General features: G+C 36.1%; 1 protein-coding gene across 1 annotated transcript; it reads left to right on the top strand.

Moving 5' to 3' along the window:
• Positions 1 to 13,617: 13,617 nt before the first annotated feature.
• Positions 13,618 to 119,389, top strand: LOC149576516 (peptidyl-prolyl cis-trans isomerase FKBP16-4, chloroplastic-like). Its single transcript, XM_089817593.1, has 9 exons — positions 13,618 to 14,000; positions 36,595 to 36,650; positions 36,766 to 36,821; positions 94,149 to 94,206; positions 116,653 to 116,727; positions 117,152 to 117,241; positions 117,596 to 117,673; positions 118,994 to 119,034; positions 119,132 to 119,389. Exons 1-9 carry the CDS (start codon positions 13,754 to 13,756, stop codon positions 119,157 to 119,159), a joined length of 729 nt encoding a protein of 242 aa, XP_089673719.1. The 5' UTR covers positions 13,618 to 13,753; the 3' UTR covers positions 119,160 to 119,389.
• Positions 119,390 to 144,179: the final 24,790 nt, after the last annotated feature.

The following is a 144,179-nucleotide window of genomic DNA, read 5'->3' on the forward strand; positions in this document are numbered from 1 at the left end:
GGTATGTGTTTAGAAGAGCTCTTTTAAAGGTTTCTCCTTTATGCCATGTTTTTCAACATGACATTAGAACTAAGGAAATGGTTGTTGTTTAATGAAGTTTTGGATAATCATATATGGTTAAGTGTGAGTCATGTTATGATCTGTTATGGATTGAGTGTCACCCAAGAGTGCTTCCCATAAAGTTGAATCTACTGAAAGCGAATAAAGAACAAGAGGAGATTTTTGTTTTGGAATAAATATTTTTGCTTTAAATTTGTATGTTTTGGAGGTTATCTCGAAGATTATTTCTTGAAGCCAAAGGACATTTAATAGATCTCACAATATTTGACTTACAAAAGTGTTCACAATGATAACAAAAATTGTGAAAGTTGTTGCGAGTGGGAGATCGTTATTTTTCATAAGCCTGTGTTATTGATAGATTATGAACTATTGGGTCGCTATTAATGCATGGAATGGAAGAAGCTAGAGATGTCAAAATCTTGGGTTTTATGGATTTAGCATTAGCCTTTGGTTTTCTATGAGTTCATTAGAGCGACCTATTAAATGTCATGTAAGCTATTATCTAAATTATTAAATGGTTGTTGCATGATGCATTAACACTTAGTTAAAGAAGAATTTAGTAATAAATATAGACTTTAAATTTGTTTCTTGCATTATTATGTGTTTCTAGTCTTATAGAGTAGCTATGGGAATTAGAAGTGATTAGAAGGTGAAATGGTGTGCTACAAATCATAGTCATGATACAAAGGATTATCTGATATGCGTTCTAGTTTAGGTTGAAAGTGTTTGTATTGGTAGTCAGTGAGTTTTTCTGATTGTTAGGTTGTGTCAATGTCAAAAGCAATCTTATACTATTCCTCGACAAAGTGATTAATATTGATTTAGAGAATGAATTTTAACTAATACGTTATCAGTTGTACCTGATATCCCGAGGATTTTTGTTTAACATATTGATGAACCATGTATCTAAAAAGGATTCTTATACAACTAGCGAGTTCAACTATTGGGTACCCGTGTATCTTGGTGAATGGATTTCTTTTTATATGGACTCAATAATCATTTTAATGCAAGTAGAGAAGGAGGAAAGCCGAAAGTGATGATGGTTTCCAAATATTGATGGTTTGTGTACAATATGTGCTTGCTTTGTTGTAATCCAAAACTACTTGAGTAGAGAGTTTATAGTGATCTTGAAATCATTTCTAAGTGAGGTTTGCGGTAATCCAAAACCAATTCAATGTGAATTTTGTGGTGATCTTGAAAGAACTTGTGTGATATTTGAGGGGGGCTTGAAACTATTTCAAAATTTCATAGGTGAAACCACTTCAATGTGAAGTTTGTGGTAATCTTGAAACCACTTGTGCGATATTTGTGGAGTTTGTGGTGAGCTTGAAACTATTTCAAAATTGCAGTGGTTATGGGTAAACCATAAAAACCCAAAGTGATTGTGATGTGGGGGAAAAATATGAATGATGGTATTTGATAATTGATCATAAATATGTACATAACAAGGCTTTAGGCCATGACCCATCCTTTCTAGATTATGGTGGGGGGGAGATATTTGACACAAAATGATAATTAATTTATGGGGGGATGTTAGAGTAGGTGAATTAATTATCATGTTTGTAGGATGCTTTGAAGTACATTGTCGACATTGACCAAAGAGACTCTAACCCAACCACCACCTTTATATATGTTTTTCACATTGTGCACATTGTTTCAACTATCTATTATAAACATTGCAACTACATTTATGCTAGAATTAAGTTAGCACTTAAAATGCATTTTCTATAAATCTTATAGGTTGGGATTGAATTCCTCAGAGTCCATGTTTGGGTTTCTCCTTGTGTCTGGATTTTCAACTTGGTATCAAAGTAGGGCTAAAACGAGAACCTTGAAAACCTAAAGTCATTGTGATGTGGGAGAGACAATATGAATGTTGGCATTTGAAAAGTGATTGTAAGTGGGTACCTAACAAGGCTTCCCCATTTTGATGGTTTGCGAGTTGTTGACATTAAGGTCAATTTGTCTATTACTGACTCAACACTTAGTCAAAATAGTTACATTGCTACCAAGCTCTATAGTTTCTACTAAGCTTATCATTCACTTTGCAGTGTTAACCAAGTGTTTTAGATGCTCCCGAGCCAAGTATTCAAAATGCAGTATCTATAGAGCACCTGAGACAGTTTACAGTATTTGTCAAGCTACACAATGCTTATTAAGCTTCAAAGTCAATGTATAGTGCAAACCAAGCTTAGCACGGGCTACCGAGCTATTTAGAAGAAGTGAAGAAGATCATAGTGTTAATGAAGCTCTATAGTGTTAACCAAGCTCTACAGTGTTTACTGAGCTCGCAGTGTTAACAATATGAATCTAGTGTTGACCAAGTCATGTAGTGTCAACTGAGTGATTGAACAACTACCAAGTTTCTTAATGTTCACCGAGTCACACAGTTTTGACCAAGTTCGAGCTACTTGGAAGTGATTAGTATGGACCAAGCTTCAAGTTCAATCAAGTACCAAAGTTTGTTGAGCATTGACAGTGTTTGTCTTGTATCAAAACATCACCGAGTTTGTCTTTAGAAACCCGAGTTACAATAGTTTGTTCGACTTTATGAATTATGATGAAATTGGTATTGTAGTTGACTTCAGTAAGTTGTGGTTTGGATTAGTATATATGTAATGCATTGTATCATATCTAAATAAGAATAAGAAGAATGATATGATGGGTGAGAGTGTGAATTAAAGAAGGCTACAAGTAATATAAGGGAGAACAAAGATTTATCTATCATAGTTAGGTGACCATTGCAATACAAGGAATCTCATTCAACAAATCAAAGTTGCAGATCAAAGGTCACCCACTGGTTCATCCTAACAGGTGCATCAGTCAAATCCTTTAATAGGGTGGACTTAACAATCTTTTTCTAAATCTCCCAACCAAGTGCATACTTCATTGTATGTTTGTAAATCCTTTAACAAGGTATATCTCACAGTCATTATTGCTCCTAATAGGGTAGATCACCAGAAGTGGTCAATTGTAAGCCTTAATAGGTTAACTTTATGATGTAGTACTAAAGCTTGTGGATTTCATCCCCACCCCAGTTTTACTTTCTAATTGGAAGGTTTCTGGGTCACCATATCTTGTGTCAAAGTGTTATGAATGTTTTATTGTTTTCATTCTTTCATGCATGCAATTAGATCAGACTATTATAAGAAGGATTAATTAGTGAAGTAAGATAAATATTTTATTGGTTCCTGATTCACTCCTCCCCTCTCAATAACCTTGCCTACCTTATATTTCCAACAATGAGCAGTGTATGTTTTGTTTCTAGTAATCTAAAATTACTTGAGTGCAAAGTTTATGGTGATCTTGAAACCATTTATGTGATGTTTTTAAAGAATGTGGTGATCTTAAAACCAATTTAGAATTGTATTGGTTAGGGGTAAGCTATAAAAACTAAAGTGATTTTGATGCAGGGGAAAGCATAGGAATGATATTATTAAATAAGTTATTGTAAATGGATACCTAACAAGGATTTAGGCCAAGACTCGTCCTTTCTAGATTATGGGGGGATCTCTAAAAGAAATCAACATAATTAATTTATGGTGGGATGTTAGAAGTATTAAATTAATTATCATGATGCACATAGGTTATCATCACGTACAAGAGTCGACACCAACCAACTAGCCACCATTGTTGACTAAAGATACTTGAGCATCATTTATAATTGTTCACAACCGACTCCAACCATCAATTCCATCATCCACCATTAATGTTTTATCTAAATCTCATCAACGTTGTCTATGTATGCATTTGTTTATAAATACAATAGATTTAGTTTTTTTTTAGTAGAGCTTTTTTATGGGTTTCTCCCGTGTGCCTTGTTTTTCAACAACAATGAGTCAATTTGGCCATGTTTAGAACGAAACGATCTAGAGGAAAAAGAGAAGACGACCCCTGATCAATTTTCATGATTTATGAGAGGATTTAGGTACGTAAGTATTATCATAAGTTTGTAATGCATTTTTCAAGATTTTAGTTCCAAAAATTGAGGGCACCCCAAAGAAGACACTTTCTAGAGAGGCAACCAACATAATAAAGAAACTTAGTGGTTTCTTTATCCAATATCAAACTTTCACTTATTTGATGATAATAAATTTTGAAGGATCCCCTCTAAAGTTGCTTGTGTATGCATCAAACATTCATATTTCTTGTGGAATTATTCCACTAGATGACACTCTTGAATGTTAGATACTCGTCCTTAAAGAAGAAAGAATATTTGTTTTCCTCACCTCTATCTTTGTATTTTGTAAAAATAATAAGGCTTCTAATTAGGTTCTTGGTGAATTTAGTTTTTTCTCATATTCTCCAAGAATTAATTTTGATGGTAAAGGACACACTCGAGCAAATCTATATAGATCCACCAAATATCTCCATATCCAAAACTTGAATTATTTTTGGGAGGAATCTCATGATGATAGGGAGGTACAAAATAGAGATTTCATGAGGCTAATAGTGGCATCTAGGTTATTTATTTTAGTTTTCCTCTTCCCTATGTAGAAAATGTAGTTGTTGATGGTTTTAAATTTTTTAATAGGTCTTACATTAATGAGGTTGTGTGCCCCTTACCTTTGGTCAAATAGTTTCAAGATGGCTCAATCAATATTATAATTCAATCTCAGGTTGTAAAAAGGACCTAAAATGGTTTGAGAGAACAATAAAATGAAAATTTGGTCCCTTGACAATAAATGAAGCCTAGTCTACAAGAAATAATTCACCACAATAGTTGTTTTTCTAAGGTTATGATGAGGAGGCTAGTATAAAGGATGGTCAATCACCTTATAATTTTATCTTCCTTTACTATTCTTGGATTCCACACTCAATACTATTTTTCCCCTTTCCTCACCAAATTCTTTCAATCATCTACATGCACAAGTATACCCTATATTGGACTTCAAGAGGGACAATATCTTCCCCCAATCCTTTCAATCAACATATTCAAGTTTTAGGTCCTTATATCCCTTGACTTTTTAACATAGATAGGTTAGTGTCCTAGGGTTTAAATTCCCAATCATCAACTTAGTGCCAATTCCATTAATTTTGGAATCCCACAAATGGGTTTCTACCCAATTCCTCACCTTTTCCTAATTAGGCTTAGTAGCCCTAATTATGTCCCCCTATTTGGTATTCTTCTTGCCAAATTTTCCTCCAAAATAATATTTCCAAACTAATGCTAGTTCCAAATACCCTTTTGGATTGTTTATATAATATCTCAAAATCGGGAGTAGATCCATTGATATGAGTACCTTTTCTTTGTAACCCACCTATTAGGCTTATATGGCTATTACTGATAGTTTTATGAGAAAATTTTGATCAATCGCCTTTTCTCCCTATACTAAAACATTGATCACTTTAGACACTTAGGCTATTCCCTAAAATACACTTCTCATTCATTCAAATCCCTCTATCGTGTTGTCTAACAAATCAATTCCTCACTACTACTGCTCTTACTTCTACTCGTATTCCATGTAAATATGGTAGAAAAAGGGTATCATGATAAGATTGTCCATTTTCTTGAAAACCTATGAGACCACCTATATGTTATAGAGCATGGTTGGGCTTATGAAACTCCATAAAATTAGAATTTTTAACTAGAGAATGATAGCCCAAAATCTATGATTTTCCTCCAAACCTTAGGTTGAGAGGATTATAGGGTACCCAAGAAAGTTTTGTCTTATGCACATTCTCGCTAAAAATTCAATGCATCAAAAAAAATATAGAACAAAGTTAAAACAAATTGCTATCAGATCCTAGCAATTGATTATGCATGCCAATCTAATCACATACAAATTGCATAGGATTTTGCACAAAATCTTAGGGACTTCTATTGCTTTTCTTCTTTAATATTCACAAAACTTTAAAAATGCCAAGCTTGCACCATTACAAGTAATTTTGAATCCATTTCCAATGGTTTCCAAATGGTGTTTCAAGTTTGGTGACCATTTGTAACAATTTGCAAAAATGTACCTACAAGTTTCAAGGTTGTCATAACAACTTTGCAACTTGTGCAACTTTTCCATCTATCCCTGCTAGTACCTTGATCACTTGACAAATGATACAAACATGATAAAAATGACTTTAAAAAATGGTTCAAGAGTTGGTTCACATATTTGACCCCCTTGACCTTGATTTATAGCAAAACTCCTAAAAGGTTCTAATCAAGATTTGATGCCAAATTTGGATTACAATATTGGTTCCATGTTACAAATTAGACCTACTTGTCATATGGAACCTAGTTCCAAACCTACCTACCTACTTAGATCTCCTATACATCATGTTTCCTTGAATATGAATGGGTGCTCCTACACCATAGTCCCTAGGTGACATTTTCCACAAATCCTCTTAGAGATAATTTGTTGAAAATCACCCTCCACACTACTTTTGATCATCCTTTAGTATCCAATAGCTTCTACTTCAAGGAGTCCCTTCAATTCGACTAGGTGTCAGAAATAGAATATGTTCCTTTTCTTCTTAGCTTCTCCACTATCCAATATGCATTCTATCTATGATGGCTCCCAAAGTGGTAGTTGTTCGATCCATTATTTATTATCCCTAACTTGATCCCCTTCTTGTTCCTCTAAATGAGATGGTTGTTTGTATAGTGGCAAGTATAATATATTAAGAATATGATAAATGGAAATACACTCATGTATCTCAATCTTGTAAGCATTTGCCCTATATTTCTCCAAAATACTACAAGTTCCTATCTCTATCATCAATAGCTTACTTTGACTCTCCTTACATAACTTGTTCTTGTTTAAATGAGCCATGACCAAGTCTCTTACTTGGAATTAAAAATCCCTTCTCCTTTGATCTACATTCTTGTTAACCCTTTGAATTCTTTGATCTATTTGATCCCTAACTTGATGACAAGCCTCTTTTATTGCTTTTGCAAAACCCAATGTGTGTCCACTCCTCCAATCCAATCCTTGCACATGTCTTAGTTCAAAGTCTCCTCTAAGGTGACTGCTATGGACCGCCTCAAAATGACTCATCCTTGTACTTCTATTTGTGGAATCATCATAAGCATATTATGCATGTGGAAGGATAATAACTCAATTATTCTCATGCTCTCTTATCAAACACATGAGCAGATTTCCCAAGGATCTATTTAAAACATCATCTTGACCATTAATTGGAGGATGATAGGTTCAACTAAAAGACAAATTTGTGCCCACCCTTTTCCATAAGGCTCTCCAACAATGTCCCACCAAATTACTATCCATCAGACAAAATACTCAAGAAGGTGTCGGCTTTAGGAAAGCAATCTTTATTCCAACACAGTTATTGTGGATATTCAAAGTTTTGAAGATAAAATGCTTTAGTAGCTTGTGTATATCCTTCTTTAACCTTATACATCCCGTTATTAGAGCTACACCAATATGAGTTTATCATCCTCTCTTTAAGTGCAACATTTATATCCTTTTGAGGATTTATTAAACTTATTCTTTTGTGCTTTTGTCAATTAAAAGGTAGCTTCTAGATTTTTCCATTTCCATCCTAGTGTTGGTGGTATGATATCTATATTGATGTAATTTCAAAGTTTATTTCCCCATTATCATTTTAGAGTATTTTTTATGATGAGATCAAATGGTGATGAATTTGAAGGTTCATAAGCTACCCATGAATCCTCTTAAAAGAGGACATCATTTCCATTTCCAATGTCCTAAGTTAGCTTATTGATAAAAAAAATTTCCACGATAGAGTAAAGTTCCAAAATCTCAACCTATATGGGTGGTTTTTTAGATCTAAACAAGTTCATGGGTTCCACATCTAACACATATTTGTTTAGTGAAATGAAGGCCAATTGCGTATTAGGCTCTTGAAACAAATTCCAAAAGAGTTTATCTTCTAGGGCTAAGTTTTGAGAAGATATATTTTTAATGCCTAACCCCCCTTGTTCTATTGGTCTACATATACATTCCAACTTAATCAAAGGTAATTTTCTATTTTTTGAGGTTCCCTACTAGAAAAAATCCTAATATTGGTTTCAATTTTATTTGCAGTGGTGAAGGGCATAGGTAAAATAAATATTTGGTATATGGGTATTGATGATAGGACCAATTTGATCATTGTGGTTCTAATAGTACTAGATAGCCATATACATTTCCATCTATCCATTTTATTATGTATACTAGTTATCACTGGTTCCCATAATTTGTTTCTCTTTCTACCTTTATGTATTAGAACCCCTACATATTTGCAAGGAAATTTACCTTCTCTAAATTTGAAAATACTACAAATTTTTCCTTTTGTATTGGGGTTGGTGTTAAGGAAGGAAACTTTTGATTTGTTGGCATTTACTACTTTTTCTAATGATGACATATAAATGTTAATAATTTTTGTAAAGTGTTGGGCTTCTTTTTTGGTACTTTCCACTTGCAACATAGTGTCATCAATGAGTTGTTGATGTGTTATATTTTCTACATTGTATGAAACTTTAATGCCTTGGATCTTACCTTATTGATGCTATTTATAGATATCTCTACCTAAGGTTTCTACCATGATGACAAGCAAAAGGGGGAAAGTGGATCGCCTTCCCTAATATCTCTTGATATCTAGAATAATCCCTTTGGTTTCCATTGATCATAATAGATAATTTAGGGATTGCAATACCACTAAAGATCAGATTTATCCATTGTTTGGAAAAAATCAAATGATTCCATACTCTTGCATAAAACTCTCCTATTAACCTTATCATAAGCTTTCTGAATGTCTAGTTTAATCAACCTGCATTGTTCTTTATTTGTTTGTGTTGTATGGGTTATCTCTCAAGCTATGATGATGCCTTATAAAATAGATTCTCAGGCACAGTTCAAGTTTGTTATTCTAAGTTGATTTTGGGTAGAAGCAATTTTAGTCTATTGGCTAGCATTTTGGAAATAATCTTGTACATAGTATTGCATAAAGTTATTGGTCCAAAATCTTATAGTTTTGAGTAGTTTGATTTCTTGGGTATAAGTGTGATGAAAGTGTTCTTAGTTTAGACTAAAAGGTTTTTTGAATCAAGTGTGGATTCTAATGGCTCATATAGATCCTGGCCTATTATATGGAAACAATTTTATTTTATTTTTTTGTCTTGAAACCATTTGGTCTAGGAACTTTGTCTGGATGCATTTGGAAAAATGCTTCCTTTGTCTCTTTGAAAGTGAATTTTCTATTTAACCATCAATTTTTACTATTTGTGGTTAGGTTTGGGATGGTTGTTATTTTTTCTTGTTGTGCTATGTGGTTAGCACCATTGGACTCATTAAATATGTTTTCAAAATAGTTGACAAATTCCTTTGTAATTTCTTTAGGTTCTTGAATCAGGTTTCTATTTGTATCCTTAATTTTGGTTATCTATTGATAGTTATTTTATTTTTAGTGCTATTGTGGAAAATTTTTGTGTTATGTCTCCTTCAACCAGCCAAGTTTCTCAAGACTTTTGTTTCAAAAATATCTTCTTTTTTTGTGTTAAAATATCCTCGTGTTTAGCGAGTATTTTTCTTTGTAGTAGCTATCTTTATTCATGCATTTTTTAATTACTTCACTATTTAAATCATCTAGTGTCTATTCTATGGAGTATTTTTCTTCAAAAATATCATTACAATATTCTCTATTCCATTTTAGTAATTTGTCCTCAAGGGCCTTTAGCTTTGACACAAAATAAACCTTCTTGGATTCTTCAAATGTATCTTCATTCCACCATCTTTTATTAATATCGTAATTTCTTGGTGTTCTAGCCACAAGTTTTCAAATCTAAACAGGGTTTTGATGGGTTTGTTTGGTTCGCTAATGTCAAGTTTGACCAGAAAGTGGTCAGAGCCTGATAGTGATAGGATTTTTGACTCTAGTCTATAGTTGTTCCCAAAATATTCTTGTAAAAAGAACCTTTCAAATGTTTCTACTATTTGGGTTAAACATACCCTTCTATTATTTCAAGTGTAATTACCATTATTGCTTTTGATATCATTTATGTTGTTGTGAATTACCCATTGATTCAAGTCTTTTTGTGACTGTGAAATGAAAGAGGATCCTCCATATTTTCACTCATGTCTAGAAACACATTAAAGTCCTTACCTAAAATGTGGTTTTCATTATTATACGAGTTTAAGTGATCGGTTAATTATGTCCATAGTGCTATTTTTTGGTTATTTTATGTTGAACCATATAAGTTAGTGATGATAAAGTTTAAGTTGGGATTAATACTTCTTAAATTCTTCCAAATATCCAATTACTATTTTTGGTGGGGTTTTAATTTCCTTAGATTCCATAATATTGCTAATCCCTCAGATGCCCCAATAGATTCAACTCAATTTGTCTACTAGATTCCTAATATGTTTTTCAACTTTTCTACTTCTGCTAGACTTAGTTTGGTTTCTTTAATTATAATTATCTCCGAGTTAAATAGTTTTAAATATCTTTTTATTAGTCTTTGTTTGTTAGGGAAATTGATGCCCCTAATGTTCCACATAATGATTTTCATTGCTCCTTGGGAAGGTATTGCCTCATCCATGCCTAAACTAGATTTGTTAGTTTGGCCCAATTTCCTTCATCTCTAGCTTTGCGTTTGAGTTCCATGAGTGTTTTTCGACCTCTCTTTTTTTTGTCAAGTTTGACAATCTTTGTTCCAATCCTTTGTTGCTACCAAGCCAAGTTGTCTTTCATTGTTTCCTTCTGAAAAGCCTCTTGATGTTCATTCCCCTGAGATTCCTCTATTTCCAATTCTTCTCTTAGCATCCTTTCTATTGTTTTATTTTAGTATATTATGTTTTCTTATCATCACTTGGAGCTACTGAATAATTTTCCTCTTGATCAATCCTATGCTAAAAATCTTCTTGTAATTAGGGTGTAATTACAATCTCGAGATTCCCATTAAGTTCTAATGAAATTGATTCTATTTTGTTTGTTGTTTCTTTGACCTGTGCATTTAATATTTAATATTTATTATTTTGGTTGCTAGTAATACAATCTTGCATCTAATTAAAAAGATCTATTCCAAAGTCCTCTACAATTTCTTCTCTATCTTTACCTGACAGATATTGTGTTGCTTCGTTGATTGTGTCTACTTTGCTTGAAAGCATATTTTCATTGTTGGGGCTTTTACTTTGGAACCGATCATCTAATTTATGTTAATCTTTATGCGCATCTTACCATAGTATGATCTCATCATATACATCATTGTGGATAAATACAATCTCCTTTACCATTTTGTTGAGAGTTCTCATGTTTTCTTTAACATCTTTGATGTGTGTATTCTATTACTACCATAATGTACATTTCACTATTCTTTTAATTTTTAGTTAGTGTTGTTACATATTTGTAAGTTGATTTGTGTTTCCACAATACTCGTAATAACCTATTTTGATTCTCTTGTTGCTTTAAAGTGATTTTTATATCTAACATCTATTTCAATTGATTGCCCTTGCTCTTCTTGTTTTGCTTTGTTGTGTGTTATTTGTGGGATATTTGTCTCCTCAATCTAATTATGTTCTTCTTAAATCATCTACCCCTCTTTTATATCCTTGTTTGGATTATAAATTTGATTAGCTAATTGAGCATTTGAAGTTCTGAACTCTATTTTACACATAGTGATTTTTGTGTCTATGCTCATTTTTTCCTTATCATTTCTATTAATATCTTCCCTCCTTGGTGTGTTTTTCCTTGATCTTATTGTAAAGTTCTTTTTGAGGTTTGATTCAAATCTACCTCATAATTATGTCTAGATTCCTCATCATATAACACCATGCTTGATAAGGTTTAGGTAGCAAATAATAAATCAATCCATTGGTTATTATCTTAATATGTTCAATCTCTTCGATTATTACCTTTAAGTTAAATAATATTTTAACTTCATTAGAATCCGTAGACTAGGTTTCTATTCCTAAAAAATCTCCTATGGAGTTGCCTATTCATTTTATAATTTGGATGTGTAGTAGTTCTACCAGGAAATCTTTTATAGCTACCCATGTAGGTGTAACTATATGGTTAAGGCTCTTTGCAAAGAAATTTGGCAACACTTATTTAAATTTAATGCTATAACCTTAATAGAAACAAACATGTCCATTCAAGAATTCATCTCTAATGATCCTATATTTATGATGTAAAGAAATTACATTGTTCAAAAGAGAAATTATACTTACTTGATTGTCGCAAAATGCATTTACCAGATGGCCATTTTTAGGTTCTTCATTCTATGGTCATTCCAATATGCGAACATACCATTCACTTTATAGTTTAGCCAACACTCTCCACTATAGTTGTTGCTAATGTTTTCCATGTTATCACATTGTTTATTCTAGATGATTGTCTCATAATTTTGTGCAGTGATTCTTTTTGCTAGGATTCTTGATGCATGCTCATCCTTCTCATTTGCTTTGGTTTTTTTATAACGATTTTCTATTGGTTGCTCAATTGGGACTATACCCTCATTATTTTTTCCCGGTATCCATCACATGAATTCCCATTTGGCAGGCTTCTTCTTTCATTTGGATTCTTATTGCTGTACAATCGATAATCACTTTTGGTTTTTGGATTAGTTACCAGGGCCAAATTCGCCCTTGTGGCTGGTGGATGCTCAGAGTTTGTAAATGCTAAAGGATTTCAGGAGGTTCTCTAATGACGCCTCCCTTCTTAAATCCATTGTCGCTGTCTGAAGATTGCACAATTTTGTTATTATTAACTTGTCTTACCCAAGCCTAAGAAAAAAACTTTCCCTCTTTCTTCATGTTGTTTTGCAAGAACAACAAAACTGTTTTTGCAAGCTACTGGATCAGACTCTACCTTCTTGTATAATTTGACTTTTGTTTGGTTTGTCATAAATAAGTGGCAAGGATAAGGATCTATGCCATGAAATTTTGGTTTAGGAATTGAAACCGATTTGATGTCTACTTTCCTCCATAGAATCTCCTTTGCTCAAATTTGCTTTGGAGCTTGCAGTTTCTAGGGAGTCCTGCCATGTGCTGTTGAGATATGATGTGGATAATATCTTCTAAGATTTTTGTTGTTATACTGATATGTGTATTTCACCCTACTTTCTTCTATAATTTGCTTACATAACTTTTTAAAAATATACTCAAATATTATTTCTTAAACATTTTTGTTTTAATCATTAATTTGAACTTAAACATATTTCATTCCAACACTATATCTACTTCTGGAAAAAGTGTCCATATCGCTAAAAAATATTAATCAATAAAATTATAGAAAACTAATTTTCTAAATATATTTTTGTTAAAAAACTTGAACTCTACGCTAGTTAAAACATCTTACACAAAACTATAAAAATATATATACCAACAACTCAATAGATTGTTATAAAACTCCATAAAACATATAATTCAAAGTGAAGCAGACTTATTTTAATACTCCCAACACCGACATGTAACTCCAAACAAAACGTGAGGGAAATAAAGCAGGCCGAAACATTTAAAAAGTTGAAAATGCCCGTAAATACACACAAAAATAGTAAACCAACAAACCACATTTAACCGAGAGAAGAGATGAGCATTCTATCAAATCTCGCTTTTCATCGGCAGAAAGCCTATATGGGGTGGAGAATAATCAACAATAAGAACAGAAGTTTCCACGTAGGATGATCCTACACAGGCAAATGTATGGTGCGTTTAAACCAAGCCAACCACAAGCCGCCATGTCAGCAATATCAAGAAGGGAGTTTACAATAGCAGAAGTGAATTGAATTGGAAAGCAGCAAATGCAAGCTATGGCTTCTCAAGCATTGTCCGCTTCGTTTCTGCATACGAACAGTCGGACACGCGTCGCCATTAATTTCAGTCCACCCAAGCCAAACACATCTCCTCCTCACAAATCGCGCTCTAGAAACCTTCAGTCGGGAAAATTGAGGATTTTGTGCTCTTCGATGAACTGCCAACTGCCGGAGGCACGCGACGGGTTCGAGCCTTCTAGAAGGGAAGCTGCACTCGGATTGTTAGCTGAAACAGGTATTCTCTAATCTTTATCCGACATCGAGTATACGGCATTGCACGAGCATTCGTCGGTAAATTTGACAGCAGAAAAATCCCTTAAATTTTATATTGCTGCAGTTTCTGCGCAGCCATTTCGAATAGCATAGAACATGTGCGTAGCTTGCGTCTTTTTAGTCGCTTCTCATTTGTGATGAACATAGGAAGAAAGGGCCAGATCCCTTGTTGGGTTTCATTATTTTAGTTGTGGAGAATTTGGGCTCTTTTTAAATATAGGTCATAAGTTCAAGTTTCGCATAAGGTAAGATATGTATGTATGTATATTTTGTTTCTAGTATAGTTAACTGTCTTTCATAACGAGTATGAACAGTCTTTAATTAATGTTGCGATATATTGACCCAAGAACAGATGACTAATATCATAGACTATAAAAGATCCTTTACTTTCATTTCCTTTTATTTATCTCCTCAGTTTTTGGAAGAACAATCAAATTCCAGCCTTGAAGAGGCCAGTAGCTCAGGCTACTAATGGAACATTTTAACGGAAGCTGTTATCATTTATGAAGATTCTTTACTTTACACCTTTTTCTGTCACCTAAAGTAAAACGTGGTTAAAGATTGAATATTAATTGGCAACTTCACAGATAAAAATGGGCCATCAGATCCTTGTCAGCAATTGATTAAATGTTAAAGCATTTCAAATACTATAATCCAATTTAAATAAGATTTACATTCTATTTTAAATAAAAAAGAATTTAAAGCCTATCTAAAAATTTGTGTTATGGAATTAGACTTCAAAGCCACACTAAAGCATCAGGCCAAGCGTAAAACAGGCTTGAATTTTTTTGAGTCCAAGTACATTAAAATCCTTAAGAAGAACCTAAGTTGCCAGTTTGGAATCGGGTTTGAGATTCGGTTTTGAAACTTGTTCATTTTTTTTTGGGTGGGTTTGAATTTGTTCTGAGTTTGCCCATACAAAAACACATGTTATATATATATATATATATATACATATATACAGCAACAAATAAGTTTACACTGTTAAGGTTTAGGATTGCTGCAAATGTAATAGCATTGCTTGTGTTTTTATGTGTTTTCTAAACGCAGTGATCTCTCTTGCATTTATATTGAGGATGAGACAAGGAGAGACATGTCCCTTCATGGATCATGTCTATTCATTTTTATGTGATTAATATGACAATTGATTAAGTAAATACATAAATATATATAGATACAGATAGATAAATACAATATTTTTGAATCATTATTATATTAATTTCACCTAATAGTATATATATACACACACAGTTTAGTCTGGTCGGATTTATCTGACTGAAGCTGAAAACATCAAGACTCCCCTCTTAGCTAGGGAGGACAAACACAGGATATGATATTACCTCAACGTAATATCAAGAATGACATGTTTAAGAATATCCTTGATTAGAAGATATTCACCATTAGATATCTTCTCATGATATTAGGAGTAATGGCCTCAGAATAATAAGTCGCATCATGCATTATATTCACCAAATACTCAAAATGTCCATAAGGTATGTGCACACGTATCCTCAATGATACTTACCATAGAAACATTATATTCATGGTTTGTTTAAGGATGTTAGTCCATCATGACATACACACACACACACACACACAATACAACACATAGGTATCTATTAGATGATATCTATCTCTTAGTTGATATTTGATTTACAAGATATGATCTATCATGATCTGCTTAGACATCAACTACATGATCTCCATCATGATAGAAGGTTAGACTATTGTAAGATCGTCATCTTACTATAGTAACCACAAAGTCATATAGTAACTCACATGACATCTACCATGCCTTAACGCAGAGGGTGGAACGAAGGCCTTTCACCTAAAACTTCTCCCAGAGAAGAATGCATTTCCACCATGCCTCAACGCAGAGGGTGGATCCACTATATCTAATTTTAGATGGTGATGGAACTTTGAAATTTTGCAAATAAGAATTTCTGTGTACAGTGCTTTACCTGATCACTCATTAATAAAATGGCTTGGAAATGATTAAACGTGCAGAGGAATTTGAAATCATGATTCATTTTTCATAAAAATCAGATTTCCAGAAAGGCTGGCTGTCTGTATTGATGGTTGTCACCTCATCTAGATCACAAATAAATATTAGACACTTGGAGAAAGCCACAATATCTACTGGAAAGGAAGGTTTGGTTTCTGAAGGAAATGCAGCCTATGTTTGGTCTAGGAGTGTTGATAAAATTGAAGATCAGTTCTCTAAACACGCTTGTCTTAAACAGCTCTACTACTATTGCCAACATCTTACTGTTGTTTTCTGAAACACCATGTTTGGACCAGAGGGCCAGTCACAACATTGCTGTGCATGGCTCGGCATTGCTAGTAGTTTTCCAGACAAAGCTACTGTCAGTGTGCCTGAAGAGGTAATAAGAATAGGCAGAGATGCAGTTTCATATGTCGAGTTGCTTATAGAATCAATTATGGGTGGGTTGGAAGGACTCATCAATATTCTAGATCCTGAAGGACGTTTTGGCTCGTTAGAGTACAAGCTTCTGCCAGAGCAAGCAGCGATACGGATGAATCATGCTGCTAAAGTTGCTATGCCATCAGCAAAGTCAATCAAAAGTAGTTTGGATTTACCTTTTCCAGGCAATGAGAGTGAGCCTGCAAGTAGAGATACAATTAAAATGTTAGAAGCTGCAGTGCAAAGGTTGACAAGTCTTTGGTCAGCTTTGAATGAAATGGAACCGCTATGTGTGCTGAACCATGTCTTTGTTCTAAGGAAGTATTTAACAGACTGTGTTTTAAGTAACTTAAGGAGACGATTGGTTACAATCTTAAAGATTGATAGAGATCTTCAGCGACCTTCTGTTCTCAAGTCATTAATATGATGACATATGAATATTGTTCATCTGGTTGAACAGCATGTTAGTATGGATCTGACTCAGGGTCTACGAGAAGTCTTGTTAAGTGAAGTGTTTTGTGGACCTGTGCATGGATTGCATTCTTTTGAAAAACCAGCACAAAATACTGGTACTGTAATTACAATTATTTGTGATTGGTATCTGGAAAATGTTGTTAAGGATGCAAATGGAGTTGGTATATTATTTACACCTATAGATAAGTGCTTCAAAAGCGCAAGACCAGTGGGTGGATGAGGTTATTGTAGATGTTCCTTATGCAATCAATGAAGAGTTTATGAACAAGTTGTTCAATGAGTATAAGATTGATTACATCATACATGGAGGTGATCCATGTTTACTTCTAGATGGCAGTAATGCTTATGCTCTTGCTAAAAAAGCTGGACGATATAAACAGATAAAGCAAACAGAATGTGTATCGAGCACTGATATTGTTGGGATTTTTCTCTTGGAATCTCGATAACCAGGTGCAAGATGGGTTCCATTTTACTTACATGCAAACTTTCCTTCAATTGGATGTTCTGTATAAAACTATGGGGATAGATGTTGAATGCTGCTTAGTGTCAGAGACAGGCCCAACAGTGACAGTCATAATCTCGCCTCTTTACAACGACAGTTTAGCCGTGTGCACAGCCAGAAGACTGAGAGTAGCGCTTCTTCAAATGGAACTCGAATATCCCATTTTCTCCCTACATCTTGTCGTATTGTTCAATTTTCCAACGGGAAGGGTCCTGGACCAGATGCACGCATTATTTACATTGATGGTGCTTTTGATTTTTTATGCTGGACATGTGGAGATATTAAAACGTGCTAGAGAGCTTGGGGATTTTTTGCTTGTTGGTATCCACACAAATCCAACTGTCGATGCTCAAGGCCAGGGCTCAAATATGTAAAAGCGGCATATTTCATTTTACTAAAATGTTGTATCTCTGTGTAGGGATGAAGCTGTTTGTGAGAGGGTTTGCAGGAGTCTTCATTCAGTTATTGGTTGTGGTATGCTGTCGGGTGTGAGAGGGTTGCGGGAGTCTTCATTCAGTTATTGGTCGTGGTATGCTATCAGGTGTGGAAGACTTTACACGTCGGGGGACGGTAAAGGAGATTTCCATGTGAATTAATGCGTGGCAGACAAACAGCGTATTTGCGGAAATCAGCACCTTTTCCATTTGCGGATGCTGTATAGCGTTCCACCGCTCTCTTCTGGGTCGATGTGTTGTGTGAGGAGATGCAAAGATACTGCACAAATCAAGAAGCCATCAAGATGAGCAGACAAATAGGACTGCAAAAAGAGTCGATTGCTAAGTCATTTGACAACCGGTGTTATAAAGTTGAGTCATATTTCTTCATTTTTTTTTAAACTATAAAACAAGGATGCAATTATCATTATAAGTCGATAGTTTTATTTTGCAATGAATCAGTTGCTTTTGTGAAAGGTTGCGATGTTTCACAAAGCAACCAACACTTTTGTAGTGTTTATAAATAGGCGTTGTTGGAAATTCAAAAGGGAGTCATATATCTGTTTTTTAAAAAAGAAAAGAAGAAGCTGGTCATGTTCAGAAATACATATGTTTGTTAAGTTTTCAAAAGGGAGATTTTTGAAGTTTTGAACAAAGCAAGTGGAGATTGAAAATCGTTGAGCATAAACATTGAAATTTGTCTGAGATCGAGCTGTGTTGAATAGAGCATCAGCAATCTAAGTGTCTTCAACACAGGCCTTCCAACAGGCCTTCCAACAATAAAATCAGTAAGAATTTTATTTGTCTTAGAGTTAAAATTTATTTGATTTGTCCTTTGTGATCATCTTATTATTTTTTTGTTTATAATTCATTTTTACAATAAGTGGGTCAGATTGTTTGCTCAAATTTAAATCTGATAAATATAAATAATGCAAATATTATTGTTTTCTTTATTTGTATCTATTTTGTCCATTAAATGGTTAAAACATTATAGACTGATTTAAATAAGTGGTAAGGCGAAACAATTTGAGGCATTGTAATAACTGAATCATTTGCAAATATTAGATAATCGGCATTATAAAGTTGCATAAGAGAGATACATATTTGACTCTATTACCCAAAATTTCGGCATCGATCATTAATTTGTTCATGATTTTCAATCCATATGCTGGCAACACTTCTTTCCTTTAAGAATTTGATCTTATTTGTCATAATAATTCATTTAAAATTTTTCCTTTCAGCAACATTCATAGTAAAAATTTGAAGAATAACAATCATTAGTCACTATCCAAAAGGTTTCCTCGAATACTTGCCGCTTGAGGAATTTATTTTTTGCATTATAATCCGCTGTAAATCATCTTGGATCCGAGTTTTTGCTATCCAAGATTTGGGTGAACAAGCCTTGGTCTAGCAGAGCCTAAAGCGTAGGGGATTTGAATTACATCAATCAATCCTGTCAAGTTGGCCAAAATCAATTAGATACCCAGCATTGAGCAAGCAAGGCTTGTAGGTTTCTAATCAACGATTTTGATAACCAACAGAGGGTGGATCAAGGGATTTTACCTCGAACTTCTCTCACAGAGAAGAACTGATTGACAAATATCAACTTCTTGATCCTTTCATCCAAGATTTCTTATGATAAATTGTCAGACTCCTAAATTTGATGTCAATCTTCTCATCTCTTCGTTCAAAGTTACCTTTGATAAGGTGTCAGACTCCCTTTGAATTTGATATCAATCTTTATTTTTGTGTAATAGTATTATCGGAAAAGATCAAGGCAAATAGCTCTTCTAGTGCATATGGAAATACAAATAAAAGAGAGACTACAATAAGTAGATAAATGCGATACTTAAGGATAATAAATACCATAGTAACACGGAGACCCCCCCCCTTTGCCCCACGTGGATGCATCAAGGACTTGAAGACCCTGTCCCCTTGTCCCCGACAACACCACTAGATTCTGCCACCTCTGCCGAGGATGGGGGATGTCCTAGTGTTGACTATTTCCTGATTTGACTATTTATGTTCAATTTTCAATGTTCCAATTCAATGTGATGTTCAAGGATTTACTCTTTTGCATATTTATAGCTTCTATTGCAATACATCTTTTTATAACTAGCATTTTAAGTACCATATGTATAGTATATACAACCCCCCTTGACCCCTACCACCATCTCCCCTTCTGTCCCCAAATTAAGGCCCCCTAGGGCAGTGTAACTATGATAAATACTTATTTGTACATCAACATCCTTGATTGTCCTTGTCATCGCTGATGTGTTCATCTTATGACTTTGTCTAAATTACTGATGCCATTGTTAGATGTATTATTAGCAATATGGTATCTATTTCTCCTCCCTATATCACAATACTATTTCTCCTCCTTGTACTCGAGTATGGGCTTATTCATTTATTTAAACATCCTTTATTCTAAAGCACCCCATCAACGGCTTTGATGAGCCAACTTATTATATTTTGGGCTTTTACAAATTGACAAACTGTCGTTAGTAACCGCTATATATTGACTTCATTGTTGTCTCTCTTTTCTGACGCTATGTAACTCTATTTCCATTGCTGTAGATAAATATATTAGATATAAACATGTTGTAGCTTGTTCAAATATGATCAGTGAATACAAACACATTACCGCTGAAGAAGTCATGTGAACACTTTATATATATATATAAAAAATTGTTGTTCACCTACGTTTATGACATAATTGTTGTTCACTTGTGTTTATGACATAATCAATGTCCTTCTATATCACACCATTTCAATTGAATTTGATCCCATACATTTGTTTGTTGAAGTCTTCAATGCATATAGAGGATGGATTAGTTGTTATGTCTTTTGATGCAGAGGAAAGGGTGATGGACCTCTTACACAAGACAAGTTATTCAAATTTGGCTTACAAACCAACTACTTCCCAAAGTGCTCAAATGGCTTTAAAAGGCTTAACTCAACCAAGGTTACTCTAAATGCAAACCCATGATAGATTTGGTGTATCTGGGGTATATAAGGATAGATTAAAGTGGTTTCAAGGTTTCTAGATGTCATGACCCCTCAACAAACAAGTCAAGAATGATAATAAAAAGATTTTTGTGCAATTAGACACTATATTTTATCATTAAGATCTTTAATCCCCTTGTCATTAATTTTCAAGATAATTAATTAATTGTTTCCTTTGTTTTAACATTAAAAATAATAAGGCAATCATGATTAGATTTAATTAATATTTCTTATAAATTATTATATATCTTTGTTGATTATTATTAATTAATACTTTTAAAGCAAAAATGGCAAACATGGCTACTGGTTAATAGTTTTCCAAGGCTAACGTAGGGTATTTAAAATAATAATACAATCACTATAGTTCAAGGCTAAATGTATTGTTTAAATATAAACTAAGACAAACGGACGGAGGTCAACTGTTGCAACCTTCCAGGAAGGACCCTTGTGTCACATACAAAATGACCATCGAAGGGGAACTAAAGAAAACAGAAAACATTGAAAAGAAGGCAGACAAAACAAGGAAGACACGTCAACATATATTCCGGAGCGATAATCAAAACTCAGCTCTCCTCCATTCTCGACGGATATAAAAAGGACCATTTGACAATGGAAGGGATTACGCTTGAACATCAACAAGACAAACTAGGAAGACGTTACATCTCATTCGACAAAGGAAGGGAATACACACCGAACTCGACCAAGACATACAAGGAAGACGTCACACCTCTGAACAATCACAAAAGGATATGCGATAAGAACAAACTGATTGGGAGCAATATAAAGAATTATCTCCTCCTATTCTAATCGTCATCACATCATTTGCCAGCATAGAGTATATACCAAGCCATTCATTTGGAGGAAAGATTTACTATTGGAATTTTCGCTGTAATTAGTGAACTTCTACTCTGCCACTACAACTCTCGCACAACAGCAAGGAACAGGGTGCAGTAATCAATATATTGCTATATCATCAAAGAATTAGGGATTTACCCCTAGAGTTAGATTACATTACTAGCTAATAAGTTGGCCTAAAATATATTGAACTAAGAACCATATTAACAAAACATAGGAAGATCAAAACAATCTTGAATTCGAAAGGAACAAGAAATAAGGCAGAGGTCATCCATCTTTGAAGGTTTGTATACTGTAGACTAATACATATGCATATGGAGGACTGGATATATCTAGGGTGATTATCCGGGAGGCCTAGAATGAGGAAGACCTCTTCTAGGAAGGATGGGTAGATTTGAAACCGACTATCCATAAGGACTTAAAGAGAAAAACGTAGTGGGAAGATGGTCTTTAGTAAAGAACTGTTCTATTTGATTAGAGCCCAAGGAAGTTCAACTAAGGGCCTGACCATTGACTTTCTCCTCAAGAAGAAATTAGATGGGAATTAGGAGTTCTTATGTTCCCTATTTTACATTTGTCTTGTTGTAGTTGTAGATTTAAATATATATTATCTATTGGTATACTGACACTCTTGCAAGTTCATCAGCTAAGAAGTTCTAAAGATTACCTAGGAAATGTGGGACATTACACTAGACCTATCTCCTACTCACAATTGCAAAAAGTCTCCAAACTGGCCTAGAGGCGTAGAAATCAGCCATTAGCCTTGATGCAACCTTTTTGGTCTTCAAACACTTGACTTTCCCAAAATACAAGGAGAACTAAAACCACATTCAGACACCCTTTTGGCCATTCTATAACATATCTCAAATTCAGGTATTGGTCTTTTGGACCAAATAATAGTACTCAGCCTGTACCCCTGCAAATACACTACAAATTTGGTGATTTAACAAAGCAACTACCACTTAGGAGCATCTCCAAGGTCTCAACTCTTGGACAGTCTCATAAAATGTCCCAAAACCTCTAATCCTAAGAGGAATTAGACTGAAAACATATGGAACCCCAAAAGTCCCAATTTGGTTGCTTCAAACCCTTGATTTGAGGGTTTCTCCAATCTCACCCTTCCAAGCCTTTCCAAGATCAATTGGTGATTGATTCACCATTCACTCCACCATATAAGACTATTCCAATCATAAAATAGCTATGCTATTCAGCCCAAACTCCTGCTGCTACATTTGTGCCATCAATTTCAAAGGAACATTCCTAGTCCCAGCCTGTGATCACGCTTTATAATCAGTTTTCAGTGTACCAAGTTAGATTCATATGGTACAAGGTTAGTAATCATCATTCCATGGATTCTATGCCTTTGAATCCATGGGATGGTTATTAGTTACCAAATAAACTTCAAAGCAAGGAAAGAAAACTCAGGAAATTAGTCTATCTCGCTGGAAGGGAAGGTACAGATGTAAAAAGACTTTCAAATCCTCTCAAACATTTAACAATTCCTTCCAATATCCTATTGAAACCTTCCAAACCTATTCTAAGTTAGTTCTCAATCAAAACAGGAATTGTTAATGCCAAAAACAATTTATTTGTTAATCAAAACATGTATTTCATTGAATCTCAGTGCTGTCCATACACTCCAGGCTTCCTTGCCCGTACAATGGAGTCCCAACTACAAATAGGAATCAGTCTTAGTTTGAGGGATTAGTTATAAGTGTTTTAACAATCAAAATTCCATTTCCCTCCTAAATGGCTGCTAGCTGTTACCAAGTGAATATTTGAATTCAGTAACTATGAAAATGAATTAAAACTCATTAAAGTGTTTCCAACACTTAGAAGACTTTTTTAAAACCCTACTAGCCTCCTAGCACCTCCTATACACATTGGGACACTAATGGTCCTAGATACATTCATTCAAGAATATTATTTCATTCAAATGCCATTTCATAGTATTAAACCATTATAGGAGCCAATACATCATAATTGATATGATTTGCACAATTTAGGATCCCTTTGACCTCCGTAGACCTCTGATTGCCAATTGGTATCTTGATCTCCTTCATAGTCTTCATGGTTTGCTTGTTGTTCCTAGGCACCATCTTCGTTCTGTCTTCTATAAATGTTGCAATTTCTTATATATATGACTCCCTTCTTAAGATGACTGATTTTCAAGAGAACAACTCCCAACGGCGTATATAGTTTCCCTTAGATATATCGCTGCTTATTAAATTGCCATTTATATAGATTCTGTGCTTTCTTGATAAATTGTAATAGTATATATGCTCTTCCAAACTGCACCAATTTTATTTATTTAACCTCTGTATTACTTTCAGTCTCCAATCATTTTTAAATCTGAAATGATATTTATAATACATCTAGCTCATATATGTATAGGTGCAATAATATTTATAATACATTTGCTTCGTATATGCATTGGTCTACAAATTTTTCAATCGAACATCAAGTTAGAGTAATTAGATATTTCCTATTTCACTCAAGCTAAACTTTAGGCATATAATAATTAATTCTTTTATTAATTATTATTATGCAACTTAGGTTAGACCTTTTTAGGGTTTCGATCTCCTTTATAAGGACGATCTCTCTTTGTAATTATTAACCAATTTGTTATTGATAATAGCAATCTCCTTTTGCTCATCAAGAATGTCTCATCTATGGATCTGACAATTCCAGCCTCCATAGCTTTTGCTTCTCTCTTTTGTGAGAGGTGTTTGCATGCAAGTGATTCTTGAGAGCTGTAGGGTTGATCTTTCATCAACTTCAACAACTTGGTATGTGTTAAAGTTTTTACATATTTATTATCTATAGAAATATGACTCCCTTCTTAAGAAGGGAGTCATATATATATATATATATAAGAGACTGAGTAATATGACTCCCTTCTTAAATTATCTATAATTGCTAGTGGAAATGTTATCGGTTCACACTAGTAAAGATATTGCTCTAGCATTCTGTTCTTATCCATCCCAATGTTGTTCCGTCACAAATCATGATGTGCCTTATTGATGTAACATCCCTTTTTCTCGGGCCTTAGCTAATAACTAGCATATCATCGAAATACAATTACTACTTCACATTCATAAAAAGGCAGTTATAACAGTTATTTTATATATTCATGTGAAAGAGATTAATAGTTACAATCAATTTAACTGAAATATCATAACTAACAATTGAAGGGCATATTCCAATTAAACTAAATTGAGGATTTTAAGTTTGGAATGCCCTAAATGACAAAACTGGAATCTGCCAAGGGCAACATTTGCAAAACCATGGGTTAGTCTACTTATACTACTTAGGGCACAAAAGTTATACCACTGTATTGTAATAACCAATACCATTTAAGGCAACAAAATTATTGTAACATACTTGTTTTCCATTGTTTATTATGACAATTAAAAATAAATAAAAGATACATTTATATTCATATTCACATGAATGAAGGACAATTATAACAACCATCAAGTAAGCCTATCTCCTATAGGCAGTTACATTTCATTATCAATTTCAAAATCAACTAATTTCATTGATTTCCTAATACATTTAAATGGAAAATGATTTCTAAGCATTGAAAGGAATAACTGATTAACCATCTAACATTTCTTCAACTTGAGATTCCAAATATCATTAAAGTAAAATACCTGTTGCCAGAAGATATTGAATGTAGATCGTATCTTTGTCTTGTGCAAGTCTTGGCATTTGGTGGAGAGAAGTGTTGTCAGGGGCTTAACCTCCCAACTGCGGACCCTTAAATATTCCCACACATTCTCATCTAAGAAAGGCCCTCCCTACTCGAGAATAGACATGGGATACCATGTCCAACGACTGAGCATCTTGGTAGAAGAGTATCAACCCACTGCTCGACTAGACAACAAGATCTAAACATTCGACTACCAAGAGCTGACTCAATTTGAACTCTTTATATTACTTGCTTGTTTGTTACTGATTGTTCTTTCTCTTATCATGTAGGGATGTACCCATGGTTTAATGAATATCATTACACACCCTTCATCTTGACCATGCCGGTCTTCCTTGATGATTTTCTTGGGTGAATGTCCAAACATTATATAATCACAGCCAATGCATTTTTTCTAGACTGGGGATTATGGCTTCACAAAAGATTCTTAATACTTGACTTTCATGAGAGTGCTGGAACATATAGATACACGACCAAAGCATTTTGCTCGACTTGGCTAACAAAAGATTTATGAAGCTTATAAAATATTTATTGGCTCTACTTGAGAGTGCTATTTTTTTATCTCAAAGACATATAGGAGCTGCCTCTATATAAGCCTTGCATTGATTTGATCTCTTTCAATTTAAAATAGGATTCTGATAAGAAAATCTGATCAAGACGAGTCTTTCCAACTCTCTTTTGGTTATATACTCAATCAGACATGAGTGAATAAAAGTCACTCCATTTGGAACTAGCCTCTATTATCATTACTTCCTTTCACTTTCTAAATAAATAATTCAGATCCTCTTATAACAAATTTCACAAAATAAAATCTTAGAAAAGAAAAAATTGCATGACCTATAAAGTGCTTCCACCTCTTGGGGGTAGAGGTCATTGTAATACCAAGCTCTTGCCACAAGGATGTATGCTGCTGTATGAAGCAAGTTATGGCAATGAATGATGAGTTGCAGGCAAATGGGACTGTGATAGTAATCTTCAGAACAAGCACATCTGGGCATTCAATATGCAACTAGGAATTACTAGAACATAGTTGTGCATATAATATGCAATGTGAATACAAGGTACGATTGAGATACACTATGTAGTGGTGAGAACAATATGGGACTGAGATTTGGTTTGCAAAAATAGAGCGGTAAGCGATTGGAATATCTTTAAGCAAGTGTCGATCAAAACATTAAGAACCATCGAATAAAGAACCTGCCTCTTGTGGCCACATGCTCAGTTACGGGCAAGAACAAGAAAAGGTAACAGTGAGAGTTACAAAGGAAACCAAGAGCCATCGACTTAAGTGGCAAACACATAATATTTAATTTGGTCACCACGGTCACATAAGGCCCGATGAGACAATTAGCAAGGTGGTTGCTCAAAGAGAAAATAATATTAAGACCATAGCCAAGGTGGGAAAATAATAATAGCTTCACCCACTTAATGTTTTAATATAAAGACATTGTTGGACTTACCTATACTCATAGGTGTATATACACATACGTGCATACATGCATAAATCCTAAACATAAATATTTTATGTATACGTTTAAAATAGGCGTATACATCTTAGTTGACTTATGCACATACACATATATATGCATGTTCATGTATGAGTGTATATATATATATAGCCTATAGGTATCATGGTGTCATTATATTAAAGCTGCTTCACATGACAAAAGGTTCTCAATTATAAAGGTAACAAATTTGTTAATGCTTAGTGGTTTCCTTTATTATTTAATGATTATGATAACTGGTTAGCTTATGGTTGTCAAACTTACACTCTTGCTTACCGCTATTTATCCATAGCCATAGTGGTTCAGGACTCGTACCTAGTTGCCCAGTGCTAGGTGGTGCCCCCATGCCCAATTCTTTTTTGGCAATGCTTCTGCCCTTCCTTGTGCTCCTACAAGGGAAGAAATTCTCCACGGTAATATCATATTCCTCAATATGATCACAATTACTATAACAAGTTATAATTCATAAAACTTCATAATGGTTAACCACCATTTCACTTCCCATGAATTTGTAATGAATAACCAACTTTCCATTTTTTAATGATAACAATATAAGATCATCATAACGATTAACTAATATGTCATCTTCACATGTATCGTAACTAATTTTACCTATCAACTGACTTTACATGAAACCTCAATGGCTATATGAACACTTTCAAAATTGAGCCAAAAATTGGGATGTAACAATTGATTCCTCCACAAGCAAGTCTGTGCATTCCACATTATCCTTGTCTATGTTTTTCTTACATTTGCAACCTAACTCTGATACCATGTTAAAGTTTAGGATTGCTGCAAATGTAATAGCACTCCTTGTGTTTTTTTGTTTTTTCCAAATGCAATGATCTCTCTTGCATTTATATTGAGGATAAGGCAAGGATCCCTTCATATTATGTGATTAATATAATGACAATTGATTTTGTAACTACACACACACACATATAATATCTTTGAATCATTGTTAAATTGATTTCATCTAATACTATTTTAATTTCAATCAGATTTACATTGCGCTCCTTGCCTTTAGCCTTCTTCATATCCCCAACCTTGGCTTTAAACTTGTCCTCAAACAACTTCCTCACTGCCTCTTGAGACATACTTTTAGGAGGCATTGTGTTAGCCTCTCCATGACCTCCTGCTACTAACATAACACCAAGTCCACCTATCCCAAATGATCTAGAGACTTGCTCTGATACCACCATTATGAAGATCCTCAGGAAACAATGGTTGTCTACCCACAACCCACTCAAATGGTTCACCAAATAACTACTCCTCAAAGCAACAAATGTCTTATGTCCTTTTTGTGCAACTTCTCATATCTAATATTCGTTCACCACTTCAAATCACTCCTTAGGATCACTTTGAGACATTTAACCCCATCTTTCATCTATCACATCAAGTGCCTTTATGGAAACTGCTATGTCTAATAGGTTAAACCCTGGGTGCATAGGATATCCTCATCCAACCTTAAGGAAATGGATTAGACACCACCAAACATCCTTTTTTGACATTAGGGTATTGACCTGACACCAAACCTGTCATGTCCCCAATTTTTGGTGACAGTTCGATTTAATTAATTTAATTAATCTGGTTGTCCAAGGACGACTAATTAATTATTTTAATTATATAAATAAAAATTAAAAGATAACTTTATATTTAATAAAGTGACTTGGATTATAAAAATATTTAATAAAGTCACTTGAGGGATAAGATCAAAAATGTTCTAGAAGTCTCTGGAGAGGATGGAGGGAAAAGAATAAATAGGCACCCCGGGGCTCCATTCGAATCAAGCAGTTGTTTATTTCTCTCTTGTTATCAGATTGTGATTCAATCACAGGTGCATTGTGGAACCTAGGGTTTCTGCAATTGTCACAACTGGCCATTGAGAACGATAACTCTCAATTGGTACGCAATTTTGAGGGTGTGAAATATCATCTGAATTATTGCAAATTGGAGGTGACATTCAGTCATTTCATCAGGGCATTAATTTGGGTCTAAGACCAATTTTTGTGGTTTTTGCATCACTAGTTGTGGAAGGATCAGCGAGTGCGGAATTAATTGCCGCCTACACAAGCATTGCAGAATTGAAGACTTGTAACTCATTGATCAGTCTGAGGGTTTAAGGAAATTATAAACAGCAATCTACTCTACCAAGCAGGTAAGAACTTGTTTTCCATAATAATTCCGTTATCTTTTGAAGAGCAGCAGGGCATCGCAGGATAGGAGAGTTTGTGGGCATTTGTATTGAAGACAAACTCCAGTCATCACATCGGCACATAGATACGGGCCTAAGGTCGGATCACCACTCAAGAACCCCCGCAATATGCTACTATCTTAACCTGGACTTAGGTCGAATAGCCTTCAATTCAAACGGCAGTTTTAATCATCAATTTGCATTTGAAAGTGAAGGCGCCTCATCTCTGGAGTCAGACTGAAAAAACCGGCGAAATCAGTATTACAGAAGGCGAAGGTATATCATTTCATATCGGCTTCCTCCTGACAATTCGTGGATTTAAAGACCAGCAATCCGGGCATCCTTCCGCGAGTCGTGATTATTTAAACAATCAAGCACAGTAATCAGATTACACAGTCGCACGGAGTAGTATAACGTCTCGAGGTAATCTCTTCAGACTAGGCAGAAAGCGATTCAGAACAACTTCCAAATTCAGGCCAATCAGCGGCAGTTTCAAACATATATCACGAATTAAAGGAAAAGACGATTATCAGATCATTGCCGATCCAATCTATGCTCTGCCACGTCAGGAGAAGGTGTGAATTTGCAGGAGATCGCAGTGTGAAGGAATGAAGGAGCTAGTCAAGGGCAAACTGTGAAATCTGCAGACCAGTTCTTCCATCTATCAACCGATACTAATAAGCGGAAGCATTGACTTCCCCATTCTGAGTTAGTCACTATATAATCTGAATCCGATTTAAGGGAGAAAGGTTGCTGACAACGCTCCAGATATAGCTCGAGTTTCAGGTTCTTTTGATGCTTCCTCTAATTATTTTAGAAAAAATAGGAAATGCATCTTCCAAACTAATTTGTAGTATTCATTCCAAGATGGATTGTTATTGAAACAAGGAGAGTTGGTTATTCAGGTCTATTCTGAATAAAAATTCTTCTTCCTATTGAATTAGTTCCATTAGTCCAACGGGTGAGTTTTGGTATCATCATTTTTGTGTTTGCAAACATTTGATAACTTTCCGAAGTTTAGTATTGTTTTAGTGGAAATCATAGTAAGGGTCAGAATTTCCGGTGTTGGAAGAAGTAATAACTTGCCGGGGATATTTCAGTGGTATCAGAGCATGTTTGCAAATTATTTGACGAATTGCCACAGTACAATATTGGGATTTAGTGACCTTTATAGCTAGGGTCATTTCAGTGGTATCAGAGCTGAAGTATAAAGAGGTTTTTTTTTTTTTTTTTTTGGTGCTGGAGAAAGCAATAACCTGTCAGGGTTATTTCAAAACCCCATCAATTAGATCTCATCAAAGTTCCAAGGACAAAATGCCTAGTGGAGGCCTAGTTTACTACTAGCCCTGCTACAAAGGTTTTTGATTCACAACTCACAAAACTTCCAAACAACCCACCAACCAAATTACAGTATGCACATTTGGTTTTGGAGGGTTTTGGACATTACACAACATAAGTCGTAATGGGTTCTTGATCTCTCAATATAGGGTCCAAAGTATTGATTGATCTCATAGGCCTAATTGGGCAATTAGGTCACTTTTACAAAGCAATCCTTCTATTTTGGATTGATCCCTCCAAACCAATTATTGGAACATCTTGTGCTTGTGTTAAACCACCAAATTAAACCTTACTTTGTGTCTAATCTACTCCTCAAGTCCTCTGCAAACACTTTTATAGTCGGACCTAAACCAGGGATGCATGGTTGTTTACTGGTCATCTCTATGAGGGCCAATGACCTTACAAAAGGGTCCAAAACATAACAAAATGCTCCTAATTGGTCCTAAGGACCTTATTACATTCATGTTTACTCGTGACATACCATGAGCCTACTATCTTCCACATGATGTGCATAGGTGCCCCTGCATCGGAAGCGCTGCCTTTTTCTACTAACAATGCAAAATTAGGGAGTTATTTTACTTTAGGTGTTAGTGTCTTTGTTTCATGTTTAGGAATCTTTTAAAGGGATTTGGAGATCCTTTTGGTCCATCTCCCCCACTAGCCCCACCTCTCTCTAGGCCTTTTTTAGTAAATTGAAACTTTTGTAGGCTAGGCCATGATGTCGTCATGTCCCCATGATGGTCAAGGGATATCCAAATTTCCCGTAGCTATCTTTGGAATGGTTAGCTTTCTACAACCATTTCTTTCTGTTTCTTGTGATTTCTAAGCATACTAGAAACATTTTCCTCCTTTTGTTTTTGTGGGGGATGCCCAACGATGTTTTCTATCTATCCCCTCTTTCATTGAAACATCCTTGGTGCTCTCATGTAACATTGTAAGATCCACTGCCTAATTCCAACCTTAATTTTTTTGTCTTGGGTTATATGCATTTCATCAAACAATTTGTATGCAAGAGTGGTTCAGAGTTTATCTAAGTTCTTTTGTCTATTTGGAATTGAGTTTTAATGCCAAATAACATATATATTATATAGAATTTGAAGCAAAGTATATGAACAATTATAGTAGTTAAAAAGACCATTCGTATTGCTTAAATTCAGTAGTGTAACCCGGAGACTTGCACCCCCCTCCCAAACCTTGAAGTACTTGTCCTCGAGACGTCCCCGCATCGGGTACTTGAGTACCCAAGCACTCCCACCTCCACCATTCTGCAACCATGCCGCTGCTAGGATGAGTACTTGGATTTCTATTTGAGTTTTGATTTTTGAATGTTACTATTGGGTATGTAATACGTTACCATGTTGAATGTCAATGGTTCTAATTCATGTTGCAATTTTGCTATGTTCAAGTATTTTAATTTGGTATGTTCTAGTGAACTACTGAAACATCATTTCATAACTAACATTTCAAGTTCTATATGTATACTATACAACACCCCTCTCTGGCCCATCCTCCCCTTGCCACCATCCCCTTGCCATCCCTTTGCCGTCCTGAAAATGAGACCCATCTTCCCCACATCCCAAAAACTCGCTTGGGCGTCCTGAAGTACCCCTGTACTGGTGTAACACTGAAAATCAGTCAAAATTCATGCATGGACAAGTCTGATAAATGATTCGGACATTCATATCTCTCAATAATCATATTCTTTGATTGCAAGAGTGGTTTAGATCATGTATATCGCATATCCAGGGGTTCCATACAAGCTATTATTACCTTGTCACTGCAGTTAATTATCTGATTTTTAATATGGCAGCCTTCACAAACTCCCACAAACAAAAGGCAATCGATCCAATAAATACCTGATAAACAATTCAATGGTATGTAGGGAAAATCTCTAGAAATTTAATGCTTCAAACACCAATAGTGACTCTAAATTCTGCCATTAGTTCCATATGTGAACTCCATATGAATCCACCAAATCTGAAAGAACTGAGTTTTTGTCCAAACTTTCTTGGTTCCAAGAATTTCCATCCCCAGAACAATACAATCACTAAACAACACCAACCATGGAGAAATTATCTCAATAACATAATCTCATAACATAGCCTCAAATGAGAGAGCAACTTTTATAACCTCTTGAGGCAGAGGATGCACATCCATTAAGCAATGTGGGATAAATCATCCTTACTTTTTAATTTCCTCCTAAATAAGCAACTTCTTGGACAAGTTGAAGACCTTTATTAATTAAAGTGACTTTATATTGTCGTTTTGTGTAGTGATTTAATGAAAATGACTTAATTGCACTTTAACCCTCTATCTGTCATCATTATCATAGTCATTTAAAACAATTAATTTAATAATTCAACTTAAATCATTAGACCCCTGATAATTTCTAATATCAACTCACAGGAATAATCCATCCACTTTCTAAGTATAGATATGATACCAAGTGATCACCCGTTGACCTACTATAATTAGTAAGTAGGAGCAAACCTTCTAAGTGACTTACTAAATTGTAAGTGTGAATCAAAGTGTCTTGAATGATCTCCAAAATCCGCACCACAAATAAATAGGACATTGAGCTGAATAAGCACCATAATTTGGGGACATTACATACATAGTTTTATACCCTTTGTATTGTAATTTGTAACAGTTTTATACCCTTTGTATTGTAATTTGTAATAGTGCATGTGATTTCCTATATTGATATGCCTATTTAGTGTTTAGTACAAGCTGGGTCATATTGTGTTGTAAATAATTTAGTTAATACAGCAAATGTTTTCTTGCTGGTCAAGGCTTTCACAAGGTTCAAAATCATGGTATATTGTGAGTTACAATCATTTTCTTTATAATGCTTTAACATTTTGTTAGCGTTGTTTCTCCCATAGTTGAAAAACTTGGTCTTGGGAATATCTCGACCAACCCAAAAAAATAAAAATAATTTGGAATTGCCAAAAACTTGGCAAAAAATAGACTCTTTTATCGAACATTTTTAAATATATGATTTCTTGGATAATCTTAAAACACACATGTCCACCAATTTGTAGAACATATACACCAAAAGTTAAATTTTGTCCATGCTTCTGATGTTATTCTATTGCTTCTTATGCTCTCACAGTCATTATGAAAGATTGATTTTGAAAGGAAGTTTTTAATTTTAGTTTGCCAGGGCCTAGAATTAGGATATTTATGTGTTCAAGGGTTTCTATTATTACTAGTTTTCAATATGCAAGAGGGGCGTAACAGTCAAGTAGTGAATAAGTTGTTTTAACTTTTCAGATTTTCAGTGTGTTCACAATTTTGGAGACATTTTTTAAAGAACTAGGCATGTTGTATGGGGATTGAACATACAAATTTCAATCAAATTATATATATATACACCATAATGGTTGTGATATTGCTATCCGGATTTAACAGTGTAATTTTTTGGGTCAAACTCATTGACTCATGTTTCATTAGTAGTGATTCACACAAATCCATCTCTCATGACAATAAATGGAACACTCATTATAGTGACCTCCTGGGAAATCTCGATGCCTCACATGTGTGAGCATCACCTAGATCCAATGAGTGTTAAGTGTTCCATTTATTGTCACGAGAGATGGATCTGTGTGAATCACTACTCATGAAACATGAGCCAATGTGTTTGACTCAAGAAACTACACAATTAAATCTTGATATCAACATCACAATTTGACTTGGTGTGGAAAAATATCTCCTAATTATAATGGTACCAATCATTTTTTTCTACCATAATGGCATAATCCATTATACAATTGCTTATTGTGATGGACCAAAAAAGAAAAGTTTAAAAAATAAATTTAAAAACTTAGGAATAAACTACCGACACTTTTGGTGAATGTTGTTGAAGCCTAAAGGTGAATGTCATTGAAGGCGTTATTATAATAATATATAGTTTCTATTATCTCTGTTTAGTATCTAATGGTTATCTATTGTAATCTCCTTTAAATATTAGGATGCTTCTAATATTTAGTTTTCTGTTTCTAGAGTAGAATGTTTCTATTCTTTACGATTGCTTTTTAAGGAAACATCATTTAGTCTCTTGTATGAATTGATCTCTTGATCACTTTTAATATCAAACAAATATTTTCCAATTACTTCTTAATATGGTATCAGAGCCAATACTCTAAAGCTTTCCAAAAAATACGGTATCAGAGCTAGTACTCTAAACAATTTCGAAAATAATTATAATTTCTTGGTTGAAATTATCTGCCTTTTATTTTCCAAATTTTTTTCATGCATATTTGCTTCCAAAACCTTTGGTTCAACTGGGTTTTCTGCCAAAGAAATCGCGCGATTTTGTCTATAACTCCCGCAATTTTTTTCGGTCTACAAATTCATGCCCTTCTATTTGCAACTAGCGCGACTAAATCCTCTTAAAATCGAAGGTTATTCTCTGCTGTTCATATGGAGCTCTGTTGGACGCCATTTCTTTACAATTCACACCCATATTTCTATGCAACTTGCGTCCTTATTTCTTCGAAAATTGCGCATATGTTTTTTTGTCCATTTTTTACATCGAAAAAAAAGTGGTTTTTTTTTGCCTATTTGGAGAAGTCTAGGTTTTTTACAAACCTCTATTGTTTATTCACGTCCAAATTCTGCAAATTTGCCATTTTTCTAAGCTTTTTTGCAACCAAGGCCATTTTTGTTTGAAACCCTAATTTTTCAATTTCATATCTAAAATATTTTAATATATTCTTGGTGGGTTTTTTGAGAGCTCATTTGGGTTGTCATTTGATTTTTGTGGTGCCTTGATTTTTGTGCCTCATTTTTCGAGCTAGCAAATCCAAAATTCGTCAACATATTCCTTTTGGATTTTTCGAGCTCTCTTCTTGATACCTCTTCATTTTTTGGGTCTTCTATTTTTTTGCCTCGAAGTACGTGCCTTCACATATTTTCACACTTTCTCATTGGGAAACTTTCAATGGCATCTTTGGCTAACATTTTGCTCGAGGGAAATCAGAAATTCAACGGCCGTAATTATGACATATGGAAACAACGGATGCCAACCATCTTCGAATATTGCAACAACGATAAGGTGGTTCTGGGTACTACAACTCGACCCGCTCAAGCTAGTTCTGATCTAAGCAATCTAGTTTGCAGCCCACAACGAGTAGTGCAGAGCACATTGAGCAGACAAAATCTCTCTTTTATGCCTTTTGATAGCTTCATGCTCTGGAAAGATTAACCATTAAGGGAGGGTATTACAATAATAGATAGTTTCTATTATCTCTATTTAGTATCTAATGATTATCTATTGTAATCTCTTGTAAATATTAGAATGTTGCTAATATTTAGTTTTATGTTTCTACAATAGAATGTTTCTATTCTTTACGATTGTTTCTTAAGGAAACATCGTTCAGTCTCTTGTATAAATTAATCTCTTGATCACTATTAATATCAAGCAAGTATTTACCAATTACTTCGTAATAGGTGTCAGTGGGTTTGTTGAGACTACTATCAAAAAAACCTAAAGGTAAATGAAGGCATCAAAGGCGAATGTCTTCTAGAAATGAAGGTGTCGATGTTGAGAACGACGTCTGTAAATGAAGGCATCATCCACCAGAAATGACAAAGAGTGACCCTTGAAAACATTTTTTTCATCACTTTTCTAACCACATAATGATAAAAGTTAAAACCCAAAAAAAATGTGTTGGGTTGCGGTTGACTTGGTCACCAATATAAACACAAATATATCCCGATTTATTTGATTTTTTGTCAACAACTAGTGCTGCGATTTATTGTCAAAAACTTGCGCCACAATTTGATAAAATCGTTGGCGATTTTTTCGAAAGATTAAATGTTTTTTGTTTGTGTCTTGTGACATTATTGTGAGATTTTCAACTATGGACTTTCTCCAACATTAGTTTATTAATATTATTTCTCTTCCAAATTTCTCTATAAAGTAAATATAACTTGCTTTGTAATTAGTGGCCACCATTCAGAATTATAAATTCCTCATTTACTTGTGTAGAACATTATAGCAATAGAAAAAAACATTTGTCAATAGATAGTTTTTAATGCTTTGCTTTCATTTTCTTGCACTTGCCATTTGCACATTCGATTAATGCATTATGTACCATGCTGCAGCTTTAATCCTTTTTTCTTGTGATAAAGTAGAAGCTGCATCAACAAGCAAAAGAGCTGTAAGAATATCTATGCCCTGTTGTTCTTGTGCACATCTTAGAATCCTGTGGTTTTTGATATTAGATGTTTGTTTATTCTGAGGTGGTATCTAAATGCCTTGTTTGGGTTTTTCAGCTAAGGGCACAAAAGATACCTGAAAGCGAGTTTACAACTCTTCCAAATGGGCTCAAGTCAGTATCATGTTCCCCTTTACTTAATAGTATCATTTATGGGATAAATTTGTGGGGAACAATCTTCTGAACTCTTATGTTAGGAGCATCTGACATAGTTTACTGTGTAGGTTGTATGCTTTAGCCTGTGAGTCTAAAAGATTTTTTCACCTTTGTTGTTGACTTTTTGAAGGGGCTAAACGAAATTAATATTTGAAATTTATGTGTAAACTACAATATCAAATAGGGTTTATGCATGCTAGAATGATATTCCTAATGTACAAATTTTATAGTGATGCTACAAATGAACCATTCTACAATTATTTCTGCTAAACATATTGTAATAGAAAATATAATTAAATAATCTATCAAGAATCAAGGTAGATAGTAAAAGTTGATGAATTGCATTGCACCGTATTTATCCATAAGAGAAATTATTTGCAATGGTAAATACCAGTTTCTAATCTCATAAACTGTAGAGTGTGTGGAATATGAGGCCAAATCCAAGTTGCTAATTTGGATTTATCAGGTTGTTCCAACTTTCTTCATAGCTGCTTCTAGGTAATTCACAATTATGTAGGCCTATATCAATGCAAGTGTTTGGGTAGATTGTTTTATCGGAATTGGTTAGGGAAATTTCAAAAGAAGAAATCATCATTTGTGATTACATGTGGTTATGTCCTAGTATGGTACAACTATTGACATTGATACTTGTATTTGTGGACAAGAAAAAAGACTATAATTTGATTATTAAAGGAATGCACTAATTATTTTGTTTGACAATAATACAATCATTCACAAGGTTGAATATTATTTTTCCAATAGGGTTAAAGTTTTTCCATCACTCATGGTTAATGAAGTATATATTGGTGTAGGGCACTATACATGTTGATTACCCTCATATAAGCAAAAAAGCGATTTCCAAAGTTGCAAGTCTTTAAGCTTTAAAAATGCAAAATTTGCTCCAGTTGGCAAAGTTGTAAAAATCAATATTTTTTGTAAAAAAGAGGGAAAAAACATTTAAAAGATGTTGAATAAATATTGAAAAGTTAAGTAAACTATTTTGACTATTCAAAAGTTACGTAAACTATTCATTGAGCATTCACACTTGTAAATATTTCTTTGCAAAGTGAATGAATATCGAAGGGTTGGTTTGGGAATGTCAAAGAGATTGAGTGAGTACCTTAAATGAATGATCTTACGTTGAGAGACGCTTTGGTGTGTGATAAGTAAGTCTCTTTTTATGACTGTCCCTGTGAAGGTGACTGTGACAGTCATAAAAACAGCATGTAAAACACTATAAATCGTTTTGATTCAAGGTTGCGTGCATATAGAATGTGTTACTAGATGTGTTAGGGTCCTAAAAACATTAAGGCAGCAAAAATATACCATTGTCCCATTGGGTTCATGCTAGAAGTTTCGACTGTCCTAGTTGTGTCTCGGACTAGTAGAATTTTGATTCCTGTATGTTTCAGCACTTTGTACTATTTTGTACGGAAGGATTGGGGTATGAATGTCATATGGTTGGGGAGATTATTGAATCTACTTCAAGTGTGACTTATTTTCATAGAGAAATGAGCAAGCTATGCCCACTTTTGTAAGGCCAGCCTGTTCAGATTTCGGTTGCCCAAGTCTGCAGTCTAAAAAATGTGCTATAACAGCTATGTATGGTTGACTAAGGACCTGCCAATTGAGCTGTGGGTAATCTATCATGTCTTGAAAAACTTTCATGTTTGCTTGAAAAATTCAGTGTGTTATTTGAGGGGTCAAACAAACCGATTTCCAAATACTGTCCTGTCCATGTGGTTTCCTGTCACTGTTGCTACAGAAAAAGTGGTAGAACTCTATTATATGATTATTTGTGTGCTTCCTGACCATGTATGGTCTTGGAATGTCACATTTATTATTGCAAAGGTGTCTCAAGGTGTCCTTTGTAGATTTTGAATACCCAATTCAAGTTTTTGTTTGTAGCCATTTGTTGTGAAGTAATGCCCATTTGACATTAGATTATATCCATGTTTTGTGTAAACTGTAAACCTTTCCTCTGCATTATGTATCAATCTTGCACCTTTACTTTCACATAGCCATTTCCCTTGTATCAAGGCCATATGTACCTCCCTTCTATACCAGAGAACTGTTGTGTTTAATTTGGGGGTCAACTTTTCAAGAATATGTAGTAAGCTTGGAATAGCTATGAAAAAAACCATAAAATGAAAGCAATCCGCATTGCTTTTTCAAACACGAGGTTTTGGGATGGCTTCTAATCCATTAAAGTTTGCTTGGAAAAAATAAAGTACATACATCTGCTATTTTAAACTGAACTTCTAACATTGGAGTGATAAGAAGGGGCACTTTGTCTGAAAATTCCCTGCTGCAAGCAGCACTTAGAATGTTTTCAAGTCGAAAATAAATCCCTTGGCAATACCCTTTCTTGAAGGAGTCTTGGATGATTAGAGAGAGCTGAAATTTTCTTTGGCAAACCAGTTGGCTAACTGCTAGTACACTTATGCCATATGGTAGCATTTGTTGAGGAAGTTTCTGCTCTCAGATTAGGAAAATGAAGGATTTGAAGCAATACTTGGCTTTGACACTTAAGGCTAAATTAACATGGTTCTATAAAGAAATCAATCCATTTTGCAATGTGTAAGAAGTCCAGCATGTTCTAATTCTGAGGACTCAATTCTAACCTTCTGATATTTTGTCAAATGGTTGGTATGCAATGTCTAGGTTCAAATATCCATAGTTACGAGACACGGACTCGCCTTTGACTTGGAAAGTCAAAATCCGACTCGGACTTGGACTCGGCGATCAGACTCGGCAAGGACTCGAAAAATTGAAAAACCTATGAAATTCAAAGATTTCTAAGGATTTTAAGATTGTTTCATGCATCTTTCAGTCAATTAACATCAAATACACAATAATTGAGATAAATAGAAGCTACTTAATACACATACACAATTTTGCATAGATCACATAAGTATAAAAGTGAATTTTTGAAGGAAAAAATTGAATAACACAATATAAAGTTATAAAGTATAAACTTAGAGTAATAAACATAGTGTCACTTCAGTGTCAAAGATTCAAATGTCTACAATATTCATAGATTACGAAATTCATGATATCAAAAGTTCAAAACATATATCAAAATAACAACTAGAAGACTAAGGCTCATAATAGTCTATGTCCTCCTATCAGTGCACCTAACATAAGTCATGGAAAACCGTAGAACCATCCTCTCTCCCTATGTCTGAGGTTGAACCTCATCCTCATCCTCATCAACATCATCATCCTCATCCTCACCCACATAATCCTCATCATTAGACTTGGATCCATCACTCCTAGCCTCAAGGTCTTGCACTCTGTCTCTTCGCACTCTAGCCTCCTCGACTGCCATTGCTACTGCCTCAGCCTCCTGATTTACCTAATGTACCCACTCCACATTTTCATCGCTGAAGACAGGATCAACAATTTTTGTGTTCCACTCTACATGTGGATCAACATTCTCTAATACAATCAGTGATGTATCGGTGCCTAGGATCTATTTATGGCGAAGGCGAAGGTTGCAGTGAACAAAGACAAGATCATTCAATTTTTTCATTGCCAAACTATTGCACTTCTTCGAGTGTATGTGTTCAAATAAACTACAATTACGTTCGCATCTTGATGCACTAAATGGCTGGCTCAAGATGTGAATTGCAATCCTCTGTAAATTTGGCACCTTTGTGCCAAACATCTCCCACCATACATCTGAAACAAGAAAATTTTAAATCATATCAATAAATTGGACTTTACCAAATTAAAATGGTAATAGAATTATAAATTAGGATGTAGAATTAAAGAATTTTACTAGGCATCAATTCTGTCCTATTTTTCTTGCACAACTCCCGTGCAAATAAGTCCCCTTAAGCTTTCTTAAACAACTCAATCTCACGGACTACAATTGTTCCAACTCTTGAATTAGGTGACATTCTCTCTACAACATCGTAGAGGCCGCTCCACACCTTATCATTAGCTTTGAAATGTGGGTTGAATTAGTATGTTGGATTAAGGAAGTAGGTTGCTACATGTATAGGCTTGTGAAGTAGATTGTGCCAACGTCTATCAATGACATCTCATATAGGCCCATACCTATCTCAATTCCCTGCAAAAAAAAGAGCGAATGACCTCCTTCACCCTATCCATACCCTCATAAATGTAGCTTATTAAGGGCTTATCTCCATCAACAATTCGTAGGAGAACAACAAGCGGCTTTACAAAGTGCAATCATTATGAAAGTTGGAAGAGAAATATATTATAATCAGCTTTAAGTTTTTTTTTTTTTTAAATGAACAATAATTTATAACATATTTTCATAAGCAAAATAAAGTTTAAATGAGGACAAAAAGGAAAATTACCGTCACAATATCAACAATCGGTGTCCAAAAGGAAGCCTCATAAAAAACGTGATTAGCTGCATCAATCCTTGCAATGGTCTTTGCATATGATGATGCAATCCACTCCTCACGAAAAAACATGCGTCTCAAACCTCTCTTTGAATCAAGCAAAAATTTCAATGTGAGAAAATTAGTTGCAAATCTAGTAACCCCTGGACAAGACAACTCCCTTTGGTCAATGTGTTCCCTCATGAGGTTGAGGACCCATGTATGATTATATATGAATTTGCATACACTCCTTCTTTGCTCTATAATTGTTTTTATTCATGGGAGTTTACCAAGATCCTCTAATATGAGATCAATGCAGTGAGCAGCACAAGGGGTCCAAAATATGTGAGGGTGTCTCTCCATGAGAAGCTTTCCTGCAACAACACAATTTGCTACATTATTTGTAACTATCTGCACCACATTCTCATAACCCACGCCCTTTATCACTTCATCCATTACTTTACAAAGATATTCAACATTCTTTGTTTTGCCTGAGGCATCAATTGATTTCAAAAAAATCATGACACCTGAAGAAGAAGAAACAAATTAGCATAATGACCAATGATGAATCATAATTTATAAACTTAATCACTTAAGTACAAATTTTACTTCTAAATTTTTAATGTCTAAGACTCTTAAGTACAATTACTTGATGAGGAGACAAGAAAGTTGAGGAGTATTCTACTCCTCCTATCAGTCCAACCATCAGTCATGATGGTGCAACCCTTCATCTTCCACACCTCACGCTGCTCATTGATTGCACCTTCTACATCAGCCACCCTTTGGGACAAAATAGGGCCTTCTAGCTCGTCAACACTAGGGGCTTTGAACCTCAGACCACAAACAACAACAACATTGATTGCAATTTGCCAATAAGGGGACCTAAAACAAATTAAATAAAAATTTTAACTTATGTTGTCCTGCATTTTGTCATCACAAAATGTAGGTAACAGTACGAAACTTTTTCAAATTAGTTTCGCATTTTTTTGAGTTTATTTCATTATTTAATTGGTTAGTATTGATTAACCAGTCGGTACCAATTGATACAATGAATCCTTTTACTGAAGGCCTTCGTCAAGTCTTTTTCATTTTGCTTTCTGTCGAGCCTTTGCTTGATTTTTGAAGCCTTCAAAGTTCTTTATTTTTGTTTTTGAGTTTGCGTTTGTTTGTTTTTAGTCCTTTGATTTTGCTCATGTCATGCTTTTCGTTTTCCCCTTCGATTCGGTCTAACCTAGAGGTCAATCGGAGTTATCAGTCAAGAGAGTCATTTTAGTGCTTCAAAAGTGGACATTTTAGGTGCAACAGCATGAATTAAAAAAATGATGTTATATTTTCATTTTTACATTCACTTTTTGAAATATAACATTTTACTCACTTTTTGTTATGTTTTGAAGTTACTTTTCATTTAAATTTATAACTTAAAGTGACTGTAGTGCACTTTATGTTATAATTTTAAGTTGAGTTACTTTTTAATTTTTCACTTAAAGTGACTATAGAACTATATAATTACTTTTTAAATTTTTGATTTTTAAATCAAATTCTTATATAAATGTCACTTTAACTTAATGTTTATGACTTATATTGATTAATATAATGCATAAATATTATTTTTGACCCATATTGTTGACATTTTTATAAAAATAAGTGAAATGCATAACTTAAAAGCTTAAAAGTGGACATTTTATGTATATGCATGTAAAAAACTATGAAAAGTGGAAACTTTTCATGCTAATGCATATGAAAACTCATTTTGAAGACCTTTTTCATGTCATTACATCAAATGCTTGTAAAAGTGGACCTTTTTAATGCAATGACATGAAAAGTTGAGTTTTCATGCTTGTGCATGAAAAAGGTGAGATATGTTTATAAAATATGTAAATGACTCCAAAAAGTGAGATTTTGGAGACTTGCACATTTTAAAATATGTAATGGGCTTCAAAAAGTGAGATTATATCTCAAGACATATTTTAAAACATACATTGGACTCAAAAAGGTCCTATTTTGCCTTCCTACATGTTTTAAAATATGTAATGAACATAAAAATGTCCTATTATGTGAAGAAAACATGTTCTTGCTCTAAAAACCTTATATTTTGATCATAACTTTTGATTTTCTCTATGGATTTGAATGAAATCAGTTGGATTCATCATGTTTTGGAGAGGTGATCATTTTGCCCTCATCAAAAATCAAGTTATTGCACCCAAAAACGTGTTTGAAATCCCAAGCTAGGGCTTGTTGTTTGTATAAAATTTCATAAATCTTCAAAGTTTGATCACATTTTTGTATGGAATCAAATCGTTTTGGCCCTATTTGCTGATTACATCACATAGTGATCACCATTTGTGTGTTTAAACATCAAATCATTTTGTTTGGAAGATCACGTTTTTTTGCTTGGAGAAACACGTTTTTGCTTAGAATGCCCCGAAAATTGAGATTTTAATCCACTTTTATGCATTTTGAAGTCACTTTTTTGCATTTTGATCCATGTATATGCATTTGGGGAAGTCGTTTTTGCATTCACAAGTCAAAAATGACTTTAAAACATGCATTTTTTTAGTCACATTTTTGCAAAAACAGCCCAGATTTTTGAATAAAAAAGTCATATTTTTGTTCAAAAAACTCAAAAAATTGCATTTTCAGCCCATACATTTGATCAAAAGGGATTTTTTTTAGTTTTAAATGCATAATATTGTTTTTGGAGACCATTTATTTGGCACTTTCATGTCAAATCCGACCATTGAATGTCCATTACATGCAAGTGCGGAAAAAGTCAAAAGGTTGTTTGAAAATCCGGATTTAAGGGAGAATTGGTCTTAAGACTATAAAACTTGCTATTTTAGCTCTTTCTCTTTCATTTTTGGCACATATTCTTCATGTAAGTGGACCTCTTCTTTCATGCATTTTAATTCATGCTTATCCTTGCTGATTTTATGCATGAAATCGTTGAATGGATGCCATTTGTAAGAATCTTTGCCTTTTAAAGTGCATTTTTCCTTTAACTATGAAGTTTTCCTTCATTTTGATGTTTTTGGTTCTTCCCCAGCTTCCAAATTCAAATTTCATCTTTGGAGTGCATTGCATCTTGGCATGTTTTGAGTTGTTTTCAAAGGTATGTTGTTTTTCTTTTGTTTTAGTTTTGTGTTTGTTTGCTGATTTTTCTCCATTTTAAGGAAGTTGCAAGTTTTTTCCCAAAAATTTGTTTTTCCTTCACTACATGCAAAAGCATTATCATGTCATTATTTTTCACATTCCATTTCCATATCATTACATCTCACATTTCATCCGACAAATGCGATTACATGTTTTTCATCCCATTCGCCATCCGTATATGCATGTGATCCCATTTTCTACTTCCGTTTTCACCCATCTCACTTTTCGTTTCCATTTGCACGCACGATTACATGAAATGTGTTACGTGTAATTGCATCTAAAAGGTCCAATTTTGACTAAAAGTCACTTTTTGTAAAGTCAAAAAGATGTCATTTTCTCCTCTCCATATGCATTCACACCTCCATGAGCAAATACATATTTTCGTATCTTTCCATGCTTTCCATCTTAGCCTTCATCCGCATATGCATGTAAAGTGTATCTTTCACTCACACTTGTATCTCATTTCACCCTCCACCTTCCATTACATGTTGCATTTACATGTAATCCATTTTCTATGCAGTGACATCTTGAAAGCTCAAGTCACTTTTTGAAAATCGGCAATCTCCATTTACACGCATTCCCATGCGTCAAGCACTTTACTTCAAAAAAAAAAAGAGTTAAAGGTGCTGATGGAAAGTTGTTTCAAGTGTACATTTGAACATCGTCAAAAAGATTTTCAAAAATTCAAAGACTCCAGTTTGTGCTGATCTACAAAGGAGAATTCACGACAACTAGAGCAAGAAAAGATGGATCACATCAAGTTTCCACATGATAATAGACAATTCATCAAGGAGAGCTAGAGGTTATCAAAAGATGCAACACTATGGTTATCAACGTGAATGCAGCAGTACAAGGTACAGGAAATCCTAGTCCTGTTATCATCTAAAATTGCATCAGCAAGTACAAGGCCTTTCAGAATTGTTCTTTTCTCTTTTCTCTTCTTTCTTCTTTCATGTTTGTAGTTGGAGAAGATGCATTACATGAAAAAGTGTAATTACATGTAATGCAAGTTACATGAATGTAAAATAATGTAATGCGAGTTGCACATGTAGTTGCATGTAACGCTTTATTTTCTGTAGTTAGACTTGGTCAAAGTTAGTTGAGTTGCTCCCACTTTTTCCTCCCCCTTTTTCTCAACTTCTTTGCCTATATAAAAAAGTGCCCCCTCATTGTAAAAATTATCTTTTGTTGTATGCAAGAAAGCTCTGCCACATTTGTGCAAGCATAACTTTGATTGTGTAGTACGAATTTGGGAGAAAAGTGAATAAAAGAAGCAATTGGATTTGAAGCTTTGACTAGAAGTAATTGTGATAGAACAAATTAGAAGCTTTGACTATAATTTGTGCCTATTGTCTTGATTCATGTTATTATTGTGTGTTCAATAAAAGAGCATAGAGAGTTAAGAAACAATTGAAGCCCGAGCTTTGACCAGGAACAATTGTGAAAATCCATAGCTAGAAGCTTTGACTGTGGCTTGTATTTTCATCTTAATTCGCAAAATAGTTAGTTGTTCTTACTTTTAGGAGTCTTTGTGCTCTAATTGTAAAATTATTACCATATAGGAGTACGACCGAACTTAGAGCCAAACCGGTATGTTTTAGCTAGCCTTTGAGTTAGTGAAGATTTATCGGTATCACTGTTTCCAGCTCTTGATAGAAGTGTAGTTAGAGATTCACCTTGCCCATTATTCGCCTTACGAATAAGTGGATCCTTTCTTGAAAGTTAAGAAGAAAGGATAATAGTAACACCCAGTTTATAAATCTCTCAATTTCTTGCTTACCTTGAGTTGATCCAAGGAACAGTGAGAAGGGGGAGCCTTCCCTTTAAGGTAGGAGAGACTCTGTCTCACACGCTATGGCTAGTCATCCTATTTTTCGACTGAATTTTTACCCAAAACTGTCGGTTGCAAAATATCCACCCAACAAGTTAAACAAATTAGTATATTATAAATAAATTTGAGAACAAAATACAAATTAAAATAAACAAAATAAGTATATTATTGTCTCTTGAAAGTTGGAAGTTGAAAGTTGAAAGCAAATGAAGTAAGACATAAATTTAAATTTAAATAAATAAGTATCTTGCTGCATTGAATGAAATGTTGTTGTAGATGAAGAAGTCTCCAAGTGCCAATTTTGCATAATCATGCTTATCCTTGTTCCAACCCATGCTCTCAAGCGATGGTTGTGCACTTGGAGCTGTGTGTGGAACAAACATGGAATCAAGTGTCGATCTTTGCTTACAAATGCGAATGTGAGGCCCAATGGTCACATTCATAGAAGCAGTGGCATCTATAGGTGGAGTAGGGGATAATGGAGAGCAAAAACTAGAAAATCCCTGTTGGGCTAGTTGTGCCTAGTTGTGCCATTTCTTCTTGTTGCTTCTTTTTCAATTCTTTTTTCTCCATTTTTTCTTTTATAAGAGTTTGCATGTCTCGCATAACATCTTAGGGTACATCTTTGCATTTTTTAGCATCACGTCTAGGTATGTATGCTAAGTGATACTGCAATCTATTAATTCCTTCCCATTATATACTACACTGCAATGCCAACATATAACAACTCCCTTTTTGTGCCCCGGGATGGCACGTTTCCAAGCCCTATCCCTTGCTATTGCACTTGGGTCTGCATCAGGGTTAAATGCAGGCCTAGTTCCACTTTCAGATGGCTCACTCTGAGGCATTATGTCAGTGTGTTTGCTGTTGCAATATGAATCTATTATAAATAGAAAAATGTTAACATCAAATCAGATTTTTAAAATTTAGGGCCTTCTTACTTTGTCATCAAGATAAATTAGAATAAATCTAGATTCTAAATAGTAGATAGTAGAAGTAGAGACAAAATAAATATAAACAAAATGGGAAGTAAAAAATATGAATGTAAAACATATTACAAAACAACACAAAGAAATGCAACTTGTTGCTTACCTCTTCAAATTTGCACAAAATCAAACAATGGGAATGCAAGTAAGTTTTCACTTGTAGAAGCCTCCTCCAAATGCTTCCTTAAGCTCCTCTCAATGCTTAAGTGCAAACTACAAAGTTGCACAAACCATCAACAATCAATACAAGAGAGCCAACTAGTTTGCTGATTTCTCTCTCAAAACCTCAATATTCTTCTCTAACTCTTTCCTCTCTATCACAAGCATAAGCAAATGGTGAAATGACCTTTTTAGGTCAAGTAGATGTTATAACAACAAAAAAAAAAAACTTAAATTAATGATTTTTTTAAAAAAAATTCACTTTTCATGTGTTGGCCGCCGGGGAGAGTCCTGGGCTCGGGACTTGGCGAGTTTGAGTGGACTTTGCTAGGACTCAACCAAGTCTGAGTCTAGAGGAAAATTGCCTCAGAAAGGGCGACTCTAGCTCGGACTCGCAAAGTCTTGGTCAGACTCGCCGAGTCTCGTTACACTGCTGATATCTATGTGTATATGGTTTGCATTGTTTTCTTTTAAATGATTTTTGTAATTCCAAAACATATACAAATGTGTGTAATTTCAAAAGTTAAGTAAACTATTCATTGAGCATTCATATTTTATTATCATTATGTAATTCCTTCCTATCAACTTATTCATTCCTTTCTAAAGAAATATTTACAAGTGTGAATGCAAAGCACATGATATATGTTTGAATTTTTTATAGAAGAACTTGTAAAGGATTGCATGCATGTAGTACACTCCAGATTTGTAATGCTGTCATATGGAAGTGATTACAAATTGTTCCTACAACTCCCAAAAATAGAAGGGAAGGCATCAAAGAGCTAAATGTGCCTCCCAAATGTCAAATGCTTCCTTATAAAACTCAACTACAGCCTCTACCAAATCTGACGCTGCTAAATATATTCTACAACTAGTAATATCTCAAACGCAAGTCAATCAAAATACTGTAATATGCCTGTATAAACTGTTTCCAACTCTCTGCAATTTTCTTTGAGATAGAACATTGAACCCATTTCTCAAATTCAGAAACAAATTGAAACACAATTGATGGTTCTGTAATAAACCATCCTCAAGCACAATTTGGTAGATAATTTCACTAGTTTAAAGAGCACAATAGCTAAAGAAATTTCGAATTTCTCAAGCCCTTCCTTCTGCGAACCCTTGTCACAAGAACTTTGCACAATTTCTCTGTTATCAAATGCACAATAGAATGACTTTCACCTTGCAATGAATGCATTCATAACTTTCAAACCCAATTAGCTAGCAGCTTCTTGAATAGTCCTTTTATGACTTATAAAATATTTTGCTTTTGTTGCACTTTCTTTTAATGTACTTGAAATATAACAAATAATTATATTTCTCTCCATTTCATGCTCCGCAAAATAACATAAAACATATTTCAATGTTATGTCCCCAATTTAGTAGGTATCAGGAGCATGGGTATGTCAGTTCATCATCGCAACTCTCGTGAGATGATACTTTGTTTTGAGGGTCTCTGTTTGTGCAACTTACTATTTATAGTAAGTCAAGAGACTGGGTTTCCATTTTTGGCGATGCAGTGAGTCCAGACTATATCAGTGTTCCATTCAGCCTTGACAGTTTGATGCATATTGCAAGTTATTTATTAAGTTTAACTTAATAGATAACTTTATGAGTATGTGGTATTTAATTGAGTGTTGTAATGAAGAAGATTCTCAAGTGAAAAGTATGTTGAGCAAGACTCAGTGCGTTGGTGTATGGAAGAAGCCTTTGACCATTAAAAGTTATAAAATGCATTCCTCACGAAGGATTGAACATCTCATTGTATGCATCTTGTTTTGTGAAATTGGTGAGTTTTTCCAAGGATTTGATATTGTTGTTGAAATTGATGATTTCTGCAACTCTTCTTTGCAGTTTGAATAGGTTTTCTATACCAACAAATTGTGCTTGTGAATATGATGACTGGTATGCAACCCATCTGGTGTTTTGTCAACATATTATGAGCCAAAGAATATTTTACTACTGCTGCAAATAAGAGGAACAAGGGCGGTTATCAAAGGGAACCAAAGTTCTGCAACTAATGATGACATTTAAGACATTTGGAGGGAAATTTAGGAGGCTATGATTAGAGCCTCAGAGGCAGCGTGGAAGTTCCAATAGTTGCATTAATTATCATAGAATTGATGTCATTTTATATTGGGCTGCCATCACAACCATAGGTGGCGTTTTGCATTGTGGAAGGCAGTGTTTGGCTTGAGCCTTGGAGGGAAGTAGCAAAGCAGCTTTCACATATGTGGGTGTTAATCAATTATCATTAGCCATAAGGTTCCAACATTGAGTAGTTATATTGCCAGGTTCTTTAATTACAATAAATTTATGTACTTAGTTGAATTGTAAATACTTGCTTAATGAATGATAGCAAATAATGTTGATATTTGAATCTATATATTACTTTGCATCTCAAGTCTAGCATTTCTCTATTATCATATATTCTCAAAATAAAAAATTATAAAAAACTTCAAAACAAAAAAGGAGACTTCTTCAGCATAGATTCAGAGCAAGCCAACAGGGCTCATTAGCGTGGTATCAGAGTGGTTTACTTTCAGCCTTCAGGAAGCTAGATTCATTTACGAGACAGAGGTTTAGAGCTGGAGTACATTACATTCACAGGGTACAAGTTCACTGCTAGGTGAGGGTGAACAAGAGATTTAGTTTGGCACTATGGGTGATAGAGATGTTGGTGGTTCAAGTAATAATAGGGATGCTGGTACAGGTAATGACATTGACAAAGAGGCTAGAGAGACCCTCAATGACCTTTCACACCAACACCATGTTATTGATGTTCTGAAATAGCTATCTCAGACTTTGCAACACAATGCTCTTCCTAGAGGATTTAGTAGAGATAGAGGTACCAAGAGTGTTTCAGTTAGCTCTCATAAGTATAGAGCTGGCAACAGGGTGAACATATAGGTACATATGATAGGCCACAACAAACTTTTCTGAGGCCTAAGCTGGATGTGGTGAGTACTGAGACTGAGGCTACACCATTTTCTAATGATATGGTGACCCATTATGTAGAGTAGGACGCTTTACCATAGGCAATTAAGAAGAACCTGAACTTTGATAGATTTCTGACATAGAAGAGAGAGCACACTAGCGGTAGGTCCAAACCAGATATGAGATAGAGGCTTAGCTAGAATGGCTTGAAGTAGGCAACCAATAAAATGACCTTGACTCACTTTGATGGTAATGGGAAGGTTATAGTGAGAGCTCGGGATTAAAAGCTCGATGCTTATCTCTCTTTATGTCTCATGACCAAAGAGGACGGCATAGCTTTTTTGTGTTGCGTTTGGACGGTATAGCCCATGATTGGTGGTACCATAGATTAGTTTCATTGCACCATGATTAGATTGTATCCTACTAGGAGTTTGTGGATAGACTGGTAGAGAGATTTGACAAGAAAGACGCCAAGTCTTATTTTCATGAGTTGACACAGTTGAGACAGACTAGAGGTCTTGAGTCATCCATCAATGAGTTTCAACGCTTATCAGTGATGGTGTGTGACATTTTAGAGAGGAGATGAGTGATGCTATTCATTGAGGGACTAGTTGAGCTTTTTAGAGGTTGGAACTAGTTGATGCTATTATATCATTTTTCCAATCCCATGGTATCCCGAAAATAGTATTGATGTGGGGTCTCCTTGATAAAGCCTCTACTGCTATATTATTTATATCTTTCACATATTCTATAGCAAAATCATAGGCTTGAATTTTGCTCTCTCACTTTTGTTGTCTGTCATTTAGATCCATTTGGTTTAAGAAGAAATGTAGACTATTATGATCTATTTTTACTACGAACTTCCTGCAAATTAGGTATTAATGAAATTTTGCTAAGGCATGCATTATCGCCAACATCCTTGTCATAAAAAGAATAATGTTTCTTAGCTTCGATGAGTTTATGACTTTCAAAATTATAGGGTGTTTCTTCTGCATTAGTACAACTCCTATTCCTTCTTTTGATGCATTACATTATAGTTCGAAAGGTATAGAAAATCAGGTATGGCTAACACTGGGCATGAACTCATAACTTCTTTTAGTTGCTCGAAAGCTGCTCATGCTTTATCATTCCAAGTGAATGCTCCCTTCTTGGTTAAGCTTGTAAGGGCCGCTGCAATTTTTGAGAAATCGCTGATAGTAATTGCACAGTCCTACAAAACCCGTGAGTTTGGTAAGGGTTCTTGGTTTTGACGTTTTTTTTGTAATGTCGCTGTCATAAAATAAATAAGATATTAAAATTTCTTTATGGGACCGATTGATTTAGTATATCTTGGACCCATTTCTAATTTCAATTATTTTATAGGTGTTTGATGTGTCTTGTGTCGGCACTTGGTTTCTGCCTCAACAGGGCATATATGTCTATCAAGTTGTTTTGTTTAGGCACGCAACTTGATTTATTATTTTGAATTGCAAATTCCTGTTGGAATCTTGTGTATGCCATTTCAGAAGTGAAAGACCTTTCTTATTTGGTCTGTGGTAGTGGTGGTGGGAATCCCAACCTACCCTAGTTTGCATATTGATTACTTTGCTTGGGCCTGGTAAGTCTGAGCACTATCTTGTCTATGAATATAATTTGTAACAATTTGCGAATGTTGGTGTTTGACATCTATCTTTGTTTGGCAATACCTTGTGCAATTAGTGCTCTACTATAATTTTAATTGGCATATGTTGTTGGTAATTCACTCAAACCTAAATGGCACAACTGATCTAACTACCCGACTTACAGGTCTTGTAAAATTCTGGAGTATGACACATACAAATAAATATGACATCCAACCTACACATTGATGGAAGTATTGTCATTGGTGTCAAAAGGCATCTAGGAGATCATTGAAGATATTGTCATTGATGTCAAATGATATGAACACAAAGTTATTATTGAATATCCTTGGTTGAAATCGATACAAGTATACTACAACGATGATGGTCAACAAATCTATATATGGCAAAAATGGAAGATTGTAGTTTCCACCAATAAGATATATGAAATATATCTTTTATATAAAATATATAGAAAAGCGTATTTGCTAAGAGCTTGGGCAGCAACATTATTTAATTTTGAAGATTGTGAGAATGAAGGTGGATTTGTTATAAATGATATTCTAAATGAAAGGGACAGTTGATTTCTTAGCACCTTTTAGACAAAACTATTTATGTTGGTAGGGACCAAACTATCGCCAAGTACCAACGATCACCCCCAGACTGATGCGCAAAGAGAAATGGTGAACAAGTGGTTGGAAGGGTACCTTTGGAACTATGTCAGCACAACAATGGGTGCGTGTCAAATGGCTGCATCTTGGGCAATACTACTACAACATCATTTATCCCATGTCGATTGAGATGACGCCTTTCAAAGCACTCTATGGATATGAACCCCCTTCATTTGTGGACATGGTTTTGGGTGACAACCATGTGCCTAGGGTAAAGGATTGGGCATAAGGACAAAACATTTGAGGTTCTCGAAGCAAAATTTGCAGAGGGCACAAAATCATCAAAAAAATATGCTAACAGACATTGAATTGAAAGAAGTTTTGAGGTTGGTAATCTTGTCTATCTTCATTTCCAGCCACACAGCCAATCATCCTTGACGTCAAGAGGAAAAAAAGATGAGGTTACGTTTCTAGGTCCCTATCGTGTAACCTTCCACATAGGCGAGGTTGTCTATGAATTTGAACTGTCGAAGGAAATCACATTCACAATGTCTTCCATGTATCTTGCTTGAAGCGAGTAATGGGGCAAAACATCGCCGTATCTGTCGACATGCCACCTCTCAACAAAGAAGATAAATAATATTGGAACCTATCGAAATCCTTGACGTACGGGAGAGGAAACAGTGGAACCGCACCATCAAGGATTACTTTGTATGTTGGAAGCATTTGTTGCTCAATGACGCCACTTGTGAAGGTCAACAAGTTCTTCAACATTCGACATTGCGTTTGCTTGAGGGAAAGCAAATTTTAGGACAGGAGGATTGTAATGTCCCTGTCATAAATAAATAAGATATTAAAAAATTGTTTATGGGACCGATTGATTTAGTATATCTTAGACCCATTTCTATTTTTAATTATTTCTTAAGTGTTTGTCGAATGTCGGTACTTAGTTTTTGCCTTAACGTGGTATATGTCCCTGGGTTGTTTTGTTTAGGCACGTGGCTTGATTTATTATTTTGTATTGCAAAATCCTATTGGAATTCTGTGTACACCATTTCAAAAGTGAACCACCTTCCCTAATTAGCCTATGATAGTTTAGGTGGGAATCCTGACCTACCCTAGTCTATGTATGGATTACTTTTCTTGTGCTTGGCAAGTTTGAGCACTAACTTGCCTACGAATATAATTTGTAATAATTAGCGAACATCAGTTTTCAACTTCTATCTTTGCTTGGCAATACCTTGTGTAATTTGTGCTGTAATATAATCTTAATTGTCATTTGTTGTTGGTAATTCACTCATACCTAAATAGTGGGACTAATGCAACTGCCCGCCTTATAAGTCTTGTAACATTTTAAAGTGCGACACATAGAAATGTGTATGACATCCAACCTACACGTACTGTACAGTCTAATTGCACACCATACATCTATTACTTATCACTGATGGTGACATATCTCCATAGGATGACCAATATGTCTCTCCACTGTACGTTGTTCCCCATTTGGTGCACAAATAGTACTTGTAGACCATACGAACAATCCCTCATTGCCCTATACAACATTCCTCCCTTGCACTGTACAAACATTGTTTCTTGCCATACCCATACGACATTAATCATACCCATATGGCATGTCATTTGACTTCCAGCCTGTGTTACTGGGGAGGTGAGAGGAGTCATTTAGAATCGTAGAGGAGGAACATTACACTTTTATAGCTTTGATATTTTCTTCATCCATACTTACCCCTTCTTTGTTGATTTTATGCCCAAGACCTAGTATTTCTTAGAGTCCAAACTCACACTTTAAGATTCTTGCATATAGTGACTCTCTTTCCAAGATATTTAGAACTTCCTCAATACGTTTTAGATGCTCCTCCCATGTTTTACTATAAATAAGGATGTCAAAATATATGAGAAGAATCCTACGTAACTATTGTCTAAATTTTTTGTTTATGGTGCATTTGTGACTCCAAAAGAAAGCACTAAGAATTCAAAGTGTCCATAATGGCATCTGAATGTGGTCTATGGCACATCCTCTTCCCTTATTCTGATTTGATGGTATTCCAACCTTAGATCAATTTTGGAAAAATCGCAAACACCATGTAGTTCAACCATTGATTCATCAATTCTAGGGAAAGGGTTATCTATTTTTTATGGTTTTCTTATTTAATGCCTTGTAATCAATGCACATTCTCATAGTTCCATTTTTTTCCTTAACAAGTACTACTAATGAGGCAAATGGACTTCTACTAGGCTATATATGTCCCTTCAAGAATTATTTGATGGTTTTTCAATTTCTTCTTTATATTTATGGTAATGTCTATAAGGTGTTGTAATTACTGATTTTGCACCTTGATCTAACTCTATGGCATGTTCAAAACCTCTTTTGGGGGGTAGACTTGGTGGGATATCTTTAAATAGTTTTTTGTATTTCTTGAGGATAGGACAAATATCTATATGGAATGTTTGTTCATTGGTGGGGGTTTTATTTAAGGCCATACATTGGGCTACCCATTCTCCTTGGCCATGTCTTAATATTCTCTCCATTTTATTACATGATCTAATTTTGGGATTTCATTAGGCATTCCTCTTAAAGTTGTTTCCTTTCTCTCATGTTTAAAGCATATTTTGAGATTGGCCCATCCATGATAAAACGCCCTTGACAATTGATCCAAGGCATCCCTAGGATGATATCATTTTGTATGTTTGCTACATAAGAATTACTTTTAATTATATGTCTGTTGGTGGTGATCTCTACTTGTGTAACAATTTTTGTACAACAGTCAATGGATCCTTTGGCCAACACTACTCTATGTTGTCGGTAAATGTATAATGTAGCCGACGGGTAGAGTAGTATCCGAACGGGCGCATGATGCTTCATTCACCCCTTCGGAAAGGTATATGTACACATCGGAGATGGACTTTGGAATCATCATGATTGATCGTTGTAGTCATTATAATCGGATTGTAATCAGCAAGTACATACATGAATAAAGTACCTGTTCTGTATTGAGTTGTGTTATACATGTGTTAAACTTCTTACCCTGTACGGTAAACATTTGGTGTCATTGCCAGACGTACCTGGAACGAAGGAATGATATGAAGATTAATGCCGAATTTGCCAAACAAGGATTGGAACAAGGTAAAAAAGATAAAAATGAACTTAAGTACAACAAAAGAAATTTTAATTTTAACACAGCAAGCAGAGTGCAGATAAAGACTTCAACAGATTGCCAAGGGGCACTGAAGGGGTGAAGAGGCACAGACGGAGGGAGTGCACTCACCTAGTAGGCTGAGGAGTGTCGAAGAATTGCTGGAAGAAACTCGACAACGCTTGAATTTGGTGGAGGAAACAAGGGAAGAGTTCCTTAACCTGTATACACAGAGGGGAGAGTGTCCGAATAGAAGGGAAACAACTCGCACGACTCGAAGTGTTGAGGGAGCACAAGCGTGGAGTGATCTCTTCGTTCCTGATATACTAGACAAACGGATACAAGCAGAGAATAGAACATCGCTTAAAGACTTTTCAACAGACAACTCAGTTGTTGGAAACAAGACTGTTATCCAAGACAGCGCTGAAGTCCAAAACAGCGCAGGAACACAGAACAGCGCGGGAGCTCAGAACAACGCGAGTATACAAGTACCTCAGAATCAAAGGAAAGTAACGATGTTAGGCTCTAAAGAAAAGTTACCCAAGTTTCGCAGTGATGGTTCAGCAGACCCTATCAAACATTGTAAAACGTGTGAAACCATATGGACGGCAAATGGTGTGATGGATGAGGATGATTGGGTAAGACAATTTCTAGCATCCTTATGAGGTGTGGCGATAGATTGGTTTTCTGACACCAGTCCTCAGAAACTTAATACATGGGAGAATGTTAAAAAAGAATTTATAGTAGAATTCAGATTGCTCCGAAATGATAATGAAATAGTGGCAGAGATATACAACACCAAACAAGGAAAGAATGAGACAGTCTAAACCTATGCCAGGCGACTGAAAGAATTGATCGGAAAGATGGAGAGTCAACCAGCGGATGGTTGAAAAAACGGTGGCTCGTGGAGGGGCTACAACCGGCTCTTAAAAAAAAAATGAAGATTGTACCACCGGCATCGTACACTGATGCGTATACTCATGCCATGGATTTGGAAAGCGAACAAAAGACGAGTAAGAAGAAGAAGCATAAATCCTCTGATTCAGACGATTCATCCTCGGAAAGTAGTAGTAGTGATGAGGAATCGAACAAGAAGGTGAAAGCACTACAGAAAGACATGCTTCGGATGATGAAAGAATTCAAAAATTTGAAAAAGAATCCGGATACAGTAAAAGGAAAATTGTGGTGCACAGATTGCAAGGAGGACAACAATACGAAGGGTTCATGCCCGAAGAAGCAATTTTGTGACATCTGCCAGGTGACGGGGCATTCCCTGAATGAGTGCCCGTTTAACTTGAAAGCAAAAGGACACCAGCAGGTGTTACTCACATAGGAAGCATTGAACAATAGCAATAATACGGTCAATGATGCAACTTCAGCTGGCTATTGAAATAATAATAGATGCGGAAGGGATGGAAACAATAACAATAACAATGGAGGCCGGAGTAGAATACAATATGATGCGAGCGGACGGCCGATGATACAGTGTCGGGCATGTAATCTTTGGGGTCACTTCACGAGGGACTATACTACGAAGGACACGCCACAGCTACTGTGCAGATGGTGTGGTCCAAGGGACCATGAAGATTCAAAATGTCCAAAGCAAGGCGTAAATTTATTAAGTATTGAAACATGTGATGAGAACGTGTTGGCGATCACGAGAGAGCAGGCGAGAAAAGCAAAACATCCGAATGCGGAAGAGGAAAAGGAGAGGTTACAAAAAGCCTGAACAGACATAGAGAAGCAGATGAAAGCGGAGAAGTTACAAGTAAAAGACACAGCTGAAACTCCGAAAAGAAACTTGGCAGAACAAAACATGGTGAAACAGATAATGCAAACGGAAGTGCCAATTAAATTAAATGATCTTCTTCTCACCATGCCACAGTTGGGTACGGCTATTATAAATATGACACCGTCCTCGAGAGTGATGAAGGAAGAAAAAGATAGTAAGGAAACAACCACAGCAGTAGCAACAGACCCGATGTTACTAGCACTTACGATAGGTAGACACCCAGCAGTGGTGGAGATGGGCATTCTAGGTACGGTGCTAACGAATACAATAGTAGATGGAGGATCGGGAGTGAACGTGTTGTCGGAAGATATCTAGAAAAAACTTGGACAACCAACACTATGGCCACCCACCTTTCAGTTACTTACAGCAGATCAACATGGGATAAAACCCTTGGGAACATTGATGGCACAGCCGGTAACAATTGGGACACAACCATTTTTATTGGATTTCGTAGTCATTCCACTAAAGAGAAGAGGGTACGACGCCATCATGGGACGAGGGTGGCTGGTGCAAGCTAAGGTAAAGCATGATTGGAAAGGAAACACCTTGTCCATGGAGAAAGGAGGTAGGAAATTTATAATCGATTTGCATACACAAATGGTAGCAAAAGAAGCAGCATCGTCGAACTCAGAAGGCAAAGGCGAGAATGACGATGAAGGAAAAAAAAGGATGGAACTAGATGATGAAGGGGTGCTGAGATTAGGAGGGTCAACTGATGACGACCTAGATTCAGTAAACGGATTGCTACACTGGCAAATGGAAGACTATGAGGTCTTTCCGAGCTGCAATATTTTGAGTGTTAAGGAAGGAAAAGAAGGCCATGAATTTTCGAGTATAGTGAACTGAAGGAGGGAGAAGCGCAGGTGGATGAAACACCTGCCCATATGTTCAGTAAAGATAAGCCAATAAGGTATGAAGAGCCGACAGTGAAAACAACGAACTTGGGTGATGAGGAAAATCCGAAGAACATTCTTGTAAGAGACGATTGGAACCTAGTATTGAAGGCGGCAACATTCAGAATATTCATGGAGTACAAAGATATTTTTGTTTGGATGTATAAGGACTTAAAAGGAGTACCACCAGAACTGTGTCCATCGGATACCATAAATCGAAGGCACGGTACCAGTACGGAAGCGACCGTACAAAATGAACAAAAACTATGCAGCGCGGGTCACGAAAGAGATTGACAAAATGCTAGAGGCTGGTATCATCTTTAAAGTGCAGACAAGTGAGTGGGTATCACCAATCATGATATCCCTGAAAAAGGATAAAATAGATAAGAATATGTGTGGATTTTCGATGCCTAAATGCCATAACAATTAAAGACCCATTCCCAATACCGTTTATAGATAGCATTTTGGAGGAAGTGGCGGGGCATGAAATTTACTCATTCATGGATGGATTCTCAGGGTATAATCAGATATCCATTGTTGAGGAGGATAACTTGAAAACAACATTCATCGTCCAGGATGGAGTATATGCATACAACAGGATGCCATTCGGATTATGTAATGCTCCGGCGACCTTCCAAAGGATTATCCTGTATATATTTGATAAAATGTCTGTTGGAAATTTTAAGGCATTTTTAGATGACTAGTCAATTTTTAGCACAGAAGACAAACACGTAACAGCATTAGGAGAATGTATGGAGAGGTGTAGGCGAGCAAGATTAGCATTGAACCCGGAAAAGTGTAGGTTCATGGTGCCACAGGGTAAGTTGCTCGGGCATATAGTTTGTAAAGAGGGATTGAAGACGGATCCAGACAAGGTCCGCGTAATCTTAGAGATGCCACCCTTGAGGGATGTGTCGGAAGTGAAGTCATTTTTGGGGCACATCGGGTATTACCGAAGGTTTATTAAAAACTATGCAAAATTCGCTTATCCGCTAGACAAACTCACCTGCAAGGGTGAACCTTACAGATGGGAGACTGAGCAAAATGAAGCCTTTGAGGGATTGAAGACAAGGTTGGCTACGGCTCCGATTTTGGCTTATTTGAATTGGGATAAAGAATTTCATGTCCATGTAGATGCCTCAAATTATGCCATTGGAGCAACATTTTGCAGATTGGTGACCATGGGTTGAACCATCCAATGTACTTTGCAAGCAGATTGTTGTCAAAGGTGGAGAGAAATTACAGTACCACGGAGCGAGAGGCGTTGGGGATCGTATATGTAGTACAAAAGTTTAGACACTACTTGTTGGCTACTCCATTTGTGTTCTATGTAGATCATCAAGCGTTACTATACTTGGTCAATAAGCCAATTATTCAAGGAAGAATAAGCCGATGGTTGTTATTCTTACAGGAGTTCACATTTAAGATCGTGGTACGGCCAAAGAAGAGTCATGTGAGTGCAGACCACCTATCGAGAATAAAATGGGGGAGCCACCTAAAGGAGTTAATGATTTTTCAGATGCGCAACTTTTTCATGTTACAGTACTACCAGCCTGGTACACACGCATTGGAGAATATTTATCGACGGGGCAGTTTCCAAGCAACATGCCACCGAATGAAAGACGGAAATTGGTGTTAAGGAGCCAGACATTTTAGTTAATTAATGGACTACTGTATAAAATGGGACCGGATTAGAGTCTAAGACGGTGTGTCCTCGAGGGGGAAATTTTGAAAGTACTGAAGGAAGCACACGAAGGCCTGGCAGGAGGACACATGGGGCCGGATACTACTGCGCGGAAGATACTTTTGGCAGGGCTGTGGTGGCTGACTATATACAACGACGCCAGGGAGTGGGTCTTTGCGTGTGCTACATGCCAACGGGCCGGGAAACCATTGAAGAGAGATTTTATGCCTTTGAATCCCTCGCACGCACAACTTTTTGAGAGGTGGGGACTGGATTTTGTTGGACCGCTGAAGGTGAGTAAAACAAGGTGCCGATACATCATGGTAGCGACGGAGTACTTAACTGAATGGGTGGAGGCACACACGTTACCAGACAATTCTGTAGTCAGCACAGCAAATTTTTTATATGAACAAATTATTATAAGGTACGGGATCCCACTCCAGTTGACAAGTCATCATGGAGGACATTTTGTTAACCATATTATCAGAGTGCTCACTACTGATTTCAAAATTTACCATTCATTGTCGAGCCCGTACTACCCAAGGGCTAACGGACAGGCAGAAGCAACAAACAAAATTCTGGTGGGAGTGATTTATAAATCCTGTGCAGTTGAGGGAGAAGACTGGGAAGAGAAGTTACCATCTTCTCTATGGGCGTACTGTACCTCTCATATAGTAACTACAGGACACACCCTGTTCCAGCTAATGTATGGACAGGAGGCAGTGGTGCCGACAGAGTTCATGGTACCAAGCTTAAGGATAGCGATCAAGAATAAACTAGGCGACATGGAGAGCTTATGGGAGAGACTGTACAATCTGAACAAACTCGATGAGCGGCGGTTGCAGGCGCAGTGGGCCATCTAAGTTACACAAGCAAGGAGGAAGGCATGGCACGACAAGCACTTACAATTAAACAACTTTCAACCCGGTTAGTTAGTACTAAAGTATAATGGATGAAATGAAACAAGGCCTGAAAAATTTAAAGTTAAATGGGTTGGACCGTACAAGATACGGGAAGTTGGATATAACGGAGCAATTAAATTGTGGACGCTAGACAGAAAAGAAATACCAGATGTTGTAAATGGATCGAAGTTGAAAATATACAAGGAAAGAAAAGATCCTCCGCCGACAAATAATTGAACGAAAAAAACATGTCTGTAAATAATGTAAATAATGTATATATGTATAATATTAAAGTCGAATATAGTTTTAAAATGTCAAGTGATAAACTATAAAAGTATGAAGTGATAAAATGAAGCATAAAGTAAATGTATTAAGAGGTGAATTTTAAATATTAAAGTAATGGGGAGCAGAAGTCTGTCGTATGACCTTAGTAGAGACTATATAGAAAAGTATGAAGAGAAGCAAAATAAGAATAAAATAATAAAGTAAATCATAAAATAAGAAAAAGGCCGTATGGCCTTGAAAAGAAAAGTGGAAGCGGTTTAGATAACCGTATAGCTTCCTTAGATAGCCGTATATGAAGAAAAGTTGAGCAAATGAACAAAATAATAATAAAGTGAGATTAGAGTTCCACATGACCGTACGGCCCCCTACATGACTGTACGGCCTCAAGACTTGGAGTCAACCAAATGAGGCAAACTGTACGATAGACAAATAAGAACAGAAATTAGACCGGCCTGTGGAGACATTGCCGTACGGTGGTAGAAGCAGATTCATGTTTTAAGTCGTATTGATGTTTAATGAAGACACCATCAAAGACAAAACAGAGGAAGCAAGGCCATATGTAGGAAGAAGAAAGAAGGTCCGTATGGCTATAGGAGCAGGAAGCATATAAGAGTGTATGCGTGTCATAAGAACAATCTCAATTGTATGTAAGAGATAATTGAAGCCGTCTTGAAACACAGTCTCAAGCAAATCAAAACAAAAATTGAGTCTCTATATTGTACAAGATTAGGACCGTACCGAGCTAGGAAGGAGGAGAAGCGGTACGGCTGGAAAATAATTTCCTTGGGAGATCAAGCGTATCTGTATTGAAGGCTCATGAAGAATAAAATCCGTATGGTGGGATAAAAAAGGATTTCAAATAAGTTATAAGTTTAGAAGGCATACCATAGAAACTGTTCACAGAATTTGAAGTTGTACAGTACGAAAGTGAGGACAAGAAAGGAGATTGTGAAAAGTTTGTACGGAGGTAACTGCTATAACGGTTGACTTATTCACAAAACAACAAAAGAGTGACAGTTATGCAGTCAGCAGGAAAGAGGGCTTGGAAGAGAAAACTAGATGAAGACACTGCCATGAACAAGAACACGAAGACACTACCATCTGGAATTCGTGTAGCAAGAGGGACTTATGTAGGGTCCAGTAGCGCAGGTGCAAGTGAAAAGAAAGCAAAGCGAACGAAGCAGCCGGGAGAACTTCCTACAGTACAAAGTATCACATTCGAAGGGTTAAATGGTGCAGAGTGCCAAAAATGGTGGCAGGAGACTCCGGACAACCACCAGGTGAAGGCTAGTATCCGAAGAGCACAGCTTGAATGGGTAGTGCAAATGCCAGTATTTTGCATCAGAGACTACGAAGGGTTTTTGCGCATTATGATTGAAACATATGACAGGTTCTCCAGAAGCAGTAAATTCGAATATCTTGGTTGCAAATTAACAATATCATTTAGATCGACAGATTTTACACAGGTATTTGGCATACCTGGTCATGCTCAAGGTGGGAGAAAAATAGAAAGCAAGCCGAAAAAGTTAATACGTGAAGTGAAGCTGAAGTTGATACAGCTTGTGTGCGGAGACCTGTCGCAGGTAGAACAGGAGGCTCTTTCAGACACGTCCAAAGGCAGAGGACTAAAGAAATCTAATATCCAGGAGGGGCATTGGCGTTGTTTGGACATAGTTAAAAGCCGTCTCACAGGTTCGAGCTGTGCTTCAGATATCTCTTTTCCATACATACCCATGATGAACGAAATTTTGCATGGCAGAGTTTATGATTGGGTAGCATTATTGGTTGAGCGGATGTCAGAGTTTATGACATTACAGCACAAAACGTTCTATATGCCACATTATGCTATTGGTTTGTTTTTGGATGTGACGACGCAGATGATCTTGAATGATGCACTGGAGGCAAAATCGGGACCACTCGCGCCTGGCGAACCACCTATAATGCAGTGGAAGCACTTGGACACTCGACACCAAAACCGTAGGACAGGAGCGACTAAGGCAGAATGGTGGTGACATAGATAGCAGCCGAGAGGAGACATCTTCAGAGGAGAATGGGTTTGAGGGGGAAGAGGAGGATGACGAAGAGGTAGAAGTGATCTCGGCTATGCCCTTGAGATTTCCATGGCCTATGCTTTCAACTACGACACACTTGGTTCCTGTAGGTATACATGGTATCCCAGAGTTCGGATAGTTCAGACAGCTGGTGGTGATGACGCCAGTTTCAGCCACGATGCAACCCACCATAGAGACACGAGTTGTAGCGGAGTCACATTCAGCACCGACGGAGATAGTAGCTCTGGAGGCACCGAGGGAGTCGGCTCGTGAGACTCTACTAGATACAGTAGAGACTGTGGTACTTGACATGGAGATGGAGATAGACACAGAGACAAGGGTGTTGGAGGTACCCGCAGGCGAGGAGTTGGGGGCATCGGGTGTCCTACTGGATGTAGTAGGATCTGATGCGGTGGTCACAATAGACATGGCACTGTTAGCATCACCTGAGTAGGACAACGAGAGAGAGGACCGAACCCAGAGGGTGAGTGCTTTTTTGAGTACAAAGTTCCATCGAACTCCGGCACCTCGAGTGACATACTTGCCGACACCCACACGGGAAGCAGTTTCGGAGAACCCACTACAGGAGGTTGCGCAGGCACAAAGTGAGGGAGTACCACATAGAGTTGTTGAGCGTATGGCAGATGCAGTGGAGAAGGCTATAGGTACACAGCAGGAACACCCACTAGCGCCAGAGACAGCGATCACAGAGGCAATTTTTCTTGATGATGTCGTAGCTCTAGCATCTCGGGCTCGCCAGGTTTTAGATTCTGCAAAGATGCAGGCGTTGGAGTCAGTGGGGAAGGAACTGGAGGGAGTCGTATCCTTCATGCGGACGGGATGTCCAGCTGCCTTTACAGTTTGTTTTGAGGAGAGGGGATGGCTCGATGTGGAGACCACGGAGATGCGGCAAGACTGGTCCATGACGAAGGAACTTGAGATGGAGAGTTGGATTGAGATGCTGATTCAGGAAATAGCGAAGTTACATAAGGAGACGTACTACACTCTTCGGAGGAGTCAGGTGGATCAAGTAGCAGCTGAGAGAGCTCGGGAGGAGTTAGCTATCAAGTTAGCCTCAGAAAGGGCAGCCTAGGAATCTGAGAGGGCGGCCTGGCAATCCGAGAGGACAGCCCTGTTAATGGAAAAAGAAAAGATGGTAGTAGAGAAGGAGAAGGAATTGGGAGAGGTCGGAGAGATGATGCAGTCAGCCCTAGAGCTCCAGTTGGAAGTGGAAGCAGAGTTGAAGATTAGAAAAGAACAGGTCTACAAGCTAAGGGCAGAGGTGAACGAGTTGCGGACGTGAACGGCCACTACGCCAGGGACGCATCCCTCTGTTTAGAACTTATGCATTGGTGTATTTTTTTAGTGAAATTTTGTTAATGAATTTTGTTGTATTGTTGTCCGGAGACGACTTTTTTTTTGGGGGGGATGATGTTGTCGATAAATGTATAATGTAGCCGACGGGTAGAGTAGTATCCGAACAGGCGCGTGACGCTTCAGTCACCCTTTCGAAAAAGTATATGTACACATCGGAGATGGACTTTGGAATCATCATGATTGATCATTGTAGTCATTGTAATCGGATTGTAATCAGCAAGTGCATACATGAATAAAGTACCTGTTCTGTATTGAGTCGTGTTATACATGTGTTAAACTTCTTACCCTGTATGGTAAACATTTGGCGCCCCGTTGCCAGACGTACTTGGAACGAAGGAATGATATGAAGATTAATGCCAAATTTGCCGAACAAGGATCAGAACAAGGTAAAAGATAAAAATGAACTAAGTACAGCAAAAGAAATTTTAATTTTAACATAGCAAGCAGAGCACACACAAAGACTTTAGCAGATTGCCAAGGGGCACCGAAGGGGTGAAGAGGCACAGACGGAGGGAGTGCACTCACCTAGTAAGGTGAGGAGTGCCGAGGAATTGCTGGAAGAAAGTCGACAATGCTTGAATTTGGTGGAGGAAACAAGGGAAGAGTTCCTTAACTTGTATACATCGAGGGGAGAGTGTCCGAATGGAAGGAAAACAACTCGCACGACTCGGAGTACCGAGGGAGCACGAGCGTGGAGTGATCTCTTCGTTCCCGATACATCGGACGAACGGATACAAGCAGAGAATAGAACATCTCTTGAAGACTTTTCACCAGACAATGTAGTTGTTGGAAACAAAACTGTTATCCAGAATAGCGTGGAAGTCCAAAACAGCGCAGGAACACAGAACAGTGCGGGAGCTCAGAATAGCGCAGGTACACAAGTACCTCAGAATCAAAGGAGAGTAACGATGGCAAGCCCTAAAGAAAAGTTACCCAAGTTTCACAGTGATGGTTCAGCAGACCCTATCAGACATTGTAAACCGTGTGACACTCTAAAGCCTCCAATTTTTTGAGTTTTTAGCCCCCTTTTGCTACCAAGTGCTCGGTAATAAAATCATGAGAAGCTCTTGTATCTGCTAAAGCAATTACCTTATGTCCTTTACATGCACCTTTAATTCGAAAAGGCATGTTTTCATTTTGAGAAAGACTGCTAAGGTCCCTTGCATTAACTCAACTTTTTCCTTTTTTCTTGTCTCTTCAATTTGATTTACTTCCCTCATTTACATCAATGACCACACTCCCAAAGTTCTCTACATCTGAAGCATAAATACCTTGGATTAAATCTTCCCTCTATTGACATCCATACCCAGTACTCCACAAATTTTTGCACAAATAACATGATTTATTTTGGTCATCCTTCCTTGTTCCTTCATTTAAATGGTATGTTCTAGGAGTAGAATTTTGGGCCTTTTCTTATTATTAAATTGAACCTCTCTTGCCTTCCTGATGGCTTCTTCTAGGGTTTGTGGTTCAAGAGGTTTCACCATAATTTTAGTGCTCTTTAAGGCCTTCTATGAACATATGAGTTAGCCTCTTTTGGGAGAGTTCTAGAATCATTACTAATAACCCTAGGAATTGTTGTACGAATTCGTCCATTGTTCCATTTTGTTTAAGATGTGTTGATTCTTAAAAACACCATTAAGTATCTTTTTCATCAAATTTGTTCCTGAGTTTTTGGGAGAATTCTCCATAGGAGTTTATATTTTGATACCCTAAGATACGTCCATGGTACCACCAATCATGTGCCGCTCCTTCTAGCTGGAGTTTTGCAAATTGGAGAGCATCTTCTTCTGCCATGGGACTTAGAATAGAATACGTGTTTAATTTTTCTAACCATACGCGGGTTGTAATTTTTCCTCAATCCATCAAAATTTGGAATTGTTACCTTGCTCACTTTGTGTTTGAGGTCTTTATTCATATGCCTCCTGGGTGTCTCTTCTTTTATCTTCACAAAATTCCCTACAAGATACCACTTCCCTAATATGGGGGTCTAACTCTGCATAAGCCCTTGCTATGTCCTGAATTTAAGTCATGGGTTGTTCTATTCCTTGCATTTCCCTTGCAAATTCCTATTTCGGTAGGGTCATATTGTTGTTTTCTAAATGGTTTGAGCTAGAGTCTCTCCCTTGGTCGGGTTGACCCTTTGAGTTATTGATTGAACTTCCCATGTTTTGTAGAGCTTGGAGGAGGGCTTGATTTGATTTCTCCATTTGACTTATTACTATTTTTTCTGTTTGCTCCATATAGGATCTCATCTAGTCAACTAAGTCATTCATGGCATCTTTCCTTTTTCTTCTTTCATATGTTTGCATACGCCTCTATTTTGAGGATGACAAGATTATGCTCTGATACCACTGACTTATGCATGTGATTAACCACTACAATATTTATATTGTCTCTAGAGATTCACAATGAATCTCTCTTGGGGCTCTAATTTGGTGTCCTTACATTCTGAATGAATGTCCTCTAATCTCTATGTTCCCCTGAAGAGCAACTTGACATTCATAATGAATGTCCTCTACCAAGAGTCTACTTGGTCTTTATGTTAAGTCTAAGGTTCTTTTTATGATAATTTTAAATTTCTCTTACATATAAAATTGATAAGCTCTCTCTCTATGAAGTATATGCCGTTTAGATGTATTTAGATAGGACATTCCTTCTGTGATTTGCAATCCTAGATTCCTCTAGCATACGCTGTTCTTTGTCCTAAGACTATTCAACACTCTTTGTTCACCGTTTTGAGTATATGTATATCTGCTAGAAATGTATTTGAAATCTACGTTTCTTTATTCTCACTGTAACTATGTCATTGTATATATATCTCTGCTATCTAATATGAAATGACCACTTTCTGGATGCCTTTTGTTTTATTTGATGTTTGTCTTGTTTCTTGTACCTTAGTCCACGCTGTTTGTATATGTTCCTATCTTGCTTTTTAATTCGTCCTTTATTCCTAATTGCTATCTGCTATCTTGGGACGTTGTCTCAATATCTCCAATTATGTCTTATATGTAGCATCAACATTTCAGATCACACTTTGTTATCCATCATCAGGATGAGAGAAGGATAGAAAGGAAAGAAATAATTGATGATGGATCATAGAGTGTGATCCAAAATGTTGATGCTACAAAAACACATGCAATTGAATCCAGAAAAAAGTTTAATTACAAATGGATTGTGGAAATCTGACATTATTAATATGTTTTGTTTTTTATTGCTTTCGGCTTCTACCTTTATTCCATGCTGTCACTTGGGGCTGCAGTTTACTAATTACTATTCTTTTGTTTTTCCTCTGCTTTGCCTTATTCTCTACTACTCACGCCTTCTTATGAGTCTGTCTTTTTGTCCGTCTTGGTTGCATTCCTTACCCATGCTCTCTTTATCTTATATGTGGTCAGTGACCAAAGGTGATCATGGTCATAGTCTTTGGCACAATCCATGATCAGTCAAATATATTTTAAATTTTAGTTAATATTGAATTAAATAAGTTTTATCAATATATTTAAAATTATATTGTATTCAATATATTGCATTTAATTGATATGTTATCAATTTAATATTTAAGAATAACTTCTCTTTCAATTTATCAAAGTCACATATTTATAATAATTAATTGTTTTGAGGCATGAACTTGTTTAGTAAATGAATGGATATATATGTGTACACCTACCATTTCATAGGATTTAAAGTTTTGTCATAGGTTCATTTTGGGGTCATTACATGCTTCTCGTTGTGTTTCAACTTCCACTAGTGTGCATGCCAGTAACTATGGAAGATTTTGTAGGAGATCATATACTACCTTGTTTACTGTGTTTTGGCATGTACCGTACTAATGAGGAGATCCCTCTTCTTTTCCTCCCGCTGTACATAATCATCTATCACTGTGTCCTACTTTTGAATGAGGTCCTATGTCAACTAGTTCTCCTAGGTTACTCCCTCCTTGATGTCACTATTGGTTATTAGTACTTGGTGGTAGAAAGTATGGCCCATTATGCCTCCATCCTTCCACCTGTCATCGTTTGACCCTCGAGGTTCAAACTTTAAGCAATAGCATTAGAAATTTTATATGCCTAAGTTGAGAGAGGTTGCACAACATTCAACGGGATTGCATAATACCATAGATGAATGAAATACAACAACATGAATAACATACAATCACATTATGCCATAATGATAGGACGATATTTGTTTCATGTCATAATAGTTCCAATATTTACCACACCCTTACTTGTTCGAGATTCCACACAGACTCAACATAGTTGGTTAGGTCTGCAACCGTCATGAATTGACGATACACCTAACACCCCTTCAGAACAATGTTTTGTTAACTAACAAAAGTCTTATTTAACTATTCATGGCATAACTCCCCCTATAGTTGCTTTGCTTGATTATGTGGTTTTGATGGATTTTCCTCCACAAATTGAAGGAGTTCATTTTTCTCAAGTGCAAATCCAGTCACTCCCTGATTGTTCACTGCTGGAACAATAATGGAACTCTCTGGTTGTTGCCTGGTCTTTTTCTTGATGTCATTGGTACTGCAAATGTTGTGCTTGTTACTGAGATTCATGAGAATCCGATCTGCCCTCTTCCCAATATTCCTGGGTATTAGTGACTCTTGGTTCATTGTGATGAGGTCAAGTTCTTTGGGGGAGTCAGGGGTTTGGGTGGGGTTGCCTGCCTCATATGTGATCGCCTCGTCAGCATGACGACTATTATGCACTCTTGTAGCCTAGCTAGATCCATGTGGGTCCATATCAGGGGTACATTAGACATAGATCTTTTCATTACTGTTTGTTATTTCCTACTAGCTACTTCTCTTAATGCGGTTTACAATTCAAAGGGTGACCCTTTTGCTGACTTGAGTGACTAGATTGACAGATTCTCTACTTCGGGGAACTTGTTAACTTTAAGGGACTTGAATGCTCGTACCAGAGACCTTCAGGCCTCTTTTCATGATCGGCAGACAAACTCCTTATGTTTTTCTGAGTCTAACAGTGATTTAATTGGTTTACAACATTCCCTTGATGACATCGATGAACCCCTGAGTCAGTATGGCAGGCACCTCCATCTATGTGAGTTTTCTGCTCTCATGATTCTTAACGAGCTCCCCTGCTTCCCGAACTTTGGGTTGTTTACTTGCTGGCCTCATTGCAATGGTGCTAGTATTGTTGACTACGCCCTTTCCTGCACCTTCTTCATCCCCTTCGTTAGCCGCTTCTCCATTTCTTGCCTTTCGTTGGCTGACCATTCCTTCCTTAGTCTCACCTTCCGGGTCCCTTTCCCCACCCCTCGTAGCCCCATCTGCCCCCTCCCCTGCCCCTCTGTGGTGCCCTTGCCTACTTGCACCGCCTTTTCTTTTGTTGATGCCAATTGTGACCTCTTCATCACCCACCTCATACGCTCTTTTCGTGTTGCTCCCTTCACAGACTTGTCCTGTGCTTCCACCATGTTCAACCTCATCTCCATGGTTATTGAGGAGTCCATCGTGCTCTCTGTCTCGCATTTCTTCACCCCCTCACTATCCGTCCCTCCCACCCTAGCTCCTCTCCCCAGAATCGTTGGTTTGATAACAATTACAAGTCCTCTCGTCGCCTTGTTCACTCCACCTTCACCCATTAGGATCCCTCATTTCCTCGGGTCAGACTCTCCTAACGTAGCTTTCATTGTTGGAAGAAGTGTCTCTTCTACCTTGAGCATTGTAGGTCTCTTAGCTCTTCCCTTCGGGTCTCCCCGAAGCACTTTTGGTGCACGCTTTACCCCTCCCACCCAACTTTCCTCGATGACTTGGACTTTAGCTCCCTCGTCTCCCACATCGTCACTCTCTATGATATTCTTGATCAGCCTTCCCTTTGCATCACCCCTCCATTGCCACCTCTAACATATCCAATATTTTCGAGTTGTTAGAGCCATGAGTTGTAGCAAGGTCATTGACGAGGAAGGGTTCCAGGCGGAGCTCTTCAAGATGGTGATTTTTGTTCTTGGATTGTCTCTTGTTGCTCTCTTCAATAGAGTGGTGTGTATCGGCTTTTTGCCATTTCGGTCTCACCATATTATTCACCCAATCCAAAAGGCTGGGACGACCTCTAATCTGGCTAACTACAGGACCATTATGATTGGACACACCTTTGCCAAACTCTATGCCACAGTTTTGCAAATTATTCTCATGAGACAGTTGGACAGATTGGGTTGCTGTGCTAGAAGCCAAGCTGGCTTCAGAGCGGATTTTTAGATCATAGATCATATTCTCACCTTCAAAAGCATTATTGAGGACGCTCGATGCCTCTCAGCAAAAGTATATTGTTGCTTTCTGGACTTTAGCAAAGCCTTTGATTATGTTCCTCGCTCAATGTTATTTCAGTGACCCAGAGATATTGGGGTTTCCACAACTCTGCTCGTGGTCATCATGAGACTTTATGAGAGGGTTGTTGATCATTTTAGGGCTCCTTTGTGCTTCTCCGATTTCATCCAGAGTTCTATTGGGGTCAAGCTGGTCTAGCCACTTTCTCTTATGTTGTTTGTTATATACATTGATGAGCTTGAGACTTATTTGAGGAGCTTATTGCTTCCCTAGGACAGGTGCTACCTTCATCAGGTCTTGATATCCATCCTCTTTATTGATGACGTGGTACTACTATCCTCCTCCCTAGATGGGTTACAACGCCTTTTGGATGGTTTGGCCTCCTTTTGTGATTCTTGACAACTGGTGGTTAACTTGGGCAAGACCCGAGTTATGGTTTTCAATTGCTTGAAAACCTCACATCTCTACTTTTCCAGAGGGACTGAGATCGAGATGACCTCCAACTACACCTATTTGGGCATCAAATTTTCTGGGCCATGTTTCAGAGTGAGATCAACCATGACGCTACAGGTCAATAAGGGGTTGGGTTCACTTTCTTTGATTGAGAGACAGTCCTTCAAACAATGCTTTGAGGACAGTATGTCAAAGGTGTCTATCTTAGCTACTGTGTCTATCTTAGCTATTGATTGGGCTTCAGTGGAGAGGGTTCAGATTCTTCTCCTTTGGTGCTTCATCCGTTGTCAGCCAACCACTCCTAGTATTTTACCTTGGCCAAGTTTGGTGCTCATCCCTTTAGACTTTGCATGATCTTTGATTTGGTTTGGTTACTTGACAGAGTTAGGGGCTTTGCAGATTCTGTTGATGTCAAGTACCGTTATTCCTACTTGGCCTACTATTCCTCAGCTTAGATTGCGGCCTTGGACCCCATTGGTCATGCTCGATGTTGGCATGCTCAAGACTCCAATCTCCTTAGCTCCATATGTAGCGATATTTAGTGACTTCCTCCCTTTCAGTATTCCCTAGGTGCTCCTGCTTATCTCCTCCCCCCTCAGGAGAAGCTGAATATGATGACCAGGATGGACATCTAGAGGAGGTTTATTCATGTGACCTGGGACAACCCGCCAAAGGGCCTCCCCCTTGTATGGCCTTCTATGCGAAGCACTATATTGACATTCAGGATGACATTATTGTTTGATCGTACTACTCTTCTTGGCATTGGCTCCATGCCTTACGTATCCAGTTAGACTCTTTTACAGTTGGGTTTCATCGGCTACGTATCCAGATAGATCACCAAACCAACAGAGATGAGCAGATTTATCAATGTTGTGACATGGATGTGGTAGAGACTGTGATCCATTTCCTATTCTATTGTTTGATCCACTACAAGATTTGAGGGAGCTTCCAATGCTTATTCAAAGAGTGCAAGTCCCTTTCCTCCTTCAAGTATGATGATCAATGATGCCTCACACTCTATCTCCAGGAGGCCTTCTGTCTCCACGATCTCACTCTGCGGGAGACATCCCCCTTTGGGTTTGCGACCCTTCACCAGCTTATCACCTCCTTCTTACTCTGGTTACCTCTCCTAGAGGGACTAAGCGAGTTGGGGACCCATTCATTGTTACTCACACCAGATTAGTGAGGTCGCGTAGAGGTTATATGCACATACACCATCAATAATAGCGACCCTTCTCCCTTTGGCAACAGATTTGGACCTCTCTGCACATAGATAGTTATACTTCATGTTGATGTGTAGTAGCTTCAGTTGGATAAACCTGTGAGATATAATTATATGTGTTTATTATATGAGATAAATTAATATAATAATAATATAAATAACTATGGTTATATCTATTATAATATTAATTATTAATTAAGAAATAGACATGTCCCTTAAAGAGACATGTCTAATCATGGCGTACTCTTATTTATATGAGGAGAGTTCCCTTTGGAACATACATATTGTTGTGAGTTTTTCACACCATCGCCCCAAAAATTTTGGCGACCCCTTTTTTCAGTTGCCTTAGCGAATTTGGAGGTGTCTAGAGGTTTTCAAATTGGTAATTTTACACCTTGGACGCCTTTGGGCCAAGAGGGGATTTGATTTATTTTCACCCGTTGCGAAACTTGATTTTTCTGAAATATGTAATTTTATCCTTAGGCCAAACAAATAAAACAACATTTTTTCGATGCTTAAAATAATATCTGGTAGGACAATTTTGCAAATTTTGGATAATTGTATGAGCTTGAGCATTTTCAAAATGAATTATAGATTTAGTTGTTTTGGAAATCTTGAAAATTTATTGGTGAAAAGAAATTTTGGTAGTGAAATTGAATTTAGAGTTTGAATTGCGATTGATAGGAAAATGATTTATTTTGTTAAAAATTGAAAGTGTATTGCAAGATTGAAATTGGATTAAATTGCAAAATCTCATTAAATTGGTTGACATTTAGCCTAGATTTTTCAAAATGTTAAAGGAAATTGATAATTTGGAATTGAAAATCGATTTTGGCTTGCTAGATTTGATTTAATGATATTTTAATTGCCAAAGCATTGTTAAATGAAAATTTTGGCATCTCCTAGGCTTACGTTGTTTCTATTTTGCAATTTCTAATCAAAATTGGCAATTGAATGGGCCAATTTCACTATAAGGCTAAGTAATTTTAATGTTACATTTAAATTTGGGCCATTAATTAAGGGACTAACTTAATTTTGTTTTCCCTCTAGGCAAGTTGGTCCTCTTGGAGAGGCAAAATGTTTGGTATAAGAGGGGTTTCCCCCTCTTATTTCCTCATTCATCTTTCCACCTCCTCTTGCAAGTTGGAGCGATTTTCTTCTAGGGAATGCATTTCCAGCTAAGTCGATTTTTGGGGCCTGATTTTTTCCTTCATTAGCAACGATTTTCTCCTCCTTGGTTGGTTGATTTCTGCCCTAGGGCGATTTGGAGGAGTAATTCCAATTTTTTTCAAGTTGGGCGATTTCTGCCCTAGGTCGAATTTGTGGTGAAAAAGCCTGATTTTTGCAAGATTGACTACATTTTTTGAATTCTGATTTTTCCTCTAAGGGTTGCGATTTTCTATTTCAGCTTTGGTGATTTTATTTAGTGAAGAGGCAATGTGATTTAAAGTTTGAATTTTGGCAATTTTGGGTGAATTTGGAGAATCAAAATTTTGATTTAGAGCAGATTTTTTTGCCCCAAGGCAGCGATTTCCTTCAAATTGGGCGATTTTGGCAAGGAGGTCAAAATTCAGTGGCATGAGCAGATTTTAGCAAGGTTGGTGAATTCTGATTTTTGCTAGGACATCATATTTTGGAAGGGGACTGAATTTTCTAAAGATCAGATCTGAACTTGAAGAGGCCCGATTATTGGTAAAGGCAGATTTAAGGTAAAATTCCATTCATTTTTAGAGGTGAAGATTGGTTTTAAAGGCGGATTGTATTCCTTATTCTTGTTTGGTTTGTTTTCCTTATCTTCTTCATGCACTACTCATCCACCACTTCATCATTTTCATTGATAGGCTGAAGTTGGGAGATATAAGTGTAGATTTCATGATAGGACACTTGGAGAGGCAAAATAAGCTAGACCACCTTAGGATTGAAGTTGAGAGATACAAGTGTAGTCCATCCTAAGGTAACGAAGAGGCAGAAATAAGTGGTAGTCTCACCCCTAGGATTGAAGTTTGGAGATTGATAAGTGTAGAGATAGGATTTGGAGAGGCAAAAATAAGCTAGATTCCATCGTTAGGAAGAAGGTTGGAGATTGACACGTGTAGTCTATATCATTTAAAATGAAGGGGCAGAAATAAGTGTTTAGGATGGTAGATGTTAGTGCAAGCAAAAATCCAAAGGAAACGAATACTAAAAAAGACAAGGAAGACATGATGCCTAAGACCACCTTCTTCTCAAAAGTGAAGCGAATAAGTGACATTAATATTGGCACGGTGAATATGATACAGTTGGAGGATAGATTGAAGGAAGGACAATCCCCCATGGCGAAGAAGATTTGCAAGAGCAGAACTATACAGGCAGCGATTTTCCCTCCTACCTTGCCTTGTCTGGAATTGGTAATGGAGTGTGCAACCCGGTTTGATATTGTTACCAAGTCCATTTTTTATGAAGGGAAGAGAGTGTTAGCTAACATCAGCGGACAAGTGGTCGAAGAAGCATTCAATATTCCCCAGCATGAAGGCATGATAGTGGTAGTGATGGATCAAGCGGCCAAGTTATTTCAGGATAATTAGGAGGCTTACTTCATTCATCTAAAGCAGAATTGGTTACATAAAGCCAAGAAGAGAGTTACCTAGTTGTCAAAGCTCACCAATTCAGATTTCAAATCAGAGTATGGCGATCTTATTGTGCTTCTCAGTCGGATCATGGGCATGGCTCAAGGTATGCAATTCGAGAACTGGATGTACTACTTTATTGATGAAATTGAAAATGGAAAAAGAAAATTTGATTGGGCTAGAATTATAAGTGAAAATTTAGAGTTGCAACTAAGGACAATACAAAATCAAAAGCAATTCTACATGGGGTCCTATCTTTTCTATCTGATTGCGAGACTATATGAAAATCCTGGACTTAAGGCTTTAGGAGTGATTGGCAATGGCGCGGGGCAATGTTTGGTGCATGAGTGCTATCCATAGCTTCATTTGTACAACACCAAAGATTATAAGATGTTTTATGACACCTTTGCCATGAAGACAATAAGGATATTACAAGGGACACCTGCTAGGAGGCTCTCATCAGAAGCAGAAGCAAAAGTTAAGAAGTATGGGAGTTGTGAAAAATCCTTGATGGATCTCTGTTGCAAATCTGCTGTAGATTTATTTTATTTTTCTTTTTTCCTGTTTATTAATGTTTTCTTATAGAACTAGACGGAAATGCAGAAGAGTGAGTTTGTTTTTTGTGTTTTTGATGATTATTGCACATAGAAATGAGAAGTAACAAATGGCAAGAAAAGAGTCTGAAAATAAATAACAATATGCAGTAAAGTTAGAGTTGATACAAATCGTACCAGGCAGATCTTTGAATTAAAGAGCCAAATAAAAGATCCAATACATTTCCTCTAGCAATGACGCCACAACTGGCTGATGAAAACAGGCTGATAAGATGCAAGATTCTGCTGCTGAGTAATCGATTTTTTTATGTATCCAAGTGCTGCAAATGACAGAGTACGGCTGCAAGAAATGGCAGTGTACGGCTGCTAGAATTCACCTCCCATATGCCAAAGAACATGCCCAACGAAACAAACTGTAGGCCCAAGCTGAAGTGGTGTCTACCTTCCTCCTGAATACTGTTGAAACTACTGACAAACCAATACCCAATGCTGCTGAGGGTTACGTCCCAGCCAGCAATTACCTTGGGGTTTGCGTCCCAGAATGCAAATCGCTCAAGCAGAGAAAATCTGAAAAGAAGTGTTTGAAAAATATATATATCATGAGAAATGGTGCCCATCTCCTTATAACCCCTTGCAAAGCAATTCGAACCCTAAAGTGACCCCCAATTGGCGTTGGCTATAAAAATGAATTAAATCTTATTTTAAAGTGACCATGTCACTAGAAAATGACCTTTTCTACCATAGTAATAAATCCGCTCACCGAATTGCCCTGAGACCAAAGAGGAAGATTTAGAGAATTTCAAGACCTTTCCAACGAGCTATCATAACATGGGATACGCATCCATATGAGGCCAAAATTCCCTTATTACTCCAAAATGGCTATTAACTTAGCCTTATTTAAATATTAAACGCTAACTTAAGAAATATTAAAAATATAATCAAAATAGCCATAAATTGCCCAACTGACATCACAAACCATAAAATCATCCTATTACCTGTCTGTGACTGAAGTCGGAAATCAAGGATCCACTGGCAGTCTCATCCCTAAAATCTAGGGATGCTCCTAAAATTTAGGAAACAAGCCCTATCCCTTTGAAACTGAACCCAAAGGGTCATCTCATGGAAACCCAGCCTTGGGCATGATCATACCTCCTAAAAAGTAGGAATGAACCCCATAAATGTAGGAACTGCCTCCTAAAAACAAGGAACGTCACCCAACTGATCAATACCCACTAGAAAACCAAGTCCCCAACACTGAATAACCATACTGGGTCTCTATCCAACCCTGTCAGCCTACAAGACCCCATAATAAGCTGACTCATATGTCTCTGTTAGATTGAGCTAGAGTGGCGACATGACAGTCCTCCCCTCTCGGAGATGCTTGCCCACAAGCAACTGTAATGCAGGATGTTGTAAAATGCTCTCACTCTCCCAGGTGGCATCCTCTATGGGAAGATCTCTCCATCGAATCAAATGCTCTTGAATCACTCGGCTTCTCAGCCGCTGTTCCCTCACCTCAAGAATGTCATCAGGGACCAAAATCAATTTACCTTCCTCATCCATAGGAGGTAATTCGGGTGAAACTATAATATGCTGTCCAAGGGCCTTTTTCAGGCAAGATACATGAAATACATTATGAGCTTTGCTGCCATGTGGTAACTCAACCTCATATGCAACCTCTCCCACTCGCCTGAGTATCCTGTATGGACCATAAAAACGTGGTTTGAGCTTCTCAGCTCCCCCCCTTTTTAGGGTGCTCTGCCGATATGGTTGTAAACGCAGAAAAACCATATCATCCACCTCAAATGCCCTCTCAATCCTGTGCTTGTCAGTGTACATCTTTTGCTGATTTTGGGCCTGCTGCAAATTCTCCCTAAGAGATCTCATGACATCCTGATTCTCTTGTAACCAATCATGAGCCAAGGGAACTCTACTGTCACCAAATGCCAAATCAGTGAAAGATAATGCCTCATATCCATAGAGAGCTTTGAAAGGCGTCATGCCAATGGACATATGATGCGTAGTATTATAACAATACTTGCCCAAATGCAGCCAACGCACCCATGCTTTTTGCTGCCCTGACACATAGTTACGCAAATATCCCTCAACCCATTTGTTAACTATTTCTGTCTGCCCATCCGTTTGAGGGTGGTAACTAGTACTAGGTGTTAACAAAGTACCAGCTAGTGTAAAAAGTTCCTGCCAAAAGGAACTCATGAATCTACTGTCCCTATCACTCACAATGGTCTTGGGAAGACTATGAAGTCTAAACACCTCCCTGAAGAACAACTCAGCCACCTGCGATGCTGTAAAATCTAATGCAATGGGAAAGAAGTGGGCATACTTCGTTAGCCTATCCACAACAACATAGATGCAATCTTTCCCCTGAACCCGAGGAAGACCTGTAATGAAATCCATGGAGATCCCTGTCCACTTCTGTTCTGGTATAGGCAAGGGTTGCAATAATCCCGCTGGGTAGGTATGCTCCGACTTGTTCTGCTGACAAGTCATACACTCATGGACATGGTGTAAAACATCATCTTTGAGACCCTTCCAAGAGAATCTCTCACGTACCGCCCTGTAAGTCTTACCATATCCTGGGTGTCCGGCTATAGGAATATCATGGAGAGCATGCAAAATTTGTTCCTTCAACTGAGAACCCGGAACAAGGTAAACCCTGTCTTTATAGTAGATAATATCATCTACCACACTGTATCTGTCATCCACTATCAATCCCTCCATAATCTCACACATCCGTAGAGTCCCATCCTTCTTCTTAACAAGCACTATAGAAGAAGCAAAGGGGCTGGAACTAGGTCGAATGAAACCCATGTCCAATAGCCCATGAATAGTCTTCTCAATTTCATCCTTATGGGCTCTAGGATGACAATATGGGGTAGTAATCACTGGCTTCGCTCCATCCTCCAACTCTATACCATGCTCAAACCCTCTATCTGGTGGCACTCTAGGAGGTATATCGCCAAACACTCTATTGTGACGATCCATCATTGACTGAATGTCCACATGAAATACACGGCCATCCTGAGATATGGGTGTTTTGGATTTAACCAAACAGTGTGTAGCCCAAAGCACATCATTATGCCTAAGGATGGTCTCCATCTTGCGAGAAGTCACCTCCCTGGGTCCACCATCTGACGTTGCCCTCAAAATCACCTTTTGCCCGCCAGAAAGAAACTCTAACTGTATACGGTGGTGATCAATAATGTAACGCCCAATACCCTGTAACCACTGCATGCCCAAAACCACATCATAATCTTCTATGGGAAGCATATAGAATTCATCAATTAAAGTATAATCTCCCATCTGAATACTAAGCTGTGGAATCCGCTTGGTACAACCCAAAATGGCACCATTAGCCACCTTCACTCCAAAACCACCAAACTCCTCGTATTGTAAGCCACGCCTCTCAACTAATTTTTGATCAATAAAGTTATGCGTAGCACCTGTGTCTACCAAACTGGTGATCTGCTTACCCTTAAGTGTACCTTTCAACCAGAAGGCATGAAACTTAGGATAACTGGAGAGGGTAGCCATAGCTACTTTAGCTGATGCCACAGGCTCAGTGGTGTCTAACTCCAATTGTGTTGGAAAATGCTCAACATCCTCTGTATTATCCTCAATATCAGTATCAAGAACCTCCTCATCTCCTAACTCAGAAGTCACCTCAATCAAATGAACCTTTCCTTTACCCATGCAACAATGTCCCAGTTCCCATGGTTCTTTGCAGGAAAAACACAACTTTTTCCTCCTCAATTCATTCCTCGTCTCCTGATTCATCCAAGGAGTTTTAGATGAGGTCCCTCCTTTGTTCTGTGTCGTATTGGCCTTTTGTGCAGGCCGTGAATCTCTAAATGGTTTCTTATCTGCCTGATAAGAAGTGGGAACAGTATCCAATCTCAATGTCACATCAATAGCCTCCTTAAGAGTAGCTGGTTGGAAAGCACGTACCAATCCTTTTAGTCTATCCTGCAAACCCTCAATGAACAACATCACACTACGTTTCTGGGGCATATCCGGTACCATAACTGCAATATGCTGGAACTCATTAATATAGGCTTCTGCATGACCAGTTTGTTTAAGGTGAGCCAACTCCCTGTAATAAAGTTCTATATCCTTACGGTCAAATCGTGCAATGAGTCGCTCGGTGAACTTAGCATAGGAGTGAACTAAGGCGTGATCTTGGGCGACCAATCCATGGTGCCACCAATCATAGGCAATCCCCTCTAAATGCAACACAGCAAACTGAATAGCCTCACGCTCAGGCATGGGCCTCAATGAAAGGTATATGTCCAGCTTGTGGACCCAAGCTCGTGCACTAGTGTCTCCTGAGCCATTATATGGGGCCAATGTAATCTTCCCAGTAGCTCTATTGAGGTCATAATTCTGCTGCTGCTGTGGTAATCTATTACCATGATCTCCCCTAAACCTGGTTGTATCTCTACGCTGTGCACAATACTGGGGAAGAGGGAAGACGTCCCTGACCTCAGGAGGTAGAGCTCTCCACTCAGCTGTGGCCGTCAAAACTGACTCTTGAAACCCCACTTCTAGTGGTTCCACCTGGTATGAATTGGGGAAGCAATGGCCTATTCGTAGTAGGTGTACGATGGCGATGCCTCCTACTGGAATGAAGGGAGCTCCCAACTGAAGAATGAGACTGATGGCTGCGCTGACTACTAGCCACTGAAACTAATCTACTTTGCCTGCCTCTGTGTCCACCCATCTCCAAATGCTCCAAGGTATCCTGTAACCTGTCTAGAGCCTGAGCGATCCTGGGCTGAGTAGTGAATAGGGTCTGCACCATCTCTCTTTCTTCTGCCTCTGTAGGCATGCCGTCGCCAGTAGCACCCTGTGCCTCACCCATAGCTGGTATCTGTGCGTCTCTGGCGGCCTCTGCTTGCCACTAGTTTCTCCTGCGCTCGTAGAATCTGTGTATTTCTCCACCAGGATGCATAGATTTGTATTCAATCCACCAACTAGTGACTACCCAAATGCTGAAATGATTTATCAAAAACTTTTATCCAATACCTAGATGCCAAAATCTGTTGTGACAATTTCTCACAAACCCTATAGGCTGGCAGGATGTAAGCTCTAATACCACTAAAAGATCCCTGATGGATCTCTGCTACAAATCTGCTGTAGATTTATTTTATTTTTGTTTTTTCCTGTTTATTAGTGTTTTCTTGTAGAACTAGACGGAAATGCAGAAGAGTTTGTTTGTTTTTTGTGTTTTTGATGATTATTCCACATAGAAATGAGAAGTAACAAATGGCAAGAAAAGAGTCTGAAAATAAATAACAATATGCAGTAAAGTCAGAGTTGATACAAATTGTACCAGCCAGATCTCTAAATTAAAGAGCCAAATAAAAGATCCAGTACATTTCCTCTAAGAGTGACACCACAACTGGCTGATGAAAATAGGCTGATAAGATGCAAGATTCTGCTGCTGAGTAACCGATTTTTCTATGTATCCAAGTGCTGCAAGTACGGCTACAAGAAATGGCAGTGTACGGCTGCTAGAATTCACCTCCCATATGCCAAAGAACATGCCCAACGAAACAAACTGTAGGCCCAAGCTGAAGTGGCATCTACGTTCCTCTTGAATACTGTTGAAACTACTGACAAACCGATACCCAATGCTGCTGAGGGTTACGTCCCAGCAATTACCCTGGGGTTTGCGTCCCAGAATGCAAATCGCTCAAGCAGAGCAAATCTGAAAAGAAGTGTTTGAAAAATATATATATCATGAGAAATGGCGCCCATCTCCTTATAACCCCTTGCAAAGCAATTCGAACCCTAAAGTGACCCCCAATTGGCGTTGGCTATAAAAATGAATTAAATCTTATTTTAAAGTGACCATGTCACTAGAAAATGACCTTTTCTACCATAGTAATAAATCCGCTCACCGAATTGCCCTGAGACCAAAGAGGAAGATTTAGAGAATTTCAAGACCTTTCCAACAAGCTATCATAACGTGGGATACGCATCCAGATGAGGCCAAAATTCCCTTATTACTCCAAAATGGCTATTAACTTAGCCTTATTTAAATATTAAACGCTAACTTAGGAAATATTAAAAATATAACCCAAATAGCCATAAACTGCCCAACTGACATCACAAACCATAAAATCATCCTGTCACCTGTCTGTGATTGAAGTCGGAAATCAAGGATCCACTGGCAGTCTCATCCTTAAAATCTAGGGATGCTCCTAAAATTTAGGAAGCAAGCCCTATCCCTTTGAAACTGAACCCAAAGGGTCATCTCATGGAAACCCAGCCTTGGGCATGATCATACCTCCTAAAAAGTAGGAGTGAACCCCATAAATGTAGGAACTGCCTCCTAAGAACAAGGAACGTCACCCAACTGATCAATACCCACCAGAAAACCAAGTCCCCAACATTGAATAACCATACTGGGTCTCTATCCAACCCTGTTAGCCTACAAGACTCCATAATAAGCTGACTCACATGTCTCTGTTAAATTGAGCTAGAGTGGGGACATGACAAGTTGGTTCATCCAATTTTCGCAATTTACATATATTAGAGTAGTAGGAAGTACAATTTGTTCCAAGAGACTTCCAAGGTACCCACCCGACAAGATAGTTTTGATGGAGTTGGCTAGGCAACTTGAGCATTATGACAAAATGATGAAACTTAAAGGTGAGATAGAGATTACCTTCTCATTTGGAATAGGCAATGATACTTGCCTCAATCCTGTCGCCTTTGCAACTGCGGAGAAGGAGTTAGAATGGTATCATTAGGATGGTATAGAGCAAGACAGGGATTCGATCCTAATGGTCTTATCAAGGCATCTCACGAAAACACATTCAAACATATTACTACTATAGAAGATTTTTGGGCCAATGCACAAGATGACTTTCATGTGAGAAAGCTAGCTTTCTCAAGGTTGTCAGTGGGCATGATGAGGGAAATCAGATGGAGAGGCCTTGATATTCCCAATCAAATGGAAGATCATGAAAATGTGTTAAAAGAAGATTACAATACAGTGGATGGAACATAATTGGGTCCAGTGGATTGGGATGATCATTAGGATCCTTAGAGGCAGTTACAAGGACAGTTGATTTACACGTTGAGTCGTGGTACAATGGGAATTCAAGACAATTACAAAGTCGGAAGGTACGCCTTACTTATGAGAAAATGAAACCGAAGGAAGGTCCAGCGGAGTTAGTCGGATAGAAAGGTAGGGGTAGTAGCCAGCAACAAAGATCAGTTAAGAGCAAGAAGAGAAATTTGGAGGTTCAGAAAAGTAAAGAACATCAGGAACCTCTAGCAAAGAGACAAAATGCAGCATTGTCAAGGGAGAGCATAGCTGAGGCTAGGAGCCAAGGAATTAATATGAGTGGACAAAGAGTTGCGGTAGAGCTGAGCTCTAATTCGGAATCAAGTGGTTACAGTGATAGTACCAAATACTCTCCTCTCTCAGAGAACCAACATGGAGATGGTGTGACAATCACTAGTGAAGAAGAGGATAGACCAATTGATTTGGAGGAAGTAAGCCAAGCGCCTGAGACTGTTGGTGATGCTTTGCTAGTTGAACCAAATCCAGATTTAGGGAGATGCATTGCACCACCATGGTTAAGGCAAATGCTTATGCCAAGAGGCAAGGTGGTGACTGTTCGAACAGTTGAAGATATTCAGGGGTTAGTGGAAAAGGAAGATAGTGAGAAACAGAAACAAATTGCAAAAACGATGGCAATGGTAATCAGGAGCAATGATGATGGTCACCGAAAAGTTTAGATTGCTATATCCAAGGTTAGCAAGGCAGTGGATGAGATTGTAGCCCAGGAGTATGAGATAGTAGAGCATAACTTAGGAAGAATCACAGATGACATGGTTTCAATTAGAGAAAGGTTGAGGAAGGAAAATGAGAGGATTGTAAAGTTGGAGCCCGAAAGTGAGTATTGGAGAGATTGCCAACCTATCCAACAGTTGCATCAGGCAACCCTTCCGCAAGACAACGAGAACAACATAGAAGAGATATCGGCTCAGCTGCACGAAATCAAAGATTGGATCAGTGATATAATTCAAGATGGGCAAAATTTCTTGCCTTCCTTTATCTCAACATTCAGGTTATTGGTGGTTATTAGAGACAAATTCAGAACATTTGAAGGGGAGTGGAAGGATTTTCTTCCAGTCAAGGACTTAGCCTTTCCCAAGCTATGAGCATTTATTAGGCTACCGGAGAGATATTTGGAGAGAACCAAGTTGGTGGATGAAGGAGGAATGAGTACAATGGAGTCTTGGTATGTTGCCTTGACCATCAGATTGAGGATACTTGAAGAGATATAGAATGAAATTGCACAACACAGCCCAGGTGTTGACACTTCCATTTTAACCATGATGAACAATGTTGGGGTTGCACTTGATTTTGAGGATATCAAAGAGGAGAGCATCAATGAGACAGACTTTGGATCGAGATTGGATGAGTTGGGAAATGTTGCCATCAAGAAGAAACATTTGGGCACCCTTGCCTCCCTCAGTGCCTTTATTAGGTATGCAAAAGAGTATGAGAAGGATAATGAGAAAACCCTATAAGCAGCGAGCAATATGATGGATTCAGCTAAGCTCAAAATGAAGCACACGCCTTGCCCTCTCAAGGTGGCTAAGTTCATTGCCTTGGTTAAAAAGATGAAAGAAAAGGGTAGAATTATATTAGAGGATCATTTGATATAAAGCCCAAGTGGCAAATTCTCCTTCTTCTTGGGTATGATAGGTGTTTGATTTTGGTGCCTTCTCATTGGTTGCCACTTTTCTTTTCTTTTTTCATTGGTCCATTGATGAGGTGGTGTCTTCTCATTGGTTGATGGGGTGGCAACCCTAATTAGGATTTTTGGGATTTGATATGGATCGTTGATTTTACCTCTTAATCTCTACAGTTGGTTGTAATTTTGGGCTCTCATTTGTGAAGAGTCGAAGAAAATTGTTGCTTAAGATAATACCAAAATTGCTTCTCTTATCATTGTTGTGACTTGCATGGTGATAAAAACACTTGGTGTTATTGCATGGTTTCTACTTCCAATAATTAGAGTTAAATTTCATTGAAGTTGTTAAAGTAGATTTTATTTCAAGAAAGTTGTTAAGCAAGAGTAAGAATAGATGGATAGTTGTATGGTGATATTAGTGGATGTTTGATAGGGATCTATAAATTAGGCCACTAACATCCTAGCGGCTGGCTAGGAAGCCTTGCGTGGCAATCTAGTCTTTTTCCCTTGAATCATTGCATCTATGGAGGTAGAGCCTCTGGTAAGTTTTCATCAGATTTGATCCCCGTCCATTTGCTAATCTTTCCATTCATAGGAGTAGAGGTAAAACAAGTAGTTTAGTAGTTGGAATTCAATCGAGAAGAATGTTAGGAAGGCATGAGTCATTTGAATGCTCACCCTCCATCATCATCACCACCAACATCATTTGACGCTAGTATGCATTGCAAAGCTAGATTTCGTCATCATCACAGCAAAGTTCAACATCCTTGAATGAACAACATAAGGCTGCCTACGTGATTAACCAACAAATCACATTAATATAACTGAGTTAGTATCCATGTGTAAGGAACATTGGAGTTTTTCTCATGTTCTTCATGAGTATTTACTTTTCAAGAGAGGGATTGAGCGTTTGATATTCCATATCAAGTATTCAATTGCTATATGTTATGTAGTAGTACAAAATTGACATCAACACATACCAAAATCAAATGGCAGTGCTATTACATTTGCAACAGATCCTTATGAAATTTAACATGGTATCAGAGCCTAGTTGCAAATGTAAGAAGCATTGAGATGTATTACTATCCACATTGAAACTAGTATTGACTGTGAACAATGATCAAAACAATTCAAATTATTTTCTAAGAGTTTATTGGAGATTGAAGTGTGTAGCGAATATTATCGAGGAATGAGTATATGGATCTGATGACAATGATGTGGTAGAGAAATTAGCTGTGTTAATCTTTCAGAAATTCAAATTAGAGATGCTCTGTGTTCTTAACACCAATCGTAAACTATGGCAAGGTCTATGCAAACAAATATCGGTCAATTATATTGTCAACTATTCCAATAGACTGCAAGACAATTAGCTACCAAACGTCCCTCGCAAAAGAGTTGATGTTTGTGCGTGGTCAAATATTGTTGCGATCTACGAAGCCCAGATTTGATGGAGGTCGAGCTAGAAAGTGTTAAGTCGTTTTCATGACTAGGATTTTGTGATCAACAAGACCGAATGATTGCGTGTTCAATGCATGGGCACCCATGCAAGATGCTTTGGCCAAGGGTTATGTATTGGCTTGCAAAATACAAGTTGGAGTGCACTCTGAAAGTATTGCAATTTTTACTGCAATAACTATTAGTCGACGTCACTAATGGTGTGTTATCCACATCATATTGGCAATAAATGAATGAATGATCATGTTGACAATAACAGTCCAAAGGAGGCATATATTTCAATGTTATGTATATGCTTCAAAAATTCCTCATATTGCATAATTACCATGTGTAAGGAGTCATCCCAACTTGAGGGAAGCATACAAACGGAAGGTTATTCATTATTGTTGGGACCCTTTCGAATCAGTTCATTAAATTATAATTGCATAAGGTGCAAGGGAAGTATTGAAGGAAGAAGGATCAATGTGAATATATGAGCAGAATACTACACACCAAAGTCACTGATTTAGTGGAACAGTGGCAGGTAAGAAAAGTCGTAGTGAGACAAAGATACATTTGTATATCATAGTGTACCAACAATAAAGAAACTAGATTCCCAAAAAGAGCATGGGCACTACAGGCAAGACACGAGGATGGCAAGACCTCGAGTGAACAAATTTTGACTGTACAAGCACAAATGTTGGGGTCTCATAAATGAACCGATAAAACATTGATCGACTAAATAAGGGCGACTGTGGATTATACAACCCAATATAATTAAACTATCATTGCCCATGCAAGTCAAACAATGCTTGAGGTCTGTGGTAAGTCAATGAACCAGCACAAGTCATCTTATATACATATGATGAAAGAAAGGTATGGCTTCACACGTTAATTTGTTATTTTAAGGAATGGCTATTACTTGCTAAGTAAATAGAATTGATATTTAATATTGGTAGGGATAACTATTGAGTGTCTACTAATATTATTATACACAATAATATGAGGTTTAATAAATTGATAGATTTTATGAATTAATTAATATGTTTCAAGATAGAAATATAATTTATTAGGATATTAATTGAGATGGATTTATATGTAGGCATCTGTGATTATAATATATCTATGGATATATAATGTGCTTATGGAAATAAATTATTATAATATATTATTTAAGATTCTCCTTTCACATTTGAAATATTTTACTTAAACTTCTTATATATATACATGGTATGTACATATGGGAATTCATAATGAATGCATTTCTTCCATATGTAAAAGAAATAAGAATTCTGAGGAGAATGTGTGTACAGAACATTGGAATGATTTATTATGTAGAATTACTTATTATTCTTGAGTATTATATTTGCCTTGATCTTTTCCTCTGAGAATGTTATTGCAGGCAGAGGGAGATTGAGATTTAGAGGGAGCTGAAATTTCATTATGGGCAACCTTTAAAGAGAGGGAGCAGATAGAGGATATTATTTAGTCAACTTTCCGTGACCTCTATCATATTGATTCACAGGGAGTAAACCATGTTGAGATGGTTTCTCTAGTGTTCTATAATTTTCACAGTCAAGAGGACCGTGATTCATACATCATGACCATGCGATTTTAATTGGCCTACCCCCTGCGTACATCATGAGGAAGTGACGACTTCCAAATGATCATCACTTGTATTTGGAGAAGTTGTTGTAAGGTGACGATCTTACAAAAACTTGTATTATGAGATCAAACAATTGAGTATATGGTGAATGTCTTGCATCTCAACATTTTGGGAGGCCATTACTCAAAGAGTACTTGGTGAATATCATTAATATTCTGGGAGGTCAATACTTTTATATCATATGTGATATCAAACCTTATTTTGAGTACTTGGTGAATATCATTGATATTCTGTCCCTGTGGGTTATTCGAGTTGGTTTGAGGTTGTGGGTAGATCCCCATGGTCTTGGGTTTGAAACCTGCCCGTCATTACCTTGCCACAAACACTTGGGGGAGGTGTTGGTTATCCCATGGCCAAAGGGACTAGTCTCACTCCAAGCTTGCCCCATAAAGGGAATCCGTTGGGCTTGGGTCACAGGGATACCCTTCGAGAACAAACAAACAATAAAATTAAAAAAACAAATATATTTGTGTGTGTGTGTGTGTGTGTGTGTGTGTGTGTGTGTATCATTGATATTCTGGGAGGCAAATACTCTGTATATCAGATGTGATATCAAACTTTTTTTTTAGTAATTGGTGAATATCAAATGTCGATATTCTGGGAGGCCAATACTCTTGATATCAAATGTGATATCAAACCTTATTAAGTACATGGTGAATATCATTGATAATCTGGGAGACCAATACTCATGATATCATATGTGATATCAAACTTTTTGAGTAATTTGTAAATATCAAATTTCGATATTTTGGGACACCAAGATTCGTGATATCAAAATATTGAATATCTTCCGATCAAAGATATTCTTATATTGTGGTGATATATGATTATGTGTTTATCCCCCTAGAGGGAGTGTTGATGTGTGGTAGCTTCAGTTGGATAAACCTATGAGATATAATTATATATGTTTTTATTATTATATGAGATAAATTAATATAATAATATAAATAACTATTGCTATATTTATTATAATATTAATTATTAAGTAACAAAAATTTATGGCGTACTCTTATTTATATGAGGAGAGCCTTTGGAACACACATACCAAAATCAAATGGCAGTGCTATTACATTTGCAGCAGATCCCATGAAATTTAACACTTCAGTTCTGAGCTACTTTTCAATGACTACAAATCGCTAGTTATTTTGCGGTTTTGTAGTCTCTCTTGTGTGGTGTTGTTTCTCTTTATTTGCTTCTTGCTTTGTTTGTTTTCTTTGCCTCGGACACCGTTTGGTGATCCTGCTGCCTTCTGGCCTCTGTTCATATCTTCAGTCCCTTAGGCCCGTTTGTGGTCTCTTGTTGGACTTAAATAATTTATCTTATTTTATCTAATTTTTGATGAAGTAAAGTTTGTGGCGCCTTTAAGTATGTTTCAATCTTGAGTCTGAACACCAATTTGTGACTAGATATTGTACCTTGAATATGAGAGAGGAATAATAACTTTGCTTCTAAGTAAATCTGGTCACATTCTTTTTCAGTCCTGCTCTAATACCATGTTTTTATGATCAGATAATTAAAGAAAGTAAAGTTTTCAACTAATTAGCTCAAAATACACCAAAGTACCCTAGTAAAACTTTCAATTTTGAAGGTGAAAAACCCAACATAGAATCTCTGAATATTATTTTTCAAGTGTTCAAGATTTGATTACAGTGTATCCTCAATATATATTAATGTCTGTAATGTAATAAGTATATTCTCTGCAATATTCTTATTACAAATCTGCAATATTATATAGTGTATCTCAATATGGATGTTTCAATCTGCACTCTTGATGAGATAGCTATGCTCGATATATAAACACTTCTGGATATATATTGTTTTCTATAATGAATGTTACCTTATATATACACACACACTTCTGTAAGTGTATCAAACTCCAATAAATTATCTCTTTGCAATATAGATACTATCTCAGGGATAAGTATATTGACTTAAGCAATAAATATTCCCTTTGAGTTAAGTATATGGACTTCTGCAATATATTTATATATCCTCAGCGATATGGATATTATAATCTTCGATGTCTTCTGTTCTCGATCTGACTGCTGAGTGCATTCTCCTTGTATTTGACAGTATCTTCAAATGACTCATTTTTAACCATACAAGTACCACCCACTGTCAAGGGGTGAGTCTTTCCAAAGATGTGGCTGTCAGAATTCAGTTCTCTTCAATTCATTAGTAACCACTGCATTTCTGATTAACTGATTGATTGAATTCTTACAAATCACTAGTAAGTTGGAGGACCACTTAAAATATATCGCTATGGTAATTCTATTGTTGTGTCTTGTGTCAGATTTACAGACTCTGACGCTAACTAATCAACAGATTGCACCTGAGAGGATTAAGTCTCCTACAACAGATAACACACCTGCAAATGCTGTTAGCTGGTCATTCTTTTCCCAGTGCTTGAATGTGCGTCTAATCATATACACGTTGGAAACAGTCTTTATATTCTTGGCGAAGCTGCATTTATATAATTTGAGGAGTGGTGCTTGCCTGTCTTTACTATTTTTTGGGCTCAAATTTTGTATGAAACAGCATGTTGAGAAGGAAAGAGTCTACAAGGATATATAGCTTTTCAAAATGTATGAAGGGATGTATAGATCTCCGCAGATTTTCAAAATGCAAAAGTGCCTAGAGAATTGAAATATGAATGAAATTTAATTAAGTAATCACAAGTTGTTTCTTACCCTACATTAATTAGAATTTTAAGAAAACCATTAAAAAGATAAGTTCACCTCTCTTGCTTTAAAGCATACAGATTCAGGAAATATGCTCACGTTTGCTTGGAGACCAATTGAGCTAGAATGAAACTATAGGTGTCCATCTGACATCTACAAAGCTATTAAATAAAAGCGAAAAATTTCTGTTATAAAAATCATAATGGAAATAAATGCAACAAAAAGCACTATTAAATGTTCTAACACGCCACATCATGACTTTGCATTGCTAATGGCCCCAAGATGTTATTTTGTGCATGGAAATGGTTGCTGAAATGCATCCTGTCAGGGAAACTTTCGCCATTTTTAGACCATCGTCTTTGCTATTGCTTTTGGTAGCTTCAATCGAATAAACCTATGAGTCTAAACTATTGAAGATAATATATATATATATTGACAAATTAATATAATAATGATTCATCGAAATTATATGCATATATTTATATATATAACTATAAAATTATAATTGTCATTAGATTAATTACAAAATAATGAATAGACATGTCCCATGAAGGGACATGTCTCTTCTTGGCTGATTCTCAATGTAAATACAAGAGATCACTGCCTTTGGAAAACACATCCTAAAATCAACATGGTATCAGAGCCAAGTTGCAAATGTAAGAAGCATTGAGATTTATTACTATCCGCATTAAAGTTTATGTTGTTCAAATAAGTCAAAGATTAATTTAATAAAACCAGAATTTCCTCCAATCATGTGTGATAAGACCATTGGGACCAATTGTGGAATATGCGCAAAATGCATTTTGCTAGAAAGATCTCAAACTGCATGAATAAATGAAGTAATTCAATTGCATCCCAACATGGTCAATATTAATTTGAGTTCTAGCAAATGAATGCAGAAGATACAAAGGATACTATCACAGATTGTTGTATATATATTGGGAGGTCATATGTATGCATGTATATATCACGTAAGACAACTATTGTATTACCACATCGATCAAAGTAGACAATCGATTCATAATAACGATCATTGCATAGGCATTATCAATACACATTGATTATTATTGCAGGACCAAATTTGACTAGAGGAAACAATATCATTATCATGACTCATAATTGCAGAGGATATTGTAAATGCCGCAGAGTGCATACAGAAGAACCTACACATATTTAGATCATTGAAATATTGAAACCACTGTATATATTGGGAAGCTTATGCAGAAGATGCTTTCGAAGAGGATCGTCCATATCTTGTAGAAGGTAATTATCGCAGCGGATAGTATATTCTAGAAAGTAAAAAAATTGAAGATCCTTTTTTTAGGATGGGTACGAAATGGGTGAGACACCCCAAGCAATAATTTATGTCTCCATTTGGTGATACGGAGAAAAGAAAGGATAAATATTTCCATCAATGGTGGGGTGGGACATAAATAATAAAGGAAGTCATATTATAGATCTGCGAGTCTAAACTATTGAAGATATTATATATATTTAATTAATATCATGTGATGTATATACATATATATATATATATATATATGTATGTATGTATGTAGAGATTAATATAATAATGAGTCATAGGAATTAGTTGTATATATATTCATGTAACTATAAAATTATAATTGTCATTATATCAATTACATAATAATGAATAGACATGTCTCATGAAGGGACATGTCTCTTCTTGGCTCATTCTCAATATAAATACAAGAGATCATTGCCTTTGGAAAACACATACTTTATAGGTAGTGCTATTAAATCAGCAGTCCCCACATTGTGGCCATTTTGTGTTGCAATGGGTGTACAACATCCAGAAACAGAGTAACAACTATGTTGAAGTGCAAGGAGGCCAACATTGCAGCACTCAATGTGGCATAAAAAGAAAAAGAAGAAAATAAATAAAACTACCATAAAACAAAGTTAAAAGAAACTAGAAGGGTAAAAAACCAAACCTAAATGTCTAGAAGTTCAAACTAACATAACAATCTACTCTTGAGCCAGAATCCAAGTTCACTGGTTTTTCACAGCTAATAATCATTTTATGCCTATTCAACATCTTATTATCTTTAATCCTCCAAATGTGAAAAGTATCCAAAAGCACTACAGTTAATGATATCGCCCCTGCATAAGGAACAATGCTCAAGGATGTGGGCACTTGCTCCTATGTTTTTGCTTAATTTATTATCTATTTGTCTGAAATTCTGAGTTCAGCATTAGAAGGAAGATACATTAATATAGAAAAACTATTTGCTTTTGCATGATTTAATTTTATCATTCTGTACTGTCTTTATGTTTTTGTTCTGTTTGAGCATAAAGCTGTAATCATCTCAAACAAAAAGGGAATTTTGTAATCTAACCTAGTCCAATATATATACCTTCCTTTTATTAAAAAAATTATATATTGTTTTTCATCTCATTGAAGTTACTATTTCTCATTTCTGATAATTATGATTACCCTAAACTAGAGAATTTCTAGCGCATGTAATTTATCTAGCCTTAAAAAAGAACCAAGGCTGCAAAACTAAGAATCAATCACAAAAAGTACGAATGACGTTTGCAAATGAATATGGCTAACACACTTTGGGGACAAAGAACTTGTAGGTCATGTTGCACACCTTATGTTAAGGATGAAAAAGACATGTTCTTCTGAACTTCCTGCTATAAGTTGATACCTGACTTGACCACACAGGCATTTGTAGTCATAACCTAATACATGAAAATATAGACCAAGACAATCAAATAAAACTGGCGACAATTTATTTTAGAATTTGATGCCTATATGAGCAATTTTCAAAACTAAATCCTTTGTAATAGATCCTAATCATAGTTTATCCTAATTGTCATTAAAACTCATTTTCTCATTATCAGAGAATGTTGAATTTTGATCTTGAAGCGCATGAGATAAGCTTACATGAAGTGACCAATGGATCCTTCATCTGTATTTAACTAGTTACGCTCTACTATAGTGATCCCAATAGAAAATACATAATCATTAAGAAATTCAATGGATCTTTCCTTCGTGTGATCTAAGAATGATCAGTCAAGAAGGGATCAATGGTCGCTAAAGAGCTCTACATGCAGCCATTGTTTATTTTTTTTAAGGTGCACATATTGTCATTCATGTGGCCTTCTGAATCTGTAGTCAATCTTTATGTTTGTGCTGCTCAACAGTGACCTAGATTAGAACAAATGTTGTTAATATGTGACAATTTGTAAGATCTAAGAACCCAGAACCAAGAAATTATCAGCATTCTGTTTTAAATCTGATTGTCATTGGCAACTATTCTCATTTTTTCATAGACACACTGACCTCTGTAGTAAGCTTTCACTGCCCAGAAAACAATGGATGAGGATAGGTAAAGGACGATGGAGGAACAATAGTTGTGAAAGTAAGCAAACACAATCTCTCTTGAAAAACACACTGTTCATAACAGCAGAAATTTCTCAATTGTGTTATCTGACTATATTTCGCTGAAACCTTGACTTGCAAATCACCAATGTTGCGATTAGCTCTACTAAACAAGATAGCAAATTAAAGAGGCTGTAAAGCAGGTTGAAGTTACCTTTTGAATAAAATAATAATTTGATATTTACATGATTGTAATGAATTCTTGGAACATATCATAATTAAAAATAACTAGACAAGATGATGACAAAGCTAGATTTATTTACCATTCAGATTATGATATCTTTACTACTCTTGTTTTAGTGAACCAGTTGTTGATATTCTATTATATTAGTATGCCTGTGAACTAATGGCTTAAAAGCTATACAATAAACAATAATTTTGACTTCTAGCTTAGTTCAGACATAAGTGAGTTTTAAAGCATCTATCTTATAGCTGATAAATTCTTTGTTTTATAGATACTATGATATCAAAATTGGAAGTGGAGCTGAAGCTGTAAAGGGATCACGAGTTGCGGTTTGTTCATAGTTCTTCCTGCAGCCTCTCTTTTAGGTTCGGACATGGTTATCTTGTAAATAATACTTCACATCTAGGATCTGATTTTGGGGAGTAATAGAAATCCAACTTTTCCACATGCTCTGATACTGTCAATGACCATCTCATTTGGGTATTATCCATGTCCTTTCTTGGTTTCTCTAATACTTCCAAACTTTCTCAACCCATAAGACAATCAAGGTTTTATTTGTATTGAGAGAAAAGATCTTCGAGAAATTTATGTTCTGGCATTGTATGCTTTTCATTTGAAATGAGAAGCACAATTTTGTTTTACCTTTTCCTTAACTGATATTTTTAATTTATTTCCCCAAAAGAAACTATTTATTATTTATTTAAGTTGGCAATTTCAAATGACTAGATTTACAGTTCCTACAAACTTTACGTGCTTCATTTATGTATCGATGGTTAATGTTAAGTGTTTTGATGTTTGGTACTAGCTGGGGGGTTTCTCTTTTTAGATTAATCCCATTGCATGTGTTTCTATGCTTTTTTAGCATTTCCTGCGCCATTGTTTTCCCTTCAATTCTAAGTCCCTCTTTTCCATAGTTCTTTGCTATTGTAACCGATGTTTGTTCTAGTCCCTTTGACCCATTCTTAGTCACTCATGCACACTATTATGATTTCATACCATCCACTTCTTCATGGAACTTTTGCATATCTCAACTTATCCTTGTTTTCTTGATGCAATCCTTCAAAACCATGTTTACAGAATCAGGAAAGGTAATTCTGCATTTCTTTAATTTGTGCATAATAAGAGCAAAATTGCTTTTTAATCCTTAGTTCTCATCCCTTAGATATCTATTTTCTTCTAATACTGATTGATAGACACTGTATTGTTCCCATGTAGATGTTGATTGAATACATTGTCACGCCCCTCTAGGAGTGCCATTTTCTAAAGCATTTCAGCTTGAAACACCTTTAAGAAAATATGGGAGGCAGCAATATCTGCCAATGAACATATCTCTACTTTGTTTTACCCAACCAATTGTAGGGTTTAGATATTGTTGATAGATTCAACCTCTTAATGTGACACTCATCGAATTAGGTTCTTTTGATTGCCAACTGAGAAAGCTCAAAAATGTCCCCTTCACCCATGGGTGAGTTGGAAGAGGCCCTACGCATATTTAGTTGAGAGGGGAAAAATCATTTTGTGGTGACAATGGCATTTGGATTGACCTCTATTATTTTTGTTTTCTTTTCCAAGATGAATGCTAATGCAACATAAGGCTTTAAAGATGATGTCAAAGATGGAACTAAGTTTTTTTTCTCAGGCAACAATACTAGTCTGGCATGAAACTCTTCATGTGGCTGCCACTATATTTTGTGGATGTTGCACTTTCTGTGTCCATTTTTGGACTTTCCATGGAGGATAGCTTCATCAAATATGTTCTTTATGCAACCTACTATTAAAATTTATACCATTATTGATGCAGGAGCATCTAGGGTGTAAGGGCAATCTTGCATCAGCAAAACATATTTCTATTTTTGTCTTTTTAGTAAGGGTTGTTTCAGTTCAGAGTTGCTATTTGTGGAAGCTTACTATTTTTAGTAAATTGGTCATGATAGCTCAGAATGTTCTAGTTTCACAGGTGGAGGTTCATCTTAGATATATCAGCTTGGTAGACAAGTTTCATTGTCATATCTTTTGTATTGGTGAAGTTATTACAGATTTTCAGCACGAATGTTTGGTATAAAGACCTCAGGCTCAGTTTTTAAGGCCTAAATGGCTTTGAAATGAGGTCAAACTTTAGTTAATGGATGCTTGCTCAATCAACTTTTATACAAAGAAGTTGCCGTTTCCAAAAAGGGGTTATAATAGCCAATCAGGTCAACGGTTTGTAAGTTATGGTCTCTAGAAGTTGGGCTATCCGAAAATGTAATTTGTAAATTGTTTTGAATCGATTCTAAGTAATAAAGTGTAATAAAATACTACAATTTTAGGTTGGTTGGCCTCAAGAGTTAGGGCTAAGTGTTAGAACCTTCTTAGATGATGGAAAATGCCTATATAAGGAAGGCCTATAAGTTGTCTAGGGCAGTTGTGGGTGGTGGTTCGCAACTTTGTCTTGTTGAATATTGAAAAGAAGGGACCCATGTGGCTTCGCATATTGTATTTTTGAGTTCTCTAATTCCCTAGCTTTGGAGATAATAAGAAGCCCATTTCCAATTCTTGCAAAATTGTTGTTTCTCTATTTTTTGTGGTGTGTTTGTGGTATTAAGGGGAGCACCCTTCATCAATTGTTGCTAGAGTAGATTCAGTAATGCTATAGTTTATACTTTTTACACTTTGTCCTTGGGTCGTGAGATTAGAAAATGATCTATCTTTTTTTCCCATACAATATGTGGGGTGCTTGGTTTGAGAACAAGTCCATAGGGATAGAGCAAGAGACTAAGTAATCTGAAATGCTTTAGAATTTGATTTGGCTAGGCCTTATAGTGTCCTCTTTCCGAGTTGACAATAGCTAGATGTTTTTTGCTCTATCTAATAAAATAAATACATGAATTAATAATAAAAAAGACAATACATACAAGACACACTAGTAAAATATATCTCTATTTGCAGCATTTGTGGGAGCTCGAGAAGTTGTATGGCTAAGGGAACTCCTTGTAGGATTGTTTGGAAAATCCTAACCTCCCACAATTTATTGTGATAATCAATGTTGTATAAAGCTCTCTAGAAACTTAGTATTCCATGACAAATCAAAGCATATTGAGATCCCTTATCTTTACATTAGAGACATGGTTGAGAGAAATGCTATCTAGTTGAGATATATTAGCACAAAAGAGCAAGCAAAAGACATTCTCACCAAGCCACTCTCCAAAACTAAGGTAGAATTCTTAAGAGGTCAACTTGGCATGATTGAATTGTAATTTTTTAATGAGATTGATTCTCAAAACTGTTGTACTAATATATTCCAAATTATGTCGTGTATTTTATGACTTGATGGGCCCTGGGAACATTGTTAAAAGGTGACGACCTTTCAAATGATGAACACTTGTTTTCTTATTTTTGTTATTGTAAGGTGACGACTTTACAATAATGAACTCTTATTATCATGATAGATGTCATGTAACTTGATATCATGATAATTAATAACTCGTATGGTAATACAAGTTGAGAAGAGTGTATCATAGAAATTTTTGGATTACCACAAGTTAGATTATTGAGATATCTCATGGTGGATACTCTATATCTGTGGATATGCCATGAGGAGATATCTTTATGATAGGCATCAAGGTGCCAATGCACATATCATAACAAATATTATGAGTATGGTGAATATCATGTATCATGATATTCGTGGACATGCCATGATAAGACATTATCTTTACAACTATTAATAAGTTACTGTGTTTTCATCTATAAGATATTATCCTCCCTAGCCAAGAGGGAGTGTTAATGATATATGGTGTGTGTTAGATAAATCAAATTGATGAATTCAATCTTGAAGCATTCATAATTTGTATCCTACTCAAATTACTATAAGCATTAAATGATTAATAATCATTTTGATATATTATGTGATTATACTCACACAAATATACTTTTATATATTTAATATATACATATAAAGTATGTGAATATTATCAAATGATTATTAATAATTTCAGTTTTGAGAAAGACTAATTATCAATTATGAGAAATTGATCATACGTTTGCTATGCATATTCTTGATATCAACTGTACATTTAGTTGAATATCCTTCTTGCATTTTCTGCAGCAATATATATTAGTTGCCATAGTGAATACATTCACAACAATGATGTTTACATGAATATCTACACAGTCCCATATTAGAATGCCATTGTAACTACAATATTATCATGTTAATCAATATCATATATATTGGGCATCAATACCATTACCACTAATTGTGGTTAGTAATCTGTATGTTATGAAGTGACATTATTAAATTGGGCAGACATGCCTCGTGTAGAGGGCATGTCCCTACGTGAACTATTGATACAAGTAGAATTGCTCTTAGTCAAGGTAAGATCACAATAACTTTGGTAAGCTCTAAGCAAAAGGGTTATTTCTAAAGTCCCACCAAAGGTTGAGACAATCATGTAGTTCAAGTATAGGTCCCCAAAAGTCCACTTATCACAACCAACTCACCTATTCCTACAACCACACTCAAAGCTTCATCAATCTCCCCATTGACCCTTTACCTTCCAAAGCAACCTCACAAGCATTTCTTAGGATCCTTCAACACCTACTTCCCTAGAGCGTCCCATAGGCTTCAAACATCCCATTCCACTCTGTAACCAATTTTTGGGTTACAAGTAGTAGGGAAAAGACCCACAATGAGAAAATGCAAAACAGGTCTAAAATAGACCTAAAACTAATAAGCCCTCTTATTCGAGTTTTTGGACATTAACTCAAAATTTTCCAAATCACTCAAGGAATAATATAGATATTCAAGCACCCATTTTTGAGTTCTACAAGATCCCAAGATTTAGGCTTCCAACCCACTTCTGGATCACTAAACCACAAAACCCTAGATTTAAGGATATTCACTATTTTAGAGCTTCTAGAATAATATCCACTGGCCAATATTGAATGTTCCAAGTATGTAAACTCTATTCAAATGAAGCTACTACAATGAATTAATGCCATTACCATACTTTTGCAACATTATATTTTCAAACTCGAGCTTGTCACATATACAAATGCCTAGCTTATGATTAAGTTCAGTATGACTAAGGTGGGGAAATAATGTTTTGAATGTAGAGACATAATACATTGGCCTTTCTCTCTTTTTTCTGTGGATCAACATAGTTACGGTGGGTTCAAGGTGAGAGATATCCCATGAAGACTAAACCCTACTTATTAGTTCTACTATCACAATTTGAATTAAATTTGATTAGAGTACAATGAACCTACTAAATCACAAGTAAGATGTTATCAATCCATGCTGAATGCAATGCAAATCTATATTGTCCCCATTTTTGGCAAGCTACTACGAGTGATGGAGTCAGTTCATTATAGCGACATTCGTGAGTTGATGTAATGTCCGCATTTTTGCTAGCATTAGAGTTTCAGGGATTAGCCTATTATTGTGGTCCTCGTAGGCTACTTATTGTGGATAGAGGGTCATCTAAGGCAGCGGCTTGGCTTGAGAGGATCTTATCTTCTCCACAATTCAATAAGGTACAGGTCGGTCTTCATTTGGCTCAGATTGGACTTCCTTTGGGCTTAGTTTTGTGTACTTACTATTTGTAAGTTGGTGTTGATTGAGATGGACCCTTTCTATTTTTGGAAAATGCATTTGGTCACATAGAGAAATAATAGGTATGACTCCTATTTGAGACGTCATATTTAAATGATGAGTATTTTGGGAGTTATTATATTTTTAATGGCCAATTATTAAATAATTAAATTGTTTATTATAAAATTATAATTTAATATTTATAATTTCACTTAAGTTGAGGGCTGAGTTATCATTGAAAAGAGTCATTTATTAATTAGTTAAGCTAAGTCATGCGAAAGAATGTAATGGAAGCTTCTAATTAATGTTGTGTGATGAGCTTCTTGAGTGAAGTTACATTTTGCCAACAAAAAGGGCATCTGGAGGTTATAAATACAAGCCCATTTGTTGAGAAAGGCATGCTTGGATAATTTATTTGCTTTTGTTGCCTTTGTGACTTTTTTTGAGTTTTGTTTTTTGCGCCCTTGCCAAAGTATAAGGGTTGAATCTGAGATTTTGAGAAGTGCTTGACAATTCACAGCTGAGGTATTGTGAATTGTTTGATTTTCTCCTACTGTATTACCTGTGTCTAAGGAGATTAGTTTTGCTAGATGTCATTGTGAGGTTTTGGTGAAGTAAATTTATTGACGAATTAATACCAACTTGTTACTATATCTGAAGGGCTCAAATTGGTTCTATTTGCTAATAAATTGCATCTGGAGGGTAGTGTTGTTGGTTGTTTCATGCACTATTGGTTGTTCATAAGCCATTATCCTTGGAGGTTGGGTGACACTTTCTATTGAACTTGTGATTTTTTTTATAGAGAATTGGATCAGTATATTAGCTGCGAGAGTGTTTGTGAGGCATGCATTAGACTTTCTTGAGCCTACGATTTGCTTGGGCTTGCGATTTCAATTTGAGGGTCGGTGTTTCACATTCCTACCTGCGATCTAAATTTTGAGGTCGTCAATGTGATTGCAGAGCTGCATGGTTCATTATCTAGGCATGTGTTGAAGTTTAAAGGCAGCGAAAACAATTCTAAGGGAGCTGTGATTTGTCATAAGCCCTACATTTTGCATTTTGGTGTCCTGCGTTTCATTCTAGCAGGCAGATTGAGTTGCAACTAAATCAGATTCACTATGAATATGTATGCATATATCAATATTATTTTGCTATCTTAGTTCAAATATCACAATGATGTAAGCAATAATTGAAATTTGATATCTTGAAAGGGTGATAACTATAATAGAGTTAGTCTCAGCATTGAAACGCATTGGAATTTGATGCTTTCATAGCTACTACACCAGTAATGATTTCAGTTAGCATTTAGTTTCAATATTTACATTTGAATGTATTCAATTTGCAAAAATCATATATGCCAAAACTCAAAAGCAAGTACATTCCAGTATTGATCAGTTATGTGCCAATAATATGACAAAATGCCAAACATCTGATTTGTGAGGAAGAATTGGTGAAAATTAGTGAAAATTGAAATTTCTTAAGTTGTAGCCAGGAGAGGGATTGTGTAGTGGTATCAGAGCAGTTTCCTAGCAGCGTGCAAAAATTGGGCTCCGAATCAGTTGATACTGGTTAGTGCTTGGTTAGAATTGCAAACAATATTTGATCCATTATTCTCTATTCAATATCATGGTTGATGATAGGAGATTTGTGTCAGGTATGCACTATATCCGAAGAGGATGTACCACTCCACCTAGGGAAGGTGAACCTGAGATACAATTTGGTTCTATTAGTAGTTCGAGTGGTTCAGACGGGTCAGGAGTAGAGATGTTGATGTTGACAGAGAGGCCATGCAAACATTTAGGAACTTGGCAGTAGGACAACAACAGATGACAGGTGTATTGTAGCAATTGTTTAACACTCTACAAGAGATAGCACTTCCTTGAGGAGAGAGTAGGGAGAGAGCTTGAGATGTTTCTTTTGGTTCTCATAGATCTCGAGTCGATGATAGAACCCGAGATGGTGATAGGTATAGAGATGCAGATTGGGTTCGAGTTGAGGATCGTGGCGGATTAGTTGATAAAGATGACATACATACTGGCACTCATGATAGGCTGTAGAGGTCCACATTTCTGAAACCTAAGGTGGATGCGGTTAGTATTGAGTTTGAGGCTGCTCCTTTTATTGATGACGTGGTGGCACACTTTGTGCAGTGGGATGATTTACCACAGGCTATTAAAGATCACATGAATTTTGATAGGTTCTTGACTAAAAAATGGGAGCATTTTAGAGCGAGGTCGACACCTTAGAGACAACGACCTCAATTGATTGAGTTATAACAAGTTGCCAGTTGATGACATTGGATTACTTTGATGGTACCGGGAGAGTTACAGCTCGAGCTTGGATTCATAAGCTTGACACATATTTGGCTTTGCGTCCTATGTCAAAGGTGGAAGCTATCAAATTTGGAGTGTTGCATTTGGATTAAGTTGCCCATGACTGGTGGTACCATGGGTTAGTTTCTTTGCAACATGATCAAATCACTTCCTATCAGGAGTTCGTGGATCGCTTGATCGAGATATTTGATAGGAAGGATATGGCAGTGTAGTTCTATGAGCTGGCTCAGCTAGAGTAGTCTGGTGGATTGGAGAGTTACATTAGTGAGCTCTAGAGGCTTTCAATCATGGTTTATGATATTTTGGAGTGCAGGTGACTGATGTTATTTATGAAGGGATTGATTGAGCCACTCCGTGGATGGGTGAAGTCATTGGACTTATTGTCTCTACTGGTAGCAATAAGGAAAGCACGAGACTTAGAGTCCTTTTCTCGAAGCAAGGTTGCTTCAAAATCTTATGCTCTTCCGCTTGATGATGAGGAGTACCCACTAGTTATTGAGGACAAGGGCAAGTTAGTGGGGAGATCTGATGACACTTCTAGAGAGGATTTGAGGAGGTGATAACTTTGCTATTGGTGCAAGGGGTCTTTCTCTAATGGTCATACTTGTGTTGAGGCCGAAGGGAGCAATGAATCCTGGTATGTTGGTTTACAGTGTACATTGATGTGATTGAGGACAAGTCATTATAGTAGCATGGCGACGATGATAGAGATGATCATAGTGGTGATAGAGTTTATACGGTGATGAGTATTTACAGTTTGGTATTCGATTCACATGTTTAGGACTTGCATCGGGTGTAGATTTGGTCTATGCCTAAGTTTGATTGTTTGCAGAGTGATTGTGTAGATATAGTGAAGGAGAGTGTGCTGAGATCTCCTATGGATTTGTCTACTAGTGATGTTCTAACTTTTACATCATTAGCACTAGTGCTCAATGCTATATTGTAAGTCATGTTATTGGTTCTAATGATGGTATTGGCATGTAGTTGGTTTAGTGAGGACAAGGACACCACTTGTTTCTTATGAAATCCTGGTGGAGGTTTTAGTGTGATGTTGGATTTCTCGAGGACAAGATATCTTGAGGAGGGAAGACTATAATGTCCCCAGTTTTGCTAGCATCAGAGTTTCAAGGATTAGCCTATTATTGTGATCCTTGTAGGCTAACTATTGTGGATAGAGGGTCTTTTGAGGTAGTGGCTTGGCTTGGGATGGTCTTATCTTCTCCACGATTCAGTAAGCTACAAGTTGGTCTTCGTTTTGCTCAGATTGGACTTCCTTTGGGCTTAGTTTTGTCTACTTCTTATTTGTGGTAAGTTGGTGTTTATTGAGATGGACCATTTCTATTTTTGGAAAGTGCATTTGGTCACATGGAAAAATAATAGTTATGACTCCTATTTTAGACGACACATTTAAATGATGAGTATTTTGGGAGTTATTATATTTTTAGTGGCCAAATTATTATTAACTAATTAAATGGCTTATTATAAAGTTATAATTCAACTTCATAATTTAACTTAAGTTGAGGGTTGAGTTATCATTAGAAAGAGCCATTTATTAATTAGTTAAGCCAAGTCAAGTGGAAGAATCTAATGGAAGCTTGTAATTAATGTTTTGTGGTGAAGCTTCTTGAGTGAAGTTACATTTTGGCAACAAAAAGAGCAGTTGGGAGGTTATAAATACAAGCCCATTTGTTGAGAAAAACATGCTTGAATAATTTATTTGATTTTGTTGCCTTTGTGGCTTTTTTGAGTTCTGTTTTTTGCGCCCTTGTTGAAGTGTAAGGGTTGAATCTGAGATTTTGAGAAGTACTTGGGAATTCACAATTGAGGTATTGTGAATTGTTTGATTTTCTCCTACTATATTGCTTGTGTCTAAGGAGATCAGTTTTGCTGGAGGTCATTGTGAGGGTTTGGTGATGTAAATTTATTGAGGAATTAATACCAACTTGTTACTATATCTGAAGGGCTTGAAATGGTTCTGTTTGCTAATAAATTGCATCTGAAGGGCAGCGTTGTTGGTTGTTCATAAGCCATTACAGAGCCTTGGAGGCTGGGCGGCATTTTCTATTGAACTTGCAATTTGTTTTTACAGAAAATTGGATCAATATATTAGTTGCGAGTGTTTGTGAGGCCTGCATTAGACTTTCTTGAACTTGTGATACTTTTGTTGGGCCTATGATTTCCTTGTGAGGATCGATGTTTCACATTCCCGCTTGTGATTTGAATTTTGAGGACGTTAGTGTGCTTGCAGACCTGCGTGGTTTGTTATCTGGGGCTGCGTTGAAGTTTACAGGCAGTGGAAACAATTATGAGGGAGCTGTGATTTGTCATAAGCCCTGCATTTTGCATTTTGGTGTGTTGTGTTTCACTTTGGCAGGCAGATCGGGTCGCAATTAAATCAGGTTCACTGTGAATATATATATAATTTTGTTGTCTTAGTTCAAATATCATCAATGATGTAAGCAATAATTGAATTTGATATCTTGAAAGGGTGACAATTACAATAGAGTTAGTCTCAACATTGAAACTCATTGGAATTTGATGCTTTGATAGCTATTACACCAATAATGATTTTAGTTAGCATTTAGTTTCAATATTTACATTTGAATATATTCAATTTGCAAAAATCATATATGCCAAAACTCAAAAGCAAGTACATTTCAGTATTGATCAGTTATGTGCCAATGGTTTGACAAAATGCCAAACATCTGGTTTGTGAGGAAGAATTGGTGAAAATTAGTGAAAATTGGACTTGCTTAAGTTGTAGCTAGGAGAAGGTTTTTACAATTGACAGGGTGACTGGGGGTCTTAGTTGTGGACTTACTATTTTTAGTAAGACTAATTTAGGCAGTTGCCATATTTGGCAGTGCAGATGGTGGCACTGGCAGTTGGTTGTCACTTGCATCAAATGGGGCTATTTATTGCATGAGTTCATATTTATTAATTATTTATTTAAAAGTGTCATTATCATAATAGCACTCTATTATAATAATGTTGTGTTGGTGAAGCTTCTTAACTGAAGTTGCATTTGAGAAACTTTGTGCCAATGGGGGTTATGAATATGAGCTCATTTTTTATGGCAAATACATCCAATTATCCTATTGATTATTTGCTTTGTTACTAGTGAAGAGTTTCTTCCTATGGTTGATTTTATGCCCTTGCTGAAGTATAAGGGTTTGAAGCTGAAAGGTATTTTGAATCACTGCTGAGGTATGGTGATTTAATTCTGAATTTGGGTTGGAATCCCTTGCTGTATTTGTCTATGATTGAGGAGATATTGTTTTGTTTCAAGCTTCTGGAGTTTGTTTGCAATTGCGATTGCAATTGCTGTTTCTCATCTATTGTTTCTTTTGTATATGCGGTGTTCATTTTATGTTGAAGATTTTTACCAACATTGGGAGAGTTAATTGTTGTTGTGACTAAAGACACTTGCATATGGGGTTAGAGAAGTCTGTACACATTTAAGAGGCTTCCAACCATTCCCAATGTAGTGCTTGGCTTGTTAAAGCCTTGCAATCACTCCAACACAGCCTATGTTCAATTTCTATAGGCCTATGATTATTATTTTGGCATCTACATTATTTATCTGAGGCCTTCGTTCATTTTGTTAAGCTCTGCAATCTGCTACCAGTACCTGTGTGTAATTACTAGAGCTTGCCATTTGATTTGTTAGGGCTGAGAATGCCAATAGAGGCCATGCACTAACAAGGAATGGTTGCAAATATATATTTCCAAACATGTGTTTGGAATTGTGGAGGCTTGGTCATCATCTTAGAGGCTGCGATCTGTTAAGCGGCTGAAAAAGTCGAGGGAAAACCTATCAATGTGAAAAGTCCAAGTTCATTATTTATTGATTGTAATTTCCAATTCATACCTTGCCATAATTAGGTCCTTGTTTGATGTTTGTAATTTCCAATTCATAGCAACTTGATGTGTTCGCATAATTTAACTTTTGGAGCTATCGATCAATGAGCATTTAGTTTCAACATTTTTGTTCTATTGAATGAATTAGTTTTGCAAAAAACATACATACCAAAAACTCAAAAAAGAAAATGCATTTCAAAACATGATATATAGCTTTAGTAGAATGGTGCCCCAAATGTTTGATGAAATGTCAAACTATTAACTTGTGAAGGAAATTAAAGTTTAATTAAGTTATTGCTTGTTGAGTGATACTACAGTGGTATCAAAGCGATTCCCTGCTATCTTGTGGGGTAGAAAATTTATTATTATATTGGATCAGCTGTTGTAATTGGAGTAATCAACACTCTTGCATTTTCTAGCTATGGACAGACACAGGAGGCCTAGTAGTTCTGGGAGCCGACAGAGCATTGTGGAAAGTAGCGAAAACATAAATGCTTTAGGGCAAGTATGGACAGACTTAAGCTTCATCAAAAGAGATTAGAGGTGAGGTTGTCAGATCCAGTGATGGTAGATAGAGCAGTGAGATACATGGTTTCCACTTTTAGTAGACCGAGACCGAGGATGTAGTGAGAAGGCTTGAGTTCTCTCTGACAAGCATTCATGGTGATGAGCGTGTGCTCAGTACGACAACCACTAGTCCTATTTGCAACGATGATGATGGACTTATTTCACAGGGACATGTTGATGTGTTAGTGTGATCAATGATTAGTGGCATTGAGCCTCCATAGGTTGGGGATTCCAGAGTTGGTGTTGTGGTTAGTGCAGAGGCAGATGATGTAGTTATTACCACTAAGTGTTCAAACTTCAGACTCTCTTGAGGAGGTAATTGTTATAGGAGATTGTGTAAAGAGTGAGCATTGATGTATATCGCAGTTGTCATAGTAATGATTCAGTGCAGGAGACAACAACTTCTTCAGGTGGGATTGATACATGTATGGAGTCACCTAGTTGTGATGTTGGTGATCTAAGTGTTACAATGGAGTCAGTGCATGTTGGTTCATGCTCGAGCATTATTGATTCACAACTTAACATTGAGTCGTGTGCAGAGTCAGATGACAACAGTTGAGCCTCTGTTAGGTAATGTGGATAGAGATGGTATAGACACCTTTGATGATCTATTTGAGGATGCTATGAGCTGTAGCGGGTCTAATCTTCCTTGCCATATGTTTGGTGATGACTCTGAGCACGTTTTGGAATGGTCCCATGGTCAATGTTTATAGGGACTTACTATTGATGTGGAAGTTGACATATGCGAGGAGTTTGATACTGCGAGGGATTCCACTTCTTTGGATGAGGAGTTGGTAGAGGTACTGAGTAGTTATACCTCGATTATTGATGTCTGTGAGGACAAAGTGCCCATGATGTTAGTGATTTTTGGGGCGAGTAGTTTTGATTCATTCCCCTATCAGAATACAATTAATGAGACAAAGAGCTTGCATAGGAGTCAAGGGTTACAGAGGCATCATGTGACTAGTCAATTGAAGGTGAGTGATAGTGACATCTCTTAAACTCTTGAGCATTATGATGTTATTTGTTAGATGTTAGCAACATATGATTGGGGTGCTCCTATGTTAGATGACCACGGTGATAGTAGTATTTTCCTAGTAGAGGTTCATGCGCTTTGTGAGGCTGTCAGAATTTTGAAGCATAGTTATTTACAGTTAGTTGTTGATAGGGATCACCTTCTGGAGTAGGGTAGCACCGATTATGAGACATTGTTAGGGAAAGAGGAGGTGGTTGAGCTCATCCATGCGCTTGAGGTGATTGTGGACTCTCTTCAATATATTCACTTGGCTCTCTAGGAGTCACAGTCACGGTTGGTTGAGGTTACGGTGGAGTTGGAGCAGGTATAGTTAACACCAACCCCAAATCCAGTTCAACTACATATTGTGGTGGTTGGTGGTGAGTTTGCTTCCATAATTGAGGATGAGATATATGATGATGCGACAGTCACATCCATCCAAAATATGGGTGCAGTAGGTAACAAAGGAGGTGAGAGCACCAGTAGAGGATGAGGTGATTCCTATTGTCCCAGGTTCTCTAGTAGTTAGCTTGGCAATAGGGGGCTCTTTAGAGGGATGTGTGCCAATTCCTAACACTGCTCCCTCTTCTTCATTGGATTTGGGTAGGGTATCACTTGATGTAGAGACAAACTCTCATGGTGATTTTCTCCCTTGCGTTGGAAGCAAATCAATTTCTTCATCCCATACAACTGGTAGAATTGGACAATTGGTAGTGCCATGTTTTAGAGGGATCAGTTGTGGGTTGTGGGGGAGCAAGTTGATGCTTCCACATAATTTCTACTGCATTAAGTTGTTCATGGAGTATTTACTTGAGATTTAGGATTTGCAGGATGATTCATATAGAGTGTTTGAGTGTACTCTCCTCTGGGTCTCTTGTGCTATACGGCGATTGGTGGGGAACACTGTAGAGACCTTGGCTACAATGCTTCTTGATAGGGATTTTGTGGTTGGGTTTGCTGGGAGAGTTCCTAGGATCCTACCCAGCTAGTAGTTCAGAGTCAGAGATTGGAGTCATCTCTTGATTCCTAGTTTGATATTGATGAGCCATTGACAGAGATTGGGGATTTTTACCAGCATTACACTGTGAAGAGTGCTCATTACTTCTCTTTTGACCCACAAGTAGAGGATTTGTTTTCATGTTGATGTGGGTTGATTATAGTTTCATATCATCCATTACAGGATGGGTTAGTACCATCTTTTGTAGATGGCATTGATAGTTGCAAGTTAGACCACTTCCAGTATTGACACACTCGGGAAAATTTATTAGAGGCTAGAGTTGGTGGTTATTGTCATGTCCCCAAATTTGAATGTAATGATTAAATTAAATTAATTAATTAACCAATCCCAGGATTTAAAGAATATAACAAAAGGACCTTTAATTAGTTTAATTAATTAAGATGATGCCCAAGTTAATAATGTGTATTTGTGGTTATGATTGATTTAGTATATCTCAGACCCATTTTTATTTAATTGTTTCATAGGTGTTGCCATTGGCTATCTTTGTACACCCTCGAAAAGGTTTCCCCAATGGGTATTTAAGCACAACATGTATGTAGTAGTTGGTATGCGATTTGGTTTATTATTTCTCTACTGCGAATTCCTGTTGGGATTTCTCTGTTTTTGTCATTTCAGAAGTGAAAGATCTTCCCTACTTGGCTCTTTCGATTTCGGTGGGATTCAACCCTCACCCTATTCTGTTTGTATGGTTTTGCTCGGATTTGGCAAATCGGAGCGGCATTTTATCTATAATTGTATTTGACAAATCTGAAGTGCTATTGTTTTTTCTCTATGTGCATGATCTTTATTGGCAAATACTTATATCTACATCAATCTATGATTTGGTTTTCAATATTTGTACTAGCATTGTTTGGTGTCTCTAACGAATGCAATCATTTGTATGGCTAACTCTAAGCATGGTCTGAATCATTGGCGCAACCTGTAATACCTTACATCCCACACGACACTGTACCATCCGTACACTTTCCATAACCCTTGCCTCCCATCTGTATCCCATCCGCTACTCACAACACCCAACGCATCTTTTGTACTTCAGCATTACCCATCCATACAACCCTTATTCCCCATCCGTACGACCAGCCAGTCATTCCTCCCCACACGTATGGCCTGCATTTATCTACTGTACGACCACATTCTAGACACCGTACGACCTCCCTCCTTGCATTGTATACCGTACGGCTTTATCATAGGCAAGATCACCCCTCACACCCACTGTATGACCTTTGTTAAGACATTCGTACAGACCACTCACAATTATATCCATATAGTTTTGACCCTCCATACTTAGGAACATTACAGTGGTATTAGAGCTAGTGATTTTGCCAACCTGTTGGGAGAATGGATAGCTTTGACTTGGATTACACTATGATTCATTTTTGAACTGATTGGAGGGCATATCTATTAGTCAAACACTCCAAGAATACCTGCCAACTATTGGATGGTTAAGTATGACCCCTCACACCCACTGTATGACCTTTGTTAAGACATTCGTACAGACCACCCGCAATTATATCCATACAGTTTTGACCCTCCATACTTAGGAACATTACAGTGGTATCAGAGCTAGTGATTTTGCCAGCTTGTTGGGAGAATGGATAGCTTTGACTTGGATTACACTATGATTCATTTTTCAGCTAATTGGAGGGCATATCTATTAGTCAAATACTCCAAGAATACCTGCCAACTATTGGATGGTTAAGTACGAGATGACAACTACCAGGTGGTTGGCGAAATCATTTACTATGAAGACAAAATTTGCTTGGTACCTGAGACCTAGATGAAGAAAATTTTGGAAGAAGGTACTTGCACAAATATCATTGAACCAATTCTCAACGATCAACTTGATGAAAATTTGGGTTCTACTAGTGACCCTCCGAATAAGCAAGCTCTACCTATAGTTGTTCAACCTCCTAGTGATGCGGATTCGATCTAGGATTATTTGCAAGAGCAATCTTTATAGTTGGTTGATTATGAAGTCTATTCCCCAACGACAATCATGATGGATGAATTTTAAGTTTGGGATCTTGGTGACTCGGGACGAGACAATATTTATATTAGTGGCGCAGTGAAAGTTTGACGACATTGTGGTGTCATGGAGGATTGATGTCACTTCACTTGTCTCACCTGTGCATTTGATTTGGGACCCTGGAGCTATTGGTGTTTCGTCTGATGACGGATTGCTTGTGGGCAAGCAATCTTTGGGTAGCGAGGATTTGTCATGTTCCCAAATTTGAATGTAATAATTAAATTTAATTAAATAAATAACTGGTCCTAGGATTTAAATAATATAACAAAAGGACCTTTAATTAGTTACTTTAATTAATTAAGATGAGGCCCAAGTTAATAATATGTGTAGTTGTGGTTCTGATCAATTTGGTATATCTCAAACCCATTTTTATTTAATTGTTCCATAGGTGTTGTCGTCGAATATCTTTGTACACCCTCGTAAAGGTTTCCCTGACAGGAATTTAAGCATGGCATGTAGGTAATAGTTGGTATGCGATTTGGTTTATTATTTCTCTACTAAGAATTCCTGTTGGGATTTCTCTATTGTTTGCCATTTCGGAAGTGAAAGATCTTCCCTGCTTGGCTCTTCTGGTTTCGGTGGGATGTAGCCCTCACCCTATTCCGTTTGTATGGTTTTTCTCAAATATGGAAAATTGGATCGGCATTTTATCTATCTTTGTATTTGGAAAATCTGAAGTGCTATTGTCGTTTCTCTATGTGCACTATCTTTGTTGGCAAATACTTATATTTGCATCAATTTGTGATTTGGTTTTCAATATTTGTATTGGCATTCTTTGGTGTCTCTGACGGATGCAATCATTTGTACGGCTAACTTTGAGCACGGTTTGAATCATTGGTGCAACCTATAATACCTTACATCCCACACAACACTATACCATCCATACACTTTCCATAACCCTTGCGTCCCTTTTGTACCCCATCGGCTACTCACAACACCCAACGCATATTCCGTACTTCAGCATTACCCATTCGTACAACCCTCTTTCCCCATCCGTACGGCCGACCAATCATTCCTCCCCACACGTACGACTTGCATTTATCCACCGTACGACTTTGACATAGGCAAGACCACCCCTCACACCCATCGTACGACCTCTGTTAAGACATTCATACAAACCACTAGCAATTATATCTATACAGTTTTGACCCTCCATACTTAGGAACATTATAGTTATCATCTCCTATGGTTTAGAGGACAGTTTATCAGAGGCTAGAGGCTAGTGTTTTAGGTACCTATGGTTGTTATCATCTCCACAGTGAAGTTGGGTGTGAGTGTCAGTTGAACGGGGACTCAAGCGTTCACAGATTTGGTATTTCAGTTGGGTGTAGTTCTGATGGGTTGTTGCCTGCTATCAATGCCTATAGTCAGTTTTCAGGTGATTTTGTTATTTACATCCGTTATCTGAGTGTTGATGCTACATGAGCTAGTTGTGTGTGACAGGGATTTTGCACAGTTTCACCCTTGGGATCCAAGTGGACTGTGATGTATTTTTTGCTCTAGGATTACTTGGGGACAAGCAATCTTAGGGAGGGAGGACTGTAATGTCCCAATATTAGGTGAGCTCCTGCGGGTGATGGAGTCAGTTCATCATAGCGACCCTTGTGAGCTGATAGGGTGATTTGGGGGTCTCAGTGGACTTACTATTTTTAGTATGTGTAATTTGGGCAATTGCCATATTTGGCAGTGCAAATGGTGGCATTGGCAATGGGTCGTCACTTGCTTTGGATAGGACTATTTATTGCATGGGTTCATATTTATTAATTATTTATTAAAAGTCTCATTATTATAATAGCACTTTATTATAATAATTTTACAAACTGATGTTGTGGTGAAGCTTCTTAAGTGAAGTTGCATTTGTGAAACTTTCTGCCAATGGGGGTTATAAATATGAGCACATTTTGATGGAAAAAACATTTGATTATCTGATTGATTATTTGCTTTGTTACTAGTGAAGAGTTTCTTCCTATGGTTAATTTTATGCCCTTGCTGAAGTAAAAGGGTTTGAAGTTGAAAGGTATTTTGAATCATTGTTGAGGTATAGTGATTTAATTCTAAATTTGGGTTGGATACCCTTGCTGTATTTGTCCGTGACTGGGGAGATATTGTTGCTGTTTTGCAAATTGCTATTTCTTCGCTATTGTTGCTTCTATATATGAGAAGTTCATTTAATGCTAAAGAATCTTACCAACATTTTGAGAATTAATTCAAGTTCCTGTGATTAGACACCTGTGTGTGGGATTTAGAGAAGTTTGCACACATTCAAGAGGATGTCAACCATTCCTAAGGCAGTGGTTGGCCTGTTAATGCCTTGCAATCACTTCAACATAGCTCGCATTCAATCACTACAGGCCTTAGATCATTTATTCTGGCAGGCCTGCAATCATTATTCTGGCATCTGCATTATTTATCTGAGGCCTGCATTCATTTTGTTAAGCTCTACAATCTGCTAACAATATCTGTGTGTAATTACCAGAACCTGTGATTTGATTTGTTGGGGTTGTGAATGCCTATAGAGGCCCCGCGTTAACAAGGAAAGGTGGCAAATATATACTTCCAAACCTGCGTTTGGAACTGTGGAGGCCTGGTCGTCATCTTAGAGGCCACGATCATTTAGGCAGCTAAAAAGTCAAGGGAAATCTGTCAATTTGAAAAATCCAGGTTCATTATATATTGATTGTAATTTCCAGTTCATACCTTACCACAACCAGGTCCATGTTTGATGTTTGTAATTTCCAATTAATAGCAACTTGATGTGTTGGCATAATGTAACTTTTGGTATCGGATCAATTAGCATTTAGTTCAGCATTTATTTCTATTGAATGAATTTGATTCGCAAAAAATATACATACCAAAAACTCAGAAAAGCAAATGCATTCCAAAACATCATACAGCTTTAACAGAATGGTGCACCAAATGTTTGACAAAATGTCAAACTGTTAACTTGTGAGGGAAATTAAAGTTTAATTAAGCTATTGCCTATTGAGGGATGCTACAAAAATAACCTTCTACATATCTCATCAACGATTAAGCAAATAAGAATACTGTGCAAAACAAAGCAATGACTTACAGGCTATAGTAGTACAAGATCCCACCAAAATCACAGTACCAATCTTCCATTCACTATCCAAATTGTCTTCTCCCTTACATTTTGAGTGTGGCAGGTGTCGTCTCACCTTCCGTGAAGGTATCTCCATGAGGAAAACAAAAAGGTGACTGTTCACCTACACATGCTGACAAGAAATTGCAAAAGTTGCATTTTGTAACTTTTGCAATTTTTTCAACACTTCGATCATTTTACAACATAACCAACTTAAGACCCATACAACATTGACCAAGGGGTCTCAATGGTACACCAAGGCATAAAATTTCATCACATAACCAAATTTGATGAAGATTTGACCATTGACTGGTGTTGACCCAGTTTGACCAAGTGGCTATCATAGTCTTACAAAAACATATAAAAATGACTTCAAACCAACATGAATTGACTTCATCACATTTCTAACATGTAATAACATCCTAAGACCAACTATCACACCAAAATTTGAAGGAGATGCTGAGGAACATCAAAGTTGCTCCTGCACCTTGCTCCTGCATCAAAGTTGCTCCTGAAACCTCAAGTCCCTTGACTTGCTAAGTGTTGAAGAGTGACTTCGTGCTTGAGTGTAATAGGTCAGATCTGTCTCCTGGTTTTCATTTCGAAAAGTTTCAATTCACCTATAAGTCTGTATCACTCTATTTTAATTAGCCTTTCAGTGATTTTTCTAATAGATCATTTGCACTTTTAGATTTTATCCTCCCATTTCATCAATTACATATTTTAGTGAAGGAAACCATTGTTCCCATTTAGCATTCGCGTCATCTCTTGAGCCTATTAGGGACATCTTTTTTACTAGATGTGTAATTCCTGAAAAGGGAAGTGATTTATCCATCCATGCTTTGTTTGCTCCCTCTTTTCTTTTTTACAGTAACATTGCCTATTTTAACATTACACTCACATCTTGTGCAAAACAAATTCTTCCTTTTCTCAAGTTCCTTCTCATCATATAGCAAGGCTCTTCTAGTGACAAGGGCCTCTCTTCTTTCAACATCTTACGAATGTGAGCCTCTCTTCTTTCAGCATTTTAAGAATGTGAAGACTCGACATCCTCATCTACATGTACAACTTGTGCACTGTCCTCTGATCTCTTATTTATGTTTGATGTTAGGGATACTCATAAGCTCCATGTCCTCTGCATTGGGAACACATTCCACAAAGACCTCCTCTTCCTCTTCTTCTTTGATCTCCATTATTTTGACTGCAAGGTTGATGGGAATTATTTTCCCTCTGATTCAGACTGCTACTAGAGTCATCATTATTCTTCGTCTCTATAAGACTGTCCACTAGACTTTCTACCACGACCTCTTCTGTTTTTCTTTGCTTCAAACTTCTTGTGAAGCAAATTAATATGCATCTTCAATGGTAGACATTCATTCTTACTATTAGCAACTCTTCTTGAGTGCTTGGCCTCAACCCACTTTCGTAATAGGCAACCTTCTCCTTGTTGGCTTTAGAATGACCCATTTTGATAAAGACTTAATATAATTCTTTTGTATATTCTTGTATGGCTTTTCCTACTTGCTTCAACCCTTTCACTTTCTTTAGAAATTCAAGCTCATAGTCAATAGGAATGAATTATATCTTCAATTTGTCCACCATTCGATCCAATCTTGTTTTTTTTTCTTTCCCTCTTCTATTTCTCTCCAACTCAACTTTCCACCAAATTTTAATATGACCTTTCAGCATGGCCTTTGCAAATCAGACCCTCTCAAAATCTTCTACTTCTTCATAATCAAAGTATTCTTCCATATTAGAGATCCAAACGTTCAACTCTTTTGGATTTAATTTTCCAGAATATGTGGAAACTTCAATGGTTGGTCTCTTTCCAATCTTGAAGATTACTTTAAAAACCTAGCCTCAAACTGTCCTTCAGATTCATTCTCACTTGCATCTCTTGCCCTAATTTCAGCTCCTCTTGCAATGCTTGTACTTGTCTCTGGAGGGCTCTATCACACTTCTATTACACTAGTGATCCTTCAACCATGGTTCTTTCGTGGAGGCATTTTCCTTACTTATTTCTTACACTTATAACCATAATCATGCTACAAACCGCAACATGTTTACACACTTAGGAACTTCTGCTCTGATACCACTTGGTGAAGGGTACTTTTACTGATCCAAACAAACATGACATGACACAATAGGAAAATATATAAAGCATTACAAAATCTGGACAATTGCAAGAACATAAAGACTTGTTTTCTATTATCTTAAATGAAATGACATCATAATATTCAAAACAATAACATGCCACAGTCACATGGGCATTTTCATTATAATAATCTGCAAAACAAAGCCATAACTACTCTTTTGTAACCAAGCCACAAAATCTATCTTCATCTCTGCTAAGGTAGCACTAATAACCACCTTAGAATATTGTAGAAAGTGAACTTTTCCCATTTTGATGCCCATTAGTTCAATTTCCCACCTTAAGTGACTTCTCTCTCGTCTATTTGTATTGAAATTTAAGTTCTGGAAACCATAACTTTTGAATCGTGGACCTGGTTTTCCAAGACCTTCAAAATTGAGTTCAAAGTTTTCTATACTACCTATCAAAACTGAAAATTAAATATCTTTAAAATTGGACTTGATCTTGCTACGAAACTTTAGCAGTATGCTTATATGTCCAAAGTGAACCTCTAGGGAAGTAATTGGAACAATCCATTTTCAAATGAAAAAACTTACTAAAAATAGTAAACTTGCCAAAAATGGTAATCTTAACCAAAATAATCCTTATTAAAAAATTACCAAAATAACCTTTATTAAAAAATTGGACTACTTTTTTGGGTGATGCAAGATTGCTCTTACACCCAAGATACTTTTGCATCAATTATTTACAAGCCTATCAATTACTTACTAGCAAGCTGTCATTCTTATGTATATATTGTATACATATAGAGTAACTCAGCTTCTGTGAAGTCAATAATTCTAACTTAATAGTAACAATGTTTTTAGAGTACAGTGATGAACAACACTACAGCTTAGCTTGAACTATCCCATCATATTATAAGAAATATTGTTTCACATAAACTCAGTATATAAATTCTATCAGATTTTAGATGTAGATTTATTTGTTTCTAATATTTTGAATTTTTGGGGGTTCATAAATTCCTCTCACAAGTGCCTTTCAATATATCATATTATATTCTACAAGGATGATGTGTCTTTGTGGATCCACTGCTAATATTGGTTTACATCTAGACATTAGTGTATGGCATTTTGCTGTATACAGATGTTTATGAGTCTATTATTTGTTAATTTTAGAAATTGTGGCCAGGTACACTATGTAGCAAAATGGAGAGGTGTTACTTTTATGACTAGTAGACAAGGCATGGGCGTTACTGGTGGCACTGTAAGTAAAACTGATCACAAGCTACAACTTCTTTGTCAGCCGAAAAATCTAGTTAATATGACGCTTGATACGAAACATTTCAGTTAATTATTTATGTATCTCAAGAAAGGGTTGCTTGAAAACCATATATTTTTTCTTTAATGATACTTTGAATCCTTCAAAGAAGTTAGAACAAAATAGATATGGCTCTTCAAAATGACATTACTTTGCTTTAATCCATAAGGGGACACATTCAGATAGTATAAATTTCTGTATTCTACGGAGGTGCGTCGGGCACTGCCAGATATTGAAGGATTTAAGATTTGTTCAAGCTTTATGGTTGTTATATAATGCCATTTTTGCCAGATATTTTAGGAAACTAGTACATATTTTATGTTTGTGAGAGTTTTTCATCAAAATTTACTCGAGGACGTTTTCATTGCAGCCCTATGGATTTGATGTTGGGGCATCTGAAAGAGGAGCTGTTCTAAAGGGTTTGGACTTGGGAGTTCAAGGCATGAAAGTCGGAGGACAGGTGTAATAGCATTCTTTTCTGCTAGATTGCCTTGTCTTAAATTTATGAGGAATCATTCGACAGGGTTGTTATACTTGGTGTTGCTAGACGAAGGTTGTTTGTAGAAAATAGTAAAGGTTAAAATGGATTAGGCATTGGACAATATAATTGTGTGAAATGGCAATCTAGAAGTGTAAGTGCAGAGGTCTTTTGCATGAGCACTATTATAGCAACTTTAAAGTGGCTAGATTTTGAAGTAATAAGGAAAAATATTGCAACAAGATACAAAAAAATACCTTGTCGAAGTTTCAAATTTGAAGCTCCAACTTCTGCAATTGAGATTTTCCATTATCTGAAAAAAAACGTCATCTGCAGCGCTTGCTAATAGTACCCCCTGGGCTTGCATACGGAAATAAAGGAATTCAAGAGATTCCTCCAAATGCAACACTTGAGGTAAGATATGTTTTATATTATTAGTTTTACCACAAGCTATTCTTATTATTGTTATTAGTTCTGATTGCATCCATTAGATGTCATATGAAGCAATAGTAACTTTTAAATAGCTAATTTTTTAACACGTGTATCAATTATAGTTTGAAATTTTCTATCTATTTAAATGATTTAAACAAAATAATTTATCTCTTTTTGATTGGCTTAAAGCAAAAATAATAAGAAGTAAAATTAATTTTCTTCATAGAAAATTAGGATATTTTGTACACTCTACTTTTAATACATTAATTACAGCTTATGTCATTTTTCATACAAATCTTTTTTCACAAAATCATTTTTAAAACTATTTTAACATAAAGATCAAATAGTAATTATATCAATGACATGACATGTTGACTATTTTCTAAACTTACATCTTAATATTTTTCAATATAGTTTTATTTTATTTTTCCTATTTTATATTATTATCTTCAATTTTCTATTTTACTTTTTCAATTATTGATTGTGAACTAGAATATTTATATAAATATTTAATCACAATAATTTAATATAAATATATTAGATTTTATTTTATTCATAATTATTTATTTATTAAAATTTATTTAAGAACATTATAAAACTTTAGGAATTAAGCTTTTACATTGTAAAAAACCAAAGAAATTACAATAAAAATTTAGCAATTTTTTACATTTTAAATTATATTTGTAAATTTTAAATAATATAAAGACCAACAATTCAAATATTTTGTTATGAATATTGTTCTCTATTCTTGCATTATTTTCTTTTAACTTATTTATCTTTTAAATTTCTTATATTATAAGGTGAATTTGGTGCTAATATACTAGAGCACCATCTTATCTGAAACTAGATTTTCTATCTAATGCAAATAAGCTACTTTCAAGATTCAACATAGACCGTCTCATGTAATTATCAATGTTTGAATGGGAAAATTGCTACTTCTATTTTCTTTAAACTAAAAATTCAAATGACAAGAACTATGACGCTTGCGTCACTTGTTATTAAGTGTTTCTCTATGACATCTTTCTTTGAGGTTTTGGTATTGTAAACTCAAATTTCTTCCTGTATGTAGCTGACAAGCGTTTCTTTACAATTTGTTTTAAAAAATTACAGACATCTTATACAAAACAAAAAATCAGAACTTATTGTTCGCTATTATTTTTTATCTCGCAGTATTAAAAAAAATTATTTGATAAATGCATATATGATATAAATGAGAGAACATATCCATATCTTACAGATATTTTAATGAAAAACTTATTCATTATAAAAACGCGGGTGGCTAATAATATGTTCTTATTGCAGTTTGACTTGGAGCTACTTAGCATTAAGCAAAGTCCTTTTGGGTAAGACATCAATAATATTACTTCTTTATTATAGAGTCATGAAATCTAAATAATTTCAATAATCTTTCTGATTAATTCACTTTATATTCATTTTCAGGTCACCTGTAAAAATTGTTGAAGGATAAATACAAGATTTATGTAATTATCCTACACTATTGATTGCAGCTTTTTAGCACAATCTCAGATTGAGATGTCATTTATTGATATGCTCGATTCAATTATGATATATGTCTTCTATTTCCTCTTAATATTATAAGTCATGTTTGAGATTGAAAGCTTCTCAAAGGCGAAAAGTCTGTCGGGCCATTGATTTTGTACAATTTAATAATGAAAGTTGGTACCCATTTTCTTTTAATTTTTGGCCAATGCATAGTCAGATATTATTACGGATGCAAAAACTAAAGCATGTGTAATAGTTAGTGAAATTTATGTTAATTAATTGAAGGCCACATTCTAACACGGGCGTAAATTGGATTTAGTCAGTCCAATACAAGAAGAGGGGAATGTGCTTTTGGTCTAAAATTATGATCTGATGGGGTTACAAACAAGGGACATTATCTCCATTTAAATATTCAACAATGTCATGTTAGTGGGATTTAAACCTAGATAAAGATATTACAATCTAACCATCACATTGTATCCTTACAATTTAGCACTAATGTTTGCAATTGTTGGTGTTGTATGATAGAACATAAGGGACCCACTAGTAGATGGGTCACAAAGAAGGCACCTTTCACAATTGTGGTCTTCAAACCAATGTAAATGATCTTGTTTCATAAATTAATTTTATTTTCCAAGGTATCAGATACAAAATTAAGAGCCTTGTCAACGTCATGTTTGAGTTGATAGTTATCTTTCACTCATTAAATGCCTTAGTTAAAATTGAGAATAACTTGAATTTTTAAGGCTAAAACTTGCAATCCTTCTTTAACCTTCATATAGTACCACCTCAAGGCTCAAATAACTTGAGACTATGTTATGTTCACAATATTTTCTCTCTTAAGGTTGGTTTATTTTATGTTAGCTTGCATATTCATGGTTTATATTTTTGTTGAGGAAACTTATTTTTATATATTTATATTGGAGGAAACTTCAACAATCACAATAGGATGGTCATGGAAATCAAGTTCAAACAAATCTAGTTCCAAACCCAAATTTTGAAAACTATGTAATGGATTTCCACAGTTTAAAAGTAGAGTCCATCCTATAAGATAGATGACTAATCACATGTCTATTGTTGGACATAAATAGATAGATGTCTAATCACATGTCTATTGTTGTACATAAATAGTTTTTGAACTTAATTTAATTACAAACAATGAGTGTGCATAATTTTTTGGATAAAACATAAAGATAATGAAGCCCTAAGTTGAATATTAGAGCTGACGTGATTTCTGAGGATTGATAATTAGTTGACCTATATATTTTGACATTGCAACAAAGTTCTTATCTACTTATCTTAGAGAATCACATTCTTCCTAATCACTTGGTAGCAAAACATTCAATAAGATTTAAGTTACCTAAATGTCATTTTCTTAGCTTACTAATCTATCATAAACATGATGGGAAACTTATTGATTTTTTTTTTCTAAATAGTTTTTCATTCACAATCTGTTGTTTAGATAGTTCTATTTCTTTAAAATGAGTTTAGATTATTTTGTCGTATTGAACATAATCAAAGTTTTGTGATTTTTATGAAACACAAAATTGCCTATTTAGATAACACATTGATGTCTTTTATTTATGGTAATTGTTAAGTACAATTTTACAACATCATAAAATAGATTCATGGTGACCAAACTTCATCTCCAAACAATGGTGGTGGAAGGGGTAACAAAAAACTATGCAACTTGTCAAGACAATGCATTTTTGTGAGGTCATTCTCTTTACAGTTCTATGGAAAACTTGCAGATGCGCAACTGTGGACCCTGGCTTCATCTACATGAAACATTGACTAACATTTCAACTTGGGTCCATCCTTTGTATGTATCTTCTTTTGTGGCAACGATCTCAAATTGGGGATGTTTTAATCACAAGTCTTCATGCACCTCTGAAATTAGATACCCACCACCATCCATCAAGGAATGGTGAAATTCTTATGACCTGCATAATGTACGATTGCCTTGGCTAGATAATTGTTTGAAAGATGCCCAATGTTCATTGGATAGGCAGGGGATGATAAGGACTTGATAAGTGTAGGAAATGATGATCGACAAATTTCATGCCACCTACAATTGCATAGAAAGGTTATACCCAAGCCTTTAAAATGGGAAGGGAAAAGCATTGTAAGAGAGTTTGAGAGTCCGAACTAGGAATTGTTAGTGAATTTGAGAGGATTCCTCTTGTAAAGCTTTAAGATTGTAATCGAGTTTTGAGATTGTCAATATGATCAATCATGCCTAAGGCTCTTTTGTACATGGTCTCTATTGTAAATCACATTGTCTTTAGGAATATCTTTTGTGCAAACTCAAACTTTAATACAAGCATATGGGTAGTTGTTGACTAGACCATGCGCTTTGTTTTTCTAATAGTAAATATTAGTGCATGTCGTGTTCTATGTTTAAGAGTTATGTCCTTTGTAATGCCTTGTTAGGGCACCCAAAAGAAATTGACCTATTAAGTTATTAAGTTTGTCAAACTTTAAAAGAAAAATATATTAAAACAATAAGATATAATATAGCAGAAGCAATAACTCACATACATACAAAGTCGTAAATTAACAATTGCATCTCTTAAGGGCTCCATAATGTTCAATCACATTCATAAGTTTTATTAAGATTAAATCTGATACATAACAAAGTTCACATCATAGAGTAACCATAAGTACAAATCAAATGAAATAATATACAAGTACATAAGATGTCACATGACATAACTAAAATGCATAATCATCCTCTATACAGGTCACAAGGTATGAAATGCTAAAAGAATATACATTAAAAAAAAATATGCCATCTCATAAGATCTCCAATGATCAAGTACAATACATCAGAATATGAACATCGAACATAAACACAAGATCAAAATGAAAGAAACAATTGCACAAGTACATCCAACAATGATATCTAGTTGTTGGATCTTAATGGTATAAAAAACACTACCACTTGACCTTATGGAACCTAAATGGTCCACTCCCACCATGTTAAGGAGATAATCTCAAGTCCCATATTGATTGCAATCCAACAGTCATAATCATCTTCTAGGTTGAGGAAATCCTAATAGCAATCTATCTCAAAGGTACCAAGACTCAAGTAACGTCTAAACCCAGAGGCAATAAAGACATATAGGAAATCTACTATGTAAGTGGGCAAATGTCATTGCATGAGCCAACTCTATTGTTACCTTGGCAACCTCTCTGGACTTCGACCCCCTAGTGACTCTATATGGCATCAATATCCTTTCTTACAAACAAGGCATACTAATGAGGCAAGTTGGCAACCAAGCATCCTCACTACTTCTGTCCTAGCCTATATTAGCACTCAAGGCATGGGCGAGGTAATCCACTGACTATTATTAATTCATTTTAAATCCATTTAATGAAATGTTATCACTTATTAATACAACATACAATGGATTACCTAGGCAGTCTCTTTAGGGCTTCGGCCTCCATTGCAAGCCACTTCCCAACATGCATAAAGATAACCTACCTTAATCTCATAATAAAAAGTTTCATGAAGTCACAATGACCACATCAGTCCTATGCAAGCAACTGAAAATCACAATATAAACATTGATCCATATCTCAAAGATCAAATCACATTTATCGCATGGGGGAAATATATGCAAATCTGGCGCCCTACGAGGCCAAGGCCCTTTCTATATTGGCCTTTGATGGGCTCGACCACCCTTCTGTGTTGTTATTCTGCAGGATTAGATAATAGGTTGAGGCGAGGGCGTCTGGTTCCTTTGCATGCAAAAGGCTCACCTTAATAGTTATATAGTTCTCATCGCCTAAGATTCTATAGGGGGCTCCATAGAATAGTAGGCATCTTGATCGGAATACATCATAATCCTAGCTAACTGATAGGAACATGAATCTGGATCCTATGTGGCTGACCCACACTGAGATGGTACCCCCATATAGAGATAGGCATTCTGAAGTGCCTCACAACATTCTAAACCCGACTCACGCCACGACATTCGAACAACATTTTAATACAAAACTCTCAAGCCTCTAGTAAACATCCTAATTGGTCAACATGATAAGTTAAACCCAACCCCAACACAAAATAAACCATACGCCACATCAAGTATTTAAAGTGTAGTTTCATAGTTCATTTGATTTGAAATCATAAAAGTTCAATTCACAAATGGGTTCGAGTTTTCGTTTTCAAAGTGTCACATTTGATAAAGTATTTTTTTTGAGTTCACATGTATAATAAAACTCCTTAGTATAAAAACCATTTCATATAAAATGAACTATTCTTAAAAATAACAACCTCAATTTTAAAATGAAAATTTTCTCTTAAATATGATTGAAATACATCTATCATTTTTTTAACACTATATAACAAAATCTTATAACTAAATATTATTATAAAAAATTAATAATTATTAATAAAATAATATATTAATTTATTAACAATAATAATTATTAAATTAAATAATATAATAATAATTACTAATAACAATGATAAGTAATAATAAGTAAATTGACATAATTTAAAAAGTTAATAATAATAAAAAATGTGATAAACTAAATCATAAAACCCAATTTTGGGGTGGCCGCTTAGTGGCCTAGTTGCTTCGATAGTAAGCTGTTTGGCAGCGTTTGGTGTCATGTAGCAAGGGGACGAGGTCATAGCCCCTCCAAAAAAAATTTAAATTTTTTTAATATTGTTTTTTATATAAAAGAATATAAAAATTCCCCCATTAAATATATATATATATATATATATATATATATATATATATATATATATATATATATATATATATATATATATATATATATATATATATATATATATATATATATATATATATATATATATATATATATATATATATATATATATATATATATATATATATATATATATATATATATATAATAAAATTATTGATAGAAGCCTGGTATGCGACTTTTTCCAAGAGGCTTTTTAATTTTTATTTTTATTTTTAAAAACATGACAACAATGATTTCTCTAATCCATTATCAATATACTATAGATCTAATTTATAAAAAAAACCCTAGCTATGTTGAAATTCAAGCATCAATTTACAACACAAGGGTTTACAATTATATTTTTGTTCCTAGATGATTCAATAACTAAGAAAAAAAAACAAGGGTTTCAAACAAAGTCATTTCTAAATCAAGATTCACAAACAAGCATAAAGAAGACAAAAGAAAGATTCAAAGCAATTTACTGTGACAATCTCAAGCAAAATTTCTACCTTGATCTGATGCTAACCAGACGAAAGCTCGGAGATTGCAAGAATTCTCGTCTTCTCAAAACCCTTTCCAAAAATTTGCTCCTCCAAACCTATGTATGGAGAAATGAGCTCTAATTACTTAATAAAGAGCTTTATCCGTTAGGGTTTTCTGTTTACAAATATGCAAAGCCTTTTCTTTATTATTTTAATTTCATGTGCAAACTTTTTGCGTTCTAAGTAAAAGAAATTTTATTTAATTTACTCTCTCTTGCTTTTATTAAATAACAAGATGCATTTAAAAGTATATTTATTAATTTAAATAATAATAATATTTAGAGTTCATTATTTAAAATGAAGCTCCTAAATTAATTATTATTAAATTAAACAAATATAATTACACCAAATTTGGAAGTTTAATTAAATCTTTTAAATTTAATTCTTATATTTAATTAATTTCACAATTAATTAAAAATTGATTTTTCTTTATAAAATTTTCATTAAATTAAATAATTTAATATTTTCTTTATTTGATTTAATTATAACTAAAAATCACAACAGACCCACAAATCCGAATAAGAAAACTTATCTATAAAACAAAGTATAGATTCAAACTTACGGGTCAAAATCTCGAATTCACATCACTTCGACGAATTCATAAGGGTGAATAACTTAGATAATTGTCCCATATTCTAGGACAATTGGCTTAGGTTTAGGATTTAGACTCGATAACTATCTCCCCTCTTTTCCATTGAGATATTGTGATAGGGCATGCTCATCCTGGCAATTCAAGGAAGTCGATGGCTGATCCTTGCAATCTGCATAAAAGCCAAACATATACATATACATATAAATCTAAACTAAACATGCAATGGCGAGGAGTGGTGCATTGTGTAGATCCTAACTAGTAGGTGACTATGACTCCCTCCCTCAACCACATCAGAAACATCAAACATAAAGTAAAATATACAAGTACACCATAAACATGCAAGTATGGGGTAACTAACCATAGAAAATTGTATATAAATCATCTATCTAACTATCATCATGAAACAAATGAAATCACTATATGAACATACAAAGCATCATCATTGAAAGAATAAACATGAACACATGAAATAATTGAGTATCAAGTAGCTTATCAAATATATAAATTGAGTATAAAATAACATCCAATCAAATCAGGTAATCGAGTATCACTAAATCATAAAACATAACCATAAAGCTAGCCTAAACGAATTCAACAATATAACATGAAAAGTAAACTAGGGGTAGGCACTATATCCACCACCCTAGGCTTAGGCTTACTCTTGGAAGCCTATAAACAAGTAGGGATATAAATCTCATAATCTAGATGTATCCTCCCAAGTAGTTGATGACTCGTCAATAAGGTCCCATTGGACCCTTACTTGCTCTATGGGTTGACCCCTGAGGGTCAAATCCCACTGCTAAAGAATGTGCACAAGCTCCAAAGCCAGTTGCCCATCCTCTACCTGTAATGCATTCCAATCAAGAATATGTATCACATCAAAAATATATTGTCTAAGAACATAAACATGGAAAACATCATGAACATGAGCTAAGCTGGTTGGCAATGCGAGACGGTAGGCAATTGGACCTATCCTCTCAAGAATCTCAAATGACCCCACAAAATGAGGTGTTAGCTTCGAACCCTTTCCATAACAGATCAAACTCTTCTGCAGAAAAATTTCTCACCCACTACAAACTACTCATCCATCTTGTGAGCATCGACATACTCCTTCTACCTATCCTATTATGTATACATGTGCTCATGGATTCACACTACCTATTGCTCCATATCTCGAAGCATCTCAGGACACAACAAGATGTGATCCTCTAAATAGTCCCAACTCAACAGTGTATGACTAGGATGACTATACAAGGCTTGAAAAAGTATCATCCCAATGGAATTATGATAACCATTGTTATAAGAAAACTCTACTAGGTAAGGATAATTCTCCCAAAGAGTTTGTTAGTCCATAACATACATGCTCAACATATCCTCTAGGACCTGATTCACTCTCTCAGTCTAACCATCTATCTTTGGGTGATATGTTGAGCTGAAGTTCAATTGCACTCCAAGATCATGCTGCAAGGACGTCTAAAATGTAAATGTGAATACAAGATCCCTATCCAAAATGATCTTTTGGGGAATACCATGCAATATCATTATATCATGCATTAAGATATTTTCTACTGAAGTTGTTGTGTAGGATGACCTCATCGGTGATAAGTGTGCCACCTTACTCAACTGGTCAATGGTGACCATGATAACAACATGTCGACGAGAAGTTATAGGTAATCCCACAATGAAATCCATAGAAATAATATTCCACTTCCATGAAGGAATGGGATTAGGTTGTAAAAGTCCTATTGGATGTTGGTGTTTTGCCTTAACCCTCTGGCACTCAAGACACCTAGCCACAAAATCAACAATATCACGCTTCATCCTTGTCCAAAATACAATCATCATAAATCTACATGCATCTTCTTGACACTTGGATGTGTCAAGTAAGGTGTACAATAGGCCTTAGATAAGATCAATGTAAAAAAGCTCATCCAACAGTGGTACATAAATCCTTCTTGCATAACAAAAAAGGCCATCTAGCTCTAGGACATAGCCTGCAAATATGCCCTCTAAAGATCTACCTGAATCTATCTTCATGCTTACCTCCTTATACCAAGTATCTATAGGAAGTTCGTGAAGTATACAACTCCTCAAATCTATGCTAAGAGTCAATGCAAATGACTCATGTCTCCTACGAATCAAAGTGTCAACTAATACATTCTCCTTCCCCTAAATATACTTCACCTCAAATTCATACTTGCATAGAAACTCCTTCCAACGCCTTTGCCTAGCATTCAAATTAGGTTTCGTGAATATATACTATAAACTGCAATGATCTCTATGAAACTCAAAATGATGCCCCAACAAGAAGTGTCTCCATCTTACTAGAGCATGAACAATTGTAGCTAACTCAAGATCATGTGTGGGATAGTTCAACTCATGATCCTTGAGCTTGCGAGACTCATAGGCAATCACACGTGCATCCTACATTACGACTACTCCAATCCCTTCTAGGGAAGCATCAGTACACACCATAAAATCACTTGTTGGATCAGCTACTGCTAGGATTGATGCGCTAGTCAAAAGCTCCTTGAGCTTTTGAAATGCTTCCTCGCATTTCTCTGTCCAAATGAACTTCTTTCTATTTCTTTGGAGGGAAATGATGGGGTATGCAACTTTGGAGAAGTTCTGAACAAATCTATGGTAATATCTGATCAAACCCATAAAGCTATGAATATTAGACATTGTAGTGGGTGCAGGTCAATCTACCATCACCTAGATCTTCCTAGGGTCCACTAAGGTACCATCTCCTCAAATGATATGTCTGAAGTATTGTGCCTCATATTGAAAGAATTCATACTTCACTGAATTGGCATATAGTTGATTATCTCTAAGGCACTAAAGGGCTAACTATAGGTGTTCCTCCTTCTTGAGATCTAGTATATATCAATATGTCATCCAAGAAGACAAGTAAAAAATGGTCAAGGTAAGAATGAAATGCTTCATTCATTAAGCACATGAAAACTGATGGAGCATTTGTCAAACCAAATGGAACCGCTATAAACTCATAGTGTTCACAACGAGTGCAAAAGGTTGTCTTATGTATATCAGCATCCTAAATGTGTAGTTGATGGTATCCTGACTTTAGATCTATATTGGAGAACACCTTGGCTCCCTTGATCTGGTCAAACAAGTCATCGATCCTCAGTAAAGGATACCTATTCTTAATCATTACCTTGTTTAGTTGTCTGTAGTCAATGCACAAGCGTAATGATCCATCCTTCTTCTTCACAAAGAGCACTTGTGCTCCCCATGGAGAAACACTTGGCCTAATATAACCTTTAGAAAAAAGGTCCTCTAGATGCAAACATCATTCAACTCTTGAGTGGTCATCTGATAAGGAGCTCTAGATATGGGCCTTGCTCCTAGGATGAGGTCAATGCAAAGATCAATGTCAGTGGCATACCTGGAATCTCACTGGAAAAGACATCAACATACTCATGTATGATAGGTTGATCTAAGGTTTTCCCTGTAGGGTCTTCCTCATCAAGCTCACTCATAGCAATGGTGAACACATGACAACCCTTATGAATACTCTGCTTCAGCTACATAGAAGAGATCATCTAGAGGGATATGGGTCTCTAGATGCCTACAATCTCAAAGTCCTTACCCTGGTTATCCTTACACTAAATAGTCTTCTTCCTACAAGTAATGTTATCTCTATGAGAGCCAAGCCAGTCCATGCCCAAAACTACATCATAAGAACCAAGGGGAATAACTTGAAGGTCTACTAAAGTAATGAAACCTCCTAGGTTCAACTCGTACTACTACACTAGAGAATTTGTGGGAATCTTAGCTCCTAAAGCTAGTTCCACATGCCAACCTATACCTTACTTAACCACCTCAAGCTTACACTTTACAACTATAGAAGGTGATATGAAGGAATCTATAGCACCTGAATCAAAATAAGATGGAAAGGGGTGTACCTCTGATTGCTCCTATACTCTAAACTACAGTACCATGGTGATCTTCTCGGCGGTGATCTACTACTACAAAAACTCTATGTGATCTCCTAGCATTACCAACTATAGGCTCAAATGTTGTTGGCCTCGGTCCTGAATAGTGAGATTTACATTGTTGGCAGTTGGCTACAATATGCCCAAACTATCCACAAGAGAAACACCTTGTGCCTCTACTAGAACCTCTCCCTATTGGAGGTGCACTAGACTGTTGATGATTGTCTCTACTAGAAAAGCAGTGGTTACTCTGCCCAGGCTGATTGTTATGATTTCTCCTATTGCACTGCGAGTTTTGAAAGTTTCAAAAATTGGAACCGCCGCCACCACTCTGGGCTAGAGGCTAAGATCTCTTCTGCTACTATGTGTGTTCTTGCTATTGTTGAACTTGGTTGCCTTGGAGTAAGGAGGCTTCCTATTACTACATGTGCCCTAGTTTTGTGTGCCCTTGGACCTTGATGTTGTAGGTGCCCTCACAAAACCACCGTGTTCCAAAGTGACATTTTGCTCCACAAGAATAGCTTGATATACCACATCCTTAAGATTTTTAGGCTAGAACACCTTTACACCCCCAATGAAACAGTTATTCAAACCTTGAATGAAGTGTTGTACCATCAATGGTGAACTGTTACTGATCCTGTATAAGGCATGAGCTCATAAAACTTTCTCTCATACTCCACCAAGGTCATTTTATACTATCTTAGATTATGAAATTCATCTGCCCTTTGTTGGTGCCATTCCTCTGATAGGAAGTGATCATGGAAGTTTTTAAGGAATAAATCGCATGTGATAGTGTTCATATCGAGACCTAGTTTCTTTTCTTCAATGTTACACCATGTAGCCACAAAGACTTCTAAGTGTGTGATGGCATGCCTTTCTTTGACATTAGAGTCAAAGTCTTGCATCACAAAATATATGTCTTAGGCAATCAACCACTGCTCTGCAACATAACCAATACCTACTCGAAAGGTTTGATCTTGGACCATTTTAGGTCCCTCATTTGAGCGCCCTTGGCCAATCTCTATCTATCACCATGGAGATCTCCACAAGGACTCTTGGATCTCTGTCTCTCCTCATTCCTTCTTATCAACACCCTTTGGAGTGGGTAGGCACTCTAGGATAGTCCTCATCATCTATCTCAAATTAACCTCTTCAAAATTAGCCTTATTTTACCCATTGTGTTCCTCTGTGTTCTCTTCCTAAACATGACTCATGAGGAGCCTCATGCAAGTTCATATCTCAGCCTTGCCCATGACCTCTACTACGGCCTAAACTATGACCTCTCATAGTCAATATAGTCCCCAATACCATCCTACAACGATATCCAAGAAAGAACATTAGAATGCTAGCAAAATCAACAAGGGCATACTACTATAAAGCAGAAATAAGAAACGTGCTTTGAAAACAAATCAAGATTTATTCTAGTTTTACCTATTTCTAGGTTTAAGTATTCGAGTTTGAATTTCAAGTGTTCAAGTTGTAATAGATACATACAGTTGTTTAAGTTTTGTTTAAGTTAACTAGTTGTCATCTAGTGGTGTTCCAATATACCCAAAGCTCTCAATGTAGAAACTCAAGCTCTGATACCAAATGTAATGCCCCACCAAGGAACCCAAAAAAAATTAGCCTATTAGGTCACTAAGTTTTCCAAACATTTTATTTTTTAAAGACTAAAACAACAATAGATAATGTAGCGGAAGAAATAACTCAAATACATACAAATCCATGCATTAATAGTTACATTTCTTAAGGGATCCATGATGTTGAATCGCATCCATAAGTTTTATTAATATTAAATCTAATACATAACAAAGTTCGCACCATAGAATAACCATAAGTACGAACCAAATGAAATAATATACAAGTACATAAGATGCCACATGACATAACCAGAATGCATAATCATCCCCTGTCCAATTCAAAGGGTATGAAATGCTAAAATAATATACATCTCATAAGATGTCCAATAATCAAGTATAGCACATCAAAATATGACCATTGAACATGAACACAAGATCAAAATGTAAGGAACAAATGGACAAGTACATCCAACAACGACATCCAGCTGTCAGATCTCAAAGGTATAAGAAACATTGCCAGATAACCTCATGGAACCTAAATGGTCAACTCCCACCGTGCTAAGGAGATAATCTCAAGACCCATATAGATAGTAATCCAACAATCATAACCATCATCTAGATCAAGGAAATCCTGATAGCAATCTATCTCAAAGGTACCTAGACACAAGTAACATCTAAGCCCGGAGGCAACAAAGACATGTAGGAAATCTACTATGTAAGTGTACAAGTGTCATCGCATGAGCCAACTCTAAGGTTACTCTAGCAGCCTCTCTGGACTTTGGCCCCCTAGTGACTCTATATGACATCAATATCCTTTCTTACAGACAAGGCATACTAATGTGGCAAGATCACAACCAAGCATCCTCTCTACTCCCATCCTAGCCTATACTAGCACTCGAGGCATGGATGAGGTAATCCACTAATTCTTATTAATCCATTTTAAACCCATTTAATGAAATGTTATCACTTATTAATACAACCTACAATGGATTACCCAGACAACCTCTTTAGGGCTCCAAACTCCACTGCAAGCCACTTCCAACATCCATAAAGATAGCCTACTCTAATCTCATAACAAAAAATCTCACCAAGTCACAATGACCACATCATTCATATACAAGCAACTGGAAATCACAATATAAACACTAATCCATATCTCAAAGATCAAATCACATTTATCATGATATTCACACAACATCATAATACAAAACTCCCAAGCCTTTGGCAAACATCTTAATTGGTCAACATAATAAGTTAAACCCAACCTCAACACAAAATAAATCATACATCACATCAAGTATTTAACAAGTGTAGTTTCATAGTTCATTTGGTTTAAAATCTTAAAAGTTCAGTTTACAAATGGGTTCAAGTTTTCATTTTCAAAGTGTCACATTTGATAATTAAAAAAAATTCGAGCTCACAAGTATAATAAAATTCCTTAGAATAAAAACCATTTCATATAAAATGAACCATTCTTAAAAATAACAACCTTGATTTTAAAATGAAAAATTTCTCTTAAATAAGATTGAAATAATCTACCATTTCTTTTACACTATGCAATAAAATCTTATAATTAAATTTTAATAATAATTAACAATAATTTAATAATTTAATTAAATAATATACTAATAATTAATAATATTAATAATGATATAAGTAAATTAATATAATTTCAAAAGTTAATAAAAAACAAATGCAATAAACTAAATCGCAAACCCCAATTTTGGGGTGGCTACTTAGTGTCCTGGCTGCTTCGACAGCTACTGCCTTGGTAGCGTTTGCTATCATGCAGAAAGGGTGGGAGGTCACAACCCTTTCTCCAATTTTTTTTATATAAAAGAATATAAAAATGCCCCCATTATATATATATAAAATAAAATTACTAATAGAAGCTTGGTATGCGACTTTTTCCAGCAGCCCTTTTTAAAAAATAAATATATAAATATGGACAACAATGATTTCTCTAATCCAATTATCAATATATTACAAATCTAATTTCGAAAACATACCCTAGCTATGTTGAAATTCAAGCATCAACTCGCAACATGAGGGTTTACAATTAGATTTTCGTTCTCAGAGGATATAATAACGAAAAAAATAATAAAAAATTCTAAACAAGGGTTTCAAACAAAGTCATTTCTAAATCAAGATTCACAAACAAACACAAAGAAGATAGAGGAAATATTCAAAGCAATCTACTGCAATAATCTCAAGAAAAAATCCTAACTCAATCTGATGCTAACTAGATTAATGCTCAAAGATTGCAAGAATTCTTGTCTTCTCGAAACCCTTTCCACAAATTTTCTCCTCCAAACCTTTATGTGCAGAAATGAGGTCTAATTTCTTAATAAAGAGCTTTCTCCTTTAGAGTTTTTGGTTTACGAACATGCAAAGCCTTTTCTTTATTATTTTAATTTAATTTAATTTCATGTGCAAACTTTTTGCATTTTGATTAAAATAAACTTTATTTAATTTATTCTCTCTTGCTTTTATTAAATAACAAGACGTATTTAAAAGTATATTTATTAATTTGAATAATAATTTTTAGAGTTCATTATTTAAAATGAAACTCCTAAATTAATTAAATATAATTACGTCAAATTTGGAACTTTAATTAAATCTTTTAAATTTAGTTTTTCTATTTAGTTAATTTCTCAATTAACTAAATATAAGTTTTAAAAAAATTTAAATAATGTTTTTGTTAAATCAAATCATTTAATATTGTATTTATTTGATATAATTATAATTGAAAATCACAACAAACACACAAATCTGAATAAGAAAACCTATCTATAAAACAAAGTATGGATTCAAACTTTTAGGGTCAAAATCTTGAATTCATATCACTTTGATGAATTCAGAAGGGTGAATAACTCAAATACTTGTCCTATATTCTAGAACAATTGGCTTAGGTTTAGGATTTAGACTCAATAACTATCTCCCCTCTTTAACATTGAGATACTGCAATAGTGCATGCTCATCCTCAAAATTTAGGGAAGTCGATGCCCAATACTTGCAATCTGCATAAAAGCCAAACATGTACATATGTGTGTGTGTACACACACACACGCGCGCACGCACGCACACATATATATAAACTAAACATGAAATGGCGGGGAGTGGTTCATCGTGTAGATCCTGACTAGCAGGTAACTATGACTCCCTCCCTCAACCACACCAGAAACAGAAAACATAAAGTAAAACATACAAGTAGACCATACACATGCAAGTATGTGGTAAGTAACCATAGAAAACTATATATTAATCATCCATATAACTATCATAATGAAATAAATGAAATCACTATATGAACATATGATGCATCATCATCGAAAGAACAAATGTAAACACATGAAATAATCGAGTATCAATTAGCTCATCAAATAAATACACTGAGTATGAAATAACATCCAATCAAATTAGGTAATCGAGTATCACTAAATCATAAAATATAACCATAACGCTGGCCTAAAAGAATTCAACAATATAACAGGAAAAGTAAATGAGGGGTAGGCACTACATCCTTTAGATATTAGTAGTTGTTTCATGTTGATGGGATCCATTGTGTGCCTTGATACATCCTCTCAGCTACTCCATGTTGATCTCAATTCTAAATCAATGAGTCTAGACATCACAAGACCCTCTATGTATACCCACATAATCCACAATTTGGCCTAGCAAGTTATTAAATAACCACTCACATTAAATATACCTTCAAGCCACAAGTTGACCTGGAAGACTAAATTAAATAGCACTTAGGATAGGGCCCAAGTTTAAAATGCATAACTAGCTCGAATGACAACATAAATGTAGGTGACCTTAGGCATAGGTCCACGTGCCATCCAACAATCCAAATACAAGAGTGCATGAGCCAACTCCCATGAATCCAAGCTCGCAAAAATAATCTCCAATGTATGTCCAAGAAATCAAGAACACGCTACCAGCAACAACTAAAATGGATCTAACTCCAACATGATTAATCACAACTTTATGAAAACTTACGAAATGTTTCCCCAATATTCCTTGAACACATTCCCAACTTCATGAACCATAGGTCCACAAATCCAAGATCAATGCTCCTGCATATAGGATTGTTGACTATCCCAGGATGCTCCTCCTACATCAAACACCCCTTGTGCGAAGAAAAGATGTTCTTAACATCTAGAAGAACATCTTGAAGGGTTCAAAACATAAACCTTGAGCTGGTTCTTCACATACATATCCTCCACCATATTAACTTGCACATTCTTGAATTTATTTCACTTATGAGGCTCCTTTCTTATAACTATTAATTATTTTCTTTGATTATTCACATCATTCCTCAGTGTACCACATGTCTAATTCTCTCATTGATATCTGACCCTTTGAGAAGCCCTCAACTTAACTCACCTTCCAAAACTCAGGTTCCTTCTACCAAGTTATGCATGTTGCAAAGGAAATGGGTAATGCTTCCTGCCACCTTTCTCAATGGTAAACACATTCTTGACGCAATAATGCACTTCCCTGCAATCATTCTGCCAAGGTCCACCAAGTAATATGTGACAAATAATCATATCCACAATATCACACAATACTTGATCAACATATTGTCCAATATGAAAATCAACAAGATACTTCTTCCTTATGTCTAGAGCATGCTTATCCTGTAACCAACTAATCTTATAAGGACAAGGATGTCTCACTCTCTTCAAACCAAGTTTATGAACCATCTCTTCAGAAACTAGGTTATCAATACTAACAATGTCAATAATCACATTCTAACATTTACCTCCAAACTTATAATGAGTCTTGAACAAATTCCTCCTTTGATAAGGTTCAAGTACCTTCTTACCAAGCAATGCTTGTCAAACCAACAAGTTCTCTTCCAACTCAGGCTCATTCATTGAATCCATATTCTCATTCACCATAGAAACTCTTTTATCACCAATCTTTCTATCAGCATTGGGACATTCAAAATCTTTATGTCTTTCTTCACCACACTTGAAACAAGTACCCTTACATGCACCTCTACTTGTTCTCTTCTTTTTCTCAATAGGTTATGGCTCATCCTCAACAATTTTTTTTTTTCTTTACTGAATGATCCTACTTCTCCTTCCCTCAAGAATTAACTTGATGTCTTATCTTTAATTTTTCTTCTTCCCTTAGAACATACTAATAAGCATCCTCAACAAAAGCAATATTCAACATACAATTCTCATCCTGAATATTGAATCTCAAACCATTAATATATCTAGCCACCTTTTCTTTAGAAATTTATCTATTCCTAGACTAAATAGTCAACTTGTAGAACTACTCAATATAATCCTTCATAATCATATCATTCTATTTCAAATTCTACAACCTCTTAAAAAATTCAAGTTCATAATCAACAGGAATGAACTTGGCATCTTTTTTTTTGTGCCAAATGCAACATGTCCTTTCAACTTAGTTTGTGCCAACCTTACTCTGAGTGGATCTCCAGTATCCTCTAACTAAAAATAGTCTTTCAATTCACCAATCCAATCAATCAAGTCTTTGGGATTCAAATTACATAAGAAATTAGAAACATTAATCTTATGCTTCTATCTTCCATGGGTCTCTCCATCCAATCAGTTATGTCATCACCACTAGATCTAGCAGCCTTAAAAAATTTAGTAGCTCCCTCATAACCATCCTCAGTATCCACATTTCTAGGTACATCGGCTATAGCTCTCATGATCTTAGCGATCATATTATACTTCATCGGCTCCATCTTAGATTTGAAATTTGATCTAATCTTCATTGTAATTCTTGCCTCCATAATATCATTGAGATATGTTATTTCCCTAGGGTCCAATCTTCTTAGAGGTATCTTCCAAGATCTTCGCAAACCCAAAAAAAAATCCACAAGATCAACTCACTTTGATACCACTTGGTGCAATGCAAGGAAGGAGATGGCCTAGCCCCTAGCAAATAAGCACACAATGAAATATGCACAATAACATAGAGATTTAGATCCCAAAAAATGCTAATTCTCATAATAGAATTATAAGATTTACATCCAACATGTTCCGTTGTAAGGCCTTTTGAGTTACATCCAAATACAATAGTAATTACAATAACACATTTGCAAGCCCTCACAAGATTCAATCACCTAGCTATCCCTGATACACAATATGGTATATAACTCTAAACTTGTGCTTGCAAGCCACCAAGCAACCTTCTTGTTTCTCAAGCACACACTTGGCTATTATCTTTGCTAAAAATTGCTCCTCTCAGCTACTCCATGTTGAACTCAATGTTGAGTCAATGACTCTAGACATCACAAGACCCTCTACTTATACCAAACCAAGCCATGGGTCAGCCTAATAAGTTACATTAAATAACCACTCACATTAAATACACCTTTAAGCCACAAATTGACTTGGCAGACTAAATTAAATAACACTTAGGGAAGGCCCCAAGTTTACAATGCATAACTACCTCAAATGAAAACATAAATGTATGTGCCTTTAGGAATGGGTCCATGTGTCATCCAACGATCCAAATCCAAGAGCATACAAGCCAAATCCCACGTATTGAAGCTAGCAAAGACCATCTTTAAGGTCTATCTAAGAAATCAAGAACACGCTACTAGTATCCACCAAAATGACTCTAACTCCATCATGATTACTCCAAAATTAATGCAAACTTAGGACAAGGTTCCCCATTGTGCCTTGAAAATATTCCCTAATGTGTGAACCATAGGCACACAAATCTTAGCTTGATACTCCTTCATACAAAATTTCTTATTACCACAGGATGCTCCTACATCAAGAATGAACCTATTCAATCCCATATATATATATATATATATAGGTGAAATAGGGATCCTTGGATAAAGGATAATAGTCTCCAAACAAGGGAAAGCGTGTAGAATGGGCATAGATTTACTTGATAAAGAAGAGGTGATGACCTAGGACGCACACCTCTTGCAAAATAGAGAATCCAGGGTCAAGAGAAAATTCTTCATAAAGAAAAGAATAGCATCACATAGTAAACAAGTTCCATGTAAGCTTGAAGAAAATTGATCCTTAAAAAGAGATAACAAATATAAAAATCTTTTTTCCCCCCAAACGTGAAACAAGAAAAGGAAATGTATGGTGGATTATATAACAAAATCTTAAAAGATATAAGGATGAGTCGTAAGTACAAATCGATAGCCATGCACAAAATGAAAACATCCCATATCCAATAAGAAGAATATAATGCTACACCATAGAAAGGATTAAAGAAGGAAACCTCATAGGATTATCGATTATGAGAATGTAAGATGCTAGAAAAGATATCACATATGAAGTACAAACTATAGGTGATCATTAAATGAGAAGCATTAAAATCAAACATATGAAAGACACTTGTTAGGAAAAATCCATGGCCATGCATGTAACAAATCCATACATACCCACAGATAAAAAATTTCTACGAAATAATTCAAATCCATAGAGAAATGAAATAGAGGGATGAAGGGATCATTATGCCCACCTAGTTATCATGATGATAGCAACAAAGGGATAATGGATCCTAAAGAGAAGAGAAAAAGAAAATCCGATATAAACTCTAAATGATAGAATCATTATATTAGAATGCAAATTCACAAAGGATATTAGATGCATTAAAGAAGGGAAGAGGGACACATTGTGTTTCCCTATGTGGTTTGAATTTATACTAGACATTTAATTTCAAGAAGGTTAATGCAAGAAATTATGCCATCATATAAAAGGGAAAAAGTCAAAGAGAACATAAGGCCCTTCCCTCCAAGTGAAGAGACAAGGGAAATGATTGTTATGCTACTCACAAAGTAGGACAGTGAGCCCCCAAGGACAAGCTAACAATGTCACAAACCTAGGAGCATCATAAAAATGATATAGAAGGATCAAGTGAAGTGATCATGAAAAAGATACCATGCATCACCACAATTCATATTAAACATAATATAAGAAATGAATTGATAAAGCATAAAAAATGAAGATCTCTTAGGCATAATTAGATCAAAATGTAAACATGTAAAGAGAAGAAATCAATATGCATATACTCATCAAATAAAGGCATTTAGTGCATAAAGTCAAGAATGTAAGATGTTCATGTGAAATCTAAAGTTGCACAATCATGAAAAGTTGAAAAGCCAAGTAGAGAGTAAATATGAATAGGATCCTTAAGATCTAATTTTGACTTAATGAAAGGAAGGTCATAATGATTATCATTTTCATTAAGAAGGCATAAATGATTTGTTTTTAAGGGAACAAGAAGAAGACTCAAAGGTGTCATCTTCTATTTCTAAGGCACTCTTAGGAGCACAAAAAAATTCTTTAAAGCTCTTGGAGAGAAGGAATATGCATAGAAAGAGGTTGATCAATATGAGAAATAATCATGAAATCATCCAAAAGTACCTTGTGTGGAAGAGAATAATCCATGTTTGTGTCTAAGGGTTTAACCCAAATAGTAAGATCATACAAAAAAGGAATAAATCTCACATTAAAGGAGGAACAATCATGACTTAAAGTAATTTCAAGAAGGGGAGAGTAATCAATATTCATATCCAATGACTCATCCCAAATAGTATCACTATCAAGGGTGGGAACATCATGAATCACTAAAGGTTGATCAACATCATCTTTAAACAGATCATCCTTTGAAGGGAAGTGAGAATAAATGCAAGGAAAAACTAAGTGCTCACCATATGCATGAAATGGAATATCTTTAATATCGTGAATAAAACTTGAAAAGAAAGATATTGTACAACCCCATTGAAATGAGATGCAATCTAAAAATGAACTAGATGCAATTTTTTGGTATTTTTGAAATGCAACTATATGAAAATAATGCAAAAGGATATCTAAACAATAGAATACAAGGTATATCTAGATACACCAAAATGAAATCTAACTCCAAAATCAAATAAGAGATGTAAGTGTGTCATGTTCAAAAATTTATGTAGGGTAGGAAAATGGAAGTAGTAACCCATACATTTTTTAAGGGGGGAGACCAAGATCTACCCCTTACATTAGATATGATTGATACAAAAGGGAGTGTCAATTCAAAACCTTAATACAAAAATGAATGAATAACTTGGATTTAAGTTCCTCTGACCTCCACCTTTAGAGGGTGTAAGAAAGAAGAAGTGCAATATAGAACTTAGATATAAATATATTACAAAATGGTAAAGTATATAGAAATGAAAGAGAGGAAGATGATATACATTGTGAAATAAAAGATTGAAAAAATATTTTCAAATAATCTCTTAAAGGGTTTATTCTCACTTAAAAGACTTAAAACTATACTATGGACAAAACCCAAAAAATTGTTTGATAATCCATCAATGTTGACCTAGGAAATCAGGGGTAAAATGGATCATCAAGGGTGCAATGTGTGTTGTGACATGGAGCCTAATCAGACTTAGAGGTTTATTCAGTGTGATTTCCCCCAAAATTATTTCTATAGAGGTTTAGGGGCAGCACCCCAAGTGCGCTCCCTATCGTAGTATAGGGTGAGGTCAAGGGGCAATGTCCCCACGAGGGTTTTTGGGGGCAATGCCCCCCTAAGCCAAAAATGAGCTTATATTGTAAAAGTCATCAACTGTTATGTTTCTATTGGATAACTTATTCTAGCCCTAATTTTGTAATTGGAAAAATCTCATATTAAATGGCTTAGTGTTAGGAATTTCATAATGTATGGTAATATTGTAGCTTCTTGCGGCAGTATTGAGCTGTAAGGGATTGTAGATTGTAATCACTAGATAATAATAATATTGAACTTGATGTTGGTGGACTAAGCCTAGGGATTGAGTGAACCACGTTAAATCCTTGTGTCTTGTGTTCTCATTTGTGCTCTTTATTATTTTCTGATATGGGTTATATTTACATGTAACTGTTATTTATGTTCGTGGTTAATCCTAACAGTGTGCCCTTGCTGAAAGGTGTGTGACTAATTTTGACTTCATTTTTATAAAGAAATCAAAAATTGGTATCTAGATCTGCAACCTATTCATTCATCTGATATCTAAATCTTGCAAAACAAAGAGGTTATTTGTTTGTTGTTGTGGGGCTTACCTCAAACAAACCCCAATTTTAGTAATTAACCTTGAATTGAAAGAAAGATAGAATGCTAGCAAGTAGTAGGGATGGATCTAACATAAAATAAATGTTAATCTATGAATGTGCACTTGAATTTTGAATGTAATCAAGTATGTAGATGTAATAGCTTTAACCCAACTTCAAAACCCTACAAAGGAAATCAAAGTGACATCAAAACCCTTATGAATGAATGTGCTTGAAATATGCCTTGTAGATGAATATAGATCTTGGAAGGATAGAAGAAGAATATTCAAGGATCTTAAATGTATTAAGGGAGATATTCAATGTTGAAAATGAGAGATCTTGCATAAACTCCTTCAATAGCTTTAATGCATGAATCCTTGATCTTCAATAGAGAGATTGCTTGAATGCCTTGGATGCTTCAAGGATGCTTGAGAGCTTAAGAACTTGATTGCTTATGCTTCAACTTGTGGATACATGATGTGAAAATGAGAAATGGAAGGGTTTATATAGAGCTTAAAATTGACTAACCCCGCAGGATAACTTGCCTAGAAATTAACACCCCAAATGTACCTAGACATGGGACCCAAAGAGGAGACTAAAAATAGGTCCCAATGAGGAGCACACTATGCCCCTAATTGGCCTATTAGGGGCATATTGCACCCTTGATTGGTCATGGGTGCATTGTGCCCCTACCAATCAGGTTTTGAAACCTCCAAGATCCCAAAATAGGTTTTAGATCTCCAAAATCAAGTGCAGAATATGAGATGTACTTGTTAATTGTGAGGAGTTGATTCCAAGTGGATACATGAAGAGAAGAGAGGACCTAGGAGAAATAGATCCTACAGTAAGCTTAACGCTATGAAAATAAGATCTTTAAAGAGGATCTATTAGGTTTTACCCTAATTCCACCTACAAGGAAGGAAGGAAAAGGGAGCAAAGAGGGAAAGATGCAAAAAGATTGATGATGTCACATTAAATAGGTGCTAAACCTTCATTAAATTGGAGTTCTTCCAATTCAAGATGGTACAATATCTATGAGCCTTTTAAGAACTCTTGCATAGTTGGAAAAAAAAAAAGTTAATCAATGAATGGCCAAGGCCTTGATTAATTTTATTAAACTTTAAAAAAAGGATTACAATAGCTAAACTCCATTCAAATGGGCACTGGTAGGAAAGAATGGAGAAGAAAACCTCCAGTCTAGCCCAGGACAAATGTCCTATATTATTACATTTTAAAAGGGGCATACCCCAGTGAATCAAATGTATTACAATATATGAGGTTCTAAACCCCTTTTTGACATAGCAACAAAATTACATTACATAAAGATTGATCTCTATCTGCTTTAGGCACGAACAATACTTTATCGCAAATCTTTCGTATTGAACAATCCTTCCTCTTAATTTAAGCTACTCATGACACATTAGCCATAAAATAAACTATCCTAAAGTATAATAATCATTCTATCTATTTACTAGAAAAAGATACTACAACTTAGAAATCTAAATATTAACAGCTATATATTGAATCCAATAAATCTAAACATAATGAAGGACCATAGAGTTAGCTCCTAAGATCATAAATAAAACACCAAAGAGAAACAAAACTAATAATAAAAGAAGAAGAAATCAGACCAAACAACATTATATCATGTAATAATTATGTTCGTAATCTAATCAGATGAAGATAAAACAACAAAACTATAAGATAAAGGGAAAATAAATACATAGACTAAGCAGAATCCTAAAAAAATTGTCACCATCATTGTCTATGAAGATGATCCAAGTATAAGGACAGAACCTAAGATTCTATCTCCTACTGTTGCCCTTCAATAAATGAAAAATAGAGCTAGAAGATTGGCGATTTTTTGGACAACTGAGAAAGATCAGCAAAGACATGCAGAGGGCTAGAAACATATAAGCTTGATAGGATACATCTCACGTAAAGGAAGATGTACGAATCCTGTAAAAACCATGACATAACTGTGCAAGGGAAAGTCTACAAAGACAGGAACACTACATAGCCTCTGAATCTATACCTTAAACATGCTCCAAGGGGATCATATATGAATGTTGATGAAATAAGAAGGAGCAAACTGAATACCAAGTGATTAAAATATAAACCACTTGAAATCGAATGCCAGTTATTAATATATCCAATGAAAACTAAGACCATACATCACTCTATATAAATCTAAAACATTAATGAAAGATAAACAAGACACCGAAAAAATCCATAATCACCAAATGAAATTGGTCGTAGTTAGAGCAGCTCTGCAACAAAGAGAATTCAAAATTTTCATAGAAGAGCTAATCTGTAAATACACTGTTAACTACAAAAAGGCTTAACATTCAAATCAATGAATGAAATAGCTAATAAAGTTGACACATACACTATTATCAATTCAAATAAGATGCAACGGAAAGGTAAAACCAACACCCACCAAATTATATAAACCTCTATATATATTAATGTTATATGTCCATTACATTTCAGAAATATACATCACTAGGGTCTAATGAGTCCTTTATACAAAAAAGGTCACTAGATTCGTTGTATACATAGCCTAAGATGGAAAATACATAAACTAGAAAACATAGTAACTACTAATGACCAAAAAGGAGAAATAAGAGGGCTAAATCAACTTCCATGAGTCCTACTTTGGAATAACCATGACCACGTCCAAAATATCTTTAGGGTTTTCGACCTAAAAGTTGGGGGGAAGCTCGAAATTAGTCTTGAGCTTGCTTGTCTTATCCGCGTTGGGAGTGTAGAAGATCAGGGCATCCAAATTTTCAAAGGAAACTCCCAGGTGGATGTACGCATGGAATAAGTTGAGATAATACATAAGCCAATCCCTATTCGCTTCAACCACAATACCCCTCCAATGTAGGAGGAACTTAACACTCGCCTCCATTTTTGACCACTGGACGTAGAATGCAAGGCTTTCCCAAATAATCAAGGTAGGTTGACGATAAGCCATCTCCAGTTCAGGGGAACCAGGTGGGAGAGTCATATACCTTTCAAGAAATGGAATTTGAAGCTTGGAATCAATTCTTCTAACTATATGCTCGATGTCTTTCCTCCAAGTCGGCTGGAAAATGTCGTTGTAGAGTTGGATGATTGTGTCATGGTTCACCTTTACTTTGGCTAGGCAACAATGAAGGCCTCGATAATGCTGCTTTAGTCCGCCATGTGAACTTATAGTTGAAAGCTCCTTCCCCAATCAGTCTACTAACTGCAATTCTTGACACATCATCCAACATGTTCAAGATTCTATTCCAACATTCTAGTTTTACATTCCCCTGAAAGGCCATTGTGTTTTCTTCTTTGGAATGAAGAATCAGAATATTGGTATCCACAACCGTAGGTGAGGGAAGGTAAGAACACGGATTGGGACACTGGTATAGAACAACAATAGGAATGATCTCAAAATAATTGAAATGCCATTAAATGATGACAATGCCATTGACCACAGCACGAGGAAAGCGAAAGATCCGAAAAAGAAAATCGACAAGTTGGCAACTCATCATGATATGGACGACATGACATCCAA

The sequence above is a fragment of the Cupressus sempervirens genome, chromosome 1 (assembly GCF_028749045.1).
Source record: "Cupressus sempervirens isolate cs-2001-9-10 chromosome 1, ASM2874904v1, whole genome shotgun sequence".
NCBI classification, from domain to species: Eukaryota; Viridiplantae; Streptophyta; class Pinopsida; order Cupressales; family Cupressaceae; genus Cupressus; species Cupressus sempervirens.

Excerpts from the sequence above, each read along its gene's own strand:
- LOC149576516 (XM_089817593.1), top strand. The coding sequence starts at position 13,754 with ATGCAAGCTATGGCTTCTCAAGCATTGTCCGCTTCGTTTCTGCATACG. Across the intron at positions 116,728-117,151 it reads TGGGCGTTACTGGTGGCACT|CCCTATGGATTTGATGTTGG; the intron begins GTAAGTAAAACT and ends TTTTCATTGCAG. Across the intron at positions 117,674-118,993 it reads CTCCAAATGCAACACTTGAG|TTTGACTTGGAGCTACTTAG; the intron begins GTAAGATATGTT and ends TTCTTATTGCAG.